General features: G+C 45.2%; 2 protein-coding genes across 3 annotated transcripts; one reads left to right on the top strand and one right to left on the bottom strand.

Annotated features, from left to right (window-relative positions):
• Positions 1 to 80,184: 80,184 nt before the first annotated feature.
• LRRIQ3 (leucine rich repeats and IQ motif containing 3) lies at positions 80,185 to 116,696 on the bottom strand. Of its 2 annotated transcripts, XM_040408340.1 has the most exons (10): positions 116,662 to 116,696; positions 114,725 to 114,941; positions 112,878 to 113,156; positions 106,932 to 107,255; positions 105,052 to 105,185; positions 102,121 to 102,292; positions 99,167 to 99,256; positions 86,716 to 86,845; positions 84,143 to 84,848; positions 80,185 to 80,449 (listed from the first exon to the last, which is right to left on the bottom strand). In XM_040408340.1, exons 3-10 carry the CDS (start codon positions 113,130 to 113,132, stop codon positions 80,245 to 80,247), a joined length of 2,016 nt encoding a protein of 671 aa, XP_040264274.1. In that variant the 5' UTR covers positions 113,133 to 113,156; positions 114,725 to 114,941; positions 116,662 to 116,696; the 3' UTR covers positions 80,185 to 80,244. The 2 variants fall into 2 exon arrangements, with proteins under 2 accessions (XP_040264274.1, XP_040264275.1); XM_040408341.1 differs by lacking the exons at positions 114,725 to 114,941; positions 116,662 to 116,696 and adding an exon at positions 114,511 to 114,605.
• Positions 116,697 to 116,787: 91 nt separating this feature from the next.
• On the top strand, positions 116,788 to 132,250 carry FPGT (fucose-1-phosphate guanylyltransferase). The gene is made up of 4 exons (XM_040406706.1): positions 116,788 to 116,929; positions 125,278 to 125,445; positions 126,948 to 127,040; positions 130,053 to 132,250. The coding sequence occupies exons 1-4, from the start codon at positions 116,857 to 116,859 to the stop codon at positions 131,480 to 131,482; spliced, it is 1,764 nt and encodes a 587-aa protein (XP_040262640.1). The 5' UTR covers positions 116,788 to 116,856; the 3' UTR covers positions 131,483 to 132,250.
• Positions 132,251 to 144,179: the final 11,929 nt, after the last annotated feature.

Here is a 144,179-nt window from a genome sequence, read left to right as displayed (position 1 = left end):
GATTCCTTTACTTCAATATGTTGTTGGTGGGATCTTTACTACAAAAGATCCCATAGATATACCCACCGGCCACCTTACGGTACAGTTATGGTTCTCTCATGTGTACAACTGGCTGTAGGCCGGTACCCAATGGTTAGTGCACTGCTAACCTATATGGAACACCCAAACACAACACAAAAGAGACAACAACAATGGATGAAAGACAGGATTGCATGTAATTCTTTGGGCCCATCACGGGTAATCTTCTGGGGCAATCTGGTGTCAGGACAGAGCGACTGCTGTCACACACAAACAGGGATAGTGCAACCCTAAAACTTCCCAAACCCACTATCCTTACCTACTTGCACGGTCACCCAAGACAGTGACCCCACAACTGGGCGGCGGTCCCTACACTGAAATACGTGCATGGGCAACACACGAACAGGGAACAACAAACAGACAAACAGGCAAAGAGCAGTCATACAGAAAAGGGTCAAACACCAGAAGGACGAAGAAGTACCAAAAACGCCAGAAGCAAACAAGAGAATCAACACACCAAAAAAATCAAGAACCAGGAGATCAATACAATACCAAAGTGTAGTCACATAACCTGTCCAAAAAAATCACAAGCCAGAGGAGTCTTCAGAAATACCACAAGGGAGCAGCGGGGAACGTAGAGGATAAGAAATTCACCCTCACCTACACATATAGGCAGCGGCCACCACTCCCTGCTCGTTGGCTGGAGCTATCAGCTGAGCGTGCTGACGCTGCAACGCCCCAATGTGCCCCTTCATTGGCCCAAGGCTGAGAGGGGCACATCACTGGTTTGGTTCCGCTGGCAACCGGACACGGCTGCCGTGCCGAGGCAGTGTTAGAACCGTGACATCTTCATCCTGGGAGGGCCGCACTAGAGGTTTGGTAAGCTTGACATCTGGTGGACCAGTCTAAACTTGATGAGACATACACGTCCCTACACCAGAGAGGAGCCATATTTTCACTATTTGATTCCCTTCCTAGTATCTCCTACCTTGAACCATCATTCTGCACCTTTACAAACTTTCTTGATGAGAAGCATAATCCTTTTTTTATTGAATTTTGTTTTTTTCTCCCATCATCTCAAAAGGAGAAAGTCGGAGATGCCAAAAAAATTAAAACTTTGCAAGACGTAATATCAGAAGTAAGTAATCTACATAGAGAGAGTCCAAATATAATTATTGCTCGGAGAATCCCCTGAAACACAAGGAGGACGCCAGAGAGGTTTCTTCAGCTAAAACCTATTGAACAGTTAAATAAAGTATGATAAACTGGATGTCAGAACATGACAAGTCGTGGTTTTGTGATCCACCGTTCTCTGTGGTTAGCACAAGTGACATTGTAATCATCTCGATGAATTGTTATTCACAGTTTCCCCTTTTCTTTGACAGATCATATCTGAAACTCACCGGAGCAGAGAGAGAGGAGAGGTTTTTAGAAACATCAACTTATAACCGGGAAGTGTTAGGGATGGAAGACAAATCATTCATGAGTCTTAAGGAGGATTTGACAGTTTTTGGACAGGTTAAAGCAGATCATGCAAACTCTTTACCGAATCACTTTTACACGTCAACACCCTTTTCAGTCAACCCTGCTCATGTCCACCATGAGAAAGTCTTGAGTTCAGAGGTAGAAGAAGAGCAGGGACTATGAGTTGGATTATTATTGTTCTTTGGCTGAAATTGATGTGTAGTGATAGGAGTTGCTGAGGTGGTGTGATGCTGGTCATATTGTCCTACAGCAGCACCATAAATTGATGGTGACGAGATAGGACTACAGATGTGTCCTTCTTCACCTTTCATGTCTTGATTAGGGAACTTAAGTTATGGTCCGTGGTAGCGGAATCCATAACGGAATTCTTAGATAACCCGAACCTTGTACGCCCGAACTTGAAACACAAGTTTGCGTATCCCTAGTTCTGATATGTGTGCCACAAGATGTCTATCCTGTATTTGCAGCCACCCGGTGGTTGTGTTGTGAATTGCAGACTCTCAAGGGTTTTTGCTAATATGTTGCGATGATGTGTTGGTTTCATGAGAAATACTTAACCAAATCAAGCTAAGCCAAGTGTGGCCATATCTGTACAAATCATAGGAAGGCAAGTTAGGGAACGGCTATCCATTTGGGGTATATAAGCTCCACAGAGGGGGATATCTAGCTCAAGACTTCAGATATACTTGGCACAACCAAATATTACATGGTTACTCATTCAAAGGGCAAGCAGCTAACTACTGGGGGTTTCAGAAGAAAGACCTCCAGCTGTTGAATGGTCTGTAGGGGGTGAAATGGGAAATAGGGTTTACCTTGATAGATCTTTTAACTTTTTCCAGCAGAGGTCGTTGAATGATATTGGAAGGAGCAGGACCTGATATTGTCAAAATTATGTTGGTGCCATAAAACTTAGACCCTACCTGCACCTTGATATAAAAGTATTATAAGAACCACGTGTTGTGGTTCAGGCACCTCAAGGAGGTTGTCCTATGATAAATATTCTACGTTTTTTGGAAATACTTTTGGAATTGCATGAAATTCAAAATTTTGTTTAGCCATTGAGCTATTCAATAAAATGTATTTGTATAGCGCCACCTGCTGTTTGCCCTTTTCATAAATTCTCTGTCTAGTTGACCTACTTGCACAGTTTGATATTTTATCTGCCACCATCTGAGGCATAAAGGACACAGCGCCTGGGAAAGCGCGTGCCCTCTGAGCTGCAGGTTTAGAAGACATCTAGCAGAGCAATTGGAGCAATGAATGGGGAGATCTGTGGATCCATGTGAGGTACACGGCTGGTTCTAGCTTTGTTGGAAAGAGATTGGCACGTGCTATGTGATGTCTGAGTTTTCATTTTTTACATTATTTATGATAAAACCCCTTTAACCTAATATTACATCACAGCATTTTCTAGGGCACTGTTTTTTGTCAATCCTTTTATTGTCACTACGTCAAGATCTCCGAGGCTGTTGTCAACTATGGTGACAACTCAGGACCTCAAAAAAGCTTCTGAGGGTCATGTCTTAAAATGGTACAACTTGTCCCCTGGATGCAAAAAAAAAAAGTGAATTTTGGAATGTTGAAAGCTAAAAGTTTGTGAGATCGAGAAGACCAAAAGCAGTTTGATTCTGAAATGGTTAAATGTAAGCGTTGTTTGTTATGGAATAAATAAATCTTATCTATCGAGCTATTTGTGAATTTTTGCCTCTAATGAGATTGACTTAATGCAAATAGAATGAAATCTGACAACCTGTCCTGGAATGATTTTGAAGAACTGAAGAACACGAAAAGTCATTTTCCCATCACAATCAATTTGTCAGGCAAAGCTCCGGCACAGTCATTATGGATCAAGATCAACAAGAAGTGATTTTAAGAAAGAAAAAAAGTAAAAAAAAGTTTCACCATATTCCTCGTTGTGAATCATATTTTTTTTTCTTCACTTCTTAACATCCAGGCACAGCAGATCTGATTTGACACACATTGTCATAGTATTTGAATCTGCCACCTGTCGCTTCAGGCTAGGACTACGTTGCGACTTGCGGGACACAAATGTTGCGCTGTCAATCACAACTAATGGTTGTGAATGTAGCGATGCAGAAAGGCAACAAGTTTGGCTATCTGCTTTACTGCGGTGATTCGGTTGCAGTACCTTGCGGGTCGTAACGCAATCTCATTCACTATCTTTAGTTGTGATTTAGTGACGCAACACTGCGATCTTATGTCGCACAACTTCAGGCACCGTGGCCAGGTGTTCCGGCATACTCATTCACCTCCAATCGTTATCAAATGCCACGGGCTGTAGCATTTCATAACGATTGGAGGTGAATGAGTATGCCGGAACACCTGGCCACGGTGCCTGAAGTTGTGCGACATAAGATCGCAATGCTGTGTTACGGTAGGAAAACTCAAGTGGTTATCGCTGTGAACAAAAGATAGTTAAATAACAATTTCAGCACTGCTACATCTGTATTATGTTGTGTAAATACTTTGCCTTAAAGGGCCTCTGTACCTATGACACCGGCTGACCTGTTGCATGCGCGCTTGGCAGCTGAAGACATCTGTGTTGGTCCCATGTTCATATGTGCCCGCATTGCTGAGAAAAATTAAGTTTTAATATATGCAAATGAGCCTTTAGGAGCAACGGGGGCGTTGCCGTTACACCTACAGGCTCTGCACTCTCTGCACCTGCCACGCCCTCTGCACTTTGATTGACAGGGCCAGGGGTGATGAGGTTTTTGCTGCCTGGCCCTGTTAAAGTGCAAAGAGAGCAGAGCTTCTAGGTGCAATGGTAACACCCCCGTTGCTCCTAGAGACTAATTTGCATATATTAAAACTTAATTTTTCTCAGCAATGCGGGCACATATGAACATGGGACCAACACAGATGCCTTCAGCTACCAGGCGCACATGTAACTGTTCAGCCAGTGCCATAGGTAGAGCCCTTTAAAAGAGCTTTCCCACAAATAACTCTTATCCCCATGCACAGGACAGGGAATAAATATCTGATTGCTGACCCCCAACCATCATAAGAATGGAGGCCCCCGAGTGCATATGTGAATAGAGCTGTAGTGCACATGTGCGACCACCACATCATTCACTTCTATGGGACTGCGAGAGATACAGCCAAGCCTATTAGTCCCCTAGAAGTCAATAGAGTGGTGTCGATGCATGTGTACAACCTCTTCAATCACATGGGGACACGGGGACCTCCATTTTGGTGGAGCTTCCAACAGTAGGACCCCAAGCAATCAGACACCAATCCACTAGAAGTTGTGGTTTTGGACAAAAAATCCTAAATTAATTATCAGCAAATTTAGGTTTTTCTAAAAGACAACAATTTTGGAGTCAAATTTGCTAAACTTGTCTTTGTGAAGGACATCACAAGTGGAGACAATTATCCAATATTATATATATTGGTAGTACAACCACTTCCAGGCATCACTTCTCTTAGAGAAATACTAGAGAGTAAAAATAATGGACATATTTACGCCATCCCTGACCTCCCCGACTTTCTCTTAACTCGCGCTACTGGAAAGTTCTTGCTTGCTGGTTCCATGATTTGAGAGCTTTGCTCATTTTCTTTATAGGTGGATGTTGGGTGCTGGTAAAGATTTATCTGTGATGTAAAATGTATAATAAAAGTCTAGGATGTCAGTGTTACATTTAGCATTAAGGAGAGACTGTTCGGAAATTCTTCTCTACTGGATTTGTCTTTGATAAAAACTTTCAGAAGTTAGCAGAGGGTCTGTCAAACTAAGAATCCAAAGATCACCAAAAAATACTAAAGTTTAGATTTACTACATTTGCTATAATCGCAGAGGCTGATCGATTTCTGTAATATTTGTAATTAAATGTATAGTAAACAGTAAAGGTGTCACATAAGACATAAAATATGTTTTGACAAATACATTTTAGTCAAAACAATGCCTCAGGATGCCGCAGATATGCCACAGATAATTGTGACCCCCTGCTAGTTAATGTGTTCTATTATGAGCTGCCAAGAGGAGTGAGGGGGAGTACAGATATGACTAACTAAATACACTGCTCAAAAAAATAAAGGGAACACTTAAACAACACAATGTAACTCCAAGTCAATCACACTTCTGTGAAATCAAACTGTCCACTTAGGAAGCAACACTGAGTGACAATCAATTTCACATGCTGTTGTGCAAATGGGATAGACAACAGGTGGAAATTATAGGCAATTAGCAAGACACCCCCAATAAAGGAGTGGTTCTGCAGGTGGTAACCACAGACCACTTCTCAGTTCCTATGCTTCCTGGCTGATGTTTTGGTCACTTTTGAATGCTGGTGGTGCTTTCACTCTAGTGGTAGCATGAGACGGAGTCTACAACCCACACAAGTGGCTCAGGTAGTGCAGCTTATCCAGGATGGCACATCAATGTGAGCTGTGGCAAGAAGGTTTGCTGTGTCTGTCAGCGTAGTGTCCAGAGCATGGAGGCGCTACCAGGAGACAGGCCAGTACATCAGGAGACGTGGAGGAGGCCGTAGGAGGGCAACAACCCAGCAGCAGGACCGCTACCTCCGCCTTTGTGCAAGGAGGAACAGGAGGAGCACTGCCAGAGCCCTGCAAAATGACCTCCAGCAGGCCACAAATGTGCATGTGTCTGCTCAAACGGTCAGAAACAGGCTCCATGAGAGTGATATGAGGGCCCGACGTCCACAGGTGGGGGTTGAGCTTACAGCCCAACACCGTGCAGGACGTTTGGCATTTGCCAGAGAACACCAAGATTGGCAAATTCGCCACTGGCGCCCTGTGCTCTTCACAGAGGAAAGCAGGTTCACACTGAGCACATGTGACAGACGTGACAGAGTCTGGAGACGCCGTGGAGAACGTTCTGCTGCCTGCAACATCCTCCAGCATGACCGGTTTGGCATTGGGTCAGTAATGGTGTGGGGTGACATTTCTTTGGAGGGCCGCACAGCCCTCCATGTGCTCGCCAGAAGTAGCCTGACTGCCATTAGGTACCGAGATGAGATCCTCAGACCCCTTGTGAGACCATATGCTGGTGCGGTTGGCCCTGGGTTCCTCCTAATGCAAGACAATGCTAGACCTCATGTGGCTGGAGTGTGTCAGCAGTTCCTGCAAGACGAAGGCATTGATGCTATGGACTGGCCCGCCCGTTCCCCAGACCTGAATCCAATTGAGCACATCTGGGACATCATGTCTCGCTCTATCCACCAATGTCACGTTGCACCACAGACTGTCCAGGAGTTGGCAGATGCTTTAGTCCAGGTCTGGGAGGAGATCCCTCAGGAGACCGTCCACCACCTCATCAGGATCATGCACAGGCGTTGTCAGGGAGGTCATACAGGCACGTGGAGGCCAAACACACTACTGAGCCTCATTTTGACTTGTTTTAAGGACATTACATCAAAGTTGGATCAGCCTGTAGTGTGTTTTTCCACTTTAATTTTGAGTGTGACTCCAAATCCAGACCTCCATGGGTTGAAAAATTTGATTTCCATTTTTTTTTTTTTGTGTGATTTTGTTGTCAGCACATTCAACTATGTAAAGAACAAAGTATTTCAGAAGAATATTTAATTAATTCAGATCTACAGTAGGTGTTTGTGAGATTGTGCTTTCAGCACGACAGCGTCGCGCTGATACTCGGCGACGTGGTGCCGAGATCTCGCACTCACTGGGATAGCGACAGCACATCCCAGCAAGCGCGTCATAGAAGAGGCGGGAGATCCGACTTGGATTCCCGCCAATTCTACACGTGTGCGGCGTTTGTTATGAATCCTGAGGGGGAAGTCCCCGCCGGATTTTAAATAAAAATCCGGCCTGGGTCCCGCCCTCAGGAGCATACCGGGCCCTTAGGTCTGTTATGGGTTGTAAGGAGAGCCCCCCCTACGCCGAAAAAAACGGCGTAGGGGGTCCCCCTACAATCCATACCAGACCCGTATCCAAAGCACGCTACCCGGCCAGCCAGGAAGGGAGTGGGGACGAGCGAGCGCCCCCCCCCCCTCCTGAGCCGTACCAGGCTGCATGCCCTCAACATGGGGGGTTGGGTGCTCTGGGGCAGGGGGCGCACTGCGGCCCCCCCACCTCAGAGCACCCTGTCCCCATGTTGATGAGGACAGGGCCCCTTCCCGACAACCCTGGCCGTTGGTTGTCGGGGTATGCGGGCGGGAGGCTTAACGGAATCTGGGAGCCCCCTTTAATAAGGGGGGCCCCCAGATACCGGCCCCCCACCCTAAGTGAATGAGTATGGGGTACATCGTACCCCTACCCATTCACCTGCAAGAAAAGTGGTAAAAACACAAATAAACCACACAGTGTATTAAAATATTTTATTTTTCTGCTCCGGAGGCCGCCCCCTGTCTTCTTTATTAGCTCTTTTACCAGGGGGGGCTCTTCTTCTTCCGATATCCCGACGGGTCTTCTCCGCTATCCGGGGGGGTCTTCTCAACTCTCCTTCTGTTCTTCTTCTGTCTTCTCCTTCTGTCTTGTTGTCTCCTTCTGTCTTCTGTCTCCGGGGGGGGCTCTTCTTCTTCCGATATCCCGACGGGTCTTCTCCGCTATCCGGGGGGGTCTTCTCAACTCTTCGGGGTTCTCCTTCTGTCTTCTCCTTCTGTTCTTCTTCTGTCTTCTCCTTCCTTCTTGTTGTCTCGGCGCACCCCGGTTCTTCGTCTCGCGAGACTCGGCGCACCCCGATTCTTCTCTCTGTTGTTGACTCGGCGCACCCCGGTTCTTCGTCTCGCGAGACTCGGCGCACCCCGATTCTTCTCTCTGTTGTTGACTCGGCGCACCCCGGTTCTTCGTCTCGCGAGACTCGGCGCACCCCGATTCTTCTCTTCTCGCGAGATGAAGAACCGGGGTGCGCCGAGTCAACAACAGAGAGAAGAATCGGGGTGCGCCGAGACAACAAGAAGGAAGGAGAAGACAGAAGAAGAACAGAAGGAGAAGACAGAAGGAGAACCCCGAAGAGTTGAGAAGACCCCCCCGGATAGCGGAGAAGACCCGTCGGGATATCGGAAGAAGAAGAGCCCCCCCCGGAGACAGAAGACAGAAGGAGACAACAAGACAGAAGGAGAAGACAGAAGAAGAACAGAAGGAGAGTTGAGAAGACCCCCCCGGATAGCGGAGAAGACCCGTCGGGATATCGGAAGAAGAAGAGCCCCCCCTGGTAAAAGAGCTAATAAAGAAGACAGGGGGCGGCCTCCGGAGCAGAAAAATAAAATATTTTAATACACTGTGTGGTTTATTTGTGTTTTTACCACTTTTCTTGCAGGTGAATGGGTAGGGGTACGATGTACCCCATACTCATTCACTTAGGGTGGGGGGCCGGTATCTGGGGGCCCCCCTTATTAAAGGGGGCTCCCAGATTCCGTTAAGCCTCCCGCCCGCATACCCCGACAACCAACGGCCAGGGTTGTCGGGAAGGGGCCCTGTCCTCATCAACATGGGGACAGGGTGCTCTGAGGTGGGGGGGCCGCAGTGCGCCCCCTGCCCCAGAGCACCCAACCCCCCATGTTGAGGGCATGCAGCCTGGTACGGCTCAGGAGGGGGGGGGGGCGCTCGCTCGTCCCCACTCCCTTCCTGGCTGGCCGGGTAGCGTGCTTTGGATACGGGTCTGGTATGGATTGTAGGGGGACCCCCTACGCCGTTTTTTTCGGCGTAGGGGGGGCTCTCCTTACAACCCATAACAGACCTAAGGGCCCGGTATGCTCCTGAGGGCGGGACCCAGGCCGGATTTTTATTTAAAATCCGGCGGGGACTTCCCCCTCAGGATTCATAACAAACGCCGCACACGTGTAGAATTGGCGGGAATCCAAGTCGGATCTCCCGCCTCTTCTATGACGCGCTTGCTCTCCATCGCGGCAAGCCAGCTCGGCGCTGGCTCCCGCGATGGGGCTCGTATGTGCTCAATCTCGCCGAGAAATACGGCGAGATTGACACAAAATCGGGTTCACCTACTGTAGGATGTGTTATTTTTGTGTTCCCTTTATTTTTTTGAGCAGTGTACAATATCATCACATCAATGGCATGAATAACTATAATACTGCCCATTGGGACAAAAAAAACATACAACTTCCCCCTGTAGACAAGAATAAAGCTACTATAAAACTTCCTCTATGAAAAAAAAAATTCTATGATGCTGCCTTTTATGTACAATAATATAACTACTATAATACTGCTTTTCTACATACAAGAATATAACTGCTATAATACTGCTCCTATGTACAAGAATATAACCACTATAATACTGTGTCCTATGTACAAGAATATAACTACTATAATACTGCTTCTATGTACAAGAATATAACTACTATAATACTGCCCCCTATGTACAAGAGGATAACTACTATAATACTGCTCCTATGTACAAGAATATAACTACTATAATACTGCCCCCTATGTACAAGAATATAACTACTATAATACTGCCCCTATGTACAAGAATATAACCATTATAATACTGCTCCCTATGTACAAGAATATAACTACTATAATACTGCTCCTATGTACAGGAATATAACTACTATAATACTGTCTCCTATGTACAAGAATATAACTACTATAATACTGCCTCCTATATACAAGAATATAACTACTATAATACTGCCTCCTATATACAAGAATATAACTACTATAATACTGCCCTCTATGTACAAGAATATAATTACTATAACATTGCCTCCTAAGTACAATTATATAACTACTATAATACTGCTCCTATGTACAATATAACTACTATAATACTGCTCCTATGTACAAGAATATAACTACTATAATACTGCTACTATGTACAAGAATATAACTACTATAATACTGCCTCCTATGTACAAGAATATAACTACTATAATACTGCTCCTATGTACAAGAATAAAACTACTATAATACTGCTCCTATGTACAAGAATATAACTACTATAATACTGCCTCCTATGTGCAAGAATATAACTACTATAATACTGCCTCCTATGTACAAGAATATAACTACTATAATACTGCCTCCTATGTACAAGAATATAACTACTATAATACTGCTCCTATGTACAAGAATATAACGACTATAATACTGCTCCTATGTACAAGAATATAACTACTATAATACTGCTCCTATGTACAAGAATATAACTACTATAATACTGCTCCTATGTACAAGAATATAACTACTATAATACTGCTCCTATGTACAAGAATATAACTACTATAATACTGCCTCCTATGTACAAGAATATAACTGCTATAATACTGCTCCTATTTACAAGAATATAACTACTATAATACTGCCTCCTATGTACAAGAATATAACTACTATAATACTGCTCCTATGTACAAGAATATAACTACTATAATACTGCTCCTATGTACAAGAATATAACTACTATAATACTGCTCCTATGTACAAGAATATAACTACTATAATACTGCTCCTATGTACAAGAATATAGCTACTATAATACTGCTCCTATGTACAATAATATAACTACTATAATACTGCTCCTATGTACAAGAATATAACTACTATAATACTGCTCCTATGTACAAGAATATAACTACTATAATACTTCTCCTGTGTACAAGAATATAACTACTATAATACTGCTCCTATGTACAATAATATAACTACTATAATACTGCTCCTATGTACAAGAATATAACTACCATAATACTGCTACTATGTACAAGAATACAACTACTATAATACTGCCTCCTATGTACAAGAATATAACTACTATAATACTGCTCCTATGTACAAGAATATAACTACTATAATACTGCCTCCTATGTACAAGAATATAACTACTATAATACTGCCTCCTATGTACAAGAATATAACTACTATAATACTGCTCCTATGTACAAGAATAAAACTACTATAATACTGCTCCTATGTACAAGAATATAACTACTATAATACTGCCTCCTATGTACAAGAATATAACTGCTATAATACTGCTCCTATGTGCAAGAATATAACTACTATAATACTACCTCCTATGTACAAGAATATAACTGCTATAATACTGCTCCTATGTGCAATAATATAACTACTATAATACTGCACCCTGGTGAGAAGAATATAACTACTAGAATACTGATACCTGTAGTATCAATGTAGTTATGCTAATACATATTCTATGACATAAAAAATAGCTACCACAATACTGCCCCATAATTATGAAGAATTTCTGTGATTTTTTTCATCTCTGTAGCTCTATTTTATTTCAGGCGATATTGGAATCTCTGAGGTTTTTACACTGGTTCCCCTTTAAAAGGGTTCTCCGGGAATTAAGAAAATGAAAATGCATAAATATTACTTTATTATTAATATATTCCCAAATATCTTTCATTAGTTATAATGGCTCGTTTTGTCTTGGGAGCAATGATTAGGAGAAACAAAATGGGTGCTGTCCTATTAGTACAAACAAAACCTGTCCTAATCACAGGAGGACAAGTTACTTCACAACACTGAGGTAAAAAAGCTGCCTCATCCTCCTCTCTGCTCTGATTGTCAGGGGTTATGATCCTGAATACAGTTTAATATGATATTTTTAGGATACTTTCACACTAGCGTTATTCTTTTCCGGCATTAAGTTCTGTCCTAGGGGCTCTATACCGGAAAAGAACTGATCAGTTTTATCCTAATGCATTCTGAATGGAGAGCGATCCGTTCAGGATGTCTTCAGTTCAGTCTTTTTGACTTTTCAGGACGGAGATAATACCGCAGCATGCTGCGGTTTTATCTCCGTCCAAAATTCCAGGAACACTTGCCGGAATGCCGGATTCGGCATTTTTTCCCATTGAAATGCATTAATACTGGATCCAGCTCCGAGTGTCCTGTCAAAACGGATCCGGCATTGCGGTCTGCGCATACTCAGACCGCCAAAAATGTGAAAATAAATAAGTGCCAGATTTGTTTTTTCCAGATGACACCCGAGAAACGGATCCGGCATTTCAATGCATTTGTCGTACGGATCAGGATCCTAATCCGTCTGACAAATACCATCAGTTTGCATACGTTTTGACGGATCCGGCAGGCAGTTCCGTCGCCGGAACTGCCTGCCGGATTCCTCGGCCGCAAGTGTGAAAGTACCCTTAGCTGAATCTTTGTGGGTATGGAGTTCATGAGGAGACATGAAGTACAGAGAGGACGGACAGGACAGACTGTGGTAATGGAGACTGCACGCAAGTGCTGCTGCTCATTAGCCACATCTGCTCTGTATTCAGGATCATAATCCATGACAAGCAGATCAGAGAGGAGGATGAGGCAGCTCTTTACCTCAGTGTTGTGAAGTAACTTGTCCTGCTGTGTGATCAGGACAGGTTGTGTGTGTACTAATAGGACATTATTTCCCCTAATCATTGCTCCCCAGAGAAAACGATACATTATAACTAATGAAAGGTATTTGGGAATATATTTATAATGAATAATATTTAAGTATTTTAATTTTCTTAATTCCCGGAGAAACCCTTCAACCGTGATGTGATTGGCACGCGGCGGTTCTATATATTGAGTTCTGAATATATATTTTATTTTTATAATTCATGTAGTAAAAATAACTATCTACAATCTCTGGAGTTTTTGATGTAAAATGGTGGAGTTACATGTCGGCTGCAGCCTCCGCAAATCTTATCAAGATATCAATCATTCATGGCTGTTTGCTTTGAAAATGATTATTTGTTCCCAGATGATGCAATTTTATCAAGTGGATCGTGAGTAGTTTTTGAACAGAACTTTATATCACATTAATGCATGTTTTTAATATCATAGTTTCAGCTGATTGACATGTATATCTAGAAGTTGGCCTCAACTATGTGAAATATGTGAAATGAACCATAATTAAAGGGGTTCTCGGCTTTGGACAATCCCTGCTCATTAGAATAGTCCCTCAAAAATAAGCTTACCACAGATCATCCACCTACTCCGATCACCAGTGGTCAGCTATCTATGGGGAAACCTAGTAGTAAGTATTCCGTTTCCCTGCAGCACCACCACAGGTGAAATCAAGTATTACACAAAGTCTATTCATATCAGTAGGTTGTCTTTGTAATGCAGGACAGGACAGGTCTTCTAGAATAAGAGAGGGTCTTTCTAACCCCTCTCCAATCTGGACTATAGAACCTCATCAATTTTTTCGTAATTCTCAAACAGAATACTTGAAAATGGTGTTTCTAAACTGGACAACCGCTTATATATCAGTAGTACCAGAGTAACCAACAATGGGTTCAGTCTTTGACCCAGTAATCAGCCCAGATGGCCAGCAGAAGACAATCCCTTTATAGTTGACTTTGCGGCCAATCACTTGCGTATTACACAGCCCTGTGTTTGCAATGATAACTTGAACCCCCATGCAAAATCTGCCCCACGTACCCTGTCCCATTTATAATAGGGTGTCTTCTTAATTCGCATAGATCCTCTGGACATCCTTAGACAACAAGGCCTTGGTGCTTCTCCTATTTCTGCACCCCCTATAGCTACATCCCTTAATGTACACATATTCTGTATAGATGGAAGGCGGAGGGATGGAGGCTGTTTTCTAGAGTATTAATTTCTTGTGGGTCTAAGTGCAGTACGCCAGTCTGTCAGGGTGAGCGAATGTGAGGTCACGGGTTAATAGGCAGACCGAGGGTTGCTCTTAGTACTCACATTTTGTAGAAAACCATGGGCAGGCGTACAGCAGTGATGGAGAGGCTGGCACGTAGATCCTCTGGGGCACTCTCTGAATATAGGGACCAGGCCGGTTGGTAGGTGAGGTGCCCTGGGTGTTGGAAGTTTAGCATGCCTGTGGCAAGATCCCTTACCATTCGTGACGCCAGTGCCGATAACGGTGGCACACCGATTTGTTGGAGGAATAATTGAGGTACACACGATTATGGTGAACTAGAACTCCTCTTTACTGAACAGTTCAACTATATACAGGCTTCAGACAGTTCCATATGAAGTAGATTTGGTATCAGGCAGGCTTTACATTAATGGCAGGTGGAATCCTAGCAAGATAACTCAGAGGGAAAAAAACTCACAGATCAGGCTGTACTTTCTGCAGAATCCTGTCTGACTTTCTCCAAGGCCCGAATGCCTAATAGCTGGCTTTATCCTTGGGTAGGGAAACCTTCCTCTGGTATACATCCACTTGCTGTCAATAAACTTCTGCCCTTCAGCTTTCTACTTGGCTGGATACAATTTGCACTGCTCTGTACTTTACAAGATGCAGGAAAACTTCAGGAGGAAACTTCTTCTCCTAGAAGCAGGTTAGGATCCTGGGCTATCTAGCTGCATGTTAGAAGCTGGACCTCAGCTCCTGCCTGGCTGAAGTGAATCTTGGCTTCTAAAACACACCCTCTCCCTGGACTAGACCTGTCTATATATACTAGGGGGTTCCCTAGCTCCCTCTACAGCTTGGGAGGAGAAACTACACCCCTAACAGGCCTGGTACACAGGAGATAACATGAAAATACACATTATAATGCAATACAAAATACCATGACCATGTTCCACAGGAGGTGGAGAACAACATGATCCAATTGACCCTTGAGTAGTGCCCACCTTTACGTAGTGGGACACTACATAAGGAGCCTTTAAAAATTGTTTTCTGATGTTTATTAATTATCTTGGCCTCTAATACTTGTGAAGATACTTGGTGACAACCACTAATGTCACCCATTGTAGGGTACTGTGTGGTTACCATCCTCACTTTCAGGGCCCCTGTCTGGCATGTTTATGCAGTTACATACCCTGACTCTCTCATTCTGTAGCTCTGTGATTCTTGCATTACATTAATGGTCCAGGACAGGGATGGGCAAACTGCGGCTCTCCAGCTGTTGTAAAACTACAACTCCCAGTATGCCCACCCAGTCTGCCTACAGCTATCAGCCTACAGCAGGGCATGATGAGATTTGTAGTTTTACAACAGCTGGAGAGCAGCAGTTTGCCCATCCCTGGTCCAGGAGGTTCAGGAAGAACACTGTTAGAGCTTCTGCCACCACAAGGAGAATACCTTGAGGAAACACTACTGAAGAAAGCAATGTCTACAGATCTGTTCACACCATGTACAGTCTGAAACCCATTTGAAGACATCAGATTTTTCAAGCATGCATGGAACATTTCAAATCCATACCAATCATCTGAAAGACCTCATTCGGTCAATATTGGTCAGATGGGGCCTGTAGACATCCCAACTCTTGCAACATTGTCCAGTTCTAGGACAGTCTCTGGATCCCTGAAGTGGTAGTAGATAAGCAGTTCCAGCGATAACTGCCTGTGGTAGGCCCGATCTGGATATTTGGGTGCTACAGTCTACTCCTCCATCTTCTGTACAGCTCCCCAATAACATATGCCTGCTGCTTCACCAGTTTACGAGCCCATGCAATCTCCCCTAGCCTATAAACCTGATTGCTCCTCTGTGAGGCTTCAGATAACTAATGTAATGCCTGCTGAGCTTAAAATAAGCTGGTAATACAGTTTACTTTGCTGCTTAATATGCCCCAAATACAAATAAATGACAAACCTAAAATTATGGATATGAACTTAGGATACTCGCTCAGTTCCTATCTACTATATTGCAGAACATTACTGCCGATGACTCAGTGCCGTAGAAATATGTATTGTAATAAGTAGGTATGGTTATATTACACAGGGTTGGAAGATCTGACTCTTAACAGTCCGACCGTAGGGAATTCCGAATGCACAAACTTCAATAAGGAAAGTTAAACATGAGGTTACGAGGTTGCTGTACCTAGAGCTTTCAGGCTACAAGAAGAACATTAACACTGAAAGCCTCATTCACGTAGCAAATATTACACGTATTTGAACAGATTTCAAAGAGTTTGGTTAGAGTCATAATATTGCTTACTTTTAAATAAATGAATCGTAAAAAAAAATGTTGTGAAGGAATCTGGGGATTTGACACAGTTTTTCACACTGAACTTGATTAACATGTTTTTCACATAACAAGTTCTCATCACAGAAAATAGAGGCAGCTCATGTAGTTTTTATGAAGGCACCCTGTCAATAGGAGCCTCTCAGATGGATGCTTTGGGCCTCCTTGACCATAGAAGCAGCTCAGGTGACTTTAAGGCCTTCTTTCTTTTCAAGTGACATTGACATTAGAGAGAACTCACATGTCTTCTGTGGAGCATCCTTGACCATAAAGTCAGTTCAGGTTTCTTCTTTGAGATCTCCTTGACCATAAAGACTTCTTGGTTGACTTCTTTAAAGGCAGCAAAATGTGTCTTCTTTGAGATCTTGTTTGACAATAAAGGTATCTTAGTAGACCTCTTTGAGACCTCCTTGACCATAAAAGTAGAGATCTTTTTTTTTAGATCTTTTTGGAAATGCAGGCAGCTCAGGAGACTTCTTTGAGTCCTTCTCAACCATAGAGGCAGCTCATGTGGCTGCTTTGAGGACTCATTGACCATAAAGACTTGTCAGGTGACTTCTTTGTAGGCTGAAGTGTCTTTTTTGAGATCTTTTTTTGCAATGCAGGCAACTTAGGAAATTTATTTTAGGCCTCCTTGAACATAGAAGTAACCCAAATGCTTCTGTGGGACCTCCTTGACCATTTTGCATCTCAGGTGACTTCTTTGGAGGCTACTTGACCATAAAGGCAGCTCAGGTGACTTCTGTGCGGCCTCCACAGGTAAGTGCATGTGAAGGACATCCATCAGCTGCAGCTCAGCGTAGTCTGTACAATGCAAATATCGTCACTGAGAGCTGCTTCTATGGTCAAGTGACATTGACCATAGAGGCAACTCACATGTCTTCTGTGGAGTCTCCTTGACCATAAAGTCAGTTCAGGTTTCTTCTTTGAGATCTCCTTGACCATAAAGACTTCTTGGTTGACTTCTTTAAAGGCAGCAAAATGTGTCTTCTTTGAGATCTTGTTTGACAATAAAGGTATCTTAGTAGACCTCTTTGAGACCTCCTTGACCATAAAAGTAGAGATTTTTTTTTTCTTAGATCTTTTTGGCAATGCAGGCAGCTCAGGAGACTTCTTTGAGTCCTTCTCAACCATAGAGGCAGCTCATGTGACTGCTTTGAGGACTCATTGACCATAAAGACTTGTCAGGTGACTTCTTTGTAGGCTGAAGTGTCTTCTTTGAGATCTTTTTTTTTGCAATGCAGGCAACTTTATTTTAGGCCTCCTTGAACATAGAAGTAACCCAAATGCTTCTGTGGGACCTCCTTGACCATTTTGCATCTCAGGTGACTTCTTTGGAGTCTACTTGACCATAAAGGCAGCTCAGGTGTCTTCTGTGCGGCCTCCACAGGTAAGTGCATGTGAAGGACATCCATCAGCTGCAGCTCAGCGTAGTCTGTACAATGCAAAGATCGTCACTGAGAGTACAGGGGGTACTGAAACAAAAAAGATGGAGAGCTGCCAGCTGATGTAGAGGGATTGGATATTTATAGGAATTAATTGGAATGATAAAAACAGTGTCAATGCGTTTTGATGTGACCACAATATCTTTATCAGACTAGGACATCAGGCCCTGTTCTGGCCTGATGAATATTTGGTGCCCACATTGAAACATGTTACCTTCTGTTTTATAAATGTGTATCGAGCTTCAGAAATTTGCTGGTTTGTCCCTCCAGAGTACCAAGGGGTCCTGTGGTGGGCCCTAAATGTGACATAATAAGAGGCCACAAATAATCTAATAGATTTTATTGATGGTATGTCCTGTACAATGCAAATTCTTTGGTCATAATAATTGGACAAACAAATTAATAAATTAACCAGAAAATCTGGTTTAAAATCCCCAACTAATGGAGCGTCTATGCCTCGGCTAAGCTCACCCCATCATGTGGGAGCAGAGACTTCCTTCCTGATGAGTGATAGCACTAACTGGCTGTGTTTATAAGTAATCCGCGGGATTTACAGGAGAGACAATCTTCTCAGCTCCTTCTCGCTATAAAACAGTATAACAAAATAAACATGATAGATACAAAGAGACAATTCTTTTTATGTTCAACTATATTAGATGGAAGACAATAAAGCAGGCAGGAGAGTGGCCTCGATTGGCATTCATCTGTGATAATGTTCTCTATTATTGCTTTTCAAAAGTGCTCCCTGCGATCCTCACCTTCTGTGACCCCAGAGACTGTATGCGACAAGAAAACCAAAGAGATTATTATTAACGCACATTGAAAAATGGACATAGATTAATAGAGATCTATTTCAAATCTACAGTATCTATCTATTCATCTATTTATCTATATCAATTATCTCTCTCATATCTACTTCCTTCCTTCCTTCCGTTCTTTCTTTTATCCCCAGAGAAGGAAAATGACCAATAAAGTTATTATTTTCTGAAATTATGATTACCAAAGTGGCGTGCCTGGGGGGGGTCGGTCCGCCCCGGGTGCCGGCTCTCAGGGGGGTGCCAGAAGCAATGAGCGCTTCCATCAATACAGATGGAAGCGCTCATTGCTTTTCCCTTTATAAGATGCAGTGCATCTTATAAAGGGAATACTATTAGTGAGAGCTTCCATAATAGATGCGCTCACTAGTCTGCAGGAGGAGGGGGAGAGAAGCGCTGTGAGCGCTGTCCAGTAGTTACCCCTCCTCCTGCTCTCTCTTCTCAGGGTCCGCGCTGCTGTGTCCTGGCTGCCTGCAGCGTCAGGACGTACAGAGCGCACTCTGACCTGACGCTGCAGGAGGTCAGGTGACTGCAGGGCAGCGCGGGCCCTGAGAAGACAGCCAGGACAGGGAGAGTGGCAGCAGGAGAGGTAAGTATTACAGTCTGATCTGAGGGCTGATATGGAGGTCTAATGGGGGTCTGGAGAGGTCTAATTGGGGTCTGGAGTGGTCTATGGGGGTCTGGAGGTCTGACTGGGGGGGTATGGGGGTCTGACTGGGAGGGTCTGGAGTTTCGACTGGGGGGTCTGGAGGTCTGACTTGGGGGGTCTGGAGGTCCGACTTGGGGGGTCTGGAGGTCTGACTGGGGGGTCTGGAGGTCTAATGGGGGTCAGATATGGGGGCCAGGAAGTCTAATGGGGGTCTGGAGGTCTAATGGGGGTCTGGAGGTCTAATGGGGTTTTATATGGGGGTCTGGTCTGAGGTCTGATATGTGGGTCTTGAGGTCTGATATGGGGGTCTGGAGGTCTAATGGGGGTCTTATATGGAGTCTGGAGGTCTAATGAGGTCTTATATGGGAGTCTGGAGGTCTAATGGGGGTCTTATATGGAGGTCTAATAGGGGTCTTATATGGGGGTCTGGAGGTCTAATGGGGGTCTTATATGGAGTCTGGAGATCTAATGGGGTCTTATATGGGAGTCTGGAGGTCTAATGGGGTCTTATTTGGAGGTCTAATAGGGGTCTTATATGGGGGTCTGGAGGTCTAATGGGGGTCTTATATGGGGGTCTGGAGGTCTAATCAGTGTCTGGAGGTCTGATATGAGGGTCTGGTCTGAGGTCTGATATTGGGGTCTGGAGGTCTAATGGGGGTCTTATATGGGGGTCTGGAGGTCTAATGGGGTCTTATATGGGGTCTGGAGGTCTAATGGGGTCTTATATGGGGTCTGGAGGTCTAATGGGGGTCTTATATGGGGGTCTTACATGGAGGTCTAATGGGGGTTATTTTTTGACGCACTATCTGTGTGGTACCAGTATTTTCAGGGGGACTGTTTCTGCAGGAAAGTATTGGGGAGCACAGTGGACACAGTATTGGGGGAGGCAGGATGGGATGTTGAGAAGATGGGAGGATGATGGAAAAGTAGGAAAGTAAGATGTCTGAAAGAAGTCATCATGGTGGTCTGTTCTAACAGGAGAAGAAGAGAAAAGAGAACATCTACATCAGGGAAGAGAAGTAACTGGATGTAAGAGGTACATATGTGGCGCTGTAGGACCCTGTATGTTCTGTAGCGCTGTATGTAATGTTTTCCAAGTATGTCTTTAAAGGGGTTGTCCGCTTTATTTTATTTTTTGTATGAGCGCTGCCTTCTCTGCTCTGTTCACCTGCTCATTACTGCAAACGCTACGGCGAGGAGGTGAACAGAGCAGAGAAAGCAGCTCTCATATGAGCGCTGCCCTCTCTTCAAACAGCTGGGGGCACAGAGGGCATTACTAATGTGAAGGAGGCAAAGTGGCCATTTCTACTATGGAGGGGGCACAGAGCCAGAAGGCATTACTACTGTGAAGGGGGCACAGTGGGCATTATTACTGTGAAGGGGGCACAGTAGGGAATTATTACTGTGATGGGGCACAATGGGGATTTCTACTATGGAGGGGGCACAGAGGGCATTACTAGCACAGTGGGAATTACTGTAAAGGGGGCACAATGAGCATTACTGTGAAGGGGCACAATAGACATTATAACTATGAAGGGGGCACAGTGGGCATTATTATTATAAAGGGGGCACAATGGGCATTATTACTATAAAGGGGACACAATCTGGATTATTACTGTGAAGGGGGCACAAAGAGGGCATTACAACTGTGAAAGGGGCACAGAGAGGGCATAACTACTGTTAGAGGGCACAATGTGGGCATAATTACTGTGAGGGGGCACACATCTGTACAAAACTACTGTGAAGGTTGTACAATGAGGGCAATACTACAGTGAGGGGGTACAATTTTTTTTAAAGTGTTGGGGGGGGCAGAGAAAGGACCCTCCCCGGATGCCAAACACCCTAGGCACACCACTGGATTGCCCCTACCTACCACATAAAACCAAGCAAACTGCTCTAGCAAGTAAAATATTCTGCAAACTAAATAAATAGGAGCATGGACAGGTGTACTGTGTGTATCTAACATACCGCATGCTACAGTGAGGGTAAATATTCTTCAGGGGAGCGGTATAACATGAGGCATCGCTGCAGTAGAAGACGTGTCGTACAATGATGTCTGACAGCAGATCTCCGATAAATACGGATAAAACTATGGATACCAGTGAATGCATAACCTTGAGAGAAGCTGAAAGAAATGCTAGAAATACTGTACACCGGGATAGGAAATAACGCTAAGTACTAAGAAATCTTAAAAGCAGCGGCCTGTGACCTGATGGTCTTCAGCCGATTTGAACTAAAACTCCCAACATGCTCTTGAAATGTTTACAAACCTCACAGTCATCGCACATTCTGTGTAGTATGAACAGTATGTTAGGCAGGGAAGAGGGGGATGCGACTGCAGTATCTGAGACACAAGCTGCAAGGGAGGATGCAAGCTGTCTCTGTAACAGTCTCTCTGCCTCCGTCTGCGTGTGAGTGTCATGCTGCGGGAGGGGAGAGGGCGCAGCGAGGGAAGGCATATGATTGGCTCGGGGAATGCATCTGAGACACCCTGCTGGGAATTACCAAAAGCCAGTGTTCAATCATTAGCAATTACCCTCTTTATGGCAGCGATTTGCTCTGACTACTGTCATAAATATGGGGTGCAGAGTTTGGGTAGCCTGCTACAGATTTGCATTGAGATCCAAAAACTTTAAAAGAGGTTGTACAGTCACTAAATGTTATTGTAATATAATTCAGCATGAAAAACTAGATATTTTTTACATTTAGATTCTGTTATAAAAATGTTCCATTTGTGTGACATTCTCTTTGCCTCCTTATAACAGCGCCTCCTGGTGTTTAATCTGTATATTAACGTTTACTTCCTTCTTCCTGCTGTGGTGGTCGCACATGCTCAGTTCCATCCTTCAATTGCCATCAGCCATATCTACTGTTAGAATCTGTGACAGTTACAGGGAGAGCACAGTGTCCCGCTCCATAGTAGTAGTGGGGCCCTGTATATATAATGCTATTTGCAGAATGTCATTTTATTATATGTATGTATACTGCTGTAATTCCTTATAACAGGCTGCTTACATCTTGCATGTAGACACACCCAGTCACCCCTATATCTATATATAGGACCGGTTCCAGGAGTGCAAGGCAGAAAAAAGAAGGTTAGATAGAGTTAGAGAGCAAGGTCAGAGGAGACCAGAACACTAAAGTTAGGGTCAGCATAAGTTTAGTCTGCAGCCAAGGAAAGCTCACTCCAAAGTCAGACGCCTCAGACAGACCGTAGAGTCAGACAAAAAGACCCAGCTAACCAAAGCTAGGGCTGGACCTGCTGAACCCTGAAGACAAGTGATCTGACAAGTAGTTGTGCACAGACCAAGGGCAGGCCTCAAGAGAGGAATAACAGAAACAGAGAGTGTTGAGGAGTATAAGGAGAGACTAGTGGAGATGAGAGTGTTACCTCAGCCTAGAGACTCCAGTAGCAACCAATGTGAGACAGGAGTTAGCCTACGGCGCCTGCACAGTCTGCAGTGAGGTACAAGCTGTGTTTGGAGCCGCATTCCTCTATGGACAGTGTGGATGTATTATTGGAAATTGTGAGAAAGCAAGGAATACAAGACATATGTACCGGCCGTGTGAGACAGAGAAGTTTTTCTATGTATACTCCGCACCTGGAAGATAGACAGTCATCCAGAAGTTACAACAGCCTGAGTGTGATCAGAGTCAGTACCTCACCCAGAGCCACGCACACTCACGTGCACCCCTGCAGCTCAGTCGATGCATAAAGGACATGCCCCCTGAGCTGTGATAGGGAGAGAGCTGCAGCAGAAAGGACACAAACCCCTGAGCTTTGATAGACAGAGCTGCAATGGGAAAGACACACCCCTGAGCTGTGATAGGGAGAGAGATGTGCAGTGTACTCAAGTTGTGCGTAGTAGGTGTTTCTGGGTGTAGTAGTGCAATATACACTAACCTGGTACAGCTGACTCTCTGCAAGGGCAGGTATAGGTAGGAATAGTTCGTGACGCCAGTGCCAAGTAAACGGTGGCACGCCGTTTGCGGATGCAGGAATAATTGGAGGAAACGTGGTGTTAAAACAGAACTTCAACTTTAGTAGTTTGCAGGCAGAGACAATATTGGAAACGCAGTTCCTCAGCATACAGTCGATTTTGCAATTCGGTCGATGCAGGCAATTCAGTACAGCAGGGTAATTACAGAGTGTTGAACACAGGATTTGCAGCAAAGGAGCTTGCACTCTAACTCTGTCTGATCCTGGAATGTAGCAATTCTTCACCAAGGCCCATTAACCTAAGTCTGGCTTTATCTCCTTGATTATGGCTTAAATAAGTACCTCCTCTGTTTCTCTCAGTACCTCTGGCTCCTCTGATCTTTGCCTCAGTCTCTCCTAGCTTCTGAATGGTTCCTCAGGCCCTTAGGCTAAGATGTTCCTGCTTCTGCATATGGGTATTCAGGAGGGAATCTTCTCCTGAACAGCAGGCTTCAGGCCTGGACTTGTCTCAGACATTGTCTAAACTCCAACTGTAGATTACAGACACTAGACTCCGTCTGCCTTGCACTTCCCTGACTGGCCTTATATAAACTAGGGCTCCCTAGCTCCCTCTATGGACCAGAAGCTGTAATAACACCCCTAGCAGGCCTGTACATGCAAGTTTCAATGACAGGGAAATACACACATTACATTACATTTTATAAAACTGACATATAACAACTCCCCATAATTAGGAGGGACGACAGCACACCAAGTGACACTTTGGTAGTGACGGGTATTACAACTCCCGTACACTACATACCCCACTGCTTTAAGCTGAGTACGACCTCGTACTCCATCATGGGTCGCCCAACTGGAATCTTTACCTGAAATAGAAAAAGAGACATGCAGGCATACATATATGCAATTCAACTGCATTTACATCAGGTCCAATTGGCAAAGGTGCAGGGTAGTGACAAGGGGCGTCGTTCTCTTCTCTCAGGATAATGAATGGAACGGGGGCGCTGACCTGGCACAGCATAACAATATAACCAGGATAGTCCATGACAATGAATAAGTCCATGATAAAACAGTAGAAAACGGTATAAAAGTTCTTGGAGGCTCAAATAACAAACATGAGTCCGTACCCAGGTTATTTCTTATTAAATCACAGAGGCTCTCATGCGGTGGAGTCCATCTCTGGGCACAATACTTTTAAAAGAGTAAGAATCTCAGAGGCTCAGGTACTTTTGAGTCTGTCTCCGGGCACGGTTCCTTAGTATCAGGTTGCACAATAAAATGACAGCAAGAAAAGTGCTGTAAAACCCCTGATCAACCTGAAAAGGGGGTGAAGGGTAAAAGGTGCAACAAAGGAACAGGCACAACTTGGTGTGGGGTACAAAAGCAGGCAGGGGGTCCTGGAAAACAAGCCTGGCCTTGCTGACTTTGTGATTTCAGTGGTCAACACCTACCACTGAGCCGTGGACAAACTGGCAGCCGCAACAAAGGACCAGCAACATAGGACTCCTGTCCTGGAAGGGTTAACATGAAACTTCAGAAGAAATAAATCAAAGGCCTAGCAGGCTGATTCACGGTGGCACATCATAACCACTGGGCTCTGCTGGCAAGTATCGTCTGTAGTATTCCTCTACAGGAGGGTGTGCCCACATAACTGTATCAGGGGGCAGCTGTAGGGTAAAGGGGCCCCTAATAGGTATTGGCCCCATAGGCCTAGGGGTGAACCCTCTGATGGACCGTGCCGGCCCTGGCATGATCACTGCAGGGTGTGACGTGCTTGGCACCGCCGCAGCAAGCGGTCCGGGGCTCTGGGTGCAGCAATTTACGGCAATCGCGGGTCCGGTCTGGGGCACTGACGGAACGGTGGCAACAGAAGGCGGTCGGCGGGTGGTGACAGGCACCCTTACCTCATCCTTCCTCGGCGGCGTCTGGATCCTGGCGGTGTATGTCTTGCGCAACTCCCGCAACTTCTCCTCCAGCCGGACGATCTGCTCACCGATGCTCTCTGTGTCGGAGTCGCTGTCCTCTGCTGGCGCCGCCGGCGCAGGTACAGTTACCGATGGTGCGGACTCGGCCTTTGCAGGTACTGGCGATGCGTCTGGTCTCCGTCCCATCCGGATGTTCTGAAAGGTAGCACTAAGTCCTTTTAACTGTTCCAGCTCAGATATTGTCTTCTCCCGACGAGGCAGCTCGGGGGAAGGATAGGGGCTCACCCATTTCTCCAACACGGTTGGCTGCCAGAAGACATTTGGCCCAATGAAGGAGCTCCGCTCCTGAAAGGCGTGATGGGCCGGCTCTGGAGAGCGTTCCGGTTCTCGCTCGCAGCCAGAGTAGTCTTCTCCTTCTTCTGCCTCCCAATCCTCAGGTCCTCGCTTCGGACTGGTCACAGCAGTCGCATAGGGGCCTCGCAGGCTCTCGGCAGGGGTGTACTCCACTTCCTCTCCCTCGCGGAGGCTGTGCTGGTACGAAGGGAGGTAGTCTCTTTTGACAGACCTTCGATTGACATAGAGGTCTCTGCCAGTTAGATAGTCCTGAATAAACCCGTAGCCACGGGATTTGTCAAACGACAGCACCACTCCCTTTCTCCTTTCCAGGCGGGGTTGGGTGTGCGTATGTTTCTCATGTATGGTCTTGGTCAGTTCCTCATAGACGATCTTAGTCCTTGTGTTCCGCTTGATAGCGGCCTCTCGGATCTCCGCCATCAGGGAAGACCATTTGAAAGATGGCTGGAAAAAGTCCCTCCACGAGCCATAGTAGGGCTCGGGTTCTTTCTCCCTTGTGCGGCAGGCGGGTTGCTCCGGTCCCGGAGCGTAGGCCGGTGGAGCCTCCTCTGGCTCTACACCGACGTCAGTCATCTTTTTAATTTCAGGTACGGACGCTGCAGCAACACTCTGCTCACAATCCAACATGCTTGATCCTACTGAGGAGAGCGATAGGGTCGCGTCAATTAGAGTAGCCAGCTCCTCCCATTGCACTGGGGAGCCGCCCCCCAGGTATTCCAGTATATGGAGGGCGGTGTCCAGGCTGGCAGACATGCAAATGTCCAGATAAGCCGTGGCGCCTGCCCTTGACCTTCTTCCCGCTTTTTCCTCAGAAAGGCGCCAACTTTTCCCGCCTTTTCGGGATGAAGGTGACGCAGCAGTAAATTCAGCAAGCTCAGCGGCCATCTTTAGGTACAAACGCTGTCTATTCACTGACAGCAAGCAGGAATGTTTAAAGTCCATAAATCCACACTCCAATGTGGCGATTTTCTTCCTCTGGGTAGCGCAACACTGCACAGCGCTTTTTAGAGGTTTTTGGTACACTTTGGGTACGATTTTCAGTCCACAAAGTCCACTTGAATAAAACAGGAAAATTGTCACTTTGGTCACAGGGCAACGGTATAAGGCACAAAGTTCACGCTTCTTGCACTAGAAAGCGTGCGTATCCTGTTCGTGACGCCAAAAGAGAGGTGCAGTGTACTCAAGTTGTGCGTAGTAGGTGTTTCTGAGTGTAGTAGTGCAATATACACTAACCTGGTACAGCTGACTCTCTGCAAGGGCAGGTATAGGTAGGAATAGTTCGTGACGCCAGTGCCAAGTAAACTGTGGCACGCCGTTTGCGGATGCAGGAATAATTGGAGGAAACGTGGTGTTAAAACAGAACTTCAACTTTAGTAGTTTGCAGGCAGAGACAATATTGGAAACGCAGTTCCTCAGCATACAGTCGATTTTGCAATTCGGTCGATGCAGGCAATTCAGTACAGCAGGGTAATTACAGAGTGTTGAACACAGGATTTGCAGCAAAGGAGCTTGCACTCTAACTCTGTCTGATCCTGGAATGTAGCAATTCTTCACCAAGGCCCATTAACCTAAGTCTGGCTTTATCTCCTTGATTATGGCTTAAATAAGTACCTCCTCTGTTTCTCTCAGTACCTCTGGCTCCTCTGATCTTTGCCTCAGTCTCTCCTAGCTTCTGAATGGTTCCTCAGGCCCTTAGGCTAAGATGTTCCTGCTTCTGCATATGGGTATTCAGGAGGGAATCTTCTCCTGAACAGCAGGCTTCAGGCCTGGACTTGTCTCAGACATTGTCTAAACTCCAACTGTAGATTACAGACACTAGACTCCGTCTGCCTTGCACTTCCCTGACTGGCCTTATATAAACTAGGGCTCCCTAGCTCCCTCTATGGACCAGAAGCTGTAATAACACCCCTAGCAGGCCTGTACATGCAAGTTTCAATGACAGGGAAATACACACATTACATTACATTTTATAAAACTGACATATAACAACTCCCCATAATTAGGAGGGACGACAGCACACCAAGTGACACTTTGGTAGTGACGGGTATTACAACTCCCGTACACTACAGATGCAGCAGCAGCAAGGACATGCCCCCTGAGCTGTGATAGAGACAGAGCTGCAATGGAAAAAACACACCCCTGAGCTGTGATAGGGAGGGAGCTGCAGTAGCAAGGACATGCCCCCCGAGCTGTGATAGGGAGAGAGCTGCAGCAGAAAAAACACCCCCCCCCCCCAAGCTGTAATAGGGAGAGAGCTGCAGCAGAAAGGACACAAACCCCTGAGCTGTGATAGGGAAGGAGCTGCAGCATCAGCAAGGACATGCCCCTGAGCTGTGATAGGGAAGGAGCTGCAGCAGAAAAGGCACAACCCTGAGCTGTCAGCTTGAAGAGAAACTTCAGAACATTTGAAGCAATGAATGGGGAGATCCCTGGATCCATTTGAGGTTCAGGGCTGGTTCTAGCTTTGGTAGAGAGAGATTATCCTGTGCTATATTATTTCTGACTTTCATTTCTTTTAAATCAATCATGGGGTAACCCCTTTAAGTCAGGTCTCTGTGGAGGAAGGGAGTAGAAAAACATTCCTGCTTTTTGCTGAAAGCAGCGCCACACTTATCCATGGGTAGTTTCTGGTATTGCGGCACAGCTCCATTGAAGTGAATGGGACTGAGCTGCAATACCACATACAACCTGAGGAAAGGTGTGGTGCTGTTTTTGGAAGAGAGCAGCCATGTTTTCTAATCCTGGACAATAATGATGAGCGAAAAAGTTTTGAAAAATTTGATTGACCAACGCTGATTACAGCATCTGAGACCCACATTTAGGAGCTCAAAGGTTAATCCAGGGTTAAAAAAAAAAAAATTATACTCGCCTCATCCACTTGCTCACCGTCCGTTCCCATCTTATTTGAAGAAACCCCGCCAAAGGACCTATGATAACACTGAAGGACTACGGCACAGGAACAGGTGTTGTCATAGGGAGTTTTCTAGGAAGAGGTTTTAACATGGATCCATTCGTCGTTCCCCTTTAAATGTAACACATGAATTCTTCTTCCTTTTCTGGACATTCTGTTATTTCTCACGGACTTGTGCTTTTATTATGCAGAATTAATCGGAAGCAGGAAGAATGACAGCTGCTGCTGGACAGATGGACAGGAATCCATTAAATGCAGGAGCCATTAATCAGGTGCATTTGTGTCTGTGTGAAGCTTCATAAAATACTCCGCCGGTTCTTCAGGCCGAAGCTGTCTGCGTGAACCGTGATGTTGTCTCCTTGCTGAAATCTTCATGCAAAACATGTTATTGAGAATGAGATTATTTCATGCCTCGTAAATTTAACGCCAACTGGCAGGAGTCAAAGGGAATTAAGAGGGTTTTTTTTTTGCAATTGTGTCAGACTTTATCACATAATCGCGCACAAAATTGCAAGACATAACGGGATCTACGGACACTCTGCAGCACAAGCTCGGAAGACGGGGCAGAAGAGGCGAGGGTCATTTAAAGGATTTGTCCATGATAATGCTAACCTGCGTGTAGAGCATGATTTGCTGTGACCCCCTGGTAGGCATGGAAAAGTCACGTCAGCACCAATCATGATTATTCAGACAGCGCCGGCCCTTTATGGAACATTCCCGGAATCCTTTTCATGACCTCAGCCACATAACCGACACGAGAGGGCGCCGATACATCTGGTTACAAAATAACATCTTGTATTGTCTCTTTGCACCATGTTTAAAATACATACAGATGTAGCAGAGCTGAATTGGTTATTGTAAAGGCTATGGACACCTTTGCACTGAATTTATTTATTGTAAGTGCAAATTTAAAGGGGTTGCCCCAGTTCTTAAAAAAAAATATAAAAAAAACACTTCCCTAATGCCACTAAATGTAAGAAAATAAAAAATGAGGTTATGCTCACCATTTACTCCCCAGCTGTTTCAAGCATCGCAGCTATGTTCTGCCCCAACAGTGTTTCTTTAGAGGATGCCTGTTTCTTATGACTCTCTCTGCACTCCCCCTCCCTGCTCTCATTGTTAGAGATAGCAGTAGAAGATTGTATACTGCTGATATATGAAGAGTAGATAGACGGTGGCAGACACAGGCTGTATATAGGCAGGGAAGCAAAGCCAAGGAGGCGGGGGAGGGCAGCAGCATCCTGAACACACTGATCCAGCATGTAATACGGAGAGGGACATGTCCACATGAGAAAAGGAGCAGGTTGCCAAATGCATATCAGGGGGTCTGAAAATGAATTAAGGAGTGAAGATTGCAGAATGAACTTTTTTTTCGCTCAAAATAACAATTAATATATGTAAATAGAAATATGTTATTTCTTGTCAAAGGTCTCCATAGCCTTTAAGGGTGTCATCCAGGTTCTGTTGCAATTTTCATTTTGAAAATATTCAGTTCAAAAACTTGGATGCGGATGAGAGTGAGTTCAGACCTTTCTGAACGGTGCTGATGCAGAGAAACTCAGGACCAGGATGGTACCAGTGAAGGTAATCTTTATCCAAAGTGCTGTCAGTGCTGTCAACGCGTTTCAGGGGCGAACAGCCCCCTTCATCAGGACAATAAAACTTCTATGTACAAACAAATCACTTACCACTGTTCTATTTATGCACTCTGTTTGAGCGCGATTTGTTCGGCCAATAAGGGGCGGGAGAGGGGAGGGGTTAGGGGCGGGAAAGCGTGTGGAGTCTCTAGGATACGGTAACCTCCTTCCAGTTGGTTGTCAGCCAATCGCAGGGTTTGTGGGCGGCGTCTTGGTCACATGTTGCGCCTCAGAATGGCATGGGGGGAGCGCGCACAGGAGCACACTATGTACGGGGCGGCCACGTGATGTATCCCTGACTATCATCGGGAGGAGCACATGCCGGAGATATTGTGTATGGGGCGCTGTCTATCGGGCAAGTGTAGGTGCCGTATGCTGTGCTATGATTGGTTGATGCTACGGAGAGGGGGCGGAGTTACTGACCGCAGCAAACGAACTGACATAACTGTTAAATGTATGTGGCTTAGGTTACGTGGATTCAGAGGATGATAGGGTGTATGGAGCAAGTGCAGTGATTCTTTCTGCATCTGGAGGACGTATATTGCGTGGGTCGCAATATGGTGCCAATAGCTAAATGCAAGGGACTCTAGTATTGTTTTTGGTGTTGCATTATAGAATTAACTTTTTGACGGTTGTGGTAGTATCCCCAGTTTTTTATTTTATGCCACATCCAGTGGGGGTTTTTTATGTACGGTGAATGGACTTTTTTGGGGGGTTGGGCATAGATTGCCCTAGGGCGATGTTACACAGATTTTAACCTGCAGTATTAGTTGTGTCTATATGGTACTGTATGTTTGCATTTGTGCTTCTTGTTAGAGAAGTTGAGTACTTAATATGTCTGTCTAGAGGCATGTCGGGGGGGGGGGGGGGGGTAGATTCTATATAGTAGCATGGATTACAGTACAGTCTCACTGATCTCATTTAATCCGTATGGGGCCAAAGTGTCCAGTTGGTAGATCCAATATACCTCTCTTCTCTGGAGGCCGCTAAACCTGTTGTATGGATTGTCTGGTATATACTCAATTGGGGTAATTTTTTGTGCGTGTTTGTTTTTTTCAAGAGAGGGATCCTGTCTCAGAAAGTGCCAATGCTTTGCTAGTGTTGCGCGAATAGCTTTATTTGAGGTGTTATATTGTGTGATTAGATTTAAATGTTTTTCCGTTATTGTTTCTTCTTTTATTATTATTTTACTCGTTAGGGATTCTTTTTGCGTGTTTTTGGCGCTCTTCTGGTATGCGTTTTTTATGAGTTTTCTTGAGTATCCTTTATCCATAAACCTTTTTTGTATGATCTTTGCTTGTTCTATGAAATCTGTATTCTCGGTCCAATTACGCCTTACACGCTTGTATTGACTAATATGGGAAATTTTTTAGCCATTTTTGATGGTGAAAGCTCTTGTAATGTATGTAACTGTTAGTGTCTGCTTGCTTAAAATACGTTTTCGTTATAAGAGTATTGTTTTTGGTGGTGATGGAGATGTCTAAAAAAATCTATTTGGGTTTTCTGGTAGTTTGGGGTAAACGAGATCCCCCGGTCTGTGTTATTTAATTCTTCACAGAATCTTAATGCTGAACTCTCGTCTCCATTCCCAGACGATAAAGATATCGTCTATATACCTTTTGTAATAGACAATCTGTTTTCTTGAATGAGGGTTATTGTAGAGCATTCTCAAATTGACCCATAAATATGTTAGCAAAAGCTGGTGCCAATTTCGTGCCCATGGCGGTCCCCCGACATTGGTAATATATGGTATTGTTATAAATAAAGAAGTTATTTTCTAGAATAAAACGTAGGCTATCCAGTAAAAATTGAACTTGTAGGAGTTTTAGGGTGGGGTCATTACACAACACGTTTAATACCTAAATTATGTTGAATGTTAGAATAAAGTGCTGTGACGTCCATAGTGAATAGCGCCTAGTGTCTTCCCATATAATATTGTCGATCTCCTGGATTAGCTGCCTAGAGTCGTGTAAGTAACTTGGTAAATTTCGAACATAAGGTTGGAGAAATAGATCTAAATAGTGTGACAGGTTACTTGTCGCTGAATTTGTATTTGACACAATGGGCCTTCCTGGGGGGTTCTCTGTATTTTTGTGTATTTTGGGCAGATGGTAAAAGTAGGGATTGGACAGAGCTTTTGGTGTGAGGAAGTTTTTCTCTTTTTTATTTATGTATTGATTTTCTTTTGCATTTTTTATGAGGTTTGTTAGACTCTTCACTACGTCTGGGAAAGGATTTTCAGATGTTACACGGTAGTACTCTGTGTCATTGAGGATATTATGCGCTTCTCTTTCATAGTCTTCTAGATTTTGTACAACTATTCCCCCACCCTTGTCAGCCGGGCGTATTATTAGATTTCTATTATTCCCAAGTCTGTTCAAGGCATATGTTTCCTGATGGGTTAGATTGCGGTTACCGTGGGGCCTTTTGGGGTTGAATTTTGGGGTGATTATTTTCAAATCTTCTGACACCAGATCAAAAAAAGTTGGTATAAGGTGTCCTTGGCTCTGGATAGGGAAGAAGTTTGATCTAGGGTGCACTTCTTGGTGTTTGTATATTAGTGCTTCTTCCGCACCAGCGTAATAGTGTCTTTTTTCTTCATATTTTCGTATTCGAAATGTCTTTTAATAGTTAGATTTTTTCTAAACTTTTATATGTCTAAGTACAGTTCAAAGGGGTTGACGTTATTCTGTGGACAAAACGAGAGTCCTTTTTGTAGAAGACTATTCTCTGATTTTGTAAGGTTATGAGATGATAGATTAAAGATTTTCACTGTTGGTAAGGGTTCATTTCTGGTTTCCCTTTTTTTATTTTTTAGACTGGTTTTGCTTTTCTGATGTTGCCCTCCCCTACATCCTCGGGTTCGAATTTTCTTTTTCCCGGGGGTGGGTTTGGAAAATTCTGTTATATGTGGTGTGCCCGTTTTGTGGGAGTTCGTTTTCAAAAACTTGCCACTTAGGGTGTATAGTGATGTTTTTGTAAGTGAGCAACAGGAATCTCCTTACTGTCTTGGATATCAAGATTGCCCGTACCTACACTGGCACACTGTAACAGATTGCAGCTGTTCGGGTCAGAATGTATTTTCACCTTCTATACTGTTTACTGTCAGCATTTACAAATCTTTTAAACTGCTATCACATAGAACACAAACTGTATTAGGACGCGGAAAAACATTTTGCAATGCCCGCTGTGCCCACCATGTTGTAGTCACCTGTAAATTTTTGTCCCATTAAAGGGACAAAGCCTTAAATTAAAGGCTATGTACACCTTTGGGGGGAATTTTTTTTTATTATTGCATTGTAGTCATTTGAAGCTAAAAATCATTTTTTTAATTAGTCTTTAATAAAATATGGCGTCCTTTTTTCTCTACAGAGCTAGAAGCACCCTTTGGATTTTCTGTCTTTTCAGTAAGACCATGAGCTGAGGGGCTTCTTATCTCTGCTCTCTGACCTTATAAACACTCATCAAAGATCAATTCTTATCTTACTGATAAGTATGTGGCTTAAATATGTGTTTATGACCTCTCAGTAATTTAGAGATAAGGCTTGACACAAAGTTAAAGTGAAAGTACCAGTCACACAGCATGAAAAACAGGTAACCCTTTGTGACAGAAAGGCTCAATATTTAAAAAAAAAAGACCAATTGAAAAAAAGATTTTTAGCCAAAAATGAGTAACATGCAATCATAAAAAAAAATTGCCTGCAAAGGCGTACATAGCCTTTAAGTTAGTGGCAAGATTTGTGGTAATGCTGTGGTTTAACATGACCCATAGGCAACATGTTGCTGGCATGGAGTTATACTGTAAGAGTATGTTCCCACAGGGCAGACACACTGCGTTTTTTCCACCGTGGAATTGCAGGTGGAAAATCCACAGTGCTTGCAGGGACAAAAAAGTAGATGAGATTTTACAAACTCTCATTCACTTGCTGTGTAAAAAAAATCCATGCGCAAATCGTCCTGCAATGTGGCTTTTAAATCCGTAGCATGTTCATTTCTGTTGCAGATTTCACCCTTTGCAATGTACAAGGTGAAATCTGTGGCAAATCCTCATCAAATCAGTATGTAACTCATGTAGATTTTTTCATTGCAAAATACATTCTACCTGGAACGGTACGTAAGGGCTCATGCAAGACACGGATCCGCAAAAAATACAGATGACGTCTGTGTGCATTCCGGATTTTGCGGAACGGAAGAGCTGGCGCCTAATAGAACAGTCCTATCCTTGTCCGTAATGCGGACAATAATAGGACATGTTCTATTCTTTTGCGGAACGGACATGCAGACATACAGACAAGGAATGCACATGGTGTTTTTTTGTTTTTTTTGGACCTATTGAAATGAATGGTTCCCCATACGGTACGCAAAAATACGGACACGGAAAGAAAATACATTTTTGTGCATGAGCCCTAAAAGTTAAAAAGCTCCTTCGGGAAGACGCTGACTGCAACTTTATCTGAAATCACAGAGTATCCCTGCTCTAATCAGATTCTATTACCGGCTCGGTGCTCCGATATGTGACAGATTGTACAGTAATTTTTAATAGCCCTTTAATTGGAGTGTATGTAAGAGCACGTTTATAGGACAGTTCCACGGAGCCGATGAAAGATCTACCTGCGTCAAGTCATCATTGTTTATAAAAGTAAAAAATAAATAAATCACAGCAATGACAAGAGAAAATTTAAATCTCAACCATCTGCCATGTCGGAACAAGAGCGCTCAGATCCAGCATGCAGATGAGACATCACTACAAACCTGAGCGTTATCTAAATGCCTGAGAACAGCAAACCTGATAATACAATGATAATAAAGCTACCGTCCTTCACTGACACTGACAAATAGTCACTCGCAATCAGTGCAGAGGATGGGAGTGGTAGTGGCCCTGATGAGATGTTGTGTCACAGTGTATTCCCTCAGGTCGTTGCTCCCTGGGGCTCGGTGCAGTGGAAAGGTGGTTTGACTAATGAGGCCAGAAAAGTCTCTCTTTACTTAGTGTAGCAGTAGGTACGTGGTGCAATTTCTGTCACCAGATGATGAGGTATTGTGGCATTAAGTGCCACTTATTGGCACTTGTGGGTATGTGTCCACTGTGTGAAACAGTCTCGGAGTTAGACTGGCCTGGAAGTTCGCTAGGTGATGGGTGTCCGATATGTATTCCCTCACCTGCAGCAGGGTCTGTAAAGCTGAGGTTGCTGATCACTCTACTGACTAAACACGGTCCTGAACAAGGTTCTCTGGAGTTTTGGTCTCTCAGGAGAAGTGGATAAGGTCCTTTAGAGTAGGAGCTCTGGGATGTGTTTCTTAAATCCACACAGTCTGGACTCAAACTTTCCCTCCTGGCAGTAAGCAGGACCAACCCATTGCTACCAAAAGGGGAAGAAAAGGGTAGTTAACCCCATTCCTGCCAACCAAACCTCCTCTGCTGGCGTACAGGGCATAAACATAGCAATACATAAGGCGATTGCAGATACTCCCAGGTCTGGGGTACTGCACATGACAACGATCAATACCAATACATACCTCCAGTGTTGCTGCTGTTCGTATCTCGCAAAGATGTCTAATTCCAATGATGGGAGACACAACTAATCAATAATCGATTGATACTGTTGAAGAGGCAACCATAAAACAGTCAAAGACTCCCAAACACAGGAGCTTTGTAACTGAAATTTTGAGATTGTATGGCTGTGATTGCCCACAATCTTAGCTTTTAAATAGTACCAGGATAAAAGCTCTAGGTGCAATATGTGGGGTTCAGCACTTGTTAGAAGTCAGGAAGAAAGATAAAATCTTTCACTAAAGTCTTTAGTGAATTTAAGAGGGGATCAAAGTACTTTTCTTCATGTTATCACCCCTTACCAATTATAGCCTGCTATCATTTCTCCCCCCACCGTACAGCTTCTTTTAACCCCAGGGGGTGACAAATATGCAGAACCCTTACTTCATGCTATCACTCCCTTAATCACAGTTTGTTATTTTTATCTCCCCCCATATATTCTTTAGTGAACCTAGGAGGGGATCCTGGAAGTTTTCTTCATGTTATCTGCCCCTTACCAGGGGCGGAGGAAGGGGGATTCCATGGACACAAAAACATGCTATCATCCTCTTACCAATCCCAGCTTCAAGTTAACCTTGAGGGGGAGACACTGGAACTTTTCTTGATGTTATCACCCCTTACCAATCATAACTTGTTACTGTCATCTCCCTCCCTGTAAATACTCCAGCCTCCTGTGAATTATGGGGGAGTTTGTGGACATTCATGGGATCCCCTCTTATCAATCACTGTCTTTAGTTAATCTGGGGGAAGTACTGGAACTTCTCTTCATGTTATCACCCCTTACCAATCATATTTTTTTTACTGTCATCTTCTCCCCTAAAAAGCCTCCTGCGAATGGGGGGAAGGGGAGTTTGAGGACACAAAAACTTCATGTTATGACTGATTTACCAAATCACAGCTTATTGTTAAACTGAGGAAGGGAGTACTGGAACCTGTCTTTATGTTATCACTCCTTAGCAAGGATAGCCTGTTTGTCACGAATGATGTTGCAGATAGCTGGAAGTTATGGATAAACATCCGACTGGCTTGATCCCAAACTAAGGAGCATAAAGGTGACCCCTATAAAACCCTAAGAGCTCACCCTGACTGCTAAGCACATACAAGGGTCTCAGAGGTAGACGATTGCATGCCCTCGTACCTAGACTGTGTGACACCTGAAACCCCTATAATAGTGAGGGAACACGACTACCGGCTCCCTGCACTTAATACGGAGGGAGTCAGGGTCACCTAGAATCAAGCCAGCAAGGAAACACAATACATGAAAGGACTTATCTGAACAAACAGCCACAGAAGTCTCCAGCAGTGAACACTTCAATCCATGAAGTAGTATAAACCGCAAAGTGAGGCAGTATGGGAGGGAATATAAAGGAAAGAGGATTAGTCTAAATAGGTGACACCTGGGAGAAGGAAATGAGATGACAAAGTGAAACCAAAACAAAGAACATCATGCAAGAGGTAGAAAAGGACGTCTGCCAGACCTTCTCACAGAAGTGGCGGTGACACTGTTACTGTGCCCTCTCCACCTGTAAAGCTCCCTATAAATGGGGAATGGGGAGGGGGGCAGACTATGGATATAAAAACTTCATTTTATCACTCTCTTACCAATCACAGAATCTAGTTAACCTGGGGCAGTACAGGACTTGTATTTATGTTATCACCCCTTACCAATCATAGCCTGTTACTGTCCTTTCTCCATCTGGAAAGCCTTTTGTGAATGGGGGAGGGGGGGGTTGTGGATACAAAAACGTCATGTTATCACCCTCTCCCTCCATACAGCCTCCAGTTAACCAAAGAGAGGGATACTGGGCACTTTCCATACGGAGGAATAGTGCTCCCCCCAGATGCAAAAAGGAGTGAAAAAATTGCATACTGGATCAATAGAGTGCATACCAACCAGCAAGCAATTACAGTAGGTAGTACGGTAAATTTATCCCAAAAGTTGGGGCACAGCCGGCCATACCCCGCATTGTAACAGACCTTTCTGAACAATATATTTCTGTGATATGAAAAACCATTTATGGAAAATGGAACCTTTTAAAATATAGATGAAAAAGAAAACCTTAAACTTGTGTGAACGTGTTCTCGGGAGATAATGATATTTAATGGTTTTACATTTTACAGATACGTTTTTCTTTGCTGATCTCTAATAAAGCATCACCTATCTTTATTTGGTCGGACTACTTAGCATTCATCATACCCGGCCATGCCTGACATTGGGATTTCTGGAAAAAATGACAGAGGCAAAAAAATGTAATATTCATTTTAGAAGCTGATGAAATGCCTGCTAGTCATCATCATGAGAATCGGGCAATACGCCAGTGCAATGGAGGTTGTGTGCGACTGAGCTTCTGGGTGCACATTATTACATGGGTGCAGATTTCATCAGTGTGTGAATACCTGGACCTGTATAGGAGGGAATGTAAATGAATAATTATACCACCAAACAGTGGCAAATAAAGTGCCATACAATGCCCATATAATCACCCGAGCAAGATTTGTGTAACAAGCAGGGAATAGTGGGAGATTTCACACTGCAGAATTGTGAATGCAGCTCTGGAGTATAAAATAACTTCTAAGATGTAACTTGTGATCACTACAGATAAGTAATGTATTGTATGTACACAGTGACTGCACCAGCAGAATAGTGAGTGCAGCTCTGGAGTATAATACAGGATGTAACTAAGGATTAGTACAGGATAAGTAATGTAATGTATGTGCACAGTGACTGCACCAGCAGAAAAGTGAGTGCAGCTCTGGAGTATAATACAGAATGTAACTCAGGATCACTACAGGATAAGTAATGTATTTACACAGTGATTCCACCAGCAGAATAGTGAGTGCAGCTCTGGAGTATAATACAGGATGTAACTCAGGATCAGTACAGGATAAGTAATGTATGTACACAGTGACTGCACCAGCAGAATAATGAGCGCAGCTCTGGAGCATAATACAGGATGTAACTCAGGATCAGTACAGGATGAGTAATGTATGTACACAGTGACTGCACCAGCAGAATAGTGAGTGCAGCTCTGGAGTATAATACAGGATGTAACTCAGGATCAGTACAGGATAAGTCATCTAATGTATGTACACAGTGATTCCACCAGCAGAATAGTGAGTGCAGCTCTGGAGTATAATAAAGGATGTAACTCAGGATCAGTACAGGATAAGTCATATAATGTATGTACACAGTGGCTCCACCAGCAGAATAGTGAGTGCAGCTCTGGAGTATAATACAGGATGAAGCCCAAGGTCAGTAGAGGATTCGGGCATTTTAGGTCTTATAACGAAAGGGTTATTATGTTACAAGCCTTTCTTATTTGATAAGGGTTACTATAGCTGTCACTGTCATGGGGGCACTGTGGCTACCTCTTGAGATACTGTGGCTGTCACTGTCATGAGGGGCCTATCCCTGTTATGTGTGTACTGTCAGTGTTATGGGAGTTCAGAGATTGTCATTAGAACATAAGGACACTTAGCAGTAATTGTTACGGGGCTCCTGTGGTTTATACTAGAATGGGGTCACTCCAGCTTTATGGCATTCACTCTTATAAAGGCTGGCACTGGCTGTGTTATCGGGGCACAATGGCCTTCAATGTTATGAGGACACTGTTGGTACCTCGTTTGGAGGCACCTTGACTGTCTTTCATGGGGGCACTTTGGCTTTTACAGTTACGAGGGCTCTGTAGCTGGTCTTGTTACCTGAGCACCAAGTCTGGCTTTGTGGGCACCGTGGTTGTCAGCATTTTAGAGATCAGTATAGTTATAGTTGTCATTACTATCACTGTTATGGGGGAACTCCACCTTCCTCTTAAAATTCCATATATAACAATCAGTTTATAAAAATATATTAATGTGACTCTTCCGTCACCTGCGCGGTATTGTCAGGGTAATTAGAAATACATTGTGTATAATCGATATCACCCTGCGGGTATAGCGTGCGCTAAGAGATGGGGAACAAGACTTTGTGGAAGGTGAAGCTATTCTCGTAGCCGTCACTAATTGTATCTCAGTTCTGTTATTGTCTGTATAATTAGCCTGACGTTTATATAGGCTTGCGCATTTCACATCGTCAAATTAATTGTTCTTTTCCTTCTATATGGATTTTTTTTCCATTTTGTGTGGAAACTGCTGGTTTTGTTATAAGAAAAAAGCCTGGGACGTTTCCACAAAGAGGAGCGTTATACCAATAACAGCAATTATCTTAATCTATAGCTTAAATATGTCAAAATGGGAGAAACAATGGGGCTTTATGTTAGCAGACGTGGAGGGGGCATTTACTTATGGTGTTGAGGGAGAAGTGAGAAATATTATGACAATTTCTTATTTAAAGTCGGAGATGGATGTGTAAAAATAATATACTTAAAGGGAAAATCCAATATTATGCAGTTATTCAAAAATATCCAAAAAAGATATAACTAGGCATATTACAGTGTAGTATAGAACTATATAATACAGCATAGCATAATATAATGTAACATAACACAATAAAGTAGAATGATATAATATAATCTAGTATTCATGGGTATTTTATCATGTAGCCCAGCATAATCTATATTCTGCAGCCAGAATAGTGAGTGCAGCTCTGGAGTATAATACAGGATACACATCAGAATCAGTACAGGATAAGTAATGTATGTACACAGTGACTGCACCAGCAGAATAGTGAGTGCAGCTCTGGAGTATAATACAGTATATAACTCAGGATCACTACAGGATAAGTAATGTAATGTATGTACACAGTGACTGCACCAGCAGAATAGTGAGTGCAGCTCTGGAGTATAATACAGGATGTAACTGAGGATCAGTACAGGATAAGTAATGTAATGTATGTACACAGTGACTGCACCAGCAGAATAGTGAGTGCAGCTCTGGAGTATAATACAGGATACACATCAGAATCAGTACAGGATAAGTAATGTATGTACACAGTGACTGCACCAGCAGAATAGTAAGTGCAGCTCTGGAGTATAATACAGTATATAACTCAGGATCACTACAGGATAAGTAATGTAATGTATGTACACAGTGACTGCACCAGCAGAATAGTGAGTGCAGCTCTGGAGTATAATACAGGATACACATCAGAATCAGTACAGGATAAGTAATGTATGTACACAGTGACTGCACCAGCAGAATAGTAAGTGCAGCTCTGGAGTATAATACAGTATATAACTCAGGATCACTACAGGATAAGTAATGTAATGTATGTACACAGTGACTGCACCAGCAGAATAGTGAGTGCAGCTCTGGAGAATAATACAGGATGTAACTGAGGATCAGTACAGGATAAGTAATGTAATGTATGTACACAGTGACTCCACCAGCAGAATAGCGAGTGCAGCTCTGGAGTATAATACAGGATGTAACTCAGGATCAGTACAGGATAAGTAATGTAATGTATGTACACAGTGACTCCACCAGCAGAATAGTGAGTGCAGCTCTGGAGTATAATACAGGATGTAACTCAGGATCAGTCCAGGATAAGTAATGTAATGTATGTACACAGTGACTGCACCAGCAGAATAGTGAGTGCAGCTCTGGAGTATAATACAGGATGTAACTCAGGATCAGTACAGGATGAGTAATGTATGTACACAGTGACTGCACCAGCAGAATAGTGAGTGCAGCTCTGGAGTATAATACAGGATGTAACTCAGGATCAGTACAGGATAAGTAATGTATGTACACAGTGACTCCAAAATACAGAACAAAGGAAGGTACAATATAGTGTTGTATAATGTAATATAGTAGTAAAGGGGTTGTTCAGGTTCAGGGCTGAACCTGAACATATCCCCGTTTTCACCCAGGCAGCCCCTCTGATATGAGCATTGGAGCATTTCATGCTGTTTGTATCGTTTTTTTACACTGATGGGTGGAGGCTTCCACCTGGCAGTGTTCCCCGTGTCGTCACTGGCACTAATGGGCGGACTTTATTGCTGCCCTAGCCACTTTATAAGCCAGGGCAGTGTTAAAGCCGGTTTTCCGTGATATTTCCCCTACCCGTAAGAATTCCCTACCCTCGTCACTTCCTGTTGTGACGCGGCCGCACCGGACATGACGTTCCAGCTTTGGAAGGAGGCGTGCCGCGCAGGCACACAACGACGGGGTAGGAAAATTTCACACCAGAGTTGGAGAGAAGGAGCCACCTAATGCGCTTGCGCCTTACCTCTCAGCTGGACACCGGCCGACACTGCGCATGCACCGGGAGCCTCACCAGCGTAAGAGATCAACCAAGCACCAGCGCAGATGAGAGTAACTCAAGCAAAGGCTCACGGTCGGGGAGTAGTTAGCTGCGCTTGCGCACTGGCCCGTAATTTTTACCTACCCTCTAACCTCTGGTGAGGCTCCCGAAGCATACGCAGTGTCGGCCGGTGTCCAGCTGAGAGGTAAGGCGCAAGCGCATAAGGAGGCTCCTTCTCTCCAACTCTGGTGTGAAATTTCCCTACCCCGTCGTTGTGCGCCTGCGCGGCACGGCACGCCTCCTTCCAAAGATGGAACGTCATGTCCGGTGCGGCCGCGTCACAACAGGAAGTGATGAGGGTAGGGAAATCTCACGGAACACTGGCCCATTAGTGCCGGTGACATTACCAGGCTCACTGCTAGGATGAAGCCTCCGCCTAGCTTACCCATGGAGAGCCAGGAACATCACCGGATCTCCAGAAAAAGCCTTTGCCCTGCACGATTAAGCACAGGGTAAAGGAGAGCATCGGAGCATAAAATGCTTCGATGCTCATGTCAGAGAGGCTGAGTGGGGAAGAAGGGAATATGTTCAGGTTCAGCTCTGAAGCCAAATAACGCCTTTAAATAATATAACATAGCATAATAAAATAGTACAGCACAATACATTCCTCAACATTGAAGTTGTAACATCAAGAGGCAAAAGTCGTGGAATTATGGAAATCACAGGATCGATAGACCTGTTCATGATATGCGAATGATTAAAAAATGGAAACAAAATATTTAAAAAATCTCGATTTATTCAGTATTGAGTATGAGTGCTACGTGTAGAAATACAAGCAGTTACACACCTTGGCATGCTATCAGTGACTTTATTAATGGTTGTCTGAGGAATGTTCTGAACACACCTGATGTTCCAGGTTTGCTCCATGGCCATACCACTGGTTCCACAACCAAGTGTACCAGAAATGAAGACTAGAGGGGTTTGGCTACCATACATTATGCCACCAAACACCATAATCCCAGGAGATGGACCTGTGTGACATTCCCTTGTTAAGGCCTCTTCTTCAGACCGATCTCCGGCTATTATTGCATCCGAGACAAAATCGGGACTAATCCCTGAAGAGCATAGACCTCCATTCCAGTCTCCATTGCCATATTGCTGTGCACCATGATAGCCTTGGAGAGTGATGGCATGAGGTAAGTGGAGCACCTGTAGCTGGACGTCTAGCTTGTAGCCCAGTGTTGTATAGACACCTTCTGATGGTTTGTGTAGACACTGTTTGCCGCCCTAGGCTTGGGATGCTATTCTTCTAATCAGACGATCTGTCCATGCAAAGGTTCACTTCTGTGCAGCTCTTTCTGTAATTCCAGTTTGTTACTGTGCCCCTAACCGCTGGGATACGCAATATTTAGCAATGTTGGCATGTTGGTCTAGGCGAGTAGCAATCTACTAAGGTGATAAACCAAGGCCTCTCAGGTCAAGGATTCTGTGCCTCTCAGTGGTGATAACTGGCTTTTTGACAAACAGGAGGCATCGCCCAATCATCCCACACGACTTGATCTGATTTTTGAGGTTTCATCCAGCTAAAAACTTTGCTTTCAATCTGTCGTTTATGCCCCTCCCATATGCTACAGATTGGAGCTAGGTGCTTGAAAATGTGCTTATCTGCAGATCTTTGCAACATCTGATACTTTCTATAATATTACGGCTTTTTCTTTCTTGGTGTTGCAATTTCAATGTTCAACAGTGTATAATATAGTATAATATAGTATAATATGATATAATGTAGGATTTATAAGTCCTATATAAAATAACTTAGCATAGCAGAATATAATCAATAAATATATTATAATTATAGTATAATGCAGTATTGTATTATACAGCATAGCATACTGTAATAAAATGCAATATAAAATAATTTATTATAGTACAGTATAATATGATATAATGTAGCATTGCATAGTATTATATAATAAATATAGAAAAATATAATAAATTGTAGTACAGTATTATATAATATAGGATTGTATAGTATAATGTAATAAAATTTAATAAGATGCAATATAATATAATACCATTCACAGAATGTAACTCTCCCAGTCATTTCGGCTTCTCCACTAGGACAATCCGCACTTGCTAGAAAGTTTCCTTGACGATAAACTGGTGACAAAATGGCCTCCAGCTGTAATCTGTGAGGAAACCTGGCGGTAAGTGTGCAATTTCCCTGCAGCGCCCCCACAGAAGAAATAAAGTATTACACAGTATCATATCAATGAGTTGTCTGTATAATGCAGGACCGGACAGGTCCTCCAGAGCGAGAGACACTGTGGCCAAGAGATGATGATCCAGAATAGAGTCCAGAATTTCTGTTCCTTTGTTCCTTTCAGGTGCAACCTTCTCTGATAGTGCTCCTAAGTTCACTACAGTCAGCCTCTGTGCAGTCTGAAATGCATCCCTGCAATGGAAATAGATTGCACTGAACTGCACGGCACGTGCACATAGGATAGGGTCTAAATGTACAGTCTCTTTAAATAAAGCATCTCCATCTTCACCACCAGCCTCTGCCATGAAGACCTCCATAGGTGTCATCGAAGGCCGAGTTCAATAAAAACAAGTTATAAAAAATGCATAACCTAGCATTAGTTCTGCTGTGACCCCAAGGTCGCCAAATAGAAAATTCAGAAATTAATATTTAGACATTGCAGCATTGATAGTCATGACACGTCTAATGCAAGCCAGAGCTACCCCCTGTGTATTACGGAGTCCTTGAGAATAATTTCTGCAGGTGGCAGGGACATATCAAGGTCTGTGAAGGCTCCTCCCACCTAATGACAGTGCCATACAGTTCCTAAATAATACTACCATACAGTGTGGGGACAACATCAGACACAAGCACATGGACCATATAAATAGAGAAAAAATTATCGAGATCCCAAAAAGGATTGAAAATTGAAAAAAAAACTACTTTTCTTCAGTACAGGACTTCACTTTGGGATTGGTGGTGGGTTCTACCCCAAAAAACTCTAGTGATCGGCAGAATGGAGGAACAGTGGCATTATCTGGAGTGCCTGTGCATGCCTCCTGTACCTGATATGGCAGCGTCCATGCACATGTGCCTGTGCCTGGAACTGCAGGTCCTCCGACGGAGGTTAAGAAGCTTCAGCACTAGGCGCAGCAGTATGGACGAAACTGTTGCTGGGTCCACACTAAGCATCAATAAGGATAGACCATCAACATAAAATCTTATAAAGCCCATTTCTAAAGCTCACCACCAAAATGAACCATTGGACTACCAGTTCAGCAAACCCTACTGCGTATGAGGCTCTGAAGCAGAGGGGTGGTCACTGCATATCTTCTAGCCAAGTTGTGTCAGCAGAAAAGGATACCATTTTCGCAGCAGTATCAGGATTGGACCTACGATTAAAAAGTGTTGTCTTCTCCCATGAGTCACAATTTCTGCTCCACTGAACGGATGGACGTTGGCGTGTCAGGTGAGAAACACCAGAGAACAAAGCACCTGCAGCCATTGCTGGAGGAACACAAGCCGGTGGTGGCAGCGTTATGGTCTGTGGAAGGTTTTCGTGGCATTCTGTGGGCCACTCATCCATGTGGAAGGCACTACAACGAGAACGAAGCAGGGAGCGCTGTGGCTGGAGGACCCCCGGATTTCCCGGGGTCTGTCCACCACCAAGCGCTGCTCCCATAGAAGCGAATGGGAGCACACCGCGCATGCGCGGCCCATGCTCCCATTCATTTCTATGGGGCAGACGGCGCTCGGCTATTTTTGGAGGCCCCATAGAAATGAATGGAGGGCGGCTGCTCCGTTCTCATTGTAGGTGCGGGTCCCAGCGGTGGTACCCGCACCTATCAGACAATGGGGGCATATCCTAGCGATATGCCCCCATTGTCTGAGATGGGAAAACCCCTTTATGAATGCTATTATTTTCCGATATAACCACGGTAAATAATAAAATTAAGTTTGAGTCCCCATTGACTTCAATGGGGTCCGGGGTCAACTTTGACCTGAAGCTCGGCCGAACCCGAGCTTCCATGGGTTCGTTCATTCCTAACCAGGACCTTATGGAGTCACTCCCAGCCTGTTTAGCTGCTGTCCGTGCTGCACACGGCGGACAATCTGGATATTAGCTGCTGCTCAGAATAATGAGACTCGATTGTGCAAAAATATATGGATTTTATTAAACATGGCCGGTCACAGTATGTCTTCCCCTTGTCACCACCCTCCATATCATACAAAGCTACACACAACCTAGCAGTTATCTCCCCGGCTCGGCTACGCTTCTCGTAAGCCCCGCAGGAGTCGGATACGCTGTTGTTTTCCCAGCTGCTTTTTAACATTTTCTACAAGCTTTGAAAAGAGAATACGCTCTCCATATTTTATTTTTGATCCACTTTCTGGCTCCCCGCCAGCCGCTGCGAAGGTCTGACTGACATTCTCGTGTGTCTAGTGGTCAGCCCTCGCTACGCGCTCATTGGTCCTGTAATGCACAAAAACAAGATTAGGTGGCTTTACAAGCGCACACTTCAAGATTTGGGTCTTGTCAAAATTTCACAGCTATTGTTGGCAGAAGAGAGAACATTTTACGTCCCCCCCTTCCTGCGGTATCACAGTATATGGCGGCTTTACACTTTACTAACCATAAGGCGATCAGAACAGGATGTCATTATCAAAGGGAACCTGCCACTGGAAAAAATCCCTTCTAGCAAGGATGGACAAGAATGTTGACCTAGGGGCCGGCATTACACATACTAACCAATAATTAGTATATGGCTCTAACATATGAAGCGAATACTGTACATCTGGGTGATTAGTAGAGGTACATCACCACCAACACTCGCTTCCTTCTTCTCATTTTGTTTTACCGATTGAAGGGCTTCTGTCATCAGAAACAAGGACCTAAAACCGTCTTACCTGAGACATGAGCCCTTGGAGCTGGCTGAACTTACCGCTCCCTGGTCTTCTTCCTGGTGCCGCACTGCATGTGTCCTGACTGCATACCGCGAGAATGCACAGTGCACACTATGACCTGACATTGTGCGATGTTAGGCCACAGTGCCGCACGGGCAGGCAGAAGACCAGGTAGCGGTGAGTGTCAGGGAAGTCCAGAGCAGGAGAGGTAAGTTCATTTATTTTTATTTTTTGTCTGAACAAGCCTGGGGGTCTGCTCTGAGGTCTGAGGAGGAGGAATGGGGGTTTGATCTGAGGTCTGAGGAGGAATGGGGGTCTGATCTGAGGTCTGAGAAGGAATGGGGGTCTGATCTGAGGTCTGAGAAGGAATGGGGGTCTGCTCTGAGGTCTGAGGAGGAATGGGGGTCTGCTCTGAGGTCTGAGGAGGAATGGGGTCTGCTCTGAGGTCTGAGGAGGAGGAATGGGGGTTTGATCTGAGGTCTGAGGAGGAATGGGGGTCGGATCTGAGGTCTGAGAAGGAATGGGGGTCTGCTCTGAGGTCTGAGGAGGAATGGGGGTCTGGTCTGAGGTCTGAGGAGGAGGAATGGGGGTTTGATCTGAGGTCTGAGGAGGAATGGAGGTCTGATCTGAGGTCTGAGGAGGAATGGGGGTCTGATCTGAGGTCTGAGGAGGAATGGGGGTCTGCTCTGAGGTCTGAGGAGGAGGAATGGGGGTTTGATCTGAGGTCTGAGGAGGAATGGGGGTCTGATCTGAGGTCTGAGAAGGAATGGGGGTCTGATCTGAGGTCTGAGAAGGAATGGGGGTCTGCTCTGAGGTCTGAGGAGGAATGGGGGTCTGATCTGAGGTCTGAGGAGGAATGGGGGTCTGCTCTGAGGTCTGAGGAGGAGGAATGGGGGTTTGATCTGAGGTCTGAGGAGGAATGGGGATCTGATCTGAGGTCTGAGAAGGAATGGGGGTCTGATCTGAGGTCTGAGAAGGAATGGGGGTCTGATCTGAGGTCTGAGGAGGAATGGAGGTCTGATCTGAGGTCTGAGGAGGAATGGGGATCTGATCTGAGGTCTGAGGAGGAATGGGGATCTGATCTGAGGTCTGAGAAGGAATGGGGGTCTGATCTGAGGTCTGAGGAGGAATGGAGGTCTGATCTGAGGTCTGAGGAGGAATGGGGGTCTGATCTGAGGTCTGAGGAGGAATGGGGATCTGATCTGATCTGATTTCAGTCTGATGAAAAAAAAATCTTATTTTTCAATTATATTCTAGGTGCCTCTTATGGAGTGAAAAATACATTATATGGTCATTGATTAATTACAGTTTATATATCCAGTCACATGTATATCACATTACTTGGAAAAGTTCAGTGAGTGAAATAAAACATTACATATACTTCATCCGATTTGGAGTCCTGTGGTTTCCTCCTTCGCTAGATTAGACTAGATAGATAGATAAAAAAAAAAACACTGGGCAGCACAGCAGTTTCAATGTGTTGGTGTGAAGTTTCAGCGGCTGTGGGGGCGATCCAAAAAATCAATAAACGTAAGAAATTCCACGACACATCCAGGGTGTTAAAATCAAAGTAGTTTCTTTTTATTCACCAGGTGAATAAAAAGTAACTACTTTGATTTTATACCCTGGATGTGCCGTGGAATTTCTTACGTTTATAGATAGATATGTAGATAGATAGATAGATAGATAGATAGATATGTATTATAGTAGTCTGGTGTATCATACATAACACAGTGTGGTGTATATTTGTGAGCAGACATGATATCAGCTCCATTGTCCGGCCACCATCGCTATGACAACAGGTTGATCATTCCGGATAACTTTGTATAGAAGCAGCTTTCATGCGCCGCCTTCTCTGTGTTTTCTCTCACTCCTCCCGCTATCACTCTCTATATTTAATAGGAATAATAGAGTGGTGGGACGATGTGACTTCTGCTCCTACTCATTGGTAATTTCATGTATAAACCCGATAAATCCTGAGATACGGGTGAAGTGGGGGGTCGGTTGCAGCGTTATTTATACAGAAATAAATAAAAGCCTATATATGTAAATTGTATATATTATATAACTATGTGATAACTGTAGGATTCACCCCAATGCCTGGTCATCACCACCACCATGATCATACGTCGGGATGTCCTTCTGGGTGACATTGCGACAAGCAGAGTGGGACGTGATCCTCCCACAACCGCCATGTGGAATCAAATCAGATACATAAAAGTTACAAACAAGCTACAAATGAAAACATCCAGCACCGCAGACCAAGGGATGACACCAAGAGGAAGCTGAGCTCACCGGATCAGGGGGATGTAAGACTGTCCTGATGTGTGACCTAATACCCAGTGCTGTACCTTCCATGGAGACACACCACACGACTGCCATGGGGCCCGGGGTGAACTCCTTCTTCTGTTCTGGACATAAAAGCACTGCATTTTCATGTATTTGCCCCTTAGCAAGAGCTCAATGCAAAGAGACTTTTACAGCTTCCATTGCAGTCAATAGTAACTGTATAGATTCCCATGCACTGAGCTCCCCCTACTGGTGACTTCCAGCTGACAGTTTTATAGTACACTGAGGAAAGTTGCAATGTAATCTTCACATAGCAGGAACTCAATGCAAAAGAGATTTTTTTTTACAGCCTCCATTGCAGTCAATGGTAATTGTATAGATTCCCATGCACTGAGCTCCCCCTACTGGTGACTTCCAGCTGACAGTTTTTTTTTTTTTTAAACTCGTTTTATTGAACGAATCATAAGAAAATTACAGATCATAGTACACATGAAGATCAATGAGACATTCAAATACAAAGTACAACAAAACAGTACCATATTCATACTAACATCCGCCTCAAGCTACACTTCATAGTCATAATGGATGCATAAAGCAGTCATGACAGGTAGGACATATGTCTATAGTGTGTATACAAGCATTTTACCTTAAAGGGTTTCTATCACTTCATATGACATAATTAGCTGGCAGACACTAGCGATCCGCTAGTGTCTGCTCTGGCCAACCATCCTACTATAATCACTTGTGGGGCAGCGGTTTTGCTAAAAAACTAACTTTTATAAATATGCTAATGAGCCTCTAGGTGCTATGTGGGCGTCATTAGCACCTAGAGGCTCCGTCTACCTTCATACACAGCGGCCGCCCAGCACGTCCCTCCAGCCCGCCCTTGTCCTCCTCCGTGTGACGCAGCGGCCGAATTCTCGCGCATGCGCCGTGCGCGGCTGTATTCGGCGCATTAGAGATGTCTGAGCTCGGAGCGGTCAGACATTCAATGCGCATGCGCGGCTGTATTCGGCGCATGCGCATTGAATGTCTGACAGCTCCGAGCTCAGACATCTCTAATGCGCCGAATACAGCCGCGCACGGCGCATGCGCGAGAATTCGGCCGCTGCGTCACACGGAGGAGGACAAGGGCGGGCTGGAGGGACGTGCTGGGCGGCCGCTGTGTATGAAGGTAGACGGAGCCTCTAGGTGCTAATGACGCCCACATAGCACCTAGAGGCTCATTAGCATATTTATAAAAGTTAGTTTTTTAGCAAAACCGCTGCCCCACAAGTGATTATAGTAGGATGGTTGGCCAGAGCAGACACTAGCGGATCGCTAGTGTCTGCCAGCTAATTATGTCATATGAAGTGATAGAAACCCTTTAACATTGTATTAAGGTTATCTATAAATCTGGGAGCTGAATACATCGTATGCATGGATGAACACCAAGATCCCCATACTTTATTAAACTTCTGGGAACAACCTCGGTTTTTAAATACAATATTCTCATAGGACACTACGCTGTTCACAAGTACTTTCCATTGGTTAATAGAAGGTCGTCTATCACCCATCCAGCGAATTGCAATAGCCTTTCGTGCGAGAAATAATGTTTCTCTTAAAAATATTCTACAATGATGTGGGTATACTTCCTCGTCCAGAATACCAAACAAGCACACCTGTGGAGTCAATGCCACAGAAGGGTGCGTGAGTGTATTGAGGAAATTTATAATGTCAGACCAGAAGTTTTGTATATATGGACATTCCCATATAAGGTGCCAAAAATTTGCCCCTTCCGCGTCACATCTGTGACACCTGGAATGTGTCAACTTGCCTATCCTTTGTAGCCGCACGGGTGATAGATAACTTTGGTGGACAATACATAGCTGTATGAATTTATTGTTGATAGATGGGGAAACCAACACAGAGGATTCTAATATATCATTAATTTCCTCATTAGTAATACCTGGTATTAGTGCTTCCCATTTAGATAGCACCAAGAGGGGGGTTCCATGCATCTTAGTATTCAGTAGGTGAGTGTAGAGAGCAGAGATGAATCCCTTGGGGCCCTGGGAGCGTATGACACCAATCAGTGGATAATCAGAGATGGATATTGTAGTATTTCCAAAGTGAGTGCTCATTGCATGACGTATCTGGAGGTATTTAAAAAAGGATGTTCTAGGGAGATCATGGCGATCCTTCAATTGTTCAAAGGAATTAAACACATTACTGGTGTACAAATCCCCCAGTATACCTACCCCATGATCCCTCCAGAACCGTCCATCTATTCCTATGCGAAGGGAAGAGAACATGGGGTTATCCCATAGAGGTACCTCAGGTATCAAGTTTGTGTGAGAGTGCAGTTTCCTGCCAGCTTCCCAGACTTGGGCGGCTAGTTTGTGTATAGGTAGGAGCATTCGACCAAACAGTTTTGGTTGTTCCAGTACTGACCATAATGATGAGATATCTAAGAACACCGCTAACTGTTTTTCCGCTCTGGTTAGAGTACCCTCGGAGGAAATCCATGATCTTAGCTGCCTCATTTGCCCTGCCAGGTAATATAAATATAAATCAGGCAAGGACATACCTCCTTCACCTTTTGGCCTACATAGCACATCAATAGACAATTTACGTCTGTTATTACCCCATATGAATGGAGATAGGAGAGACCTGAAGCGTTGAAATATTTTTTTAGGCACTATGCAGGGGGCATGCTCCAGAACATATAGCCATTTAGGCAAGATAATCAGTTTGATTAGGTTAATTCGACCCGAAACAGACAGAGGAAGTCCACTCCAAATCCTGAACTTATCCGCACTGTAGTTCAGGAGAGGCTGTATGTTGAGGGTGTGGAAAGACGCTACGTCTTTGGTAATATGGATTCCCAGATATTTAAACTCAGATACTATAGGTAACTCTGTATTCAGAGAGGATGGAGATAAGGTATACAGTGGAAATAAAACAGATTTAGTCCAGTTAATCTTAAGACCTGAAAACTGACTAAATGTTTCAATGAGATGAGTGGCTCGGGGTAGTGTGGATTCTACATCTGACATAAATAATATCATGTCATCCGCATATAAACCCACTCTGTCCTCTTGATCTCCTATGTGTATCCCCTGGAATAGGGCATCAGATCTTATTCGAATAGCCAGAGGCTCAATCGCCAAGGCAAATAATAATGGTGACAGTGGGCACCCTTGTCTGGTCCCACGGCCCAGATCAAAGTTCGCAGAACTCATACCGTTCACCAGAATACCAGCTGAGGGATGCTTATACAGTACTGAAATCCACTTAATAAATGCTGGACCTATCCCAAAACATTCTAAAGTCGCCAATAGGTAAGGCCATTCCACTGAATCAAATGCCTTAGCTGTATCTAATGAGGCAAGGGCCCAATGTTTTTTCCATTGAAGGCCAATCTGGGTGACCACCTGTACTCTACGTATATTATCTGTCGTAGACCTACCGGGCAAGAATCCAGACTGATCGGGATGAATAAGATTTACTATAACCCCATTCAGCCTCTGTGCCAAAATCTTAGCTAGAATCTTATAGTCTAGATTCAATAATGATATGGGTCTATATGATCCGCAATCAGTCGGGTCCTTGCCCGGTTTGAGCAATATTACAATAGTAGCCTCATACAGTGAAGCCGGTAGGACACCCTTTGAGAAGGAGTCATGGTACATTTGCAATAAGGGATTTACCAACTGATCAGCATATCTAGAGTATATTTCTAAAGGTAGCCCATCCGGACCAGGGGATTTTCCATTCGCTAAATATTTGATGGCGTCCACTATTTCCCTTTCCAATATTGGACCTTCCAAAGATTGAGCTAAATCTTGTGAGAGCTTGGGATAGTTTAACTCCTGCAGGTAAGTATTGACTGTTTCCGTAGTATAATTAACGCGAGCCTCATATAGATCTTTATAGAATTCACGGAAGCGCTGAGCTATAGCCTCTGGTTCCACTATTATAGTTCCCCCTCCATCTTTAATACGCAGGATAGCAGGAGACGCCTGGTTCTGGTGAACGATATGAGCCAGCAACTTACTAGACTGATTGCCCAATTCAAAAAAAGATTGTTTGGTGAAAAACATTTTACGTTGAGCTTTTTCTTGTAGTAACGTAAGATAACGTCTCCCAACTTGTAACCACTCCTCCCTATTCTGAGATGTTGGGTCCGCAACATACAGCCTCTCTTTCCCAGCACATTCCTCAGCCAGGTCTTTTTCTTGTTTAGCAGAATTCCGTTTGATAAATGAAATGGACGATCTCAGGCATCCCCTCAAATAGGCCTTCAACGTCTCCCATACTATCGACCTATCTGTATAGGCGACATGTTCAGACAGAAACATAGATAATTGGTCTGGGATACGATCTGAGGGCGGGAACAATGTTAACCAGAAGGGATGCACCCTCATGGAGCGACCCACTCCCCTGGCAGACATTAGCAAGGACAGCAGGATAGGGTTATGATCTGATACCCCTCTAACACCATACTCCACCTGATAGGAGAGTGAACTCACTGTGGAGCTACCAAAGGCGTAATCAATGCGGGACAGGGAGTGATGACTTGCTGACTGGCACGAGTAGACCCTGTCATCTGGGTGTTTAAGGCGCCACAGGTCCTCCCACCCCACTTCCGTCATCAATTTAGATAGTGGTGATTCTGTCTGAGACACCCCGTGGGGCTGTCCCTGCCCTTGAAAACGATCCAGCAGGGGGTGTAGGGTCATATTAAGGTCTCCCATACATATGACTCGTGCTGTGGGAAATGAGGCTGCGAAACATATTGCTTGGTGCAATACTTGGAGGGAAGAGGGGGGAGGAATATAGATTCCTAGTATAACATATAATATGCAGTTAATGTATGCTGCCACAAAAATGAACCTTCCCGCATTGTCCACCTGTAGCCTCTCCACCTCCCATCTCAGAGATTTATGAACCATGAGAGAAACTCCCCTTGCCAAGTTGGAATAGCATGAGTGGCTAGCCCATTGAACCCAAGGCCTACACAATCTTCTAGTCTTATCATGGAGTAGATGGGTCTCTTCCAAACACAGGATATGAGGATTAAACCTTCTGATCGCTGTAAACACCATTGTGCGTTTCCTAACACTCCCAAGGCCCCTGACATTCCAGGACATCAACCGTATTTCTGCCATTGTAGTATACTAAAATACACGCTTCTCCCCCCATCCTTTGTCATACACATCCGTTTCCCATCATGACCCTGCAGATTCTTCACACAGTGTATTGGTACAAATATAAGCATGAAATGGTAGCTATGAACTAGTAAACACCAAACAATTAACATTGGTTTCAAAGAGAACATCATAAAGATGGATCCAGCGCCAAGCATCCAGGGCATTGTAAGTATGCAGCAGGATGCCCGGCGGTAGATCCAGTGTGGCACACAAGTACACGGGGTGTGCTACTGGTTAGTTTAACCTATCGCACTGTAAATCTGATAGGAAGGATAGGAGCTTATGCCCCAACTTTGCACTTTACAAGCACAGTTATCTGAGAGGAAGGCCCCTCATTCTTATACCAACAATCACACCATCTTTTCCCCATAATCAGTATGTTATAGAACACTGCATTCACTGCTGAGATATACGCTGCGTACAGCCGCTAGAATACCATGGTATTACTTACAGCAGTATCATGCCGTGGACACATGTGACGCAGAAAAACTGCATAGTAGATGATAAAAGAGTAAAGAGGAAACTAACAGAAATGGCATAATACTATAGTTTGAGTAAGGCACATCGGTTATGCATGAGAGGAGAAAAACAAGAAAAACCTGGGTAGGCAATAGCATCGAACAGGGCAGAGAGTGTTCATCTCTGGGGTCTTGCTGGGCGCGGTTGTCCGTCCAACCAGGCCACAGCCTCAGCAGGATTATTAAAGAACTTGATGGAGTCCCCATCCACTATCCGTAGCCTGGCTGGGTAGGCCATAGAATAAGGTATGTTTAACTCACGAAGACGCCTCTTAATCACTGTAAACATTGCTCTGCGCTTCTGGAGTTCTGCAGAGAAGTCCGGAAAGAGCATAACCGTTACATTCTCAAAGCGGAGCTCCTGCTTGCGTCGGGCCAACTGCAGAATGTGATCACGATCCACCGATGTCAAAAGGCGCGCCAGCAATGGCCGCGGTGGAGCTCCAGGCGGTAAAGGCTTGGCCGGCACCCTGTGCGCTCTTTCTATAATAAAGGCAGTGGAAAAGGCGGCATCCGGGAAAGTGGCACGCAGCCATGTTGCTACAAACTCACATGGGTTATTTCCCTCTGCACGTTCAGGGAGTCCCACTATGCGCAGGTTGTTGCGGCGTGAGCGATTTTCGTAGTCGTCACACTTTTGCTGCCAATAATCCACCTTCTTCTCCAATTCAGTTAGGCAGGCAGGTATTGGGTTCAATTGGTCTTCTGCCGTGGATACACGATTCTCCACTTCCGCAATACGATCCCGCATATTCTGCATATCATGTCTCAGGAGGCCTATATCTATCTTTACCTCCTCCATCTTCCCAGACAGAGAGGAGCGGCAAATAGCAATCGCCTGAAGCAACTGGTCGGTTACTTGCTTGAGTGAGGGCTCAGCTTCCGGTGAACCTTCCTCACTAGGAGCAGGTGAGACACTCCGAGAAGCAACCACTTGTGCGCGTTGTTCAGAGCCGGCGCCATCTTGGGGATCTGCCCTGGCAAATTCTCTGAGTTTTTCAGTCGCCGACTGCGCCTTATTGCGTGCCATCCCTGTTCTCCCTGTTTTACGGGGACGTCCCGATCTCCTCTCCTCCGTGGGTGATATGATTGCGGTCGGTAAGTTCAGGATAATGGCAAAGTCAGGGCTTCAGTGACGGAGCTCAGTTATGCACGTCCGTCCATGTTGCGCTCAGGCCACGCCCCCTCCAGCTGACAGTTATATAGTACACTGAGGAAAGTTGCAATGTAATCTTCCCTTAGCAGGAACTCAATGCAAAAGAGATTTTTTTTTTACAGCCTCCATTGCAGTCAATGGTAATTGTATAGATTCCCATGCACTGAGCTCCCCCTACTGGTGACTTCCAGTTGACAGTTTTATAATACACTGAGGAAAGTTGCAGGCAGTCGCTACTTAGCAGGAGCTCAATTCAAAAGGGATTTCTTTTAAAGCCTCCATTGCAGTCAATGGTAACTGTATAGATTCCCCTGCACTGAGCTCCACTTACTGGTGACTTCCAGCTGATAGTTTTATAATGCACAAGTCGCAATTATAGATCTTATCAGTCAATATTTATCAGCTGTCTACCATAAATACAATGAGAAATATGGTGTTATGAAGCACTTGTCCCACTTTTTCTGACACAGAAGTCAGATAAAGTGGGTGAGACAAAGGGCGACTCCATTCACTCCTCTGGGACAGCGCAGGCCCATAGTGAATGAATGGGGTGGCAGCAGACATGTACGACTGCCCATTTACACAGGGTCAGGCCCCCATTCTCGTGATTGTTAGTGACCACCACCAATTAGATGCTTATCCCCTACCCTGTGGATAGGGGATACATTTCTAACTTGGCACAACCTCTTTAATACACGAGCTCACTTTCTCTGAGACAGGCAGCATTCCAAAAAAAAGATATGGGTAGTTGCTCCCCAGCATCTGACAATAAACAGCTCCTTTGTTTTTAAAGGGGTTTCCGTAGTAAGTGAAAGCATATGCCACCACTATGGGGAGCTCACAGCATGCAGATTCATACATTGAGGTCCATACTACCTGTAGAAATCCATATGCAGCGAGCTCCCCCTAGTGGTGGCAGCAGGCAGCCAGAATGTTATCAGCCAGGGGATTTTCCAGTACTCAGGATAGGTCATCAATATCTGATTAGTGAAGGTCGACTCTCTGCAACCCCACTGATCAGCAGTTCGCAGGGGCTGCGGGCTTGAATGAGGCCTCTTCATGATATACCAAGCATAGCGTCTTACAATGTATAGTGGCTGTGCCTGGTACTGCATTTCAAATGAACTGATCTTAGATCCCTATGCAGCCCCTAGGGTGATCTAGGCTTGGCCACTTGAAGTACAGGGGGTTGCGGTCATGCTACGACCCCATTACGGTATTCTAGCGCAGCCATGCACCAGTATCCAATTGGCCATTGCGGTTCATTCCGTAAGCCCTGGTATCTGTGTACCTGCACTCAACTTGAATATGGTACAGACGAGAGAAATTAGAGAATAAACCTCGTCAGAGAGAAGCGGCTCTCGAACGGCTGAGCATTTAAAGCTTGATCTGAGTTAATCATATAAAGAAAGGCCTCTTTGTAAGGAGCTAAATGCTATCCTCGCGGTAAGAGGATGCCTCTCGTGGAGGTTTTGCACTGTGAAGTGCGGCAATGCTCCATCTGCTGCTCACATCAAGGATAATGGTAGCTTTCCTAAAACGACAGAGTATATTCAATGTCAGGAGAGAGAAGCGGCGTCTGAGCGAGTGCATGATCATCTTAAACCCAGGGCTGGGGCTGATTCTTAGGGTGGGGTCCCAACACAATGCCCCCCCAATGGGTGACAAAGGACATTGCGACCATACATCCTACTCATAGGCTGCTCTCCATGTCTCCTGCCCTGAACATGGTGGCGGTGTGACTGGTAATGTGATGGAGGTGCTGCAACTGGTACTGTTATAGTGTTGATCTAGCTGGCAATGTAGTAGGGGCGCCACTCTTACAGAGGTAATATTATAGGAGGCTATGTTTGCCAATGTTATGGAGGCACTACTGGCACTGCTGAAGGGCTGTGGGGTGCTATTGGGGCACTGGCTGGTAATGTTATACTGGTGACCTGACTGGTAATGTAATGGGTACATTGCGACTCACACCTTTTAAGAAGTGACATAACTAGTATTGTTATGGGGGCACTGCAACTGGTATTATAGTGATGACTTGGCTGGCAAATCAATGGGGACACTGTGACTGGTAATGATATGAAGTTACTGTATCATTGACACTGTTATAGGGGTGCAGTGACTGTCAATATTATGGAGGTATCTACTGTATAAGGGTGACAATGTTATGTGGGCACTGTAAATGGTATTGTTAATGGGGCATCAGTGTTATGTGGATGCTGTGACTGACACTGTGATAGATGTGTGGATGGCAATGTTACGGGGGCAACACTTGCACTTCTATAAGGGTTTTCTTGCTGGCAATTAGCTGTTAGGGCACTGTAACTCATATTACTATGGGGCAAGGTGACTGTTCCTGTTATGGGGTAACGTTGACTAGTACTGCTATAGAAGTAGTGTGGCCGGCAGTGTTATGGGGCACCGTGATTGTCACAGTTATAGGAATGGAGAGATTGGCATTGTTATGGAAGTACTCATGACAGCGTTAGGGTTGGCAATGTTATGTAGGCACTTGATTATAATTGCGGAGGCATTGTGGTTGTCAATATTATGGGGACACTGTGAATAGTACTGTGAGAAACGCAATGGTGCACTGTGACTAGCACATTCATAGACATGGTGGGGCTGGCAGCGTCATGGAGGTACTATGTGCACTGTTATAGGTGTGTCCTTGCTGTCAATGTAATGAAGGAACTGCAGCTCATATTGTTATAGGCAATGTTATGGGGACACTTTGAACTAGCACTGAAACTGTTATAGAAATAGTGTGGCCAGCAATGATGTGGGGGCAACTGTGACTGATACTGTTGTAGAAGTACTTTACCTGTCAATGTTAAGGGGATACTGTGACTGGTACTGTCATAGAGCTGGTGTGACTGGTACTGTCATAGAGCTGGTGTGACTGGTACTGTCATAGAGCTGGTGTGACTGGTACTGTCATAGAGCTGGTGTGACTGGTACTGTCATAGAGCTGGTGTGACTGGTACTGTCATAGAACTGGTGTGACTGGTACTGTCATAGAGCTGGTGTGACTGGTACTGTCATAGAGCTGGTGTGACTGGTACTGTCATAGAGCTGGTGTGACTGGTACTGTCATAGAGCTGGGTTGACTGGTACTGTCATAGAGCTGGTGTGACTGGTACTGTCATAGAACTGGTGTGACTGGTACTGTCATAGAGCTTGTGTGACTGGTACTGTCATAGAGCTTGTGTGACTGGTACTGTCATAGAGCTTGTGTGACTGGTACTGTCATAGAGCTGGTGTGACTGGTACTGTCATAGAGCTTGTGTGACTGGTACTGTCATAGATCCTGTGTGACTGGTACTGTCATAGAGCTGGTGTGACTGGTACTGTCATATAGGTGATTTGGCTGGCAACATTATGTTGGGATACTGTGACTGACACTGGTATAGAAGTAGTTTGCTTGGCACTGTTACGGGGACACTGTTTTAGAGGTTGTGTTACTGGCACTGTTATAGAGGAAGTATGGATGGCAATGTTATGGGGCACTGTTACAGGCACTGTTATAGAGGTGGTATGACTGGCAATGTTATGAGGGCACTGATATAGAGGTGGTATGACTGGCAATGTTATGGGGGCACTGATATAGAGGTGGTATGACTGGCAATGTTATGGGGGCACTGTGACAGGCACTGTTATAGAGGTGGTATGACTGGCAATGTTATGGGGGCACTGTGACAGGCACTGATATAGAGGTGGTATGACTGGCAATGTTATGAGGGCACTGATATAGAGGTGGTATGACTGGCAATGTTATGGGGGCACTGATATAGAGGTGGTATGACTGGCAATGTTATGGGGGCACTGTGACAGGCACTGATATAGAGGTGGTATGACTGGCAATGTTATGGGGGCATTGTGACAAGCACTGATATAGAGGTGGTATGACTGGCAATGTTATGGGGGCACTGTGACAGGCACTGTTATAGAGGTGGTATGACTGGCAATGTTATGGGGGCACTGTGACAGGCACTGATATAGAGGTGGTATGAATTGCAATGTTATGAGGGCACTGATATAGAGGTGGTATGACTGGCAATGTTATGGGGGCACTGATATAGAGGTGGTATGACTGGCAATGTTATGGGGGCACTGTGACAGGCACTGATATAGAGGTGGTATGACTGGCAATGTTATGGGGGCATTGTGACAAGCACTGATATAGAGGTGGTATGACTGGCAATGTTATGGGGGCACTGTGACAGGCACTGTTATAGAGGTGGTATGACTGGCAATGTTATGGGGGCACTGTGACAGGCACTGTTATAGAGGTGGTATGACTGGCAATGTTATGGGGCACTGTGACAGGCACTGATATAGAGGTGGTATGACTGGCAATGTTATGGGGGCACTGTGACAGGCACTGATATAGAGGTGGTATGACTGGCAATGTTATGGGGGCACTGTGACAGGCACTGTTATAGAGGTGGTATGACTGGCAATGTTATGGGGGCATTGTGACAAGCACTGATATAGAGGTGGTATGACTGGCAATGTTATGGGGGCACTGTGACAGGCACTGATATAGAGGTGGTATGACTGGCAATGTTATGGGGGCACTGTGACAGGCACTGATATAGAGGTAATAAGACTTGCAATGTTATAGAGTTGTTATAACTGGCAATGTTATGGGGACAATGAACAACACTGATCCCTCTTCTGGCATCAGCGGGCAAGTGCAGCTGCCACCTCTGCACCCCCTTATAGCAATGCCCCGGTGTATTTCGGGGGCACTACTGTACAGCACCTTCTACAGTCCGGCATCTGTTTGTGGAGGTTATTACGCTGCAGAAGCTGGTATTGCATGTACAGGTCCACTCGGGGGCCATAGCTGTATAGACACTTATATAGAGTAAACCATGCTCCGGAAAGCTGGGTAGCAGCCTTTCAGGGCTTGGGAAGCTGAGATCTGAGGTGCTTTTTGCAGGGTCTTGTCAATGACGAGCTGCACTATAGTACCTGCTGAATTTTAGCTTTGCCTGGAGTTGTCCCCTAAATCCCCCCATTGCAATATTTTACCAGTTTATAAAATACGGCTACTGGTTTAACCCTTTAAGTCCCGGAGAACAGTAGCCACCATGAGAATAAGACGCATATTAATACGTTCCTGTGGATGTAAAATCTGCCTGGCAATCAATCAGGGAGGTGAAGCATGACATATCCAATTATGTGCAGGGGTTCGGGCCGATGGGTGTGGTTGTCATTTATGGCTGGAGACAAAATGTTTATCAAGAACCAATAATTAGAATCATCTTCTGGAGGACATGAGATGCAGATAGGTCTGAAGGATGGACTGATCACTACTGCCACCTAGTGCTGGACCCCGTACCCAGGGACAGCACGTCTGCCAGAAAATGTATGGATTGTATCTGCTGTATGTAGAGTGGGAAGGGGGGCATGCCGAAGTGCCATCTAATAATGCCTTGTATAAAACCATCCTGAGAGAGGGCGAAGGTCAGCTCTGCTACATCTGTGCTGTACTGCAGAATATGCCGTTAGGGCTCATTCAGACGGCCGTATGCAGTCCGCAAAAATGCGGATCCATTTTTTTTTTTTCCGGAGAGTTTAGCATGTTCGCAGAAAAACGGATTGCATTCCGCATTTTTGCGGACCCATAGACTTCAATGGGGCCACATCCTAATTTTCACTGATAAGTATAGGACATGTTTTATTTGTTTTGCGGAGCTGTGGAACAGAAGAAAAGGGCCCCATAGAAGTGAATGGGTCTACATCTAATCCGCGAAAAAACGGATCAGCATTTTTGTGGACAGCATACGGCCGTCTGAATGAGCCCTCAATAGTATGTTCAGATCAGATTGTGAGATGGATAGCTAGAAACATAGATGGATGGATAGATAGATCGATCGGTAGAGTTTACATACTGGTATGAACCTGTGTAGTACTCAAAGGTAATGGAAAGTAGGTGTCAAAAATTGGTACCTTAATGGGGGCCAGGGGCGTAACTACCATAGCGGCAGACCAGGGGTGCACCGCTAATGAGGCCAGGTGAGGCGATCGCCTCAGGCAGTGGCAAAGGGATTAGGTTAAAGAGGACCTTTCATGGGTCCAGGCATTATAAACTAAGTATCAGGATACGTAGGGCATAGTGCGGGGATCTAACTGCACTTACTATTTATTCTGGGCGCCGCTCCGTTCGCCCGCTGAGGCCCCCGTTGTATTCTCCCGCCTGGTATGCTCATTTTAGCATCGGAACAATGAGGAGGAGACTGAGTCTTTCTCCGTGGGCGTCTCCTTCTCCCCTGGCTGTAGCGCGGTCCAATCACAGGGAGAAGGGAAGTTGTTTTTTTTTACGCCCTGCGCTGCGATTGGACAGCGCTACAGCCAGGGGGGCTCCTCCTCATTATTCCGATGCTGAAATTAGCATACCAGAAAAAATAGTAAGTAAAGTTAGATCCCTGCACTATGCCCTACGTATCCTGATACTTAGAAATTGGCACTGGGGGGGGGGGGGGGGGGGGGGGGTCGCCGTTTCAGTTTTCGCCTCGGGCAGCAGAAACGCTAGGTGCACCCCTGCGGCAGACCATGCGACTGCTACGGGGCCCAGGGCAAGAGGGGGCCCAGTCTTAGTGGGATCATCTCCTCTTCTACTGGTGGTGACAACTTGGTCAGGACTCTGCCCTCTAAAGCAGGGATTCTCAACCTGCGGCCCTCCGGCTGTTGTAAAACTACAACTCCCACCATGCCCTTCTGTAGGCTGTCCGGTAATGATGGGAGCTGTAGTTTTGCAACAGCTGGAGGGCCGCAGGTTGAGCATCCCTGCTCTAAAGGAACAACTTTTAGCAAATGAAGCAGTGGAAAAAATGGCCCAAGGGTCATTGAAAAGGGTTTAGGCAGAAACCCTTCTGTCCTGTGTGGGGGGCCTGGTGTGATCCTTGCTATGGGGCCCTTACTTCTCTATGTACACCACTGATGGGGGCCCATTTTAATCTTTGCTATGGGGGCCCCTCCTCCATATTTCACTGCTCCTCTCTCCGCTTCCACATTATTGTGCATTTCTCTGCTGAACACAATTGTATTTTACATACAGCACAATCCCCTTAGTTCAGCCTCCAGCGGTCCAGATATTCTGAAGTTCTGCCCGTTGTTTCCCGTACCAGAATCTAATACTGGGAACCAGTCATCTATAGCGTGGCCGCAGACCCCGCCACCATTGCTGTGGTTCTGCTGAACCTTCTCAGATGATTGCAGGATCCTGTAGGATCTCATTTCTCTTCATTGTTCTTCTCTTCCAAGTAAATCCCGATCATTCTCTATGATTATCCGATGATCCGCTCGCTACCTGTCAGATTAAAGGGATCATATTAATGACACGTTCAGGTAGATTTATTGTCCCCCCACACAGCTAGTAGGTGAGAGATATTAATTAGCGGCAGTGGAAAGGTCATAAACAAATGGAAACGACTCTGAATAAATGGCACATGGAGATTTATGCTAATGGCAGAGATATTAACGGCCGGTGTAACCCAGATGTAGAGGTGGAGACGGCTGTAGATAGGTGGCTGGAGACGTCCTGGGACCTCATTACTTACTGCCGGTCATGCAGTACGAGGCACAAGCTGTGCAAATTTATGGGGAAACTGTAATACAAAATTTGGAAATTAAAGGGGGTGTCCACTTTAAACAGAGCATTTTAGTTAGAAGGGTTTCCAAATGATAGTTGATCACAGGGTTTCCTACAGCTGGGACCTACAGCGATCAGCTGCAATCTGTAGAGGAGCCCAAGATCAAGTGTTTGATTACACTGCAGCGCCACCACAGGGGGAATGAAGCATTGCACAGTCCCCACTGAAATCCATGGACAGTATGGACGTGCTGAGTCCTCCAGAGTAAGAGACACTCTTTGTAGCCGCTCTGACTAACAGATGGTGACCCCAAATGGGGCTTCCTTTCTGTTAACCCAGAATTCCCTAGATATAGGCTTTCTAAAAAAAAAAAAAGGACAACCCTATAGAATAAAATCACTCATATTTTAATAAATCCATATAAAGCCTTTAGCATCCATCTAATCCAGATCAAACTCACAGAGGTCCAGGAAGTTGAGATATGGGGACCTGTTTGTTGAGGTCCTCACATTGTAGAGATGCTTTAGTTGCCTTCATAGTAACATTGTGGTCACTACTGACTTATTTCTCTATCTTATCCAATGGAGTCCTTGTAGACACACATAAAGGAGCCAAAATATATTTGGGGACCCTGCAAAGGTTCCAAACTATTTTTACTCAGGGAAATAAAAAATCACAGTCCACACTGTTCACTCCATGTCATAATTAGACCTGAGACAGGTAAAAAGGATTTAAAGGACAATTGTTGGCAGGATGAACCCTTTAAAACCAGGCATAGTGCCTGTTAGCGTCAATCCTGCTGATTAAAACAATACCTGTCTTGTGAAAATCGCTCAAAGCATTCCCGAGAAAAAAAGACTTTTATTCTTTCTGCAAATAAAAGCTTAACTGCAATAAGGGCGGAGCCTAGTCCCTCAGCTCCTCAGGCTCCGCCCCTCAGTGCACTGAAGCCCTCATTTGCAGAAAGAATAAAATTATTTTTCCTTGGGAACCACACCACCGATTTTCACAAGAAAGGTATCATTTTAATCAGCACCGTCAACCCTAACAGGCAGTGTGCTCGGTTTAATAGGGTTGATCTTGCCTGCAAGTACTCTTTAAAATGTGACGATCCCACCAAAGAGCTTCCCATATCTCAGCTTTGTTGAGCCTTGTAGGTGTAACATGTAGGGCAGGAGATGGGGAGTTAACTGTAGTCACTCCGAAATTTTCAGTGCACTTTAGCTTTAGCACATGTTAGGAAGTGTGCACCGTGTAAATCTCAATTTTTTTTAATTTCATTTTCTCCATATTAGCAAAATACCTGACAAAGCCGAACTCCAGAGAAGAGCTGAAAATGTAAATTAAACCTAACTAGGTAAAAGGACAGACACTTATAGAGTGTATATAACGGCAAGATTTAGGATGGCAGCAAAATAGGCTTTACCAAAAGCGAAAAGGATGTAAATTTAATTAGCGACCCTGATGATTAGTTTATAATTGCTATATAAATTATTTTTGCATTTTCTCAGATTCTCATTAAAATACCCATTAAAACCTCTTAGCCTCATATTTAAATATATATCTTCATTTTCGCAACTGTCTACTTCACTGGATTACATTTGTACATGATTTATAATTACAATAAAAAACAGGTTTGGGGGGAAAAAACAACAACAAAAGAACAGCACAGAGTTCAAGCAACAAAAATGATGAAAATTAAATGTTACATAATTTAATATATTTTTTTGCTCTTTCATTAAAAAGCATAAAACAGTAAACATTTGGCTTGGGCAGCACGGCGACACCGGGAAGTCGAGGTAAAATCGTATGGTCACCATGATTGCAATGCAACTTCATTTCTACTCTGCAGATAGAAAGTAACAAGCAGCTTTGTGTAAATACATGTCAGAATTGTTGCAAGCATGACATCCGTTTGAGCTGCAGCCTGATCTCTTAATCACTGCAAGAAGAGGCGCTAAAACGAAATAACAAAATTTTATTAAATGTCTCAATAAAAACAATTTTACATTTTGGGAAGGGATTTCCTCAGTGATTGTTTCACAAAAAAGTAACAACCTAGGTGGTGACAAAAAATAATAAATTAAAGTACAATTCTACTTTATCAACCTACAAGCCTGTGACTTGATATAATTTGGAGTTTTTACTCTGATTTACCCAGACATCATATAGTTCCTGAAAATCTCCTTCTAATAAAGCTAGTGCCAGCCCTGTACCACACATGGATCCAGAGATCTCCCCATTCATTGCTCCAGTTGCTCTGCTAGCTTTATTTCAAGCTGGAAAATTAGGAGCATGTCCTTTTTCAGGAGGCATGTCCTTTCTGCTGCACCTCTCTCCCTATCATTGCTCAGGAAGTGCGTCCTTTCTGCTGCAACTCTCTTCCTATTGCAAGTCAAGGGGCACATCCATTATGCTGCTGCTCTCTCCCTATAACTGCTCAGAAAGTGCGTCCTTTCTGCAGCAGCTCTCTTCCTATCACAGCTCATGGAGCATGCCCTTTCTGCTGCATCTCTCTCCCTATCACAGCTCAGGTGCTGTGGCTTTTCTGCTGCAGTTCTCTCCCTGTCACAGCTCAGGGTGTGTGTCCTTTCTGCAACAGCTCACAGCATCCAACAGTAGATATGCAGCAAGCACAGGAGGAGCAAGTGGAGGATGGCAGTGGTAAGCAGTGATTGTTGTATACATGGATCACAGTGACAATCCTCACACCAATACTTCCTAGTGCCGTGCAGTGACAGAAGGGTGCACCCTTTTCTTCTCTCGAGGTACACCATGATGTTGGGGCTCCTGTCTCCTAATGATTGGGGTGCCATTGTTGTTAAGTGTTGGTCCAAGTGCAAGACAGGAGGTGTAGGTGCAGTGGTTGGTGTACGGTGGAGTCAGTAACCAGGTCAATTGTAGTTAATAAAGAAGTCTCTCTTTACTGATGTACTAATAGGAGTAGTAGTACATCCATCAGAATCAAGGCACAGTTCCAAACAAATCATAGTAGAGTTCCTCCTCAATAGCAATGTATGATTAGCAGCAATGATTGAGGTTGTAGTGCTCCTTCTCTCCCTCTTTCTTGCTCTGCAGAACCTTAGGCATGTAATCAGGTTCTTATAAACGCTTCCTTATTTCCCAGACTGAAGGGTACAGAATTAAGATATGGCTGGCCAAAGCATCTCAAATTATGGAAGGGTACATTAGCAATCTGCAGGAGAGCAGTAGAAATTATAGGAGAGATAGTAGCAAAAATGGTGGTAGTAGTGGTAGTAGTGGTTGCTCATTCTGATGCTCCCCTGGGCCATGCAGTGATGGGAAGGGCACACCTTTCTTCCCTTTGAGGCACACTCTGGTTTCTAAGGTTCTCCTGCCAGATAGTGGTTTGAGGTCCCCCGGGTTGTGACGAATTGTGAAATGCAAGGTAGGTTCCTGAGCAGCCGCAGAGGAGGCAATGATGAGGGAGTTGTGCAGTAGAACAGTTCTTTACTGAACATTCAAGTTTAAGCACATCAGTCCCAGCTCTCAGCATGCATGGGCCGGCAGATGTCACATACATGCACTTTCCGTTGTTCTTACAGGTGACAGGGCAGCAACGGTAGTAAACAGGCCAAGATGCCTCTTTAAAATAAATTCTCCTTACACTGCACTTCTCTAGCTGATTCTGGCACAACCATGCAATCATGGGGTCTAACACTTTTTCTGCAATGCAACCTCTGGGCAGACCCTAACATAAGACTATGCTCTGCGCCTTTTTTGTACAGGTTGCCATACTTACAATGTATGCTTCCACAATGCTCTCTGCGGGAGATTAATCTGCTTCTAGACACTGAAAGAGTTTAAAAACATCAACATTTAGCAATGGAGACTCAGTGGTCCTTTTCAGACAGCAATTCTCCAAAGAACTTTTCACTACACCTCCTCTTATACATCTGGCATGCTTTCTGATTATGCAAAGTTCCTGGCTGCCGTCTAACCCAACCCAAGGCTGGCTCTTCTGTCATCTACCACACTTAACATGTGTCTAAACTCAGACTACACTAGTGCTTTACTGATTCACTCTTTCCTATAGAGAAAGGAAAACAGCCCTACCTAATGACTGGTAGTGGATACTACATCCTTTTTAACTCCTTGATCACAGCAATTAATACAGTAAATGCACATAGCACAAAAAAGTACATTTTTAACCCCTTTGCAGTGTACCGTTGCTCTGCAGTGGGACACTGCGGATGTCTCCTCTCACATCAGCAAAGTCTCTCTGCCATAAATGTACACAATACCTTGCTGTCTAACTCCAATCCATGGCCTTGTACATTCTGGACTCTTTCCTCTCTCTCTGGAGTACTTTTGTAGTAGAGTAGCTTGCTTTGGTAGCTGTGGTCTAAAAAATGATGGTTCTTGGGCCTAGCTCTGAGGAGCTCATACAACATAGATACTCTCTCTTCTTCAGCTGAGCTCAGACTCTCAACTGACTGATTAACCAGGGAGTGGACTCTGGTCCATCTCATAGCAACCTAAAGGGGTTCAATCAAGGAGGCTGCCTGTATTGTAAGGTTATTTTTAAGTACTGATTGGTTCTGTCCCTATAATTATTTTTACCTTTTATTATTATCATTCTGTGTAATGATGTGCCTTGTAAATCTTCCCCATTGTGCTGATAGGACCACATATCTGAGTGATCTCAGAGACATGTGTGCTGCACACTGGAGGAGAGGCTGACAGGTTTAAACTCTGTGGCACACATATATTTTGGGAGACTCTACCAAGAACTTCATCCTAGGTAGGATGTAACTATTGATTTGCCCTATCTCTTATACACCCTGGTGTGTCGGTCATGTGTTATAACGTAGTAGATAGTGTTATAGCATGATCAACAGAGTCTCCAGGCTAGTGATGTATTTACTTTTTATTATTCAGTATGTGATTTGTTTGAGTTATCGTATATTTAATCACACTTGGTAAATATATTTATTCACTTAGCCTGCGTAAGCTTATTCCTTCTCAAATCTTTTGAATTCACGTTATAAAACACTGCCAGACAGAGGAGCAATCTCCAAAAGTGTGCTGAAGCTGAATGAAGTGGCAGCAGGCACTCGTGACCGCTGCTCCATTTCCCCATACTCATGATCAGTGGGGGCCCAAGGGGTTGTACCTCGACCTATCAGTCAGTCTGTCATGGGACAATCCCTTTTGTGGAGAAAAACAGTCAAAAATGAAAAAGTGTCTTCCACGTGGTATTGCCACATAGCAGAGGCTTTGTGCTCCCTGTATTCATGGGTACATCAAACATTGTGCAATGCTATGTTTACATGTCCTTAATTGGGTGCCTTTGACAGATGCTATACAGTGGCACCCTTCACCCATGGGATCCCACTGTAAGAATGAAGTTAACCCCTTGGTGCACCATAAAAAATTATGTTGAGACAGCAATTAGTTTATGCAACCTTTCCGGATCACACAGACAATCCCAATGGGCATGGATTGCACCTGGTATCGCGTGACCCAATGCCGGGTGCTGTTTGCCTCCAGCCTGGCACTCAGGACCTGAATTGCTGGTGGACAGGAATAACCAGAACTTCTGCTCAATGAGAGTGACGACCTGGATTACATTGGGAATTTAACCATTTGTAGACCCAAGGCTATTGACAGAAGGTACAGTGGATCTCAAAGGGAGTACTAGTGGTGAACAGTAGGCAGGTGGACGGGGAAGATCTGAAGAAATTAAATGGCAACATTGTTCATACTTCTCTGATTTCCAATGGTAACAGTAACATCTGATAATTAAATAACGAGTCTAGAAAGTGCCCATATTACAGGCAACATTACACAAGCCATAGATGTGGGACTTCCTGGCGCGTGCATTTATTACACATTATAATAACCTTTAGCTGACGGCCATATGGATTTTTTATTTTTTCACTTTGAGCCGTAATCCTCAGAAAATATAAGTATCTTAAGAGACAGTTTTCGGCTTTACCTATTTGCTGTTAATTGACTGTTGGAAAATGTCATCAGCTCAACCATCCTGGTGACCAGCACCTTGCTCTCCCTCTGCATCACGTCTCTGAGTCTGTGGGTCGTCTACGTGCATCTACTCCTGAACCAGTGCCTCTGACTTCAGCTTATGCCCAGGCTTCTTAAAGGGAGTGTTCACCGGGAAATTCACTGATAAATCAGGCACAATGCCTTGTAGGGCCAGCTCAGCTGAATGGAATGATGCCTTTTACTTAGCGATCCGCTGCTTCAGTCTGGACAAAAAGTACTTTTTCTTCCATATGCAAATGAGAAGTTAAGTGCACTGAGGGTGGGCAAGAGTCACTCTGTGCAACTTTTCTCCTCCTGCTTCCTCTGCCAGCCCTTCCCTCTCCTTGATTGACGAGATCGTCAGGTTCCTGCACAGTCACCTCACTTGACCCTGTCCATCCAGAAGGAGGAGCTGGCAAAAGAAACTGAAGGAGCAAGGGTGCACACAGTGACTTGGACCTACCCACGGTGCACTTAACTGTTCATTTGCATAGGGAGAGGTGACAGTTCCTCTTTAAGACATAACACCCCACCCCACCCCGAAAAAAAAAAAAAAAAGTTCCTTATATTCTCTTCTTTTGGAAAGTTAAAACAATAAATTAAAAATGTAACAAACATTATCTAGCATGAAACAAATTTAAACACAGTTCTGTAAATGACGTGAAAGTTAATCTACAAAGTCTTTCCTCTTTCTTGTAGTATTTAATTAACCGAGTTCTCCAGAAATAAAGTGCAATGTAAATGGCTGCAAAAAAATAAATAAATAAATACTGTGCAGGCATATAAAAAAAAAGAAAGAAAAAGAAAAACTAAACTAGAAACATTTTATTTTTGGAATCAATTATATTGTTATGAATTTACAATTGGGGAAAAAAAAATAAGCAGAAACTTCAAAGTATTTGCTCAAAACAATTGCATTCAGTTTTACACGGATCTAGGACAACACTTCCTGGCAGTACGAGCTGAGCACCAGAAAATATGTAAAAATACAAATTGTAAAAAGATGCAAAAACAAAAATAACAGCAGCGGAAATTCTATTCAACCAGAGTAGAAACTACTGTACAAAATAGTGAATGAATAAATAACTGTATCCTAGCAAATGCATCAGATTCCTTCATACACAATAAGGGCTCATGCACGCGAACGTAGTTTGTTTCCGCGTCCGTTCCATTTTTTTTTTTTCGGACCGTATACGGAACCATTCATTCCAAAGGGTCCACAAAAAAAACAGAAGTCATTCCGTGTGCATTCCGTTTCCGTATGTCCGTTCTACAGAAAATTAGAACATGTGCTATTATTGTCCGCATTACGGACAAGGATAGGACTGTTCTATTAGGGGCTGGCTGTTCCGTTCCGCACAAGACATCATCCGTATTTTTTGCGGATCCGTGTTTTGCGGACCGCAAAATACATACGGTCGTGTGCATGAGCCCTAAGGCTACATTTACATAACCATATGTGTTCTGCGGTCCAGAAATTGCAGAGCCACAAAAAAACAGATGACGTCCGTATGGCATCTTTTTTTTTTGCGGATCCATTGTAACAATGCCTATCCTTGTCCGCAAAACAGACAAGAATAGGAAATGTTCTATCTTTTTTGCGGGGCTACGGAACGGACATACGGATGCGGATAGCACACATTGTGCTGTCCGCATTTTTTGCAGACCCATCTAAATAAATGGGTCCGCATCCTATCTGTAAAAAAAAAAAGGAACGGACGCGTTCGTGTGAATGTAGCCTGGACCCTGGTGCCTGAGGGGGCCCGCTGCTCACCTGCTAACAGTAATATGAGGCCCCTGTTAGATTTTTCATTGGGGTCCAGGAGCAGGAAGTTACCCCTCTATAGGTGATCCATTTTCTGCACTTTATAATTAAAGGGGTTGTTTGCGCAGGAGGGGGATAACATTTTATTTTTAAAGGGCCTGAATGGGGAAAAAATAAGCATTACAAACCGATCCTGTCCTGCTGCTGTTTTCGCACTGCTCCGGTCCCTGCTGCTCTGTATTTTATGGTCCTGGCTGGACACGCAGGAAATTGCTGGAAATATTGGCCTAGCCAATCACTGGGGACCCGCCGAGTGAGTATTTTCGGCCCAGTCTAAGCACTGCATGAGTCTCGTGCAGAGGAGAGCGGGGACTTGGCTCTGACATGAGAGCTGCGCTCCAGCCCTAACAGCCCAGAACGGCAAAAGCATAGATTTAGGCCATTTAACCCCTTACTGTAGATACTGTGCACCCACGTATGTAAGCAGTTACAGATGAAGGACACACAGATGTGAAAGAAGACGCTCCCCATTAGTACCCCACAAATGAGACTGCAAGGTCCCCATGTTGGTGCATGCAGGCCAGGGCCTACTGAAGGCCCCAGGTCTGCCTCCAGTGTGTCCCAGCAGTCAGCACCTCTCTGGCGCAGCCTGCTGCTGAATGTCAGTATAGCACTGACAGTAAAATACATTGCACAACATGAAAAAAAAATTCAAAAAAGATTTTTTTTTAGTTTTATTAAACAAAAAAAATCCAAGTAAGGGCTCATGCACATGACCATATGACACCTGTCTTGTTCAAATCGGTTGTGGCATTCCAGAGAAAAAAATACTTTTATTCTTTCAGTAAGGCCTCATGCATACAACCGTATGCGTTTTGCGGTCTGCAAAAAATGGATCTGCAAAAAATACGGATAACATCCGTGTGCATTCCGTATTTTGCGGAACATAACAGCCGGCCCCTAATAGAACAGTCCTATCCTTGTCTGTAATACAGACAATAATAGGACATGTTCTATTTTTTTGCGGAACGGAAATATGAAAATGGAATGCACACGGAGTAACTTCCGTTTTTTTTGCTGACCCATTGAAATGAATGGTTCCGCATATGGTCCACCCAAAAAACGGAAACAAAATATGTTTGTGTGCATGAGCTTTAGGGATTGTTCACACGAACGTATGGGCTCCGTTGCCGTATTGCGGACCGCATATGCGGATCCGCAATAAATGGACACCGTTCCGTGTGCATTCCGCATCACGGATGCGGACCCATTCACTTGAATGGGTCCGCAAATCCGGAGATGCGGAGCGGTGCTGAATGTAAGCACGGAACAGAAACCCACGGAAGCACTATAGTGTGCTTCCGTGGGGTTCCGCTCCGCACTTCCGTTCCGCACAAAGACAGAACATGTCCTATCTTTTTGTGGAACAGAGGGATGCGGACCCTTTCAAGTTGAATGGGTCTGGATCCGTCCCGGAGGCCTCACGAACGTTCTCCGTGCATTGTGGACCGCAAATTGCGGCCCCAATGCACGGAACGGAACCCATACGTTTATGTGAACAAGCCCTTAAAAATAGACCTTTTTTCCATTGAAAAAAATTGCAAAATTTCCCATCCCCCATTTTTTTTTTTCATTTCCATTCCATTTTTGCAGTTTCCGTTTGCGGTCCGTATGCATTCCGTTTCTGTATTTCCGTATATCCGTTCCCCTGAAAGATAGAACTTGTCCTATTATTGCCCACAAAGAACGATCCGTGGCTCCATTCAAGTCAATTGGTCCGCAAAAAATACGGAATGCATACGGAACACATCCGTATGTCATCCGTTTTTTGCGGATCCATGCCCACTTTGCCCATGTGTATAATGTTAATACACATTACTGTACATTACATTAATGATTAAAAATGTAATGTTTCTGTTTGCGATCCGCAAAAAACGGATTGCATGCGGAAACCAAACAGAGATTTTTTGCGGAACTATGGAACGGAAACACAACGGAAACATAAAACTGAACAACGGATCCGTTAAAAACGGACCGCAAAATACTGAAAAAAGCCATACGGTCGTGTGCATAGGCCTTAAATAGTAAGTTATGTGTACCATTAAAAAAGTACAACTTTTCCCGCAAAAAGCGACGGAAAAATAAGAAGACGATAAAAAAAATTTAAGAAAAATCACTGGTCACTGACACCCAGTTCACACCTGAGCGTTTTACGGCGCGTTCCTACGCGCTGTAAAACGCACAACAAGGAGAAACCAATGCTTCCCTATGGGAATGGTTCTCACCTGGGCGTTTTACAGCGCGTACGATCGCGCTGTAAAACGCCTGACGCTCAAACAAGTACTTGAGCTTCTTTGGGGCGTTTTGACGCGCGTTTGTGGCCATAGGACACTGCTATCAATCACACAAACGCGCGTCAAACACGCGTTTACCATTGCAAAAACGCGCATAAAAAAACGCGCGTTTTACGCGCATCTCAGAAACGCTCAGGTGTGAACCCAGGGTTAGGGTACTTTCACACTTGTGGCAGAGGATTCCAGCAGGCAGATCCGGCAAAATTATGCAAACTGATGGCATTCGTCAGACGGATCCGGATGCGAATCCATATGACAAATGCATTGAAATACCGGATCCGTCTCTCCAGTGTCATCCGGAAAAACGGATACGGTATACATTTTTTTTTATCTGCGCAGAATGCCGGATCCATTTTGGCGGAACACTTAATGACAGATCCGGCACTAATACACTTTAATGTAAATTAATGCCGGATCCGGCATTCCGGGAAGTGTTCCGGAATTTTGGACGGAGATAAAACCGCATGTATTATCTCCGTCGTGGAAAGGCAAAAATACTGAACTGAAGACATCCTGATGCATCCTGAACGGATTTCTCTCCCTTCAGAATGCATGGGGATGAAACTGATCAGTTCTTTTCCGGTATAGAGCCCCTAGGACGGAACTCGGTGCCGGAAAAGAATAACGCTAGTGTGAAAGTACCGTAAGGGGTTAAGATCTTTTTATTGCTCTGTGATGAAAAGGAAAGGCGCTGCTGTTGCTACCACTAATAGGTGGATGTTATATACCGGATGAAAGGAACAGAGAAAACCCTCCGAAGGGCTGCAATCTGTTTGTCAGAGCTCACGCGTTTCATTTAAAATACCCAATAAGGTATAAAACCGTCACCATCGATGATGCCACATTCAGACGTCGCCCCGTCAATACCGCTGCTTTCTTCATTAATTGGATTGCTTCACTCCCAGAGCCTGGGGAACCTGAGATGAGATAATCTGCGGGCCTGTCAGCTGGATCTACAGCCGGCATTAGATGCTGCGACTCTGATTTATTGCACAAACAAGCTGATTTGTTTTTGAATCGTAGCCATCAGGATCGCAGCAAGAATTATAAGAAACCTTCCCTTCCAACCTCCTTGTAAAAAAACCCACCAAACCTGTGCACAGAATACCGAGGCGCTCCTTCATTTACACAGCAGAGATGAGCGCGGGGCCAGAGCGGCGGTTACCCAGTGTCCCTACGGTTTTATACTACTTCTCCACTCCGTATTATGGAAGGATTAGCCCCTATAGGCAATGTCTGGTCCCATATAGAATGAGAGGAGGCATAATCAAGGGCATAACTATAATTCATAGGGCCCCACAGCGAAATAAAATGGGGCCCAACCTACTAGTGTAAGACAATTAAAATAGCAGCATAAGACGCAATAATTAAAGGTATGTATAATAGCGCCATATATCAGAAAAGCCACCGTATTGTTATTGCTAAAAAGATACAATGTGCTTGCGCCTGATTGGGCCCCCTCAATTTCTGGGCCCCATAGCAAGTGCTATGGCTATAGTGACACCCATGGACATAATTTAGCATCTTTGTAATATATCTTCATTACCCGTCCCTAATGTATAGAACAATGCCTGGAAAACATCAGCAAGCTGCTGTTGCCTGATCCTGTAAAGACTTCCTGATTCCTCGTATTGACTTGAGCCTGTTAAGACATTTGAATGTCTGACGTCCTTTCACGAGCACTTGTCAGCAGTATCACCCTTAGGCCCCTTTCACACGGGCGAGATTTCCGTGCGGGTGCATTGCGCGAGGTGAACGCATTGCACCCGCACTGAATCCGGGCCCATTCACTTCTATGGGGCTGTGCACATGAGCAGTGATTTTCACGCATCACTTGTGCGTTGCGTGAAAATCGCAGCATGCTCCTCTTTGTGCGTTTTCCACACAACGCAGGCCCCATCGAAGTCAATGGGGCTGCGTGAAAATCGCAAGCAAGTGCGGATGCGGAGCGATTTTCACGCACGGTTGCTAGGAGACGATCGGGATGGGGACCCGATCTTTATTATTTTCCCTTATAACATGGTTATAAGGGAAAATAATAGCATTCTTAATACAGAATGCATAGTCCAATAGGGCTGGAGGGGTTAAAAAAAATATATAATAATTTGACTCACCTTAATCCACTTGTTCGCGCAGCCGGCATCTCTTCTGTCTTCATCTTTGCTGTGCACAGGAAAAGGACCTGTGGTGATGTCACTGCGGTCATCACATGGTCCATCACATGATCTTTTACCATAGTGATGGATCATGTGACGGACCATGTGATGAAAGCAGTGACGTCACCACAGATCCTTTTCCTGTGCACAGCATAGATGAAGACAGAAGAGAAGCCGGGCTGCGCGAACAAGTGGATTAAGGTGAGTTAAATTATTATAATTTTTTTTTAACCCCTCCAGCTCTATTGTACTATGCATTCTGTATTAAGAATGCTATTATTTTCCCTTATAACCATGTTATAAGGGAAAATAATAAAATCTACACAACACCGATCCCAAACCCGAACTTCTGTGAAGAAGCCCGGGTTCGGGTCTGGGTACTAAACATGCCGATTTTTCTCACGCGCGTGCAAAACGCATTACAATGTTTTGCAGCCGCATCTTATCCGGGCCAAAAACATGACGCCCGTGTGAAAGAGGCCTAAGGGAAAATAATACAATCTACACAACCTTGAACCCAAACCTGAACTTCTGGTCTGGGTACAACATTCAGTTTTTTATCACGGGCGTGCCAAATGCATTGCACCCGCGTGATAAAAACTGAACAACGGAACAAAGTCGCAGTCAAAACTGACTGCAATTGCGTACCTATTCGCGCAGGTTTGCCGCAATGCACCGGGACGCCTCTGGAGCCAAAACGTGAGGCCAGTCTGAAAGGGGCCTTAGGGCTCATACACACGACCGTATGTAATTTTCTGTCCACAAAAAATACGGATGACGTCCGTGTGCGTTCCGTATTTTGCATAACGGAACTACTGGCCCCTAATAGAACAGTCCTATCCATGTCCATAATGCGGACAATAATAGGACATGTTCTATTTCTTTGCGGAACGGACATACGGAAACGGAATGCACACGGAGCAACTTCCATTTTTTTTTTTTGCGGTTGCGCAAATGGAACGGACAAGGAAAGAAAATATGTTTGTGTGCTTGAGCCCTTATTAACCCAGACACACTGCCTGCTAGGGGTGATCCTGCTGATTAAAATGACACCTGTCTTGTTCAAATCGGTTGTGGCATTCCAGAGAAAAAAAGACTTTTAGGCCTCATGCACACGGAAGTTGGGCGGCCGTGGCCGTATTGCGGCCCGCAAACGGCATTACGGATGTCGTTTGCCGCAGTTCCGGAGATGCGGAACGGAGTCACGGAACGGAACACCGGAAGCACTATGGAGTGCTTCCGTGGTGTTTCTTTCCGTTGTTCCGCACCACAAATAAATATGTAATTTTTTTTGCGGTGCGGACAGACCACCGACCCATTCAAGTTGAATGGGTCCGGCCCGCTGCACGGATGTTGCGGTCCCCAATGCACGGAACGGCCGTGTGCATGAGGCCTTATTCTTTCTGTAAGGCCTCATGCACACAACCGTATGTATTTTGCGGTCTGCAAAAAACGGATCCACAAAAAATAAGGATGACATCCGTGTGCATTCCGTATTTTGCGGAACGGAACAGCCGGCCCCTAATAGAACAGTCCTATCCTTGTCCGTAATGTGGACAATAATAGGACATGTTCTCATTTTTTGCGGAACGGACATATGGAAACGGAATGTTTTTTAAAATCAATGGTTCCGTATATGGTCCCCCAAAAAAAACGGAATGAAAATACACGGAATGAAAATACGTTTGTGTGCATGAGGCCTAAATGAGGACTTCAGTGCACCGAGGGGAGTGGCGAGCACTGGGTAGCTGAGGTCACTGAGGCCCTCTTTTGCAGGAGTCTTTTTTCTCGGGAACGCCGCCTCCGATTTTCACAAAACAGGTATTGTTTTAATCAGCAGGATCAACCCTACAAGGCAGTAAGTCTGGTTTAATAGAGTTGATCCTGCTGACGGGTGCTCTTTAAAATGTGAACGTGGATGACATCTCCTTACACATGACAGTGAAATGGCGGGGATCCCGATGAGCCGTGGTGCAGGGATCCCGATGAGCCGTGGTGCAGGGATCCCGATGAGCCGTGGTGCAGGGATCCCGATGAGCCGTGGAGCAGGGATCCCGATGAGCCGTGGCGCAGGGATCCCGATGAGCCGTGGCGCAGGGATCCCGATGAGCCGTGGCGCAGGGATCCCGATGAGCCGTGGCGCAGGGATCCCGATGAGCCGTGGCGCAGGGATCCCGATGAGCCGTGGCGCAGGGATCCCGATGAGCCGTGGCGCAGGGATCCCGATGAGCCGTGGCGCAGGGATCCCGATGAGCCGTGGCGCAGGGATCCCGATGAGCCGTGGCGCAGGGATCCCGATGAGCAGTGGTGCAGGGATCCCGATGAGCCGTGGTGCAGGGATCCCGATGAGCCGTGGTGCAGGGATCCCGATGAGCCGTGGTGCAGGGATCCCGATGAGCCGTGGTGCAGGGATCCCGATGAGCCGTGGTGCAGGGATCCCGATGAGCAGTGGTGCAGGGATCCCGATGAGCCGTGGTGCAGGGATCCCGATGAGCCGTGGTGCAGGGATCCCGATGAGCCGTGGTGCAGGGATCCCGATGAGCCGTGGTGCAGGGATCAGCTCTTTCGGGGGACGTATAAATTACTGTGTAAGGCCTCATGCACGCGACCGTTGTTGGGTTCCGTGTTTGGTGACTTTCTGTGGACCCATTGACTTTCAATGGGTCCGTTGAAAACTCAGAAAATGCACCGTTTGTCATCTGCGTCCGTGATCCGTGTTTCCAGTCCGTCAAAAAAAAATGACCTGTCCAATTTTTTTCACGGACAACAGTTCGCGGACCGATTCAAGTCAATGGGTCCGTGAAAAAACACGGAGGCACACAAGATTGTCATCCGCATCCGTGATCCGTGTCCGTTTTTTTCCTATCATTTTCAAGGCAAACTTGACTTAGATTTCTTTTTCACTTTTCTTGTCTGGTGATCCTCCAAAAATCAAGGAAGACACACGGAAAAAACGGAACCCACGTTTTGCGGACCGTGAAAAAATACTGTCGTGTGCATGAGGCCTATATGATATTATTTTGTGGTGCAAACATACAGAAGAGCAATTTGTGGCATTTTTCGGATGCTCTGAAATAAAGGGCTTCCCAACAGCAACGACATGAAGATCAGAGATCATCGCCGACCTCCACGAGGGACACAGACAGATGAAAGGATGTCTCAAGGGGGCACATACTTCTACCTTGTAGTACAACGCTTAACCACTCGGCACCAGTCGAGTCCCATCTGTGTCATATTGAAACCCGATCCACTCGGTGCACCCTCGTTTCTCCCGCTTCCTCTGCCAGCCCCTCCCTCTCCAACTTGATTGACAGGGTCAGGCGAGATGACTCTGCAGGAACCTGGCCCTGTCAATCAAGGAGTGGGAGGGAATGGCAGAGAAAGTGGGAGGAGCAAGGGTGCACCGAGTGGCTTGGACCCACCTTCAGTGCACTTAACTGCTCATTTGCATATTGATGAAGTAAGGGATCTCTAAGTGAAAGGTATGGTCAGGTTCTGCTGAGCTAGCCCTGCGAGGCATTGCGCTCCTTTTTCCTGATAACAGGCTCGCTATAATTTGATTGAGTAAAGCCACATTAAAGGAAGGGCCGCCTAATTCATAGGGAAAACGGTGCAGGCTCCACACATGATGATGACATCATGTGTGACATCATCACATGAGGAGACTGGTAGTCCATGTGTCAGGGGAACTGAATAAACTCAAGAAGGATTGTGGGACAAAGAGGCACCCGAGGATAGCTCATCAATATCTGTAGCCTGGACAGACCCTTGAAGCAGGGATGTATCTACCCTTTCCGCTGCCTTAGGCGAAAAAACTGAAATAAATCCCCCCCCCCATGCCGAATTCTCAACCTTACCCCTTCCCTCCAGCCTAAGGCCTCTTGCACACGAAATTGCAGGCCGCAATGCATGAACACTGAACACCCACCGAGGGGGCAGCCGCAGCGGATCGCAAAAAAGATAGGACATGTTCTATCTTTTTGCGGAACGGAAGTACGGGACGAAACCCCATGGAAGCACGCCGTAGTGCTTCCGTAGGGTTCCGTGCTTCCGTTCCGCATCTCCGGATTTGTGGACCCAATGAAGTGAATGGGTCCGCATCCATGATGCGGAATCCGCGATACGGCCACGGAACACACATGTTCGTGTGTAATAAGCCTAACTGTTAAAAATCGAAAACCCCTTTAAGAGAGGAGGTGACGGTTCGCTAGTTGTGTTTGCTTCTCAAGTTTTACTTCAATTCAGCCATTTGATGAAAGTCAAACATTTCTATAATAACGGGGCGCTCGGAGGCTCGTCTGTTCTTCACTATGAAAGTAATAAAATATAATCCAGAGACACGTGTAGTGCATTTGGTTAATGGAGACCCAGAGCGATTTCAATCTGTTTGCTATTAAAAAAAAATACAAAAAAATACAAACAGCAACAAAAAAAACAGATTTTATATGAAAATAACGCCTCTTCTATTGTGGCTTTTTGTCGTGCCGAATCTCTACAATTATGTTAAGTGCAGCCATGTTTTAGTTGAGTCCCCTTGGAAACCGGCTGTATCACGGGCACTTTAGACATAGGTTCTGCTGTGACGCGTTGACCCTTCATGGTGGCGACATGCGCTCGGGCTTCATGTAACCTGTCATTAGCTTTCTGCAGAACAAGAGACCCCAGCGTAACCTTTTGGAAAGCGCTTTCAATCTGGAGCGCCAGCTGCCTGCAAATAAAGGAGAATGAAAATAATACAACCTTTGTCTACACATTCAGAGACTAAATTGGGTTTAGATTTGGACCTTGTACCTGAAGGCCTCGGGCGGGTTGGGGTCGTGTCTCACCGAATGTTCGTTTACAACATCTATTATATGTAATATTAGGCTGGAATTAAAGAGCTTGTCCCCTTAAAGGGAACCTGTCACCAGTTTTATGGTGTCCTAACTAAGGGCAACATAAATAAGTGACTGATTCTCTTAGCACAATGCTGGGTCACTTTCTTTAATTGACCCAATCAATCTGCCAACATCTTGTATTGAAAAGCTCCAGCTGATAATGATGAGTCCTGAATATTCATGAGCTCCTGACTCTCCCCGCCCACCTGCTGCTGATTGACAGTTATTTTCCATATAAATCAGCAGCAGGTGGGCAGGGGAGTGGCTATAGCTCTGAATTTAAAAAAACGCTGGACTCACTGACATCACGCTGGACTCAAATCAGCTCATTAGCATGCGGCATGTGGCATCTTTGTGTGTATATTATAAGATAACCATCTGTCACACCAGTAAGTGAATACATCTAAGGCACTTTTTAGTAGTTAATGATTGTATATAATTAGTTAGATTATAATCAAATATCCACATGACAGGTTCCCTTTAAATCAAATTACTCACCTGTCCCGGATCTGTCGCTGCACACTGCCCCAATCCCCTCTTTGCCCTGGATCCTCTGAGGGCTCGTGCACACGACGGTTGGTGTTTTGCGGTCAGCAAATTGCAGATCCGTGCATTTTGCGGAACAGAATGGCCGGTCTCTAATAGAACAGTTCTTTTCTTGTCCGTAAAGCGGACAATAATAGGAAATAATTAAATTTTTTTGCGGAACTGTCAAGCAGACACGGAATACACACAGAGTCATTTCGTTTTTTTGCGGCCCTATTGAAGCGCATAGTTCCTCATACAGGCCAAAAAAAAAAAACGGAAAGGACACGGACAAAAAATTAATTTGTGTACATGAGCTCTGACAGGTTTTCATGGCTACCTGAGTTTTTAAACCTGCATCTGACAGCCTGAGTATTCAGGAAATTCATAGTCCCTGCTGCCAGTCTTTTTTTTATACACTACATCAACTCTGCTGAATCCAACTCTGCTACATTGCCACTTATACCACTAAATCAGCTCTGTTGCATCGGTCTGCTACACTGGCACTTCCACTACATGAGCTCTGCTGCATTAGGTCTGCTACACTGGCCCTATCACTGCATCAACTCTGCTGCATCAGTTCTGCTACACTTGCCCTTTCACTACACCAACTTTGCTGTATTCAACACTGATACATTGGCGCTGCCACTTCATAAGCTCTGATGCATCATTTCTGCTACACTGGCACTAAATCAGCTCTACTGCATCCAACTCTGCTACATTGGCCTTTCCAAGATATAAAATCTTCTGCATCTAACACTGCTATGTTGGCTCTTCTACTACATCTGCTGTATCCAACTTTGTTACATTTGCCCTGACACTACCTCAGCTCTGCTGCATCCAAATCGACTACATTGGTGACGCACCTAGTTCAACTCTGCTGCACCAAATTCTGCTACATTGGCCCTGCCACTACATCAGATGTGTTGCATCCAACTCTGTGATATTGGCAATGTCACTACATCAGCTCTACTGAATCCAAATCTGCTTCATTAGCCCTGTTACCACATCAACTCTGCTGCCTTCAACCCTGCTACATTGGCTCTACATAAGCTCTTCCACACCAATTATCCTTCAACCTTGCTTCACTAAATCACACAGCCCAAAATCCGTTTTGCACTACTACAGCTGTCCTTCGACTCCTACTTCATTGCTGCGCATCCACAGCTCACCAACAGTACTACCACTCCACCACTGATGCATCTGTATTTTCGCTCAGCTGCAGCAGAGTCACTTATTCATGACACTCTAGATCTGCTCATCTGAACTGGTGGCTTACCGGATCCACCTCTGCAGGTGAGACATGACAAGGCGGTCCTCTTTTTTACAATCTCTTTCATGATAGGAGGGCTCCTCAAAAATAGGCTGGTCACAAGCGGATCTACTATACTGAGACCCAAAGCAATCGGCTGTAATCTGCAGCACAATGGTTCCATTCTCCCGCAGCGCCACCACAGGCAAAATGAAGCTTTCCATGGTGCCCAATGAAAACAGTGGGATGTCTGGAGGACTTGTGGGATCCTCCAGCGAGATGCTCTGGAGGAGGAGTTTAGCTTAATTGAAAGAGATTCCAAACTAAACTATCCCCCCTAAATGTATTCAGTGTTCCTGAGTTATGTCTAATTCTGAAAAAACTGGGTGACAACCAACATGGCTGTGACTAGACGTCACACAGAGGTGGTCACCTACATCTCCTGGGCTTTGAAAAGATACACCATGATAAATCCAGACTATCAGCTTGTGCACTAGGGGACTATCAGAGTCAGGGCAACTCCTAGACCAGATGTTCTGTAATGGTGCAGTTTTTTGTCCATGTCGTATGGTAGCAGTTTTCATTATGGCGTCCTCAAGATGTGTGGACATTACTGTACCTTTGTGTACAACGAATTAAAATCTCAGCCACCACTGGACTTAATTGATACCATCCCCTACACCAGTTGACACAAGCTACTCTTTGCTCTTCGGGCTTCAAGCCTACAGTGATACATCTGGCACCATTGTGCTGAGCTCTCGGTCTACATTAGCTATGCCATGTCTGAAAGTGTGCAAATGAAAGAAGAAAAGATGCTCCCCGATTCACCCGATGAGGTTCTCGTTCCTGCTCCTTCCGATGGACAAGAAGTGTGACATCCCATCTGTAGTCACGTGTACCGCTGTACCCATCCACTGGCCTCAGTGGTGATATTTGCCCATGTGGCACATGACCATTAAGCCTCTGTGGTCACATGCCTCTTGGAGACACGTCACCGATGAGGCCAGTGAATGGCTTGCAGTAGTATACGTTACCATAGACGGGACTTCAACCTTCTGGTCCATTGGGGAGGAAGAAGAACAGGGGCCTTGGTGATGGAATGAAGCAGCGGAGAATAAGTGGGTGGCCTTTCTTTCGTTCATTTACGCACTTTCAGGGTCATGACTAAAATTGGTTTGGGGGTTGGAGAACACCTTTAAGGTTTCTCAAAGCATCTCACACATACGGATGTAGCAGAATGTGATTTGTTTAAGCTCCAGAGCACCCAATGCAAAATTTGTAAAACGCCACCTTTGTCATAATGGCCAGCTGGAGATATGGACCCGGTAGATCACTTACAGATTTGGCTTAGAGCGGAGCCCACGAGACTGCAAGTTCTTCATGGAATTGGATGGAGTCAGGGGCATTGGGCATGCACTGGTCCTGTAAGAGGCTGGGAACTGGCACATAACGCAACTCAAAGCCAGAGCAGCATGATGCAGGGGAAGAGCAGCAGCTAAAAGCAGGACATCAGGCACTTCTGTAGTGAGCCAACATATTGTGACACCCGTCTCTGGACAAGCCTGCCCATAGGCAGTACAGCTGTTTGTTGCCTTTGAGATGTCTCAACATCAGGGACTCAATGTGACTGCCACGTCATCATCCCCTGAAGATCTGTACTTTTCTACTTTTTCTAGTTTGCAACGACCATGTTTTCCTCAAAGCGCAACCCAGCACGGTAAGGAGGATTCATAAATCAGGTTCTTACCTATCTTCCTGGAAACATCTTGTGAATTCCTTTTGCCTTTCATGATCTTCTTTCAAAGCTTGCACAAGTCTGACTTTCTCCTGCATCTTCTCCTGGCTTCGGATCATTCGATCATGTCTCTCTAAGGTCTTTGAGACAGACAAGTGGTGGATATTAAACTCTTTGGCCAGTAGGTATTCTGACCTCTTTGCATTCTTTTGCTTGCAGAACAGTCTGTGCCTGTGTTTGACTTTCTCGATAAAGTTAGCATCGTCCAAGAAGTTGCCTTGCACTTGTCGTTGTAGAGTCTGAGAGTCCATCTCCTCTTGGTCTGTGGTCTCTTTTATTTTGCCTCCTAAAAACTCTTCGATGTTATACTTTGCTTGTTTTCTGTCAGCTTGCATCTTCATCACCAGATTCCTTTTTTTCATTTGAGTGTCAAAATTCTCACGATTTTCATAAGCTTTGTCTACGGCGCACAAGGGTAACAGATTAATTAAATGTCTGCCGTCTCTGGTTCGTCTCACGTGAGGCCGATCTTTTAGATTTGCCGCTTCTCTCTTTGCCTGCATAGCCCAGTGGATTTGCTCAATGGAACATCGGATGTCTTCTGCGGAGTTTTCGTTGGATATCAGAACATCTTTTGATCGGTCTGACTCATAGAAGATGGATTTTGTTCCCAAAAGACCAATTTCGGAATCACTTTTTTGTTGTAGCTTAGAGTGGTCTAAGAAGAAAAATAAAAAATAAATGGTGTGAAAGTTTTTGTGCATCAACTTAAATTTTTTTTTTTACATATCAGTAATTATAAGTCAGAACAATGCTGTTCTAACACCTCTCCCGAGGCAGTTTAATCGCACCTAATAACTTCAGTCACACAAATTGCAATAAACACCTTACCTTCATGAGGCCCGTGACCTTGTCTTGTTTATAATGAACAGATTATGCTAACTGAAACATGAGTCTTCAGTACTTAATGCTGGAGATTTCTTGTACAAGTCATTCTAATTGAGAAATTGAGTAGAATGACAAGTAAAATATCTTCAAAAGAAAATGCAATCCAGTTGCCCTGACTTATTACTATTACTATTCATTAGTCATCCGACTGGCTTTTTCAGTTAGAATGACTTGTACAAGAAATCTCTGGCTTTAAATACTGGTAACTCATGTTTAAGTCAGCATCATTTGTTCATCATAAACAACACAAGGTCCCCTGCCTTCCATGTTTTGTTTTGGGGCCCAGGAACCTCAGGCTAAGCCTCTGTTCATTATCAGCTATCATATTATTTCTGCACGACAATCATTTTATATACAAATCATGTCCTAGAAGAGTCTACAAACCGTACAAATTCAAGTAAAAAAACATGGAATTTCAATTTTATTTATTTATTTTAATTGCAATTTGCATGAATGAAGCTATTAGGTGTAATTAAACTGCCACAGCAGAGGTGTTGGAACAGCATTGTAAGTGTTTGCGTTGTATATAATAAGTAGATTATACGGACTGAAGCAGGAGTCATTGGCATTTAATTCTGGAGATTTCTTGTACAAGTTATTCTAATTCAGATGACTAATGAAAAGTAAAAGTAATAAGTCAGGGCAACTGGACTTGTATTTTCTCTTGAAGATATTTTGCTAGTCATTTGACTGACTTTCTCAGTAAGAATGACTCACACAAGAAATCTCCGGCATTAAGTACTGGTGACTCATGTTTCAGTCAGTATAATCTGTTCATCATAAACAAGATGAGGTCATGGGCCTTGTGGAGGTTAGATGTTGACTGAAGTTATTAGGTGTGATAAAACTTCCTCGGGAGAGGTGTTAGAACAGCATTGTAAGTGCTCGCGTTGTTTATAATAAACAGATTATGCTGACTGAAGCATGAAACACCAGTATTTAATGCTGGCGATTTCTTGTACGAGTCATTCTAATTGAGAAAGCCAGACTAGCTAAATGTCTTAAAAAGAAAATACAAGTTCAGTTGCTCTGATTAAGGCCTCATGCAAACGAACAGATTTTCTTTCTGTGTCCGTTCCATTTTCTTGCGTATATGGAACCATTCATTTTAATGGGTCCGCAAAAAAAACTGAAGTTACTCTGTTTGCTTTCCGTTTCCGTATGTCCATATTTCCATTCCGCAAAAAGATAGAACATGTCCTATTATTTTCCACATTACGGACAAGGATAGTACTGTTCTATAAGGGGCCAGCTGATCCGTTCCACAAAATACATAATGCACACTGACGTCATCCGTGTGTTTGGCGGATCTGTTTTTTACGGACCGCAAAATACACATGGTTGTGTGCATGAGGCCTACTACTGATATACTGTGAACTGGATGAATGAGAGCCTTCACAGACATGTGCCCGTTTACATGTTTTGTTTTGGGGCCCAGGAACCTCAGGCTAAGCCTTGGTTCATTATCATCTACCATATTATTTCTGCACGACAATCATTTTATATACAAATCATGTCCTAGAATAGTCTACAAACTGTACAAATACAATTAAAATACATGGAAATGCAATTTTATTTATTTATCTATTTTTATTTCCTTTCAAACTGCATAATCGTATGAAACCAGAAGCCCTCACCTTGTTTGAAAGCTGTAAATTTGCCGTCCTTGGCTCTTTTTCCTCCCTGTAAACCCTCTGTTGTAGGAGGAGGTGGTGGTTGCTGATTTTGGTTCTGCAGATCATAAACAATTTCTGCTTCGGGCAAAGCCTGATCATAAAAGTGACACTCGGGTTTAATTGTGGAAACGTCATGTTAAATGGTCTTTTCTGATACAATAAATGCTCGGCTTTGTTAATGTCATATTGCTTTATACCCAATATGACTTACAGTATGTTTGGTTACAAGGACGTGAGTCCAGTGCCCGGAGCAAGATTAATGCTGCTTAACTAGCCACTGGCATTAACATCAGAATAAAGGTAAATACTGATGAGCGAAAATATACAAATCTACAAATTATAATTCATCACAGTCATTCACACAGCGCTGGGAAGTTACTGAAGGTTAGATATATATAAATGGTGTCTACATTACTAAAATGTTATAATATTAATGTTCATAAAATTACATTAAATTAAATTACATTAAAATTACATTACTTATCCTGTACTGATCCTGAGTTACATCCTGTATTATACTCCAGAGCTGCACTCACTATTCTGCTGGTGGAGTCACTGTGTACATACATTACATTACTTATCCTGTACTGATCCTGAGTTACATCCTGTATTATACTCAAGAGCTGCACTCACTATTCTGCTGGTGCAGTCACTGTGTACATACATTACATATCCTGTACTGATCCTCAGTTACATCCTGTATTACACTCCAGAGCTGCACTCACTATTCTGCTGGTGCAGTCACTGTGTACATACATTACTTATCCTGTACTGATCCTGAGTTACATCCTGTATTATACCCCAGAGCTGCACTCACTATTCTGCTGGTGGAGTCACCGCGTACGTACTGTGACAGGACCAGGGGGAAAGTGGTGGAAGGAGTCTACATTTCACCTAGGTTCCTGTCCTATACGTTCTAAAAAGCAGCCAGGGAATTGACAGCAAGGAAAACTAGGTTTTCTCTTTGCAAGGGTTTTGTTAAAAACCTGGTTAGAAGGGCCTGGCTGCTTGGAGCAGGGAGAGTTGGGTGGGTCCCTGCTCCAATTAGCCACTCCAGGTATTCAGTGTAACTGTGGCTAATCACCTTGGAACCTGAGTGTGCTATAAAAGGGCAAACAGCTCACTAGCTGATCTCTCTGCTCCTGGGAAGAACCCTTATGTGTGAGTAAAAACAACTTGATGGAGCTGGGCACAAGGCTCAGTTTCATGTAGTTAGGGACTACTGCCTGTTTAGAAGTAGTGGCCAGACGGCCAGGTATTTCATTTGTTTTGAACTGTTTTGTTTAATTCTTTTTCTGCAAAAGTCAATAAAACTGGCTGAGGCCAGTTGCACCGTACTTGCTTGGACTGGACTGTGTTTTATGTGCCTATAGCGCCCGTCTATCCCAGGAGACGGCGGTCCCGTGAGCTAATCCCGCTACATATGGTGGAGGCTGCGCTGGCACAAAAATCCAGCAAGTTTTATGTCCTGGGTTAAGTCTGCTGTTCTGAAAAAAACAAACAGTGCAGATATGGAGGAAGTGCTGAAACAGCTGATCCAGGCTAACATACAGCTCCAAAAGGCGAATGCTAACCAGCAGGAAACCAATCGGTTGTTCATGGAGACTACGCAAGCTGGTTTCAGAGAACAGCAATCGCTTAATAAAAGTCTGGTGGAGCAGATAGCGGTGCTGGCTGAAAGGCCCCATGTCCAGGAGGAATCCATCTCTGTGGGGAGGAGAGTGCAAGCTTCCCTTCAAAAAATGGTAGCAGGGGATGATGTGGAGACCTACCTCACCATTTTTGAAAGAGCCGCTGAAAGAGAGAAACTCCCAGCCGAACAGTGGGTAGACACCCTTGCTCCTTTCCTAAGTGGGGAGCCACAGAAAGCCTACTATGATTTGAGTGAGCAGGATGCCAGACAGTACCCAAAACTGAAAGCAGAAATTCTCGCTCGCTTGGGTGTAACATCTGCGGTCAGAGCCCAGCGAGTGCACAACTGGACTTTCCAATTGGATAAACCAGCGAGGTCGCAAATGTATGATCTTTTTCACCTGGCTAAAAAATGGCTACAGCCAGAGGTATCTACAGCCACTCAGGTGGTGGAAAGAGTGGTCCTGGACCGGTTTGTTTGTGCTCTACCAGTTCGGATACAGCGCTGTGTGGGACAAGCGGACCCCAGGGATGTGGATCAGCTCGTCGCCCTAGTGGAGCGGTATCTGAACACCGAGGAGTATCTCCAAGACCTCTCTCCTACTTGGCCGGCCCCAGGGAGCCAGAAGTCTACTGATCGCGGTAAGACTGTTCCTAATCTAAAGGGGGCGAGGGAGGGCCGTAAAGTAGGAACTGAGACCGACCTATTAGCCAGACCTCTTAAGCCAGTTAGCCCTAGACAGCCTTGGGCGTTCAAAAACATTGTTTGCTGGCGATGTCAAGGACTGGGCCACGTGGCTGCCAACTGTCCTTTGGCTGAGCCTATGGAGTGTGACAGTGGGTAGAGGAGGTCATTGTTTGCGGGACCTGCCTACTCTGCCTTGCCGACCCCAGATATGGAGCGACAAACTTGCAGCTTGGTGATTGAAGGACACTCAGTTCAAGCTCTGTTGGACTCTGGTAGTCTAGTGACTCTTGTGCATGGCAGCCTGGTGGACACTAGGAAGCTGCAAAAGAGACAGATGGGGGTCATCTGCATACATGGGGATACAAAAGAGTACCCCACTGCTATAGTCTCTTTTGAAACCCCGTGCGGGAAAGTAACCCATGAAGTGGGGGTTGTAAACAGTCTGTTGCATACTGTCATTGTGGGGTGTGATTTTCCTCTGTTTTGGAAAATGTGGAATATGCTTGATAAGTGTTTAAGTGGGTCTGCTGTAGATCCCATTCCCCTGGCTGAGACTGAAAATGTGCAAACAGTAGGGGTGACCCAGAGTGAAACCGAGAATTTTCCCTTAGCAGTGCTTGCAGGTGATACTGATGATGTCCCGGAAATTGGTCTCCCTGACTTGCCAGTCTCCAATGATAACTTTGGGACAGCTCAACTCAGGGACCCAACATTAACCCACGCATGGCAAAGTGTGAAAGTAGTCAATGGGGTACCTCAAGATACTGGGGTAGAGAAAATATTTCCCCATTTTTCTATAGAGAATGAACTCTTATATAGAGTTGATGAGCAAAATGGGCAGGTTGTGGAGCAACTTGTGGTCCCAAAATCGCATCGCCAAAAGGTGATGGATCTAGCCCATTCACATGTGCTAGGAGGGCACTTGGCCTATGAAAAAACCAAAGACCGGATTTTGCAGAGGTTTTATTGGCCCGGGGTACATAAAGAGATAAAAGAATACTGTGATTCATGCCCAGAGTGTCAATTACACAACCCGGTAGCGACGTTTAGGAGTCCGTTAGTACCACTCCCGATTATTGAAACTCCCTTTGAGAGGATTGCAATGGATTTGGTGGGACCTCTTGTTAAGTCTGCCAGAGGTCACCAATACATTTTGGTTGTCCTTGATTATGCTACCCGCTATCCTGAAGCAATACCTCTAAGGAAAACCTCTGCAAAAGTGATAGCCAAGGAGTTGTTCCAGATGTTTACTAGAGTGGGCATACCTAAAGAAGTACTCACTGACCAGGGGACGCCCTTTATGTCAAAGGTTACAAAAGAGTTGTGTAAACTGTTGAAAATAACTCACTTGCGTACCTCAGTTTATCATCCCCAAACGGATGGATTAGTTGAAAGGTTCAACAAAACCTTAAAAGGGATGCTCAGAAAAGTGGTGGCACAGGATGGGAAAGACTGGGATTGTCTTTTACCATATCTTATGTTTTCTGTACGGGAGGTGCCTCAAGCATCTACCGGATTTTCTCCGTTCGAGCTAGTGTATGGTCGGCACCCTCGGGGTCTTTTGGATATTGCCAAAGAGACCTGGGAGAGTGAGGCTACACCCTACAAAAGTGTGATTGAACACTTGTCCCAAATGCAGGAAAGAATTGGAAAAGTAATGCCCATTGTAAAAGAACACTTGCTGCAGGCCCAGGAGAGTCAGTCCCGGGTTTACAACAGGTCGGCTAAAGTAAGAAACTTCAACCCTGGGGATAGGGTATTAATCCTTGTCCCCACAGTAGAAAGTAAATTTTTGGCCAAATGGCAAGGACCTTATGAAATAGTTGAGAAGGTCGGAGAGGTGAATTACCGGGTTCACCAACCAGGTAGACGTAAGCCCTACCAAATTTATCATGTGAACCTAATCAAACCCTGGAAGGACCGAGAGGTGTTAGCAGCTTACAGCAGTGGGAAAAAGGAATGTAGCTTTGAGATACCAGAGGTAAAAATTGCAGACACTTTGTCAGGATCTCAAACCCAAGAGGCAAAGGAGTTTGTAATAAAAAATAAAGATGTATTTTCTGAGCTACCTGGTCGAACAGATATAATTGAACATGATATTGTAACCGAACCAGGGGTCAGAGTCAACCAAAAGCCTTATAGAATACCTGAGGCTAGACGTAAAGCTGTCTCCCAAGAAGTCCAAACAATGCTTCAGTTAGGGGTTATAGAGGAGTCCCATAGTGACTGGTCTAGTCCTATAGTCTTGGTTCCCAAACCTGATGGCACCATACGTTTCTGTAATGACTTCAGGAAACTGAACACTGTCTCAAAGTTTGATGCTTACCCAATGCCTCGAGTGGATGAGCTGATTGATAGGCTTGGTAATGCTAGGTTCTTTACCACATTAGATCTTACAAAAGGTTACTGGCAAGTACCGTTGACTGAGGGGGCCAAAGAAAAAACTGCTTTTAGTGTCCCTGATGGCCATTTTCAGTATGTAGTCCTTCCCTTTGGTTTGCATGGGGCCCCGGCCACATTTCAGAGGATGATGGACAAAATTTTAAGACCACATCGTAGATACGCAGCTGCCTATTTAGATGATGTGATAATCCATAGCACGGATTGGGAAAGTCATCTACCCAGGGTAGAAGCCGTCCTGAATTCTATTAGGGAAGCAGGGTTAACAGCGAATCCAAAAAAATGTGCCATTGGGCAAGAAGAGGCAAAGTACTTGGGCTACATGATTGGGCGAGGAGTTATAAAACCTCAAATAAACAAAGTGGAAGCCATCCAGAGCTGGCCAAGGCCTTTGAACAAAAAACAAGTCAGAGCATTCCTAGGTTTAACTGGTTATTATAGGCGTTTTATTGAAAATTTTGCCAGCATTGCGAGCCCTTTAACAGACCTTACAAAAGGGAAGGATTCAACCATGGTCAAATGGACCACGGAAGCGGAACAGGCCTTTCAGAACCTGAAGCAGGCTCTATGTGCCCACCCAGTGTTAGTCACACCAGATTTTAAAAAGGAGTTCATTGTGCAAACAGATGCCTCGGATGTTGGTATAGGGGCTGTGTTGTCGCAAGTAAGGGCTGGGGAAGAGCATCCTGTAGTATACCTGAGTAAAAAGTTAAATGAACATGAAAAGAAATACTCCATTGTAGAAAAGGAGTGTTTGGCAGTAAAGTGGGCCATAGAAGCTCTCAGGTATTATTTGGTAGGGAGAACATTCAAACTGGTAACTGACCATGCCCCCCTTAAATGGATGTGCCAAAACCGTGAGAAAAACAGGCGAGTGACCCGATGGTTCATGTCTCTTCAAGATTATAGTTTTACAGTTGAACATAGGCCCGGGCGTCAGCTTGGAAACGCAGATGCCCTGTCCAGGATGTACTGTTTAAGGGCACAGAGTGTTCCTACCCCAAGGTCGAAACAGGGGGGGAGGATATGTGACAGGACCAGGGGGAAAGTGGTGGAAGGAGTCTACATTTCACCTAGGTTCCTGTCCTATACGTTCTAAAAAGCAGCCAGGGAATTGACAGCAAGGAAAACTAGGTTTTCTCTTTGCAAGGGTTTTGTTAAAAACCTGGTTAGAAGGGCCTGGCTGCTTGGAGCAGGGAGAGTTGGGTGGGTCCCTGCTCCAATTAGCCACTCCAGGTATTCAGTGTAACTGTGGCTAATCACCTTGGAACCTGAGTGTGCTATAAAAGGGCAAACAGCTCACTAGCTGATCTCTCTGCTCCTGGGAAGAACCCTTATGTGTGAGTAAAAACAACAGTGTGTTTTGTTGATGGAGCTGGGCACAAGGCTCAGTTTCATGTAGTTAGGGACTACTACCTGTCTAGAAGTAGTGGCCAGACGGCCAGGTATTTCATTTGTTTTGAACTGTTTTGTTTAATTCTTTTTCTGCAAAAGTCAATAAAACTGGCTGAGGCCAGTTGCACCATACTTGCTTGGACTGGACTGTGTTTTATGTGCCTATAGCGCCCGTCTATCCCAGGAGACGGCGGTCCCGTGAGCTAATCCCGCTACAGTACATACATTACATTACTTATCCTGTACTGATCCTGAGTTACATCCTGTATTATACCCCAGAGCTGCACTCACTATTCTGCTGGTGGAGTCACTGTGTACATACATTACTTATCCTGTACTGATCCTGAGTTACATCCTCTATTATACTCCAGAGCTGTACTCACTATTCTGCTGGTGCAGTCACTGTGTACATACATTACATTACTTATCCTGTACTGATCCTAAGTTACATCCTGTATTATACTCCAGAGCTGCACTCACTATTCTGCTGGTGCAGTCACTGTGTACATACATTACTTATCCTATACTGATCCTGAGTTACATCCTGTATAATACTCCAGAGCTGTACTCACTATTCTGCTGGTGGAGTCACTGTGTACATACATTACTTATCCTGTACTGATCCTCAGTTACATCCTGTATTATACTCTAGAGCTGCACTCACTATTCTGCTGCTGCAGTCACTGTGTACATACATTACATTACTTATCCTGTACTGATCCTGAGTTACATCCTGTATTATACTCCAGAGCTGCACTCACTATTCTGCTGCTGCAGTCACTGTGTACATACATTACATTACTTATCCTGTACTGATCCTGAGTTACATCCTGTATCATTCGTTTTTTGTTTTGTTTTTTGCTAGACAAGTTGTACTTTCTAATGGAGCCATTTTATATTGCAAACAATGTAGTGGGAAGCTGGAAGAAAATTCCAAATGGTGTAGAATACGAAAAAAAATGCAATTACGACACAGTTTTATGGGTTTGGTATATACGGCATTACCTATGTTACCTTAATTCTCCGGGTCAGTACGATTGCAGTGATACCACATTAATATAGTTTTTTTTTATGATTTAATACTTAAACACATAAAAATAAAAACTCTGAAAAAACAGTTTTTTTTCCCTTGCATACGCAAATTCCGACCCCCATAACCTTTTTATGGTTATGTCTACTGAACTGTGTGAGGGCTCATTTTTTTGCAGGATGGGCTGCAGTTTTTATTGATACCATTTTTGAGTGTGTTTTTGACTTTTTGATCATTTTTTATTCTTTTTTTTTTAAGAGGTAAAGTGAAGAAAAAATGAAGAATGGGCCATTACAATTTTTTTCTGTTACAGCGTTCAACGCATGGGATACATACATTTATATTTTAATAGTTTGGACATTTTGGGATGTAGCGGTACTAATGATATTTATTATTTTATTTATTTATCTTTATTTATATTATAAGGAAAGGGGAGTGATTTGAATCTATTTTTTTTTATATTTTTTTATATTTAAAAAAACTTTTTTTATTACTTTTTCACTTATATCAAGTTCCCTCGGGTGACTCGAACATGCGATCGTTAGATCGCTTGTCCTATAAACTGCAGTGGGTCACCATTACAGCCTATAGTGCATTCAATAGGTTCCTATGGAGCCCAGCCACATAGGACCTATTGATGTGGTAGCCTTGCATCCTTCAGAGGGTCTGAGGCTATCCGACAGCCACACTGGAGAGCTGTCTGGGCACTTCCAGGGAAAAGCCCCTCTGACGTTGTTGTCACAATTGACCATGGCATCTGAGTAGTTAAATGTATGTGTCACGCTGGGTAGGATACAAGATACCATAGACACACAGAAAACCACAAAACAAGCGTCTAGGCCAGAAGCTGGGGATAAAGGTCACCTCCTGACAAATCCCTACCAGCTCTCCCTGGACTTCTGTGCCCACGTTCAGACCCTAAAGGTGGGAATCAACGTGCCCCCGTGCCTAAGACTGAAGATTCCCTAAAATCCCTAAGATGGTGGAAAGGGGGAAAGAGACAGCCTGCTTCCTAAGGACCTGGAGGGGGCAGGTGTCTCTCTAACAGCCTAGACAGAACACAAAAAGAAAACAAAACCAACTTATCTTGTAGCTGAGCAGAAACAGCAAATCCTTCCTTCCTCAGAGCAAGATAGAAGCTGTAACCCGCACAGGACACTGGGAATGGGCGTAATTTAAACTCATACAAACGACCCCACCCAGTGCACCTGAACGGAGGCGGATACAGCTCAACTCCAAACTCAAAATAAAAAACTACACACGTGCTGCTAACCTGGTAGACCTCCGCACATAACCTGAGCAGGGCATGACAGTATGTGATTGGAGTTATCTCTGATCACAGACATTAGGTCCAGGTGTCTGCTGTGTAAAACAGAAGAAACCCGGGGCCCAAAAGACAGCATCTTGGTAGTCAAAACCTTGGAGGGCGCTACCAATTTGAGCTCCATATATGCTGCATTGTCAGGACCAATTGATTCCTTGGCCTCGAAAGAGAAATCGCTTAATGTACAGGACATGGATCTTTTTCCCATGTCAATATTTAGACAGATGGCGCGCACCCAAGGCAGGGGGAGCAGTTATGGGAGAACATTTCCAGATATGCAGAGGACGGCATTAATTTCTGGGTTTTACTGTACAAAGCAGAATTTATGACTCCTACTCTCATCATCATTTTATTGTCTATAGATTGAGCGCAGGATCCGCTCCGCCGAGCACAATGAGTATTTAAACTTAAGCTGATAAATCCAAGAGGCTTAAATGGCTTCCGTCGAATGAATTCTGCATCTTAAGCCATTCACTGCTGTAAAAATTGTCTACCGGCTGCAATCAGAAAAACTCCGTGAAATACATTAGTGTCGAATCTGTATCTCGTAATGAAACACACGCGGAATAATGTCCATTAATCCACCGCGCAACGACGGATAGATCCGCAAAACTACGACATTCTGAGCCACAATATATGTCATCTCCTGTAACTAAAGATAAGTCAAGGTTCTGCAACTTTGGAATATGCTTGGTGTTTCAATTCTTCACAGTTTTCAAGAGCTCTGCTTACTGTCTGCGAATGAGGCTAAAAGCCTAGCTTCATCAGGACCACGTGACAGATCCATTGCAGCTATTTATCCAGCTGAAAAGCACATGAACGGGTCGGCTCCGCCAAGGGAGTGGATTTCTGCAAGCTACCATTTCGATGAAATGGACAGTCGCAGAAATTTTTGCAACAGATCTGCTGTGTGTAAACTTAACCCTTAGTAGGGCATGGTCAGGATAGGCTTTCGGTGTCTGAACGTTAAGAGAGAATGAGCATATTCATCAACTGCAAGCAGAGGTCTTGAAAATGGTTAGGAATTGAAATGCGAAATATACTAAAAAGGAGCACAACTTTTCAATGCATAGACGCAACTATTTTGGGGGGAGGGTGGGGGGCGTTTAATCGCAACCTAAGATTGGGTCTCAGTAATGTTGTGGTGTCGCTACTCAATGCGATCAAATGTTAGTGTAGCTAGCTCATTCTTAAAGGGGTATTCCAGACACATTTATTTTAAGGAAATGGCTAAGAAGGGGTTAAAAATAAAAAAAAGGATCATTACTCGCCTCCACAGATCCCCGCCACTACTGTTCCAGCATTGATTTCCTCCCCTCTGCTCTTCACTTCCTGGTCCCGACTCGATACACAGAAATTCCTGGAGATGCCTACTCAGCCAATCACTGGCCTTAGTAGTGACTCGCCTCGACCTGTGATTGGCTGAGAAGGCCTTTCCTGGCATTTCTGACACGTAGAGCAAGGACCAGGAAGTGAAGAGCATTGGAAAGAGGAGTATCACAGGAAGATCAATGGAGGTGAGTAATGACTCTTTTTTTTTATTTTTTTTATTATTTTTAACCGTTTTTGACCAATTTTTGTACAAAAATCTCCCTGGATAACTCCTGTACAAGAGTATTCCCATATTAGACAGTATAGTCACAGAATATGTCATAAATCCGGAATGAGCATCTATCACCTGTGAATATGCAGGAAATGTCTACGATGGGATTACCACCCCTTTAAGGAATAATCTTTTTTTTTTACATAAATCCTAAATCACTTGAAAATTGGAATTGCAAGTCGTGTCAAGTTTGTACCAATTTCCCTTTAGGACACTTAAAGGGAGTCTACAAGCAGTTGTGACCATGCTAAACTGATGACAGCACTAGGTAGGAGCAGGGGAGAGCAGCACAAATGTATCTTTTTGTGGAGTTTATATTATCAGCAGTAGTCTGAATATGAAGTTTTATTCTGTCAGATTCTGCTCCTGCAAGTGCACGGGAGGCGGGGCTTCACTATGAATTGCTGTCCGCACTGAGCTGCTTCACAGCCCCTCCCCTCTGCTCTGAGTGACAGTTGTAAATTGGGACTAACTAGAAAGTTTAAAGGGGTTTTCCGGAAGTACACTATTGATGGCCTATCAGACCAGTTGGGGTCTGACTCCTGGCACTCCAATCAGCTCCAAAATGTTAAAGAGCATGTCCACTTTTAAAAAGCCTTTACTGTATGAAAAGTTCCTGAACAAAATGTGCGGTGCTCGGGCTCAGACATGTCCTCCACAGTAGGAGTGCACCTGTCTTTGCAAATATTATTATATTGAACAAAATGTTGACCACAGGTTATCCAGCTGCTGGAATCCCCGGCGATCAGTTGTATTTATCATGGGACCTCAGCAGCGGGTGGTCAATTTTCCTGCAGCGCCACCACAGGCAAAATGAAGTATTACACAATGCTAATTGAAATTACTGAGTTGTGCACCTAATGCATGGACATGCTGGGTCCTCCAGAGAGAGAGAGAAGCTGTACAAAATTTTTAAAGACTTGAAAAGAAGACAAATGGCACTTTTTAAGCCTTTTTGGCTAGAGATACGATAAGCAAAAAGAAAGACAAAGCTCACAGCGGCTGCTGGGAGTGATTCTCGCATCCGCTCTGGCCTTGATGCTGAATACCACGGACACTGCGCTACTGTAATGGTAATAATATTGGACTCTGCTTTGTCCAGTTGGTGCGTTCTCAAGATTGCAGATTATTATTTTTTTCAACACAAATTCTTGATAAGAAATCCTGGAAATTCTATTCTGACATAAGCTGATAAAGTCAATCACAGCTCCGACTCTGCGTGGCTTATCCAGTGATTACGTTCTTTGCAACCGGAATGTGACAGCTTGTCAGTAAAATATGAGATATGCATAAGCATGAAAGGCTGCGTGATGCTATACAGGACACTGGGGGATTTAAGGCGACGTCCAGTTGTGGTCTGACGGGGGTTGTCCATGTCTTAGTTGAAGTCAGTCCAGCATTCTGCTGATCGCTGTGGTTGTGGATTCTGAAACCTCCAAGAAGCGACTGATATGACCGGCAAAGGCTATGTAGTATTACATACCAGGCATTCAATCATAGAACTAGAAGGGGCAGCTGCTCTCTAGTGGTTCCACATTGCACCTAAAGGTCCAATTACAAAGGGCCGATGCACAGGCGATTACTGGGAATGAACTGTTCATCCCTGATCAGGGGTGGGCTGGGCCGGGGGGCGTATGGCCCCCGGGTCGGTAGATGTTTAGGGCTGCCAGCTTCTTTTCCAATTGTATTTAATCTGATATGGGTTGCACATAATCTGTGCAATTATTTAGAGTAGGGACCGTCGTCCAGTTGCAGTTCTGCCAAGTAGGGCTTGAATTGCAAGTAGGTAAAGAAAACAGGCTGGGTTCTAGGTTGAGGCTCACTGTCCTTGTCTGTCCCAACCTACAGGCGTTATTCTGAGCAACTAAAGGGAAAACTGCAAGATTTCAGGATTTAAAAAAAATCTAGAAAAGTATGGTAGATCATTTTCTAATGACACATTCCCACTAAATGACTTTGGTTTCAACTCTCAGCACCAGTCCAGCTAGACACAAGCATAGTGACATGGATGGAGGCAAGACTATGTTCTTGTCTAGGCCTCCTTTAAAGCATGACATAATTTTATTTGACTTGTCAGCAGCTGCCTGGCACTGGCTGCTAAAGTTAATGTTACCTTTAGGTGAAACCAATTATATGGGTCCACATATACTAATTACGATTGCAAACAATGCACCAAAGTATGGAGTGATTTGGCTCATTTTGGGCTCAGTTTGAGGAATGTGGCCTAAAATCCAACGATTGGTGGCAAAATTTCAGAATTTTTAAATTTTAACCTCAATTTTGGTGATTTGGAGTCATGATTTATCCTCTTGCTGTCCTCCCGTGCGTTTTGCTCCTCACCTGCAGAACATCGCGCTGTAGCTTCCACAGATCCACTGTAATATGCCTGACCGGCTGCAGGTCCGGGGTGCTGTTTACTCTTCTCACGGGCTGTTAAATGTCAGTAATAGAAAAAAGCCTCATGAAATAGCGTCCTTACACACAGCAATGTCACAGCGTTACGGTCCCGGCTAGCCAAGGTCACACCATGCAGTTTATGGATTAAATTATGTTGTATTTAACTTTTGTAGTGAAATAACCTCCCCCGCCCTCCGTACAGCACATTTCATTTACACTTAAAGGGGAACTCCACTTTTACACCATTATTATTAGTACATTTAACATGTTTGTTAATCTTTTGCTTTCCTCTTGTTGCACTGATTGTTACCTTCAGATCAGACATAAATCAGGATTCTGCTGGTTTATGGTTCCCAAAGAACAGTGCATTGTGGGAGCTCAGATGCCAGAGCTTAGTCAGAGGGGCGCAGGTAAACCAAAATCTGGACAACCAGCAGAACTCTGAATGCAGCTCTGGGGGGGAAAGGGCAATATTGAACTGAAATTCAGAAACAGTATTTTTAAAGTTACTTAAGATGCACATATCAGCAGGATCAACCCTATTAATATATGCTTCGGGTAGGGTTGAACCTGCTGAATAAACCAACACCTGTCTTGTGAAAGCCGGTTGTGGCATTCTCTAGAGAAAAAAAAAAAGACTTTTATTCTTTACACAACTGTGGACTTCACGGCACCAAGGGGTGGGGCCTACCCTCAGCTTTTCTGTGCAGGCCACGCTCCTCGCTGCACTGAAGCCCTCATTTGCTTACAGAATAAAAGCCTTTTTTTTTGGGAGCAACTCAACCGATTTTTACAAGACAGATACATTTTTAATCAGCAGAATAAATCCCACCAGGCAGTATACCTGATTTTATAGGGTTGATCCTGCTGATAAGTGCTCTTTAAAGGGGTATCCCACCATTATCATTTATCTTCTGTCCTCAAAATAGATGAAAAATGTCTGATCGTTGGATTCCCCACCAATCGGTAGAATGTACAGTACAGACCAAAAGTTTGGACACACCTTCTCATTCAAAGAGTTTTCTTTATTTTCATGACTATGAAAATTGTAGATTCACACTGAAGGCATCAAAACTATGAATTAACACATGTGGAATTATATTCATAACAAACAAGTGTGAAACAACTGAAAATATGTCATATTCTAGGTTCTTCAAAGAAGCCACCTTTTGCTTTGATTACTGCTTTGCACACTCTTGGCATTCTCTTGATGAGCTTCAAGAGGTAGTCCCCTGAAATGGTTTTCACTTCACAGGTGTGCCCTGTCAGGTTTAATAAGTGGGATTTCTTGCCTTATAAATGGGGTTGGGACCATCAGTGGTGTTGAGGAGAAGTCAGGTGGATACACAGCTGATAGTCCTACTGAATAGACTGTTAGAATTTGTATTATGGCAAGAAAAAAGCAGCTAAGTAAAGAAAAACGAGTGGCCATCATTACTTTAAGAAATGAAGGTCAGTCAGTCAGCCGAAAAATTGGGAAAACTTTGAAAGTAAGGGCTATTTGACCATGAAGGATAGTGATGGGGTGCTGCGCCAGATGACCTGGCCTCCACAGTCACCGGACCTGAACCCAATCGAGATGGTTTGGGGTGAGCTGGACCGCAGAGTGAAGGCAAAAGGGCCAAGAAGTGCTAAGCATCTCTGGGAACTCCTTCAAGACTGTTGGAAGACCATTTCAGGGGACTACCTCTTGAAGCTCATCAAGAGAATGCCAAGAGTGTGCAAAGCAGTAATCAAAGCAAAAGGTGGCTATTTTGAAGAACCTAGAATATGACATGTTTTCAGTTGTTTCACACTTGTTTGTTATGTATATAATTCCACATGTGTTAATTCATAGTTTTGATGCCTTCATAGTCATGAAAATAAAGAAAACTCTTTGAATGAGAAGGTGTGTCCAAACTTTTGGTCTGTACTGTAGGTCCTCACTGCCTGACCACGAGCATGCGGCCTGCTCCTGCATTCAATGTCTATAGGGCTGATGGAAAGAAAGCACTGCACCCAGCTGCCTCTGCCCATCCCTTGAATGACGCAGCACCACACACATGCTCCACCGCGAAACGCTTCCTTAATTCAGGATCGGGCTCATGACCCTTGTTATAGAAATTATGGGTGCAATTTGTGGGGAAACCCCTTCTTCAGGTGACCATGGATGCCTAATCAAGGCTTACAAGGGTCTCTCTATCATATGGAGTCCCGCTACAGAAACCTGCGGGGATCGGCTGTAATTGGTGAGAAGTGTTCAATTACCCTGCAGCGCCCCCACAGGGGAAATTAAACATTACAAGATGATAATAAATATACAATTGTCTCATTACTTTACAGAGTGAAAAACATTCTTCACAACAGTTGTCCTCTATAACAAATACAGAAAGTTCTGAATGGGGTTGGGGGCAGCCGTACTGATGCAAATTTCCCTAACAGGAGATTTAAAGAGGACCTCTCACCTCTCCTGACATGTCTGGTTTAGTAGCTACTTAAATTTCCCATGTAATAGCAATTCTGGAGCATCTATTCTTATGACTTTATGTTGTGCCATTCCTTTATTATTCCTGCTAGAAGTTATGAAGCAGTTTGCGATGAAGGTCCAGATGGGTGTTACCAGTTGGAGGGAGGAAGGGTGTCCCTGCACAGTCTGACAGTATCTAATCAGTGCTGCAAAGTCAGACTGTACAGGGAGAGGGACACACCTCCTACGGGTAACACCCACTGCAGACTGCTGGCAATTCATTCACTAACTTCTTGTTACTAAAAACAGACAGGTCAGGAGAGGAGATGGGTCCTCTTTGAAAACGGGACCTGGTGTAATGCTCTGCAGAACAGTTTTGTAGTACTACTATGTAGTAAGTAGGAATTATAAATAAGCGCTGCCCCTTTAAGGCAGTTTTTCATATAGATACCTTGTTTCCATTTTGGCCCTGGTTAATCACAGGAAGTCTTCTGCGGCTCGATGGAGGGTCCCAAAAGTTATGTATCACTACAGCCTTAACAAGAGGGCTCGCTCTGTTCTCCCGGCTTCCTCTACGCCGGTAATGTAATTTCATCCTCTTCATCTCCAGCCCAGAAATAAGGCTGCGAATACACACACAACATATTATTTTTAGTATACTTTGCAAATATTCTAAGCCTGGGGTAATATATGAAGGATGAAAAGTCGCATTGTGACCCTGCACCTTAATAATGGAGATTCGTATTGCAGCCATAGTGAAGATTGGATTTTCTGTATCTTATTTTATTTTGTATATGGATACTTCATTTTTCTTTTTTATGTCGCCATCACTTCTCCCTAAGTCCCAGCGCTCTCTTTAGCTTTGAGCTATCTCTCAGCTACCTGCTCTGTCTGAGCTCCCTTCACTTGCTAACCCGTCACTGAGACAGGTATATCTCTCAGAGGAAAACTCGGCAGCGTTATCCAAATCAGGGGCTGAGTGGACGGTAGATCGCGGGCCGGGAATATCAGCAAAAACAGCAATAAAGTAAGAAAACAGGGCAGAAAATATATGTCTTAAAGGGACATTGCCATCTAGATATTTACGGCATATCATATACCACATACCATAAATGACCGATAGGTGCAAGTCCCATCTCTGAGACCTGCTCCTATATCAAGAACAGAGTCTCAGCGTGAATGAAGAGCAAACTGCGCAGTGAGGGGCAGCGTTTTAGACACCAGTCTTAATAAACCACTAATCCGCCGGAGTTATAAAGAGGTGCCGGCCTATTCATGACTCTGACGGATCCTCCGCCAGTTCTAAATGTAAGGCCTCATGCACACGACCGTTGTTTGTTTCGGCGTCCGTTCCGCCGATTTTAGCGTATCTGATGCGGACCCATTCATTTCTATGGAGCCGTTAATAGTCCACCGTTTGTTATCCGCGTCCGTGGTTCCAGTCCGTCAAAAAAATATAACCTGTCCTATTCTTGTCCGCGAAAAACGGTTAGCGGACCCATTCAAGTCAATGGGACCGCCAAAAATGCGGATGAACAACCGTCTGTCATCCGCGTCCGTTTTTGTAGAATCAGTTGCCTGGTGACCAGCATATATACCAATATCCTGGGTGGGGATATTAAAATTACACTTTTTTTACCTTCCTTTTTTTTTGGCGGTCCGCCCAAAAAAACAGAAGACACACGGAAACAAAAACGGCAACGGACAACGGATCCCCAATTTGCAGACCGCAAAAAAAACAGTCGTGTGCATGAGGCCTAAGACAGCTTCTGAGCTGGCTTACTGTACATACAGACTATTTTCTACACCTGAAACAGGCTTAGAAAATGGTAAATGAGACGGACCCATCCCCTTTCCCGCTCACAATTTTAGACCTGGTGTAAGCGAGGAAAAATCGCAAATAACGGCACACCATACATGACATTATTTATATCCTGTAGTATACCCTAGAGCTGTACTCCCTATTCTGTTGGTGGAGTCACTTTGTACATACATTACGTTACTTATCCTGTACTGATCCTAGGTGACATGCTGCATTATTCTCCAGAGCTGCGCTCATTATTCTGCAGGTGGAGTCACTGTGTACATACATTACTTATCCTGTACTGATCCTGAGTTACATCCTGTATTATAATCCAGAGCTGCACTCACTATTCTGCTGGTGGAATCCCTGTGTACATGCAACTCTGGACAAACATACAGGATATAACCCAGGATCAGTACAGGATAAGTAATGTAATGTATGTACACAGTGACTGCACCAGCAGAATAGTGAGTGCAGCTCTGGAGTATAATACAGGATGTAACTCAGGATCAGTACAGGATAAGTAATGTATGTACACAGTGACTGCACCAGCAGAATAGTGAGTGCAGCTCTGGAGTATAATACAGGATGTAACTCAGGATCAGTACAGGATAAGTAATGTAATGTATGTACACAGTGACTCCACCAGCAGAACAGTGAGTGCAGCTCTGGAGTATAATACAGGATATACATCAGGATCAGTACAGGATAAGTAATGTAATGTATGTGCACAGTGGCTCCACCAGCAGAATAGTGAGTGCAGCTCTGGAGTATAATACAGGATGTAACTCAGGATCAGTACAGGATAAGTAATGTATGTACACAGTGACTCCACCAGAAGAATAGTGAGTGCAGCTCTGGAGTATAATACAGGATGTAACTCAGGATCAGTACAGGATAAGTAATGTATGTACCCAGTGACTCCACCAGCATAATGGTGAGTACAGCTCTGGAGTATAATACAGGATGTAACTCAGGATCAGTACAGGATAAGTAATGTATGTACACAGTGACTCCACCAGAAGAATAGTGAGTGCAGCTCTGGAGTATAATACAGGATGTAACTCAGGATCAGCACAGGATAAGTACTATAATATAAGGATAATACAGGATGCAATACTACTTTATAAGACTAGATAAAGATTATGAACTCATTGTTTTATTTCATTAAGGTGCAGATGAAATGATAACGCTGGGGCTGCAGAGAGCGAGTATTCCTGATCAGCCAGGTCTCCAATCACCCTTTATAGTCTGAAACGCGGCAGAGAGCAGCTGAACTACATTTCCTTCCCTTTCAGCCACTTATAATCCAATACATCTGAGGATGAATATTTCACTCTTCTCGTGCCCTCCAGACTTTGCTTCTTAAGACTTTATTTCACCCAACAGAGCAGGGCTCAGGGAGGTGCGGGCTCTTTATGGAAGCCTATTATTGTTATACGGCAGCATGTTCACGGCACGCTGGGGCCCAAATACTTTATGGGAACATAAACCACTTTCCGAAACATGATTTTTATTTTTTTTTCACCTATTTTTTCTCAAAACAAACATAAAATGAAGCGAAGGTCTCTCACGTACCCCATTCTACTTCGCGCTAAATATCCTCGTATCCATTTCTGGACAATTAGCACCGGGGAACAACTTGCCAGAACGCGATTGATTTTCCTAATGATTTCATTCACTGCTTTCATTTCATTCTCCAGGCTGATATCCTGCAACATAACAAGAGCCTGATCAATGCTCCATGCGACGTCCTTACAAAGAGGCGCTGCGCTCGGACGCTCGTTTCAGGCTTAAGCATGAAGTATTGAAGATTGGCCGCTGAGAAGGAGCGTTCAGCTTCCACGGGTTCCTAGTAAACAAAGCACGGCCTCATTAATGTCTTACAGACTATGGGGTGGAAGGCCGGGCAGCATTAACAAAAGGACAAGCTCATTTACTGGAAAAGTCTATAGGGGATTTCCTAACCTTTACTCCTAAGACGTAACCCGCGCAGTAATGTCCCACTTAACGGCGCCTCGTTCCTCTAATAAGGGCACGCTGGAGAGTGGGGGAGATTCTTTGAGACGACCCTTATTTTTCTGCTTTTCTTCAAATTTGCATTGCAAAGATTAATGTGAAGGGGCCCAGAGGATCTTCTGGTAGGCTTGGGTTATGGCATCCCAATTGGTCCTGCCAAAACTGGTCCAGACAGAAGACAACCCATATGTAACTGACTGTGGAGTTGATGGGTGCTTGGCTCAATGATCTTTTTAGGTTAGAGGAGTTGTCCCATAATCTACATTTGCACAGGATAGGTGGTAAATGTCTGATCCTTCAGGGCCCCACCAATGTCTACAACAGGGTCTCCAGCCCAATGTCCTTCTTTAACTGCACAGGAGATTGAGTGGAGAGCAGTGGAGCACGAGCGGTGTCTGTGACCGACGGAGCATGCTCAACCACCACGGCTATCAAACTCCTTCTCGCTGTGGTCATGCAGTGAGAAGGTATGGAAGGGGCTTGGGAACCCTGTTCTAGTGAAAGAGGATGAATGTCCATTGTGGGACAACCCCTATGAAGGAGATTTCTGGGGCTTTATTGCTAGACCAAAAGGACCTCCAAGTTCCCTACCACTTCATCAGTGTTGGACTGGAGTTACTTGGGCCGACCAGAGGAAATCATTCTCAGGCCCAGCCCCTATGTCATCAGTAATGTCAAAGAAATAGACCCTAGTGGCCAATAATTATCCCCTACGGCAGCTCCAAATAGAGTTGTTCTCCTGGACCTTTGGGGCCAACTATGGAATTAGAGCCTGGACCCACCGGAGGATCCTCTGGTACTTTGATGGGCCAGTCCGACCCTTTGCTTCACACTTGGAGGTTTCCATACCTCTGAGCTGCATTGATTGGTCTTCCATTGAAACCAGTAAGAGTCTAATCCAGGACTCAACTATTGCTTCATTATCTGAATATTTGTTTGTGGGGTTTGGACCCCCAAGATCCCCGATGAGTCTTCTTTCTATTGAGGAGTTGGATCCGTCTATACTAAAACTAGGACATCAACATTAAAAGGGTTTTCTGGGAATAAGGGATTTTGAGCTAGCTAGCTCAGCCACATGAACCTTGATTACAGTCATTGGCTGGAGTGGTCCATGTGTGTTATGACCATACCTATGCACCAACGGAAGAGAATAGTGCCTGGACCGGAAGATGGCCACAGTGAAGGTGGTGCCGAGGACAGGAGTGGCGTGGAGCAGGTAAGTATGAATCTTCTGTTTCAGGGGGCACTTGCTAAAAATCCATTATTCCCGGAAAACTCCTTTAAAGTCTCTTCATGGAAGACCAATCAATGGTGCCGTGATTACGTAGAGTCTCACCACCACGGTTGCAAAAATTTTACTTTTCTTGCGTATTTGCCCCTTGGAACGCCCGTGTGTATCCTTAGGATAAAACTCAGCTAAAAGCTCGACCTTACGTTACCTTGCTAGACACCGGTGACATGTTGATGCGTAAATCAGGACTAAGAGCCTTGAACTTTCCCTGGAGGCTCCAATCTTCAATGATTTCTTCATCGGAAACCACAAAGTTATCCAAGGCTTTCAACGACCATATGCTATTGACCACTATGTGCCGGTAACTCTTCTGCAGGCTCAGCGGCGTGTCATACAGCGTCAGTCCAGCGAGACTGGGACAGGAGGACAGCGATTCCACATTGTCCACACTTCTGATCCTGTTGTCGTGCAGATACAGCAGCTTCAGGTTCTTTAATGGTCTCCAGAACTCCTGACCTGGAAGATTCTGAATCTGAAAGAGACATGAACTGTAGGAATTACTCATAAATGGTCCAGAGGGGTGTAACATGAAACTGCATGACCCAATGCAAAATCCTGGGGCCTTCTTATGTGATACAGGGTCTTTTGGGCCCCCCTCAGGGGAAGAAAAGCCTCCTATGATCAGTTATACAATATATCCTATTCTTTGATCAAGACCCTTCATAGTATAACAAGCACAGCGCCATACATTGTATAATCGCCATGTTTGGTACTGCAGCTCAGTCACATGTGCCCAGTGAACATGATGTCACTGGCCTAGGAAGATGCAGACGCACTCACCTAAGCATTGTGGCCTCTTCAAACAGCTGAGTGTTGGAGTCATGGCCCTACCGATCCTGAGGATAGGCCATCAATACTTATCTCCTGGAAAATAATTTTCTTCTGAAGGACACGCCAATTTGCTCCATCCCAAGCACCAATTTCTAACTATTTAAAGGAGATGCATTCTAATCCCCACTCTTCAGATCCTTCCTCTGTTACAATAAGGCTAGCTCCTCCCCTGAGGAGCCAACAAATTCAAAAATGAAACCAAAAATGGAGCTGGGTGCAGTTAGTGGATGGTGCAGACTACCAAGCAGGATGCCGCTGAACAAGGGCTTATACCAGGATGGCAGGAGGACCCAAATTAGTTTTGTTACAGAGTATCCCTGACATTGAAATATAACGTTAGAGTTAATTACATTAAATTTTCTACATCTTAAAAAAAAAAGATATTTTTGGAAATGTTCATCTCGAAGCCGGAACAGGACAATTTTCCCCAGACTTTCATGAAAATGTATATTTAAATTACTTTATTTTTAACATTCATTTGTTCATGCAACAATGGACAGCGCGGTCACCTGATCGCACTTATGGACCTGATTAAAAGCACTGTCAGCTGGGCGAGAGGAGAGAGGAGATAAATTATGCTCTTGCAATTAAATTGTCCTTATTGTACTTCAACATTAAGCTTCCCGGGTTAGTCACTAAAAATAAATGAGACGCTGTGAACTCTTTTCATCATCTGTTCTTAAAGTGAGTTTCGTACCCAGAAGTTAGAGGAATGTCGTAGTTTCTTTATGTGTTTTTTTTTATTATTATCTTAATTATCGGATGCTGATGATAAGTCATTGTATTGGGGCTGTGCATCTGGTAAGCCTATGGGTCCTAAAGGATTCATTATTTCAGTACCTGTTAACCCTTTAAGAAGCCTCCTGTAAGCCTATAGTGTCAATTACTCTAATGACAATTACAGGTGCCCAATGTATACGATATATCGATCGGCACAGCGGGAAATAGAGTGGCGGTGCGCGTGTCCCAGGGCAGGCGTCCCATGTATATAAAAGGAGAGAAGGACCGGCACTCGCTGTTGGTATATAATCTTGTGATTTATTGTCACATTACAGCGACGCGTTTCGGAATACAATCTGCCTGTCACCGCCAGTTCTGTGATAAGATCTGCCAGACGTTTTCCTCTACCTCTTGTATGATGCTCTTTGTTTTGGTTTCACGTTCTCATCTCCTTTCCTTCTGTCAGGTGTCACTTATTTCGACTAATCGTCTTCCTTTATAATCCCTCCCATACTGCCTCACTTTGCGGTTTATACTACTTCCTGGATGAGGTGTTCACTGCTGGAGGCTGCTTCTGCTGCTTGTACAAGTCTTTTACTTTATTGTGTTTCCTTGCTGGCTTGATTGTAGGTGACCCTGACTCCGTCCGTATTAAGTGCAGGGAGCCGGTGGTCGTGTCCCCTCACTATTATAGGGTTTTCAGGTGTCACACAGTATTAGGTACGCGGGCATGCAATCGGGAGCAGTCCAGGAGAGCTCTTAGGGTTTTATAGGGCTCACCTATAAGCTCCTTAGTTTTGGATCAAGCCAGTCGCTCGTTTATTTGTAATGAGACAATAAATCACAAGATTATATACCAACAGCAAATGACGGTCCTTCTTTCCTTTTAATTACAGGTGCCCATCCCCTGATCATTGTGGCCCCTACTATGGGACAATGAAGTTCTTAAAGTTCAGGGACCGTCCCTGGAAATTGTCTGACGCATCACTTACTCCATAGACATCAATGTATTTAAAGGGGAGCTCCCATATGGACATTTATGGCATATTATTGGATATGCCATAAATGTCCAATAGGCGTAGGTCCCACTTCTGGGACCCATTCCTCTGTCAAGAACGGGGCCCCACCGTGAATGGGGAGCAAGCCACACATGGGACTGTTAGGAGACTTAATGAAACAGCCGAACGCTGGATCGGTGATTTTTTGGAAGTCCCATAGTGGTAAATGGAGGGGTGGTCACTCTTCATTCATTCTTGAGATAGTAGTGGGTCCTGGACCAGCACCTATCGGAGATTTATGGCCTGTCCTATTGATGACCATGTGGGAATACCCTTTTAAAGGGTTGTATGAAACAACATGGCTACTCTTGTCCATGGACTGTGTCTACTATTGCAGCTTTCACGTAAATGAGGCTGAGATGCAATACCACACTCCTCCTATGGTCAAGGGTGGCACTGTTGCTAGAAGAAACTACCCTTCTTTTTCTGATCTCATACAAGCGCAACAAGATGTCATTGCCCTTTAAATAAAAGATGACTAAATAGCATTTTTGATATTTCAATATGGCTTGGCTGTAATACCAGGCACGGCCTGAGGGACAAAAGTGGCGCTGTTTTTGAAAGAAAGCAACCATGTTTCCTTAAGCTTATAAAACTTTTTCTTTCAAGTTGGATTTCCCCTTTAACTAAAATTGGTTGAATACTATTTTAACACTTGAATGAGACTAAGCTGCATCCTCAGGATAAGAGTGACGCTGTTTCTTGGAGAAAGCAACAATTATGACCATGTATTCCCTTTTAAATAATAAAAAAAAATGCTTGTATAGAACTTTGACACTTGAATGAAACTAAGCTGCAATACCAGACCCAGCCTATGGATATGGGTGGTGCTTTTTTTTCAAGAAACAAGTTCTTCTTTGGATACGTTCCATTAAAGTGCTCGTCTAGGATTAGAAAAATGTGTCTGCTGTCTTCCAAAAACAGTGCCACACCTGGGGCGTTGCAGGAGAACCTCATTCACATCAATAGAGCTGAGCTGAATGACTAAACAGAATTATTTACACTGAAATGAAGCTAAGCTGCAGTACCAGACGCAGCCTATGTGACCCGGGTGGTGCTGTTAATGGGGGAAAGCAACCATGCTGTAGGACCACTTGAAGATGGATTTCCCCTTTAAATAAAATGGCTGGAGAGAATTGATTTTACATGAATGGAGTAGAGTTGCAATACCAGGCACAGCCTAAGGACAAGAGTGGTGCTGTTGCTGTAAAAAAAAAAAGCTATGTTACATTTTAAGGCCTCATGCACACGACCGTTGTGTGCATCCGTGGCCGTTGTGCCGTTTTCCGTTTTTTTTCGCGGACCCATTGACTTTCAATGGGTCCGTGGAAAAATCGGAAAATGCACCGTTTGGCAGCCGCATCCATGATCCGTGTTTCCTGGCCGTGAAAAAAATATGACCTGTCCTATTTTTTTCACGGCCAACGGTTCACGGACCCATTCAAGTCATTGGGTCCGTGAAAGAACACGGATGCACACAAGATTGGCATCCGTGTCCGTGATCCGTGGCCGTAGGTTAGTTTTTATACAGACGGATCTGAAGATCCGTCTGCATAAAAGCTTTTTCAGAGATGAGTTTTCACTTCGTGAAAACTCAAATCCGACAGTATATTCTAACACAGAGGCGTTCCCATGGTGATGGGGACGCTTCAGGTTAGAATATACTAACAGAACTGTGTACATGACTGCCCCCTGCTGCCTGGCAGATGCTGCCAGGCAGCAGGGGCAGCCCCCCCCCTGTAGTTAACACATTGGTGGCCGGCCCCCCCCTCCCCTGTAGTTAACTCATTGGTGGCCAGTGCGGCCGGCCCCCCCCTCCCCTGTAGTTAACTCATTGGTGGCCAGTGGGCCCCCCCTCCCCTGTAGTTAACTCATTGGTGGCCAGTGGGCCCCCCCCCCTCCCCTGTAGTTAACTCATTGGTGGCCAGTGCGGCCCCTCCCCTCCCCTGTAGTTAACTCATTGGTGGCCAGTGGGCCCCCCTCTCCCCTGTAGTTAACTCATTGGTGGCCAGTGCGGCCCCTCCCCTCCCCTGTAGTTAACTCGTTGGTGGGCAGTGGGCCCCCCCCCTCCCTTCCCATGTAGTTAACTCGTTGGTGGCCAGTGGGCCTTCTCCCCTCCCTCCCCCTCCTAATTAAAATCTCCCCCCTATCATTGGTGGCAGCGGAGTGTACCGATCGGAGTCCCAGTTTAATCGCTGGGGCTCCGATCGGTAACCATGGCAACCAGGACGCTACTGCAGTCCCGGTTGCCATGGTTACTTAGCAATTTGTAGAACCATGATACTTACCTGCGAGCTGCGATCTCTGCGTCCGGCCGGGAGCTCCTCCTACTGGTAAGTGACAGGTCTGTGCGGGAGCTCCTCCTACTGGTAAGTGACAGGTCATGTCACTTACCAGTAGGAGGAGCTCCCGGCCGGACCTGTCACTTACCAGTAGGAGGAGCTCCCGGCCGGACGCAGAGATCGCAGCTCGCAGGTAAGTATCATGGTTCTACAAATTGCTAAGTAACCATGGCAACCGGGACTGCAGTAGCGTCCTGGTTGCCATGGTTAGCGATCGGGGCCCCAGCGATTAAACTGGGACTCCGATCGGTACACTCCGCTGCCACCAATGATAGGGGGGAGATTTTAATTAGGAGGGGGAGGGAGGGGAGAAGGCCCACTGGCCACCAACGAGTTAACTACAGGGGAGGGGAGGGGCCGCACTGGCCACCAATGAGTTAACTACAGGGGAGGGGGGGGCCCACTGGCCACCAATGAGTTAACTACAGGGGAGGGGGGGGGCCCACTGGCCACCAATGAGTTAACTACAGGGGAGGGGGGGGGCCGGCCGCACTGGCCACCAATGAGTTAACTACAGGGGAGGGGGGGGGGGGGGGCGGCCACCAATGTGTTAACTACAGGGGGGGGGGGCTGCCCCCTGCTGCCAGGCAGCACCTGCCAGGCAGCAGGGGGCAGTCATGTACACAGTTCTGTTAGTATATTCTAACCTGAAGCGTCCCCATCACCATGGGAACGCCTCTGTGTTAGAATATACTGTCGGATTTGAGTTACATCGTGAAACTGAAATCCGACAGTATATTCTAACATAGAGGCGTTCCCATGGTGATGGGGACGCTTCAAGTTAAAATATACCATCGGATTGGAGAAAACTCCGATCCGATGGTATATTAACTCCTGACTTTACATTGAAAGTTAATGGGGGACGGATCCGTTTGAAATTGCACCATATTGTGTCAACGTCAAACGGATCCGTCCCTATTGACTTGCATTGTAATTCAGGACGGATCCGTTTGGCTCCGCACGGCCAGGCGGACACCAAAACGACTTTTTTTTCATGTCCGTGGATCCTCCAAAAATCAAGGAAGACCCACGGACGAAAAAACGGTCACGGATCACGGAAAAACGGAACCCCGTTTTGCGGACCGCAAAAAAATACGGTCGTGTGCATGAGGCCTAACTAAGTATGTAAAAATATTTACCTACCTGATTCCCGTGCAAGTCTAACGTTACGATCTGTACGCAGTTTCTCAGCGCGGTGATGTCCGTGATGTAGTTGTTAGCCAGAGAGCAGGCCCTCAGGGCGGCGCAGGCCTCCAGGACCTCCACTTGTCTTAAGAGCTGTTTGCTTAAATATAAAATGACAAGTTTCTCGAGCTCCGCCGCCCGACGATTACCCAGCGAGCGCCCGTGGTCAAGTACAAGGCTCTCCGAGGCGCAGATCAGATAACTTTCCTCCATGTTGTCAAGTCATCGGCCGGGAACCTGGAAATATTCAGACTATATTGTAGTATTTTGTGGGGACTATATGGTAGTATTATGTGGGGACTATATGGAAGTATTATGTGGGGACTATATGGTAGTATTATGTGGGGACTATATGGTAGTATTATGTGGGGACTATATTGTAGTATTATGTGGTGACTATATGGTAGTATTATGTGGGGACTACATGGTAGTATTATGTGGGGACTACATGGTAGTATTATGTGGGGACTACATGGTAGTATTATGTGGGGACTACATGGTAGTATTATGTGGGGACTATATGGTAGTATTATTTGGGGACTACATGGTAGTATTATGTGGGGACTATATGGAAGTATTATGTGGGGACTATATGGTAGTATTATGTGGGGACTATATGGTAGTATTATGTGGGGACTATATGGTAGTATTATGTGGGGACTATATGGTAGTATTATGTGGGGACTACATGGTAGTATTATGTGGGGACTATATGGTAGTATTATGTGGTGACTATATGGTAGTATTATGTGGGGACTACATGGTAGTATTATGTGGGGACTACATGGTAGTATTATGTGGGGACTACATGGTAGTATTATGTGGGGACTACATGGTAGTATTATGTGGGGACTATATGGTAGTATTATTTGGGGACTACATGGTAGTATTATGTGGGGACTATATGGTAGTATTATGTGGGGACTACATGGTAGTATTATGTGTGGACTATATGGTAGTATTATGTGGAGACTATATGGTAGTATTATGTGGAGACTATATGGTAGTATTCTTTGGGTACTATATGGTAGTATTATGTGGGGACTATATGGTAGTATTATGTGGAGACTATATGGTAGTATTATGTGGAGACTATATGGTAGTATTATGTGGAGACTATATGGTAGTATTATGTGGGGACTATATGGTAGTATTATGTGGGGACTATATGGTAGAATTATGTGGAGACTATATGGTAGTATTATGTGTGGACTACGTGGTAGTATTATGTGGGGACTATATGGTAGTATTATGTGGAGACTAAATGGTAGTATTATGTGGAGACTATATGGTAGTATTATGTGGGGACTACATGGTAGTATTATGTGGGGACTATATGGTAGTATTATGTGGGGCCTATATGGTAGTATTATGTGGGGACTATATGGTAGTATTATGTGGGGACTACATGGTAGTATTATGTGGGGCCTATATGGTAGTATTATGTGGGGACTATATGGTAGTATTATGTGGAGACTATATGGTAGTATTATGTGGGGACTATATGGTAGTATTATGTGGAGACTAAATGGTAGTATTATGTGGAGACTATATGGTAGTATTATGTGGGGACTACAGATGACAGACTCACCTTTGCACTACCTCTGCCTCTGTATTGCTCTGGTCCGGATACATGAGATAGTTTGTAACTAATGTAACTTGTTACATATATGTCACTGCTGTGTAATTACTCCTCCTGCTCCTGGAGTGTTACCCGACTACTGGGCTCAGCCACAGCAGGGACATGGGAGCCCAGGGTGTCAGCGCCCATTACAGCATACATTACAGGTGGCAGCTACAATTACCTGAGCTCTGCCGCTTGTCTCGCGCTGGGTAGTCCACCACAAACATGATGAGAGTTACACTCTGCTGCCATGGAAACCACAACAAGCCTTAAAGGGCCAGCGCCACCATGGCTGACACGCCCCTTCAGTGTCAGACTGCAGGCCCAGAAGGCAAATAGTTAACAGGCAGAGGTTATGGCGGAGCTTTTCTTCATTTATAAGAGCGACGCTTCTTCATCTGTAAAGAGAGATTTGCATAACAGTTTATTAAAGATCTGAGAAATTAGCAGTAAAATTAACCCTTCCAAAGCCAAATTATAACAGGGCTTCAGGAGGGATGTTTATTGTGTCCTGACATTTATTATGGATTTATTTATTTATTTGTTTGTTTAATATTTTCTTGGAGAAGCAACAGGAGGTTTTGTGTTTTAACATAACTGAAAGCATTTCTAGGGTCATCAGAGGCTGGCACTGTGTTATGGGGTATCTGAGGCTGGCGCTGTATTATGGGGTATCTGAGGCTGGCACTGTGTTATGGGGTATCTGAGGCTGGCGCTGTGTTATGGGGTATCTGAGGCTGGCGCTGTATTATGGGGTATCTGAGGCTGGCGCTGTATTATGGGGTATCGGAGGCTGGCGCTGTATTATGGGTATCTGAGGCTGGCGCTGTATTATGGGGTATCTGAGGAGGGCGCTGTATTATGGGGTATCTGAGGCTGGCACTGTGTTATGGGGTATCTGAGGCTGGCACTGTATTATGGGGTATCTCAGGAGGGCACTGTATTATGGGGTATCTGAGGCTGGCACTGTATTATGGGGTATCTGAGGCTGGCGCTGTATTATGGGGCATCTGAGGCTGGCGCTGTGTTATGGGGTATCTGAGGCTGGCGCTGTATTATGGGGTATCTGAGGCTGGCACTGTGCTATGGGTAATATGAGGCTGGCACTGTATTATGGGGTCTCTGAGGCTGGCGCTGTATTATGGTGTATCTGAGGCTGGCACTGTATTATGGGGTATCTGAGGCTGGCACTGTGTTATGGGGTATCTGAGGCTGGCGCTGTATTATGGGGTATCTGAGGCTGGCACTGTGCTATGGGTAATATGAGGCTGGCACTGTATTATGGGGTCTCTGAGGCTGGCGCTGTATTATGGTGTATCTGAGGCTGGCACTGTATTATGGGGTATCTGAGGCTGGCACTGCGTTATGGGGTATCTGAGGAGGGCACTGTGTTATGGGGTATCTGAGGCTGGCGCTGTATTATGGGGTATCTGAGGAGGGCACTGTGTTATGGGGTATCTGAGGCTGGCACTGTATTATGGGGTATCTGAGGAGGGCACTGTGTTATGGGGTATCTGAGGCTGGCACTGTATTATGGGGTATCTGAGGCTGGCACTGTGTTATGGGGTATCTGAGGCTAGCACTGTATTATGGGGTATCTGAGGCTGGCACTGTGTTATAGGGTATCTGAGGAGGGCACTGTATTATGGGGTATCTGAGGCTGGCACTGTATTATGGGGTATCTGAGGCTGGCACTGTGTTATGGGGTATCTGAGGCTAGCACTGTATTATGGGGTATCTGAGGCTGGCACTGTATTATGGGGTATCTGAGGAGGGCGCTGTGTTATAGGGTATCTGAGGAGGGCACTGTATTATGGGGTATCTGAGGCTGGCACTGTGTTATGTGGTATCTGAGGCTGGCGCTGTATTATGGGGTATCTGAGGCTGGCACTGTGTTATGGGGTATCTGAGGCTGGCACTGTATTATGGGGTATCTGAGGCTGGCACTGTGTTATGGGGTATCTGAGGCTGGCACTGTATTATGGGGTATCTGAGGCTGGCACTGTGTTATGGGGTATCTGAGGCTGGCACTGTGTTATGGGGTATCTGAGTACTCCGTGTGATAAATAGTAAATGGTTTAAATTATGGCATATCCGGGTATCCCCCATATAACTCACCTGGGATCCTCCCCTTCCACGTACACAGCCCGAGTCCCGCCCACTGGGTGACGTCACATACAAACAGCAGTAAGTGAATGGAACAGCTTCGGGCCGTGCCCTTATCAAACATGGCCGCTGCGGAGTTGACGTGTCAGTGACGTCAGAGGTCGCTGAGCTTGTGACTTCGGGTCTACCTGTTTCTGCACTGCCAGGATGTGTGACCGAGGAGCTGACAGTCTGCAGGGGGAGACCCGGCGTAGGCTGGCACGGTACAGCGCCCTCAGAGGTACAGGCATGGCGCCCACCTGATATCTGCCCCCTCTTATATGTCTGCAGCCTCTTCTAGCAATGCTGGGGGTCGTAGTACATTTTAATTCTGCAGTATATTATCATTTCTGTAAGGTCTCTGTGGTGAGGAGGAGAATTACCTGTGCACTATGGTGGTCAGTTACTTGACTTCAGTCACACCATGCGGTTTTGGAGACGTTTCTTGAGGGACCGTGTTTAGTGTACCGTCTGCTTTAACTCAGCGTATCATAGACGCACGAAAACCTGTCCCAGGAGATACGCGTCCGTGTTGCCCCTAGAGACCAGTTAGCGCTCATCCTGAACGGACACTTGCGCGCCCTTATTTATTGCTGTGGGCATTAAGGACACGCCCCTTTCTCTAGGACTACGGACACACGGAAAGGCCTCATGCACACGACCGTTGTTGTGTTCCGTTCCGCAAAATGGGGTTCCGTTGTTCCGTGATCAGTTTCTGTTTTTGTTTCCGTGTGTCTTCCTTTATTTTTGGAGGATCACCAGACATGAAGGAAAGTAAAAAAAAAAGTCTAAGTCAAGTTTGCCATGCAAATGATAGGAAAAAAACGGACGCGGATGACAATCTTGTGTGCCTCCGCGTTTTTTCACGGTCCCATTGACTTGAATGGGTCCGCGAACCGTTTTCCGTGAAGAAAATAGGACAGGTTATATTTTTTGGACGGACTGGAACCGCGGATCACGGACGCGGATGACAAACGGTGCATTAGCCGAGTTTTCAGCGGACCCATTGAAAGTCAATGGGTCCGCAGAAAATCACGAAAAACGGAACAACGGACACGGAACACAACAACGGTCGTGTGCATGAGGCCTAAGAAGAACTGTAGGAAGTGGCTGACATGTCGGGAACGTCTGCAGTTGTCGTAAGTGGTGGCGCCCCCTGCAGGTCCAACAGGAGTTACCATTTCACCGGACGCCGCCGTGTATTCCCTGACAGGGGTTATACCGGAGGACCGCATGGTGACGATTCTGCACCGGAATATCTTATAGTTATCTGGTTCAGGAAAAGCTGGGTGGACGATTGGACACAGAATGTACAACCTGGGCCAGGTAGGTAAAGGGGGACACCGCCACCTCAAGGCCTCGTTCCCATTCGGAGATCTGGCAGACTGTGCAGGATCCTCTCCTTCACCGGCGGCCAATTTCCAGCATAAATGGCGGTTTTCGGGCAGACAAAAAACATTACGTGCAACATTTTTTTTTTTTGTCCGTCTGTCAGACGCCATTTACGTTGGATCAGTTTACCGGATCTCCAAAACGGAGATGTGAACACGACCTAACCCGACAGATCTAACGTTTTCGAGAGGATGCACAGGGCTAACGTTTCCGGATTTCTGCAGCGGATCTGCACGAAGGATTTACTCCGTTCACTGCTGCTAATCCGCTGATTGTCTTCGTGAAATCCGTTCAATATTCTTCTCACTTTTTTTTTATAATTTCCTCAGCTCAGACAAACATCTGAAATGCCCTATTCGCTTGCACGGCGGTGGAATGTTAGCGGGTTTTGTTGCAGAAACCTCAGCAAATCCTGAATGTGTGAACAGAGCCTGAGATTGCGGTAATGACAGCGGCTCGCCATTAATGATGGATTCATAGCAACACAAGGGGGCGCTCTGTACCGAGCCGTGGGTGGAACTAATCGCTCGTCTCTACACGCAGCGTTTCCAGAAATAGATATGACTGAGGCCTCGTGTACATGGTAACGCTGCGTGCACAGAGCCGATATGGCGGCACTCTGTATTAAGTCGGAGGGGATGTCTGTGGGGTCCATATAAAGCTGAGTTCACATCACCGTTTCATTTTCCATTCTTCTGATCCGTACATACAGGCCTCATGCACACGACCGTATGTATTTTGCAGCCGCAAAAAAACGGATCCACATTCCGTATTTTGCAGAACCAAACAGCTGGCCCCTAATAGAACAGTACTATCCTTGTCTGTAATTAGAGATGGCCCGAACTATCCGACGGCGAACAGTTCCCGGCGAACATAGCTTGTTCGCGTTCGCCTCTGCCGGGCGAACACATGCGATGTTCGGTCCGCCCCCTATACATCATCATTGAGCAAACTTTGACCCTGTACCTCACAGTCAGCAGACACATTCCAGCCAATCAGCAGCATACCCTCCCTCCCAGACCCTCCCACCTCCTGCACAGCATCCATTTTAGATTCATTCTGAAGCTGCAGTCTTAGTGAGAGGAGGGAGACTGTAACTGCTGCTGATTTAATTGGGAAATCGATAGCTAGGCTAGTGAATTCAGTGTCCACTCCAGTCCTGAAAGACTCATCTGATCTCTGCTGTAAGGACAGCGTCCTGACAGCACCCCAAAAAGCCCTTTTTAGGGCTGCAACATTAGTCTGCTTTTTTTTTTTCCTTTATATACATATTGCAGTTGCCTGGCCTGCCTGTGTGTGAGGAGCTGCAGGCCCACAGACTGTAGTGTGCCCACTGCCAGTGCTCACCCCTGTCATTCCGTGTGGCACAGGACTTTGCTTAAAAAAAGGCACTTAATTTTTACACTTTAATCTAAGGTTAGTTGCCTGCCAGTGTGTGTCAGGCTGACTTCCACTGACTGTAGTGTGCCCACTGCCAGTGCCCACCACTCATACCGGCTGGCACAGGACTTTGCATAAAAAAGGCATTTAATTTTTACACTTTAGTGTAATTTCAGCTGCTTGCCTGCTGCTAGTGTGTGTCAGGCCGACTTCAACTGACTGTAGTGTGCCCACTGCCAGTGCCCACCCCTGTCATACCGAGTGGCACAGGACTTTGCTTAAAAAATAGGCACTTAATTTTTACACTTTAATCTAAGGTTAGTTGCCTGCCAGTGTGTGTCAGGCTGACTTCCACTGACTGTAGTGTGCCCACTGCCAGTGCCCACCACTCATACCGGCTGGCACAGGACTTTGCATAAAAAAGGCATTTAATTTTTACACTTTAGTGTAATTTCAGCTGCTTGCCTGCTGCTAGTGTGTGTCAGGCCGACTTCAACTGACTGTAGTGTGCCCACTGCCAGTGCCCACCCCTGTCATACCGAGTGGCACAGGACTTTGCTTAAAAAATAGGCACTTAATTTTTACACTTTAATCTAAGGTTAGTTGCCTGCCAGTGTGTGTCAGGCTGACTTCCACTGACTGTAGTGTGCCCACTGCCAGTGCCCACCACTCATACCGGCTGGCACAGGACTTTGCATAAAAAAGGCATTTAATTTTTACACTTTAGTGTAATTTCAGCTGCTTGCCTGCTGCTAGTGTGTGTCAGGCCGACTTCAACTGACTGTAGTGTGCCCACTGCCAGTGCCAACCACTGATACCGGGTGGCACAGTAGCTTGCCGATAAATAAGGCATTTAATTTTTAGACAGTAGTCTAAATTCAGTTGCTTGCCTGCTGCCAGTGTGTGTCAGGCCCTCTTCCTTTGACTGTAGTGTGCCCACTGCCAGTGCCAACCACTCATACCGGGTGGCACAGTAGCTTGCCGATAAATAAGGCATTTAATTTTTACACTTTAGTGTAATTTCAGTTGCTTGCCTGCTGCCAGTGTGTGTCAGGCCCGCTTCTACTGACTGTAGTGTGCCCACTGCCAGTGCCAACCACTGATACCATCTCCCCGTTCGAAAAATCTATTCAATAAATGGCACCCAGATTGGGGACGTTAGAGGGATTAAACTGATGAGAATAGTACTACAGAAAATACCACTCATATCGGGTGTGACAGTAAATTGCACGGCGCAGACGCAGTCACCGTGGATAAAAACAAAGGGGAGGGAGCCAGCGTTTTTTTAACCATCTCCCCGTTCGAAAAATCAATTCAATTGACCTTTCGGGGACCCTTGGTGTTGTACGTGGCTGGGTGGAGGAAGAAACCTTCAATGACATCACCGGGACGTGGCTAGCTTGGTATCCAACCTTGTGCAAATGGGGAGTTTGCGGTTGTGCAAATGAACTGTTTGCGGTGCATTAAAAGGGGAGTTTGGTCTGTCAATGTCTGTGATGCGGGCGTAACCCTTACACTACCTGATCGATACAACATCATACCTGATCGTATACACACACTGGATGTTTTAAAGCACGTTATTCCAAACAATTTAGGAATGTTAGTTGATTTATGCCCTTTATGGATTAAAACCCGACTCTGCGTCCACTACGTAATTTTCCATGGGAGTTTTGCCATAGATCCCCCTCCGGCATGCCACAGTCCAGGTGTTAGACCCCTTGAAACAACTTTCTCATCACTATTGTGGCCAGAAAGAGTCCCTGTGGGTTTTAAAATTCGCCTGTCTATTGAAGTCTATGGCGGTTCGCCCGGTTCGCCAGTTCGCGAACATTTGCGGAAGTTCTCGTTCGCTGTTCGCGAACTGAAAATTTTATGTTCGCGACATCACTATCTGTAATGCGGTCAATAATAGGACACGTTCTATTATTTTGTGAAACGGACATACGGAAACGGATTGCACACGGAGTAACTTCCTTTTTTTTGTGGACCCATTAAAATGAATGGTTCCATATACGGTACGCAAAAAAAAAAAAACGGAACGGAAATGGAAGGAATATACGTTCGTGTGCTTGAGGCCTTAGGCCCCCTTTCACACGGGCGAGTATTCCGCGCGGGTGCGATGCGTGATGTGAACGCATTGCACCCGCACTGAATCCGGACCCATTCATTTCTATGGGGCTGTGCACACGAGCGGTGATTTTCACGCATCACTTGTGATTTGCGTGAAAATCGCAGCAAGCTCTATATTGTGCGTTTTTCACGCAACGCAGGCCCCATAGAAGTGAATGGGGCTGCGTGAAAATCGCAAGCATCCGCAAGCAAGTGCGGATGCGGTGCGATCTTCACGCACGGTTGCTAGGAGATGATTGGGATGGGGACCCGATCATTATTATTTCCCCTTATAACATGGTTATAAGGGAAAATAATAGCATTCTGAATGCATAGTACAATAGCGCTGGAGGGGTTAAAAAAAAAAATTGAACTCACCTTAATCCACTTGATCTCGCAGCCCGGCTTCTCTTCTGTCTCCTTCTTTGCTGTGTGCAGGAACAGGGCCTGTGATGACATCACTCCGGTCATCACATGGTCCATCACCATGGTAAAAGATCATGTGACGGACCATGTGATGACCGAACTTCTGTGAAGATTAAGGTGAGTTAAATTATTATTATTTTTTTAACCCCTCCAGCCCTATTGTACTATGCATTCTGTATTCAGAATGCTATTATTTTCCCTTATAACCATGTTATAAGGGAAAATAATACAATCTACAGAACACCGATCCCAAGCCCGAACTTCTGTGAAGAAGTTCGGGTTTGGGTACCAAACATGCCGATTTTTCTCACGCGCGTGCAAAACGCATTACAATGTTTTGCACTCGCGCGAAAAAATCGTGCATGTTCCCGCAATGCACCCTCAACGCCTGTGTGAAAGAGGCCTTAGGCAGATCTGTAGGGGTCCCAGCAGTCGGACCCCCACTGATCTGCTACACCCTGTGGACAGGTAAAAGTCTCATCTGTAGTATGACGCCTTTAATAAACCATTTTCTTTGGGGCTTGATTTGCTCGATAATAACCTAAATTTTGTTAGGCTGTTGCTTAGCAACAGGCGATACAGAACACAGGTGACAACTCTTGATCTCCATGCTTCTCTGCAGACTGACGAATGGCTGGTGGTCTTCAGACTGGGTAAGTATTAGAAGTATAAGGGTACGGGGAGGGAAGACACTACGTTTGCTATTAAAGGGGGTGTCCAGCTGAGGAACTGACAACCCTTGGAGTTCTCCCCTGTCCCCTGAACATAAAGAAACCCACTCACCTGTGCGCAGTCCCGCCTCTGCCTTTTTCCCGGCCACTTACGATTCCCGCAGGACCAGGAAGTTGGCTTGGTCTGATGGCCGCTGCGCCAAACACACAACGGTATCTCACTGCTGTGACCGCAGAGACCTGTGATTGGCTGCTGCAGTCACGGGTTCGCAAGCGGCCAGGAATGGAGCAGCGGCAGGACTGCGGACAGATGAGTATTTTTTTTTTTTTAATGTTCAGGGGAACAGGAGAGCACCCCAAGGGTTGTCAGCTCCTGGACCGAACAACCCCTTTGTCAGGATATAAACCTTCCACAGTGCGAGACAACATCAATGAATTCTCTCTATGATCCCCTCAAGTGGAGGGGACTTGACATTCTCCTTCTGCAGACAGAACAGAAGGGGGGGAGGCTCCTGCTGCAGACGGAACAGAAGGGGGGGAGGCTCCTGCTGCAGACAGAACAGAAGGGGGGGAGGCTCCTGCTGCAGACGGAACAGAAGGGGGGGAGGGGGGGAGGCTCCTGCTGCAGACGGAACAGAAGGGGGGGAGGCTCCTGCTGCAGACGGAACAGAAGGGGGGGAGGCTCCTGCTGCAGACAGAACAGAAGGGGGGGAGGCTCCTGCTGCAGACGGAACAGAAGGGGGGGAGGGGGGGAGGCTCCTGCTGCAGACGGAACAGAAGGGGGGGAGGCTCCTGCTGCAGACGGAACAGAAGGGGGGGAGGCTCCTGCTGCAGACGGAACAGAAGGGGGGGAGGCTCCTGCTGCAGACGGAACAGAAGGGGGGGAGGCTCCTGCTGCAGACGGAACAGAAGGGGGGGAGGCTCCTGCTGCAGACGGAACAGAAGGGGGGGAGGCTCCTGCTGCAGACGGAACAGAAGGGGGGGAGGCTCCTGCTGCAGACGGAACAGAAGGGGGGGAGGCTCCTGCTGCAGACGGAACAGAAGGGGGGGAGGCTCCTGCTGCAGACGGAACAGAAGGGGGGGAGGCTCCTGCTGCAGACGGAACAGAAGGGGGGGAGGCTCCTGCTGCAGACGGAACAGAAGGGGGGGAGGCTCCTGCTGCAGACGGAACAGAAGGGGGGGAGGCTCCTGCTGCAGACGGAACAGAAGGGGGGGAGGTTCCTGCTGCAGACACAGAACAGAGGGGGGGAGGCTCCTGCTGCATACGGAACAGAAGAGGGAGGCTCCTGCTGCAGCCACTTGTCTTACAGCCTCACACAAGCTTGTGAGGTGGAGGGACATGGCTGATCTTTTGGGATGTTTAGGGAAAATTCTTTATAGGAAAGATATTGAAGGGGAAGGATTTGATAATTTTATTTTATTTTTTACCTTTTGTGGATTTTCGGTGTTTAGTGCTCCATTAAACGGCCTCTTTCAGCAGTTCTGTCCCTATGACACTGACTGACCTGTTACATGTGCGCTTGGAAGCTGAAGGCATCGGTGTTGGTCCCATGTTCATATGTGTCCACATTGCTGAGAAAAATTGTTATACTATATGCAAATGAGCCTCTAAGAGCAACAGGGGCGTTACCATTACACCTAGAGGCTCTTACCTCTCTGCAACTGCCGCGCCCTCTGCATTTTGATTAACAGGTCCCGGCAGTGTAGACGTGATCACACCCGGTCCTGTTAATTAAAGTGCAGAGGATGCCGCAGTTGCAGGGAGCGCACAGCCTCTAAGTGTAACAACAACGCCCCCGTTGCTCCTAGAGACTAATTTGCATATATTAAAGCTTCATTTTCCTCAGCAATGCGGGCACATATGAACATGGGACCAACACAGACGTCTTCAGCTCCCAAGTGCACATGTAACAGGTCAGCCAGTGTCATAGGTACAGAACTGCTGACAGATGCCCTTTAAGAATGCCATAGGGCTTTTTTGTCTTAGGCCAGACTCCTGTGACATGTAAGTGGCCATGCAATGGAAAGAAGGGAGAGCAGCAGTGGCCCTCTGAGGTGAAGGAACCTAAGCAGTACGAAGCTAAATCTGGCGATGCACATTAGATATCTATCAGCCGAACCTTTCGATTTTGGGGCCTCCTAACGGCAGGTGTAAGGGAAGATGAGGATCGTGCAGTTGGATTTCAGCATGCCTGATCCTTTTGCTCTTACTCCAAGATGAGCATGCATGTGTAAGTGGCAGCCAGGAAGTTGCTGTGACTGCGTTTATCCGCCAGCTATCCCAACCATGGATCCGCCGCCCACCATTGACAGCATCACGCGGGTCTGTATTGCTGCTATTCGGGATATTGTGCCAGCTGTTATATGGATGCAAAAATAGGTCTGTATTCTCCTCATCTGAATGCCGGCTGAGGGCACAATTTCATTCTGTTTGTTTCCCCCTCATAGGAGTAAATGGGCAAGAGGCGCTGCTGCAGCATTGATGAGGTCCTGCAGTAGACCCGTATGGAGGCATCTTGGGACTCGTTCCCTCTTGATATCCTCAGGACTATGCTTCCAGCTGTAATAGACCAGGCTCGTGTTCTGATTCTCCTTCTTTCTCCCCGTCCAGGTAGAGACGTGCAGGCTGGGGAATTCTGGGACGTGGTTGTCATTACAGCGGCCGACAAAATCCAGGAGCTGGCTTATCAGCGGCAGATAGCTGATAAAGTGGCCAGGAAAGAACTTCCTCTCCGAGTTCGTTATCACGTTTTCTCTGATCCCCCGGGACCAAAAATAGGTGAGCTCTTCAGCTATTTTTGTAATTGGCAGTCTTAAGCCCGGAGCAGCGCTTCCTTCTGTGGCTTTGTGTCTGCCGCTGTGCACACGGGTTGCCAATTAGCGTCTGATCTGAGCCTATAAATATCCTGACGCGCCTGAGCCTTATTGTTAGTTTAGAGAAACAAACCGGCGTCCCCTCTAATCTTCTCTCCACAACACTTGACTTCCCAAATAACTGCTGCGTGCCCCCACCGGGTGCTGCCGCTTAATGAACTGTCACCGAACCCCCCCGCCCGGTATGAGCACGTCACTGCAGGCCGGCTCGGCGCGCGCACCGCGCACCTTGTCTCTGTGTTATGTGCACACATACAGTGGATATAAAAAGTCTACACACCCCTGTCAAAATGTCAGGTTTCTGTGAGACAAAGATAAATCATTTGAGAACTTTTTTCACCTTTAATGTGACCTATAAACTGTACAGGGGGGATGTTTCGGAGCTGACAGATACCCTTTAAAGTGAATCTGTCACCAAATGTATCTCCATAAAACTGGCTGACCTGAGAGATGAGCGCCTCTCAGCGGAGTTTAATGGTGTTGGTCCCCGCCTTGCTGAGAGATTCTCTTTTTGATAATATACAATGAGACCCTAAGTGCAACGAGGGCAGTGCCGTTGCACCCAGAGTCTCCAGTCACTCTCTTACAGGCCACACCCCCCCACCACATTGACTGATAGGGCCAGGTAGTGAAGACGTAGTCGTGCCCAGTCCTGAAGTCTCTTGCCTGCGTGTCAGCTTCAGTGTTTGGCGCAGGCGCAGTACAGAAGCACCCTGCCAATAAATTCTGTACTGTGCCTGCGCCAAAGACTGAAGCCAACATGCAGGGGTGAAACTTTGGGGCCAGGCGTGATTACATCTTCACTACCTGACCCTGTCAATCAAAGTGGTGCAAGAGAGAGATCGGACGGAGCCTCTGGGTGCAACAAGGTGCAAAGGCACTGCCCTCGTTGCACTTAGGGTCTCATTGTATATTCTTAAAAAGCTAATTTTTTTCTCAGCAACGCGAGATGGGACCAACACCATAAACTCAGCCGTCCAGGGGGCATCCTTCAGGTCAGCTGGTTTTATTGAGATGATGTTGGTGACAGAATCCCTTTAAGGGGTTATACAGTAAGAATATTATATAGCGTTACTTTTAGACATTGGAGCCGCAATGGGCGTTTTTCTGGCTGCAGGTTCACACTGTGTGGATTTATATCGCAGATCAGCAGCCAATTACAGGCAATAGAAGAGTTTTGAACACGTAGCTGAAACATTCTACACTGAAACGAGTTCCCTCCTCAGTTTCACCCCTGAGGTGTATTGGACGAAGTCCGCAGGGAATCGGAAACGCAATCTGCATGCAGAATCACGACAGGATTCACGCGTGCAGTATTGTCTCTCGTCTCTGTATTTATTTAGGTCGTTGTCGGCTCTGGAAATGTTCTAACCTATAATTTCTGCATTTTTTTTTTTGTGAATGAAGGGAACGGCGGCTCGACCCTGTGCGCCCTGCGCTGCCTGCAGCAGCTGTATCCCGCTGACTTGGACTCCTATACGGTGATCCTGATCCATGCAGGTAGGTTTGTAGGTTTGTCAATCACGGAATTTCTTTGGTTTTCTCATTATACAAGGAATAGTTCGCCAGCCGTGGATACACGTTTATTTATTTTTTCTCCTTTAGTCAATAGATAATCTCCAGCAATCTTGTTTTAACTAATTAAACATAATCAATGCGCTTAAAGGGAGTCTGTCACCACATTTCAGCATATTAGACCGATCAAATAGGGTTATATGATCCACCCAGAACTTAAAAACGGTACCTTTGTTGTAGAAAACGGACTTTTCTTTTAGCCGAAAATGAACTTATAAGGTTATGTTAATGAGCCCTCTCAAGTGCCCAGGGCGGTCTCTCAATCCTCGGAGCCCCAGGCAGCACCTCCTAAACGGCTCATAACCCCGCCCTCCGTGCGCCTCTGCCCGCCCGTTTACTCCCCTCCCCTGTCCTTTTCCACTGCGGCTGTGCGGTCCAAATCGTAGCGGGCGCATGCGCAATGCGATGCCCGCTCCTGGCAGGGCATCGCGATACCTACTGCGCATGCGCCCGCTACGATTTGGACCGCACAGCCGCAGTGGAAAAGGACAGGGGAGGGGAGTAAACGGGCGGGCAGAGGCGCACGGAGGGCGGGGTTATGAGCCGTTTAGGAGGTGCTGCCTGGGGCTCCGAGGATTGAGAGACCGCCCTGGGCACTTGAGAGGGCTCATTAACATAACCTTATAAGTTCATTTTCGGCTAAAAGAAAAGTCCGTTTTCTACAACAAAGGTACCGTTTTTAAGTTCTGGGTGGATCATATAACCCTATTTGATCGGTCTAATATGCTGAAATGTGGTGACAGACTCCCTTTAAATTGAATGGGTCTCATAATGATTTTCAATTATCCGAACATCCGTCCCCGTGTCAAGGAGAGTTTGTCTAATGGTCTCTGTTGGGGTCAATCTCTGCTAAGGGCTTCATATTCAGACTTGGCTTATACCTCTGCCGATAGCGGATAAGTGTCTGATCGGCGGGGGGCCCGACCGCTGGAGACCCGCTGATCACAGGTATTATGTGAATGCAGTAGCGGTCATGCATGCGCGCTGCATTTTTCAGCTCGATCGGGCACTCTCGGACAGTCTCTTAGTGACATGACGGGGAAAACAGGCCCCCATTGTCATGATTGGCAGGGTCCCCACTAATAGGCAGGACCCCCAGCAGTCCTCTGCTAATCAGACACTTATCCTCTATCCTGTGGATTGTCTTAATGAGACAACCCTTTTAACAAGTAACCCTTTTACTGGATCGGGTCAATTATGGAATGTTTGTTCCTAATAATTGGCCTGTGTAATAGTGCCGCCAACCACCCGACGAATGAAAAAAACATTTGGCAGGTGATTCAGTCTGAAAAATGCCTGAACAGTCAGAAAAAATGGCAGTTCAGGCAACGGAACTGCACCCTTAGGCTACTTTCTCACTGGCGTTTTGGCTTTCCGTTTGTGAGATCCGTTCAGGGCTCTCACAAGCGGTCCAAAACGGATCAGTTTTGCCCTAATGCATTCTGAATAGAAAAGGATCCGCTCAGAATGCATCAGTTTGGCTCCGCTCCGCCACCATTCCGCTTCGGAGGCTGCCTGCAGCGTTTTGGTGTCCGCCTGACGATGCGGAGGCAAACGGATCCGTCCTGACACACAATGTAAGTCAATGGGGACGGATCCGTTTTCACTGACGCAATCTGGCACAATAGAAAACGGATCCCTCCCCCATTGACTTTCAGTGGTGCTCAAGACGGATCAGTTTTGGCTACGTTACAGATAACACAAACGGATCCGTTCTGAACGGACGCATGCGGTTGCACTATCTGAACGGAAGCCTTTGTGCAGATCCATGACGGATCCGCACCAAACGCGAGTGGGAAAGTAGCCTTAGTCGCGTGATCTTTCGGCATCTTTCCTGTGGCACTAAAAAAACCTTGTCCGTCGGCAGCGCACTGCCCTGTGTGAATAGGGGTTTGCTGCTCAAGAACAATTAAAATGTATGGGAAAGAATGATCGTAATGGCGATCATCCATCCCCGTACACTAGCATTGATTTCCAGATGTAAATGCAGTAATTGGGGATTACCTTCTTCAGACATTAGGTTTGCAATATTGCAGCCACAGGAAGGTTAAAAACCAACCACTACGAGAAAAACATTCTTGTCTAGTGAATATGATCAGAATAAATCCCACCCCAGGCAGATACCTCCGATAACGTGTCCCATATCCAAACCCCAATTAATTTAAAGGAATTACCCGAGTCCCTTAGTGTCACCAGTGCTCTTACAGTATAGAACCCCCTTCTAAGCCTTCTTTTCGATAAATGTGGTGGTCGCCCCATTTTCATGCTTATGTCGGATCTGTGTATTGACCATTGATATATGTAGTAATCAGATTTCTCCTCGAAGCCATCTTGTCAGTGATTCTTAAATGCCTTATACCTGGTAAAATTCCCTCACTCCAGCACCATTAATCCAAATCCCATGCGGGATTATCATAGCACTAACCTGATTGTCCATAGGGTCCTAACGGTAAAAATATATATCTGCCTAAAATCTATCTAAAAGATAATTTTACCTTCACGTAAATCTAAATGAAACATTTCCTATCGTGTTGGTTCTACAATTCCTATGCAGACTATGCGTCTCCGTGGTTACAGACTACAAACAAGCACAGTGTAGTCTGATCCTGCAGTTCTGCTCCCTCCTACTGTATATTTCCTTTACTTCTGGTTTAATCCACCAGATATCCGCTGTCACAAGGTATGGGGCAAATGGAAGTATGAGACTGCAAGACCGCAGGATTACACTGTACAGAATATATATTTTATTTTCTGTCTGATACCATGGACACTCATTAATGAAGACCCTTTGCAAAGTTTTTATTTTATTTTAGATTTACAGAAAAAAAAAAATCATCAACTAGTCTGGCATGTTTGAAATGCTTAGTATAGTTACCTGTATATTTCTACTTCAGTTAGATATGATTATTCCTTTATTTTATTTTTTTCTTAATATAGGAGGCTACAGTCAACGATTACCAAATGCAAGCGCTGTGGGCAAAATCTTTACAGCCTTACCGTTCGGTGACCCCGTTTACCAAATGCTAGATGTGAAACTGGCCATTTACATAGATTTCCCCTCCAATATGAATCCTGGTGTATTGGTCACCTGCGCAGACGACATAGAACTCTACAGCAGTGGGGGGGCAGCCGTCACGTTCGATAGACCGGGGATCACAGCTCTCGCTCACCCGTCACCGCTGGAAATAGGGACGACACACGGGGTGTTTGTGCTGGAAAAGTCCAAGTCTGAATATAAAGATTTACAATATCAAACGTGCAGATCTTACCTACACAAGCCCAGCATTGACAGAATGCGCGAAGCAGGGGCCGTCGCCCAGAACCCAAAGAGACCTGGCCTTTCGATGACCCAACCAGTAGTCTCCACGTCAGAAGTGGTTTACACCGACAGTCTGTATTACATGGATCATGGCACCGTGAAGGTGTTACTGGGGTTCTTTGAAGAATTAGGGGTCATTAACTGTGAAATAGATGCCTACGGGGATTTTTTGCAAGCCCTGGGGCCCGACTCCACTTTGGACTACACAGAAAACACGGCCAACGTCTCAAAAATCGAATCCGAGCTCGCGGAAGTGAGACGGAAAATCTATTTTCTCCTTAGAGGAACGGAATTCACTGTCATCGTCTTAAATAACTCCAAATTTTATCACATCGGGACTTTGCAGGAATACTTATATCATTACACGTCTGATACTTCCCTCCAGGCAGAACTTGGATTACAGTCAAAAGTTTCTAGCATCGTGCCGGATCAAGATGAAAATCTTAGTCCAAAGGCCTGCGTCATTCAAAGCCTATTAGATGCAAAATGCAAAGTTTCACCTCACACAGTCATTGAATATTCCAAGCTGGGCCCTGATGTGTCCGTGGGGGAATACTGTGTTATCAGCTGCTCATGCATAAGTATTAGATGTGTCATCCCAGACAAATCTTTCGTGAGTTCATTAAGTCTGATGATTGATGGCCAAGTAATGTATGCAACCATCTTGTTTGGCATTGAGGATAACTTGAAGAAGAACGTTGGTTCCTTGTCTGATCTGAACTCGCTTCAGATATTTGGAAGAAACCTTGTTCAGCCTCTGGAGCTCTGGGGCATCCAAGTTTCCGAAGAGCTTTTCTCTGGCGACCAAAAGTCTTTGAGTTTATGGAACGCCCGTATTTTCCCCTGCTATGCAACGATGGAGGAATCTGTCTTGGCCGCCGTGGAGATGCTGAAGGCGATGAACAGCAAGTCAGCAGCAGATCTTGGAGATGCCAGGAGGGTTTCCATCGAGGAGATATTGTTGTATAAAAACATTAATGAAATGTTGAGCTTCAGACAAGCCCTTTATGAAGAAATCCAGACTCAGCAGCAAATAGGAGCATCTTAATGATGAGGAGCCATATCTGTGACTTCTAAAGGTTTTGTGTAGGCTCTTGGTGACTGTGCTGTCTGGGTTGTTTATAACTGCACCGAAAATGGCATCAAAGACACAACCGCGTGGGGGCATTCACTTAAAGGGGTTGTCCGGGATTGAGGACTTTGTTCCATTAGTACAAGACAGACATACACATAACATACATCCATGTCCTACCTTTTCCACATGTTTCTGAAGCCCCGTTTTCTTATAGGAAATTCTTCGCCAGAAGTGAAGTTTTCTTAGACTCGGTGACGTACCGTGTCCCTTGCAGGAGCGTTGAAGCCTCTTCTTCCGGCTGCTCAGGGAGCCCGGTGACGTCACCAGCACTGATGGGCGGGCTTTAGCGCTGCTCTAGCCAGTAAATGGCTAGGGCAGCGCTTGAGCCCGCCCATCAGAGCCGGGGACGTCACCGAACCCACTGCCGGGCGGAAGCTTTCTCCCGGCAGTGTGTTAATGTAAACAAATGAGCCTTTTTCCCTGCGCGATTTAGCGCAGCGCAAAGGAAAGCATCGGAGCAAGAACTGCTCCGATGCTCAAGTCAGGGGGGCTGCCTGGGTGAAAATAGAGGTTTGCCCGGGTTCAGCTCTGAACCCGGATAACCCCTTTAAAAGGGTTTTCCAATAAGCAACGCTTAAACGGGTTTTACGAGACTTTAATACTGATGACCTATCCAGAGGAGTATCTGATCAGTGGCGGTCCGACACTCGGGACCCCTGCCGGTCAGCTGTATCCTAGATCAGTGACGACACGTTCATCGGTCACGTGGCCTAGGCGCAGCTCGGCCCCATTGAAGTGAATGGGGCTGAGAGCCATACCAAGCACAGCCACTATACAATGTACGACACTGTGCTTGGTAAACTGCCAGAAAGCTGTGCCGCTCACAGGAGTGCCGGTGCCTTGTCAAACAGCTGATCGCCGGTGGTCCCAGTATTAAAATCTTGGAAAACTTTTTTAACACCTGGGGACCCCCTCCAGTCTTCAGAACAGACCGTCCCCCCCCCCCCCCCCCCCCCATTTAAATGGAGCTGCAGTCCGTCCAAAGTCTGGAGGAATGACGAGGTAGCAGCGCTCAGTTTTCGATCCCATAGACAGTGTGCAAACACAACCACTGCTCTGTTGACGTGGGCCGTTCTTTTCATGATCGGAGGTGTGGGGTACCGCAGTTCCGTTCCAGTAAATGGCGGCTGAGCTGCAGTAACCCGGCACGGCCACTACAGAGTGGATGGAGTCTCCTGCTTCTGACTCCGTCCACTGTTTTGTTTCCAGCGGCCGGCGAAAGCAGCTGATCGTTGTCGGTGACAGTTTTCGGACCCCCTTTAGCGTTTCACTTTATGGGAGAACAAACCGTGAAGTCATTGGGTGGAAAAACATCGGACGCAGAACGTTAGTTTAACACGATTTCTGGTCCTGTCTAAATAATAGTCGGTGCGGAGCCTCGAGTGGATTTGTGCAGAACAAACAGAGCGCAACGTGGGGTCCTGAAACAGCAGACGTGCATGTAAATATACCATTTTCTGGGCAGGAACCCTAGAAGTGAGCTGCAGGTAAAGGACTTCATGATAATACTCATTAATTACTATTATGTCTGAGATTAAGAACTGTAGACGGGCGTTTCCGGCTGTGATAATGAAGTGGATTACTTTCTTAATGTGACGGTGGCGCTAATTGACCCGCTGCTTGATGGGAACGCTTATTGCGTACGATGGAAAGTAACAAAAGATCATTGTATTCGGCATCGCGGATATTTACAGGCTCTGCTCCGATAACCATTTATAGCTGTTGTAGAACTACAAGTACCTTCACGCCCTGACAACCTCTGGCCTAAATCTGAGCCCCCATAGGCGATACAAATTGTATATTTAACTCCAGAGCAGACGATGGGTGAATCCAGTAGATCATCCCTCATTGGATTCAGATGTCCCTGGGAGGCCCCATTCACACAACTGTATTTTCGGGACCGCAAAATGCCACGGTCGTGTGAATGGGCCCTAAGGACTCACTCAGCCTTAAAGCGATACTCCCCTCTGAGACATGGGATAAGCCATCAATTTCAGATAGGTGCGGGTCCTACGTCTGGGACCCACTTTTATCTCCAGAAATGAATAGAGAACATGCATGGCAACCCTCCGTTATGGGAGTCCCGAAATTGCTGAGCGTTAGTGAATGCAGAGATGGCCGTACTTGTGCAGCGCGCTCTCCATTCACAGTTATGGGACTTACCTGAGAGAGTCACCATGATGCTTAAAGTCTAATTTCTCCGTCTCCGGAGTATGCACAGAAGGGTTCATTTCATAGAAACCCAATTAACCTATCTGTACTGTATGTTTTTGGGAATGTGGAAGAAAGATAGAGCAAAGAAACCCAATGTAGATGTTTTCCTTGGTCACATTGAAGCCCCAGGACTGTAAGATAGCAGTGCTAACCATGGAGCCATTATACAGTGGTTATGGGGCTCTGTGCTACGTTATGAGGGTCACCTTCATCTAGTGCTTGGAGCAGAAGAACTTTGGAAGCATCTGCTTGTAGATTGGTAGAGGAGAGGCAGGTCTGAAGATTTGCACATCTTTGTAGGCGGTTATAGCCTTCAGCTGTGTGCTGTCCATGGCGTCCTCCTGATGTCTTCTCAGATGTACCCTACTGACCTGCACACCAGCATGAGAGAACAGTCTTGCAGACAGACAGTAGGGGGCAGTCACACGATCATCTAACAGACACTGGACACTTTCCAGGGACCTTTCACAGGTGACTAATTGTTGTGGGCAGATATTTCTTAATATAGGGATGAGAGAAGAGTATAGATTTGTGCAAAACAAAAAATGTCTGCTACACCTAAAAACAAGCAGATAATTTTATTAGTCAGCACTGGCAGCTGCACACAGTCTGATTGGACTGTCCACTATTTGCCTTCTCACAGCTGTGAGAGGGTGGTCTGGACTACTGACATGCAGTGAGGGCACAGTTCAGACTAATGACAGCTATGCTGGGGTGGTCCAGACTACTGGGAGCTGTGAGGGGGTGGTCCAGACTACTGAGAGCTGTGAGGGGGCGGTCCAGACTACTGGGAGCTGTGAGGGGGCGGTCCAGACTACTGAGAGCTGTGAGGGGGCGATCCAGACTACTGAGAGCTGTTAGGGGGCGGTCCAGACTACTGAGAGCTGTGAGGGGGCGGTCCAGACTACTGGGAGCTGTGGCGGGGGGCGGTCTAGACTACTGGGAGCTGTGGCGGGGGGCGGTCTAGACTACTGGGAGCTGTGGCGGGGGCGGTCTAGACTACTGGGAGCTGTGGCGGGGGGCGTTCTAGACTACTGGGAGCTGGGGCGGTCTAGACTACTGGGAGCTGTGGCGGGGGGCGGTCTAGACTACTGGGAGCTGTGGCGGGGGGCGGTCTAGACTACTGGGAGCTGTGGCGGGGGGCGGTCTAGACTACTGGGAGCTGTGGCGGGGGGCGGTCTAGACTATTGGGAGCTGTGGCGGGGGGCGGTCTAGACTATTGGGAGCTGTGGCGGGGGGCGGTCTAGACTACTGGGAGCTGTGGCGGGGGGCGGCCCAGGCTACAGAGAGCTGTGAGGGGGCGGCCCAGGCTACAGAGAGCTGTGAGGGGGCGGCCCAGGCTACAGAGAGCTGTGAGGGGGCGGCCCAGGCTACAGAGAGCTGTGAGGGGGCGGCCCAGGCTACTGAGAGCTGTGAGGGGGCGGCCCAGGCTACAGAGAGCTGTGAGGGGGCGGCCCAGGCTACAGAGAGCTGTGAGGGGGCGGCCCAGGCTACAGAGAGCTGTGAGGGGGCGGCCCAGGCTACAGAGAGCTGTGAGGGGGCGGCCCAGGCTACTGAGAGCTGTGAGGGGGCGGCCCAGGCTACTGAGAGCTGTGAGGGGGCGGCCCAGGCTACAGAGAGCTGTGAGGGGGCGGCCCAGGCTACAGAGAGCTGTGAGGGGGCGGCCCAGGCTACAGAGAGCTGTGAGGGGGCGGCCCAGGCTACAGAGAGCTGTGAGGGGGCGGCCCAGGCTACAGAGAGCTGTGAGGGGGCGGCCCAGGCTACAGAGAGCTGTGAGGGGGCGGCCCAGGCTACAGAGAGCTGTGAGGGGGCGGCCCAGGCTACAGAGAGCTGTGAGGGGGCGGCCCAGGCTACAGAGAGCTGTGAGGGGGCGGCCCAGGCTACTGAGAGCTGTGAGGGGGTGGTCCAGAGTACAGAAATTTTTTTAAAACTTTTCTGGTCAAGCAAAGCCAATAAAAGTTCATCACGAATGTTTGCACTTTTAGGTTTGCTGATCTTTTATTTAGTCATTTGTAATGTGAATCTGTACTTTTTAGGATGTAGATTTTTTTTTTTTGCATTTCTGTATCATTTGTCTGAGATTATTAACTCAGCAGCAGGATATTCGATCACATTAAGTGTATTTCATGGTGCTGGGTTACTTAAGCTGTTTTTATGTGTTCAGCTCCAATGTGCCTCCGACAATAAATCAACCTCAGGATCACTGTCCGTGTCCGCTGCTGTCTCTGCACATAATTATAACCTAATCAATAAAGACACATGGATTATCTGGGCCTCCTCCACACCTATTATCCAGATATTGCTTTTGCATCTCCTGGCATGCCTGGTGGGGGGGAGGGCAATTAGACACTGAACTACAAGACAATTTTAGAGAACTGATTGCACAAGTAAGAAGTAGATGTGGAGGAACCAGGGCTGCATTGGGCATGTAACACACATAGGAAATATCTATCTGTAGGAGAGAGTTCGATGTTGATGACCCTTTCCTCAGGACAGGTCATCAATATCAGATCAGCTGTTTGAAGAGGCCGCGGAGCTCCAGTGAGCAATGCAGCCTCTTCCTAGACCACCATCATCACGTTCATCGGTCGCATGGCCTGGTGCGCAACTCTGTCCCATTCACGTGAGAAATATAAAAAAATGGAGTATTAAAACAGGGAAAAGAGTGGGGGTTGGGGGGTAAGGTGGAAGCGCCAAGGGGCCATTGTATAAATCATCTGTCGGGGGGATCAAAAGCTTCACAGACACAAGAGTGTCAGCCAAACCCGTGGTTTAGCCGTCAATACACTAAATATGTATGGGCAGGGGTGCACCACCAGTAAGGCGAGGGAGGGGGCAGCAGAAGGGCCATGGACAATGAGCGCTTTTATTGTGGCAAAAGGGTTAGGTTAAGGAATGGGGGGGGGGGGGGCCCTTTTCAGCTTTCACAGAAAGGCTAGGTTCACTCCTGTGTATGGGGACCTTTAAAGGGGTTGTCTGCTTTTGTAATATTGATTTACCTGTACATCCAATTGTACGTGTCATCACTGATGATGTCACATCCATGCGCGTGCACAGACCACAGCACTGCGTTCGGCAGCTCATGGGGGGGGGGGGGGGCGCTGGTGCTTGGAATTGATCTGTGAGAATGTAGCTTGCGGCTCCAACACACCGACAGACCATAGGTTCAGGAAATGGATAAACAGAGGTGTGCACCAAGGGGAACCAAAATGCACTTCAGACATGAAACGTGCGATCTGCTAAATAAATAAAGCGCGTCTGATTCGCTCAGGGTCCTGCCCTCTACATTTTTGGGGGCCCGCCTCGTCACTTGATAAGGTCTATAAATAAGCAGACTGGTGCATGTGCAGGAGAGCCGAGATCTTAAGAAAGTGTAAGTAATTTAGAAATTAATCTCGCTCCTCGGAGCAATCGCGCCGGGCCGAACTCACTTCTGTAATGGATTTCGCAGAGGGAAAAAAAAAAAAAAAAGTTGTAATTGGTGTCGAATTGTCTGCGCTGTCATGTCAGTCTAATACTGTGTGATGGATTACCAGGGGAATGGCATCCAGGCTTTCATTAGAAAGGTGTTTGTGCAGATTAGTGGACTGTGGAAGTACAGCACTGATAATTCTAATAGCCAGGCGGAAGGTAATTAATTTTTTTATTTTTTTTAAATCAAGTTAATGGCAGGAGAAGAAGGAAAGGGCCGAGATGTTTCGGCCTTTCTCACATCCGTACGGCCTCTAAAAAAATATATATATATATGGGTATAAAATAATCTGTAAAATCACAGTTTTAGATTTTTGCTGGAAAAAAAATTCCCTTAGATATGATAAAAAAAAAATCAGTATTTTAATTTCAAGAAGTTTTCTACAGCTTCAGTCAAGTTCAGCTAAGTAGCTCGCTGCCCCCGCTTTTTTTTTTTTTCCACAGGGACCCATTTCCAGGACTGGCACTGTTAGACTACACTACTATAATTGTCATTTATATGCCCTATAAAAGCTGAACTAGGGGGCGCTACGGCGCCTCTATCAAACGCCTTAAAGGCCATGGTCGCTATTGACTGCGGCATCTAAGGAGTTAAAAAGCCAGGATCAAAGATTTCTGCGATCAGTGTGAAGTACGTGTAGATCAAGTACGTCACTTTACATGAAACGGTTAAAATAAACTGAGCAGAATAGCACAGGTAGGCCACAAACGTTAAAGGCCCTGCTTCCAGCGCCACGCACTACAGGGACACAGATACAGATTAAGACCGCTGAAGAAGGCCCTGATAGGCCGATACGTCCGCTCTATATGCCTGCTCTATATACCCTGTAATTGCACTGGATCATGATGATCATATGATGATACAAGATTAAAATCTAACAAGCAAAGAAAAATACTGTGTGCTGCAATTTTCTACTACACAAACGTTAAAGGGGTCCTCTGCTTTGGGCAATCCCTTTTTGCTGTCGATCAGCGGTGATCTAGGAAAGGATGTGGCAGCAAGTGTTCAATTTTCCTGCAGCGCCTCTACAGGTGAAAAAGAAGAATTGCATGCTGCCATTGGAATTATTGGGCTGTCCGTGTAATGCTTGGAAATGTTGGGTGAGACCCTTTAGATAGTCAGATACCACTCCCTATTAAAGCATTTTAAGAAAGGGTCTTCTAAACAAGACAATTGCTTTTGGCCTCCTGCACACAACCGGGTCTGTTTTGCAGTCTGCAAATTACGAATCCGCAAAACACAGATGCCATCCACGTGTGTTCCGCATTTTGCGGAACGGAACGTCCAGCCCTCAATAGAGCAGTCCTATCCTTTTTTTTGTGATACGGACAAGAATAGGACATGTTGTATTTTTTTGTGGGGCTGCGGAATGGATGTGCGGATGCGGACAGTGCACGGCCCCTCTTTTGCGGCCCCGTTGAAGTGAATGGATCTGCATCCTACCCCCAAAATATGAAGCTCGGAGGCGGACCCAAACCACGGTCATGTGCATGAGGTCTAAGATTTCTAATCTTTGGATCATTCGCGTAAACTGGAAACCTAGAAAGTAGGGATCAACCGATATTGATTATTTATTTATTTAGAGCCGATACCGATAATCTTTTAGGCCGATAGCCGATAATTTTTACCGATATTTTATATCTCATAATATATATTAGTTGGTAGTCACTGAGGTGGTGGACATTTCCATTTGGCACTAGTATATTATAGATGTAAATTATAAATTAATAAAGCCCTTAGTTGGTAGTCAATTTATAATTGACATTTATAATATACTAGTGCCAAATGGCAATTTCCACACCATTCCCCCCCCCCTCCTCACTGACTTTATTAACCCCTATCAGACCTCAGATCAGCCCTTTATTAACCCCTATCAGACCTCAGATCAGACCTTTATTAACCCCTATCAGACCTCAGATCAGACCTTTATTAACCCCTAACAGACCTCAGATGAATAAAATAGAAAACTCCTAACCTCTCCTGCGCCGCAGATCCTCTTCATCTCCGGGTCCGGCGTCTCGCTCCCCTGTCTTCTCCGGCCCGCACTGTCACCTGACAGCGTGCAGCGTCAGGTCATAGTGCGCGCACTACGTCCTGACGCTGTACAGGGTCAGGACAGTGCAGCACGGGCCTCATCAAATAAGACCAGGGAGGGTGAGTATCGGAAGTGCTTGCTGCGCTTCTTCCCCGCTCCCGGCACCCGATGCATACTAGTGCGTGCTTCTATAATGGAATAAGAATAAGCTTCACATAGATCGTGTGACCGATGAGCCTGACCTCAGTGGCCTAAGAGGACTCTGCATCATTCAACACAAAGGTGGAATTCGCACCGCTCAGATATCCTGAGGATAGGTCATCGGCATTTTATTTCTGGAAAACCACTTTAATCCATAGAAGGAAATGAGAATTTTTTGGAAGAAACCAATTTTATTACTAGGGGAACACCAAAACTTAAAGAAGTACTCCCACAAAACTTTTTACTCTTTGACCTATTAGGTACATGATGCAAACTGTAGTGAAGGTAATTTTCTTACCAGAGACTGTCTTTGTGAGTTATCCCTTCCCTTCTGATCCTCAGCTGTGTCACACGACCAACGCTCTGACTTTATAAATAACAGTATTTTCTGTGTGAACGGGAAGGCAGTTTCTTTGTGTATTCCTATGGAGGGTTAATGTCAGTCTCATAGGAATAAATAGAGAAGTAACTGACTTCCTGTCCTGTCAGTTGGAGATCAGAGTGTTGGTCACATGACACAGCTGAGGATCAGAGGGGAGGTTGTAACTCACCAATACAGTCACCTGTAAGAAAATTACATTCACTACAGATCACATCATGCATCTTTTTGTTAGGTCATGAAATAAAAATGTTTAAGGTAGCACTTAAAAAAAAAAATAATAATTTATGCCTACACTATTAACCCCTCGATTTCCATGTCTTGTATCAGTAGACTATCTCATGTCACATTGATTTTCTAACTTCTATGTTTTCTAGACCGGGCTGTTATCTCAGTAATTGACTTGCAGTCTCATAGGTAACATGAAGATCCTATGTAAACTACAGGCTGATGGTTTTATATACCGGGGCGGATTACACCGGAGACCTCAAATCCACTGACGACAGAGGAGGCAATCCTGATTCGTGAACTTCATTTGATCCCTTTCCCCCGGGTGCAACCCCCTCGTCTGCAGAGACGCTTCGGAGTAATAAAAAATGGCACTTATTTTTACAGTATGGGTTCTTTGGGGTCTATTATGCCTATTTAAGGTGGCAAACAAAAACCTAATTCCACCCAGCGCCGAGACATTTTACCGTAATGCTTCATCTAGGAACATTTCAGTTTTTAAAGCTTTTGTGTTAATATAAACATAAAACTAACAGAAATGTTGAGTGGAAACGGTCGTAAAATTGGCTAATTATTAAATCTCATAAAAAGTAACGAGCATTCTCATTCATTAAATTCTAATACACCATCTCCATCCCGGCTGTAGCCATTAGATAAAGTATAATGTCTGACTTATGAACATTATCACTTCATACAACACAATTCCCCCTGTGGGCAGAGCTCAGATCTCTCACTTGGCTAATAGCCAGAGAAATAAATTCATCAATTGCTGGAAATTATATCTAAACAAAGAGTTTAATGTATAAATTATTTATTCTATAATCATAGCGCTCTCAGGCAGACAGTCTTAGAAAAAATCACAGTTTGTGTCACATTCTTGTACATAGGAGCAGTATTATAGTAGTTATATTCTTGTATGTAGAAGGCAGTATTAAAGTAGTTATATTCTTGAACATAGGATCAGTATTATAGTAGTTATATTCTTGTACAGAGGAGCAGTATTATAGTAGTTATATTCTAGTACATAGGAGCAGTATTATAGTAGTTATATTCTTGTACATAGGAGCAGTATTATAGTAGTTATATTCTTGTACATAGGAGGCAGTATTATAGTAGTTATATTCTTATACATAGGAGCAGTATTATAGTAGTTATATTCTTGTACATAGGAGCAGTATTATAATAGTTACATCCTTGTACATAGGAGCAGTATTATAGTAGTTATATACTTGTACATAGGAGGCAGCATTATAGTAGTTATATTCTTGTACATAGGAGCAGTATTATAGTAGTTATATTCTTGTACATAGGAGGCAGTGTTATAGTAGTTATATTCTTGTACATAGGACCAGTATTATAGTAGTTATATTCTTGTACATAGGAGGCAGTATTATAGTAGTTATATTCTTGTACATAGAAGCAGTATTATAGTAGTTATATTCTTGTACATAGGAGGCAGTATTATAGTAGTTATATTCTTGTACATAGAAGCAGTATTATAGTAGTTATATTCTTGTACATAGGAGGCAGTATTATAGTAGTTATATTCTTGTACATAGGAGCAGTATTATAGTAGGTTTATTCTTGTACATAGGAGCAGTATTATAATAGTTACATCCTTGTACATAGGAGCAGTATTATAGTAGTTATATTCTTGTACATAGGAGGCAGTATTATAGTAGTTATATTCTTGTACATAGGAGGCAGTATTATAGTAGTTATATTCTTGTACATAGGAGCAGTATTATAATAGTTACATCCTTGTACATAGGAGCAGTATTATAGTAGTTATATACTTGTACATAGGAGGCAGTATTATAGTAGGTTTATTCTTGTACATAGGAGCAGTATTATAGTAGTTATATTCTTGTACATAGGGGCAGTATTATAGTAGATTTATTCTTGTACATAGGAGCAGTATTATAGAAGTTATATTCTTGTACATAGGTGCAGTATTATAGTAGTTATATTCTTGTACATAGGAGGCAGTATTATAGTAGTTATATTCTTGTACATAGGAGCAGTATTCTAGTAGTTATATTCTTGTACATAGGAGCAGTATTATAGTAGTTATATTCTTGTACATAGGAGCAGTATTATAGTAGTTATATTCTTGTACATAGGAGGCAGTATTATAGTAGTTATATTCTTGTACATAGGAGCAGTATTATAGTAGTTATATTCTTGTACATAGGAGCAGTATTATAGTAGTTATATTCTTGTACAGAGGAGCAGTATTCTAGTAGTTATATTCTTGTACATAGGAGGCAGTATTATAGTAGTTATATTCTTGTACATAGGAGGCAGTATTATAGTAGTTATATTCTTGTACATAGGAGCAGTATTATAGTAGTTATATTCTTGTACATAGGAGCAGTATTATAGTAGTTATAGTCTTGTACATAGGAGCAGTATTATAGTAGTTATATTCTTGTACATAGGAGGCAGTATTATAGTAGTTATATTCTTGTACATAGGAGCAGTATTATAGTAGTTATATTCTTGTACATAGGAGCAGTATTATAGTAGTTATATTCTTTATCAAATTTCTTTTTATTTGAGAAAAATACACAGTCATGTAGAAAGTCATACATCTTGTGTCCAGACGCAGCTGGATAAGTGCATAGTCAGCAAACACATTATATTCAAGATGATTGCATACACGACTACAGATAATGGAGTGAAGTATGTAAACAAACAACTGATGAGGGGGGGCTATAACAAGACAAAGGAAGGTGGGTTGGGGGAGAGAGGGGAGGGGGAGAGTTGGATGTCAATCAAAATCTTAGGTCAAGACATATCTAAGCCTAGAATTTGCGGTATAGCTTCCAAGGAGACCATAGTTTTACAAAAACTGCTCTAGAGTGATTTTCCCAGTGGGCTAATTCTTCAAACCGATATAGTTGGTCAATTTTTTCCGTCCACATCAAGAACGAGGGAGCTGATTCATTTTTCCACAATAGAGGGACCAGCAGTCGAGCTGCTGTAATAAGCATGGTTTGTAGATTATACTTTGAGGGGGTTAGCGTGCCATTTGGACACCAGAGCAGCAGGAGTTTTGCATCTAAGGTAATCTGGCTATTACATATCCTGTTTATAGTTGCTTCTACTTCAACCCAGAACGGTTTTATTTTCTCGCAGCTCCACCAAATATGAGATAAAGAACCAATGTCTCCTCCACACCTCCAGCAACTGTTTGGGATAGCGGGATTGAGCTTGTGAAGGAACTCCGGTGTCTTATACCATCTTGTAAGTAATTTATAAGAGTTTGCCTGTATTCTAATACAACGGTTGAAACCATGTGAGTGTGTGAGGATGAACGCTTTTTCAGGTTCTGACAGGGACAGGGACAGCTCCTTCTCCCAGGCTGCAAGGAACCACAGATCTGGAGGTGCGGAGGAGAGTAGCTCCTTGTAGAATGTGGAGAGAGGTTTCTTGGGGCGAAGAGCGTTAGAGATTTTCCCCTCCAACCAAGAGGGATCTACCGTAGGCCTGGGAAAAGATTCCAAAAGCGCCAAATCTTTCTTAAAAGCCATAAGCGCAAGGAAAGAGGCTCCCTGAACCCTCGGGATTTCATATATTTTACTCCAATTTAAGGCACCTGATACAGTTATGACGTCTTTCAGTTTAAAGTTAGATAATAAAGCCCAAATTCCTGTTGCATCAGAGGTGGTAGGGTGAACGTGTGCCTGCAGCAGCTCTAAGGGGAGACTCAAGCTTGGGAACCTAAGGGTCGAGGACCTATATAGTTTAGTCCATTCCAGTAACAGACCTTTCCATAAGGGCGAGGTAAACTTATTATTAGCAGTACATTTGCGTACGCCCCATAGAGCTAACTTGTCCCTGTATGAAAGCAAATCACACTCCAGTCGGGAGACAAGGCCGAGAGGGCGCCAAGAGATAAGGCTCAAAGCTCTGTTCAGCATCGATGCTTTATAGTAAAGGTAGATGTCGGGTAGGCCGAAGCCTCCCAACCTCCTCTCCCGAGTGAGAGTGGCATAAGCCAACCTAGGGGACTTACCAGACCAAACAAAGGTTGAGATGACCCTGCGGACCTCCACAAAGAAGGAATGGGGTAGCC

This window comes from Bufo bufo, chromosome 9, assembly GCF_905171765.1.
Source record: "Bufo bufo chromosome 9, aBufBuf1.1, whole genome shotgun sequence".
NCBI lineage: Eukaryota > Metazoa > Chordata > Amphibia > Anura > Bufonidae > Bufo > Bufo bufo.
Note: the sequence above shows the minus strand (reverse complement) of the source record. Positions and strands in the feature narration are given on the sequence as shown.

Coding starts and splice junctions, on each gene's coding strand:
- FPGT (XM_040406706.1), top strand. CDS start 116,857: ATGTGTGACCGAGGAGCTGACAGTCTGCAGGGGGAGACCCGGCGTAGG. Junction 116,930..125,277: donor ACGGTACAGCGCCCTCAGAG/GTACAGGCATGG, acceptor CTCCCCGTCCAG/GTAGAGACGTGCAGGCTGGG. Junction 127,041..130,052: donor GGTGATCCTGATCCATGCAG/GTAGGTTTGTAG, acceptor TTCTTAATATAG/GAGGCTACAGTCAACGATTA.
- LRRIQ3 (XM_040408340.1), bottom strand. CDS start 113,132: ATGGAGGAAAGTTATCTGATCTGCGCCTCGGAGAGCCTTGTACTTGAC. Junction 107,256..112,877: donor TAGACTTGCACGGGAATCAG/GTAGGTAAATAT, acceptor TGTCTCTTTCAG/ATTCAGAATCTTCCAGGTCA. Junction 86,846..99,166: donor TACAGCGCGATGTTCTGCAG/GTGAGGAGCAAA, acceptor TTTTATGATCAG/GCTTTGCCCGAAGCAGAAAT.